Genomic DNA, 144,179 nt, shown 5'->3' on the forward strand with positions numbered 1-144,179 from the left:
TGGGAAATTCGGGGCTCAAAATCCATCTTACACATATTTTTCTATTTACCAGTTTGTGTAATATTCATTCCAACCATAGCTCCTCTATACTTTTAAAACCATAGTAATTAAATGTAGCATAAAGTCTGATAATTTTATTTTTCTTTTTAGCTCAACACATCTCTTCTCCTGCTCCTCCTCAGACACTGCTTCTTGTCAGAACTAGTATCTATCGCCCAGTTCAAAAAAACCCACTTCTGCTGCAAATCAACTCCAAAAGCCACAAAAGGTGGCATTGCTTCAAGCAGCAGAGTGGCCTTCAGAGACTGAACTTCCATAACGCCCCTTTCGGCATCCATTGCCTCTGCACCCCCACAACTGTAAATGCTTTTCCAAAACACTTCCTCTTCTGCATTGGGAGCTAGTTTGTATGATGCAGCTCCAAGAAAAAACAAAACACGTCCTCTGTGTTTCTTGGGTCAAGCATCAATAATTTTAAAAAGCAGCAGCATACCTCAGACTAAAGCAAAGCCAAGTTTAGAAGTCAGAGCATTTTGTATTCTGCAAAAATAATATGTTAGGGCGACAGGTTTTTGTCAGAAGCCCAGACATTTATGTTTTTTTGTCTCAGAAAGAACATTTTATATCTTTTTTGTTTAACAATTTTCTCTCACTTTAGTCTTTGACATCTCTGGAGTTCACAGTACACTGCCAACTGCCACTGTGACATCTGCTGGGGAGGGCAGAAATAATTTGCGGACTACCGACAGCTGCCGTGGGTTGCAAGACTCTGTCTTTTAAGAGAGGACACGGGAAGAAAATCTGTGGCAAAAAGCTTTCCTCGTCCCCGCCCTCTGCTATTAAAGCATCATATATTCTCAGCAAAAATAATGGATCCTCTCATTAAAAAGCAGCTTCATAATTTTTTTAAAAAAAGAAATTTCCACGTTAGTCAGCTTGTGGAAATTGGTGGAGTCAGACCTTTACAGAGTAAACAAATGCTACTGGGCCAGGCTTGGCTTTTGTTGCCCTAAGATCTGTGTGGCTCACATCCTCACATCATATCCATGAGTAAAACATGTAACTCTTAACAGAAAGATGAGACCTGGAGACTTTGAGGACAAAACAGTTCAAGTTAGCTTTGTATCTATAATAATAATTAAAAACAAAAACCAGAAAACTACTTAAATACTTAAAAAAAAACAATCCAACCTCTGAAAATGTTAATATGGTGAAAACCAGTCAACCAAACCCAGTTAATTCGTATGTGTCTTAGAGAACGATTTTTGAGTGGCTGTAAGGGAGCGGACAGAAGTGGACTGCTGGTACATTGAGATGATGCTGATGTCCTTCAGAATGGTGGTGTCTGTCCCGTTACCGCGTCACCCCAACACAGCACAGCTACTTAAACCAACGCATTCATAAAGCAATACTCCTCAACGTCATGGCGCTAACTAAGGCAAGTGTACTTCAACAAGCTGGACACACTCTTGCGTACATCCAGTCAAGGGACGAGTTCATTAGTCTTTCCACAACCCAGTGCCAGGACCTGTGACGGCAGCCAGCACCGAGCGGAAGAGTGTATTGTACGGTAGGGCTCGGTGATCCGGCACCTGCAGTGCAGTCAGCTGAATTATTTAGTCTCTACTGGTACATAACTCACAGCTACATTCTAAAGAGTTTTAGTTAAGCTGCAAGCTTCCCATTCGCGTCCTCTACAACCCCTGTTCTCTCATTAAGCTGTGAATGTGACCGCTCGCCAGCATGCATTATTGAGAAGAAAGGAAGCTTCTTCAGTGAAAACATCAGCTTGTCAAGCAATTCCATTTCCAGTACACACGTGCTGAATGCTGCTATGAATCCAGATCTTTCAACGCATAACCAACAGGGTTTACGTCTTCTAAAATGTGGCTCATACATCGTACATTTTCTTTAAATAGGGTCAAGGATGATGTGTTCTGGATGCAACAGACACCTGACTGCTGTTTAAAAGGTTTCTCAATAAAAGCACTTGCTAAAATATCCAAAGAATCAATATTTTTTTTTTCAACTTTTTTTTTTTTTTGGTTTCTACCTTGCTAATTGAGTGAGTTGCTATCCAAACAGAAGCTTTCCAAATGGGAACATTTTTAGCCTCTGGTGCTGTAGACTGCTGTGTAATGTACTAACTCACTGATCCATGCTGCCTTCAATTTTCTTTGATGCTTCCTATTTTTCAAACGCTGAAGCATAATGTTAACCTTGCAAGTGTAACATCTATTTCCAACATAGTTACCTCCTGCAATTTATTTGGGCACATGGAGACCTTCTACATGCATACCGTGCCCAAAATAAATAAATAAATAGATAGCTAGATAGATAAATAAATGTCAACCTTTAAATCTCGTTTTGAAGACAGATCACGTTATCTCATCAGCTGGAGACTACATCAATGGTTGTGACTTAGCCACTTTATAAAACATTCTCTGAACCTCAGATGAGAGGCACGTTATACACGAAAAATAGTGTGTGCAGGAAATATACATTGTATATCTACAAAATGGGCCATATCCCACTGCCATTAAAATTGATGGGAGTTTTGCCATTCGCTTCAATGGGATCAGCAGCAGTATATAAAGATGAATTGGCTATAAGCACACACACTGGCGCTTTATGGGCATGACAATATAACAGCCCTGTGTGAAGTAATGAAATGAATTATAACAGTGCTGGGTATGTCAGTCTTCCTTCTTCCACCTTCAGTTGCTGTATCAGGAACATTAAACATTTCCCTGGTTAGCCGTAGAATCATAAAAATTACAGATAAAAAAAGTACTATTAAGTCTACTTCCTGCCAACACAAAATTATTCCTCCCTGTACCTTTTCTAATCCTCTGTGCAGTCTAGTTTTACACCACTCAAATGTTCTGGCACCTTCTCCTCTCTGTAAAGAACTATTCCATCAGCTACTTAATCGCACACTCAGCCAAGCTAGATTCTTCCCAGAAAATAAATCAACAAAGGAAAAAAAACCAACAAACCAACCTTACCAAACTTGATATATCATTCTTAATTTGCTCCGATCATCTTATTTCACTTTGGGACAATTAGAATACTTTTTGAGAACTCTATCAGTTACATGTTTCCCTGCCTTTCATAGCCCACCATATCCAAACGCAGGCTGTAGTAGCTGCTCACTAGTTACTGGCGTGAGGGCAGACACCAGGAGCAGGCAGGAAGGTGAACCGATCGTTTAGTTCCCTGAATTTAACGTAACATAATTCCCAAACTACGCTCCGGTGGAGACAAGAACCCCGAAACCTTTGTGGTAAAGTTGTAGCACTGTATGGCAGGCACACTGGAGACATGCTGAAGCAGGGAACTGGAGCTGGCGACAAGCAAGAGCCTCTTTGATAATACATTCGTAACAGCGCCGAAGCCTTCGGTACAGGCAGCCCTTATTTTGTCAGCCAGATTGAAGGGGGAGTTTGGGGCCACGGTTATTCCTGGGCAAAATCTAGCAAACCAGTTAGTCTAGAAACCACCGTTGAATTCTCAGTAGCACATAGAATTCTCGACAAGTCTTAAGCCCATCCTCTCAAGAACTGAGAGCAGTTCTCAATAAGGCTGAAATCATTAAAAAATGAAGCCATCATGCTGTTGTTGATTTCATGTTGCTCCTTGCCCATCCACTCCCTGCTGCCTTATCGCACTTCTGGGCTTTACCCGGCTTCAGTTAGGGCAGAGGGCACAGCCTCCTGCCTCTTTTAGGGTACGACCTTTAATAAACACCGAATACATTAAAAACAGGGGAAAAGTGCATCTAAAATACATGCTATGTTTTTATGCACCTTCAAACCTCGAGGAGGCTACGGTGCTACAAAAACACCTATTCAGAGGCAGAACTTTTGCCCCGTTACCCTGTGCCATACTGAAGCGCTTCGAACGCTGGTTTGAAAGTCGTTCATTCGCGGAAGCAAGACACGTGCCTCCAGAGATCTCCCCAACAGCAAAGAAAGTTACTGGAGGCAGCGGGAGAATGAGGAGGGGTCGCAGCAGGGCCCACCCTGACACCAGTGCTGGTACAGCGGCATGGCACCAGAACCGCCTGGGGGACCGACACACAGCAACAGTCACCCCAGATCTCTGTCGGATGGCTGAGAGCCACTCTGGTGCTGCGTGCAGTCGAGCCTCTCGCCTGTTTTGACTGCTTTATCTGATTAGCCTTGTCAGAAGTAAGGTCAGGCCAAACAGTTACGGTCATTAAAGATGAAAGCCATACATCAGGGGAGCATCATTTTGGAAAAGAACAAGGTAAGAATGGCACTAATGAGCTGAAGCACTAGCATCGTTCAAATTTGGGTAGCTGTGCTGCCTTCTAGCGCTCCTGTCTTCTTTAACAAAACTCTTACTTCTGCAACAACTTTTGGTGCCCTTCTGCACTGGGTCTGCGGGCAAGGCGTTGGCAGCGGGGGGCTACGGGGCGGCTCTGCCAGAAGGTGCCAGAAGCTTCCCCCGTGCCCGATGTCACCGGTGCCAGCCCAGCCGGCCCCAGCGCTGGCAAGGGCCGAGCCCAGCAGCCGCGGTGGCAGCGCCTCGGGGGCGGCGGGTGAGAGGGGGGAAATAAAATCCCCCTGCCCCGGCCGGAGCGCGGGGGGAGGCCGTGCGAGAGCCCCAGCCCCCGGGCACCAGGCAGGGCAGGGGGAGGCCGGGGGGCTCCAGGCGCGGAGCAGAGCCCCCCCGGCAGCCCTGGGGAGCCCCCGGCCAGGCGGGCTGGGGCAGGGGGCGAGGAGCCCCCCACGGGGGGCAGGGGCAGCAGGGACAGCTGTGAGGGACTGACCCCGGCCCTGTGGGTGAGGTTGGGTCTGGGAAGACGGGAGGGTGGTGGTAAGGTGTTTTAAGATTTGGTTTTATATCTCATTACTCTAGTCTGATTTGAATGCTAATAAATTAATTTCCCCTGTTTGACCGTGACAGTAACTGCCGCGTGACATCCCTGCCCCCATCCCGACCCACGAGCTGTTCCGTACCCCTTCCCTCGCCCGCCCAGCTGAGGAGGGCAGTGATGGAGCAGCTGGGTGGGCACCTGGGGTCCGGCCAGGGCCAACCCACCCCAACTTGTTACTGTAGAACCGATTGTGACCTGTGGGTTTAGGACAGCGGATCTTTTCCTTTCCCCAAAACCCACGAAGAGTTACATCCATGACGCTGGTAAGCGACCACAGTACTGCCACATCTGTGGGACCGTTGCAATGTGAAGCAGTGAGAAAACATTTCTGTAAATGACCACCTTAAACACAGCCGTAGGGCAGTGAAAATTCTTCAGCAAAATACAAAGACTGGCAGGAACCCCAGGTTTATATTCTATCCCTTCCTTTCAAGAGCAGTTGCGACTTTTTGATCGAGGCATTTTATTTTGGTACCATCTGAAGCACATTTCTTAAATGGAGACGTGGGAGCTCTCTGATGTTTGCCCCTTTTGAAAACTATGTACCACTACTAAGAAAATAAAACCTTCCAAGGCCATTAGAGCTTGACCTCAAATCTTAGGGGGCAGCCAGGAAGATCAGCCAACAAAAGCATTTTCTGACAAACGTTTCATGATTGCTATGATCTGCCTTATAAAAACCTAACCTTAGTCAAAAATCATGTGGTGGGGACACAGCAACACCATCTAAAAGCTAAGACTAGGGACTGCGATTGCCCCCGGTTCCCTGATCCGAGTTTGACAACCGGTCACTGAGAACTTGAAGTTTCACTTTTACCTGGAAGTTACGAGACTACCAGTATGTGCTGTTCATGTTTCCCCCGGAGGAGTCTCGTTTACACACAGCATTGCACAGTTAAACCAGCTTACCGGTAAGCTACACTCTACTACAGAACAGACTACTTAAGCCAGATCAGATTCTCAAAATTTCATCCCACCAAACCAATTTTTCTGATGGGAACACTGCACTGACAGAGACATTCATTTTGCAAGAAACAGGCAGCCATACTCTATTTAAGTGCTTATAGATAATTTAAACACCCTCCACATTTAAGAGCAAGCCCCCCACTGTTTTCATGATGGATACCCTCTACAGAGATTTTTCTCCCAAAATAGCCAAAGGATCTAAGGGGATCCTCCCAGCCCAGCATTATCCATATACACCATATAACTGTGGCTCTCCCCCCGCTCCTCCCCCCAGCGCCCAGACACTCACAGACCTTTCCCCGTGCAGGGTGCCGCATTGCTGCTACTTCCACGCTACAAGCCACGGCATCTGCTCTTCAGTCTTTCACATTTTTCTTCCACTTCTGTTGTCTGGATCTTTTCATTTTACTCCTCTTACAGCGTGCTTCACCTTCTCTTTGCACATCTTACTAAGGAAGCCAAGAGTTCATTAGTCCCCTAGTTGACTGTAACAGTCCACAGCCATTTGTGTGTAATCTGTTTTTCCACTCTATTCCACAGTGGAGAATGCTTTTGACAAGCCATAATTGAATTGTGTCAGATGTCACTGAATAAAGGATAAAATTTGGCAAACATTGAAGTTGCCTTTATATAAGGCCTTCATCTCTTATTGTGTCACCGCCACCCCCCTCCACCCTTGAACCTAACAAGGAAATTACTTTTTGTATGTTTGAAAAGGGAGCGGCAGAAAAAGCACAAGAGTATTTGAGCTCCAGTTATCTCTGCTGCCTCCGAGGTAGCTGGCACTGGTGTGTGCTACGCGTATGATCATGAGCAGCTGCACAAACACTCTCCTGCTTGCCTTCATTAGAGATCATGAAGATTTCTCTGGCGACTCCACAATCCGCCAGAAACGGTCAATTCCTTGCCCTCGTCTTGCTCACCTGCCTTTTCCCCGGGGCTGCAATTTCCTCTAAAGATAGAGAGGCTGACTTGACTGCTACCCCGCTCTCATCAGTGCTGCAGGGCACCGCAAGGAAATCAACTACACTTCCCTGGGAAAAAGGTGTGAAAAGGGAAAACGTTGCAGCCTTGCTGAACAGGAGTCATCTTACGCCATCAGAAGTATCCAAGAGGTACCTGAATGGACACAGAACCTTTTCAAGAAGTACCCTTCAGTGGATGCTGCTTCCCAACACGTGCGCAGCTTGCCCCTTATGCCTACAGGCATGCCCCCATCCTTTCTGCTTCTCCCTTCTCACCCCCTCTCCCTCCACATGTACTTACCAAATCCCTGTCATCAGTCAGAACCGATTAGAACAGAACAAATTAAACTCCACAGCACTCTGGACTAGCATTCATCTGCTACAGCGCAAAATAAGTACCACTTATTAATTAGCCTCATTTTTTCCTCTCTTTTTTTTTGGGTGCATTTTTAGACTAGTTGAAAAGGAACTCCAGGAGATCAGCAAAGGGTTATGCAGAACTCAGTGCAGCTTTTACATCCATCAGGAGGCCTCGCTGCATAATTTAGGTCTAACGCAATGCAGTTCACAGGGACTCACCCATATGCTACGACTGAGAGAAATTCAGTTTTCCAGGATCCCTTTGTTCTTTCTGTGATTACCTAGCCCACGTTCTCCTCAGCCGCGCAGTTTAACCACGTATTTTAATTCCATTCCTGAGTAAGTTACATTCTTGGCTTTCCATTTCAATTTCCACAGGGCAAATAAAACTGATGGAAAGCATTTTGACAAAGGTATTGTTATTTCATCCAGTAGCCTGAGATGACTCCAAATCTGGATATTACATTTAATGTTTCTGGGACAGATGCTGTTAGGTCTTTTCATAGGAACACAGTATCATCTGCATACATTAGTAACTACTGTGCCTCAAGTTGCATACGCTTTATATCCTCTTTTCAGAGACATTGCTGACAATTTAAGACTACAGGGGCACCTCAAACATTTTTCATCACAAAGTAAGGGGAAGTGATAACGGTGGAAGCTCACGCACCGATGGGGCAGAGTACATCATGCTTTAGTTCCTGCAGCAAACGGTGCAGCGGCGAGACACTGTTGTGAGGGCGAATTGCCTAACCCATCCCCCTCTTCATCACAGAAGCCTGAAGAACCAAAGCTACTGCTCATGATCAGCATCTGCTTTTAGGCAACTACTATTTTCTTCAGTTCAGGGGCCGTTCTTCTGAGCGCTGCCCTCTCACTGCTCTAGATGCTACGGCCAGGACCCTCCCCGCAGCCACAACGTTCAGAGCAGGAACAAATGTCAAGTGCTCTGCGACCACGGGTGTACCGCCAGAACCGCTGTGAACGCAGTCGAGCCCCATCGGCGTCACAAGGTGAGCAAAGAATAAAGGCAGTGATAAGTCAACTGAATTTTTCAGAGACAAAAGGCAGTTCAGTCACGGTTGTAATAAGTACGTGTGAGCTCATGGCAACAGAATCACTGGAGAATCTGTAGTTTACTGCATTTCCAGCATGGTTACATGGAGCTCCTTAAAGATGGCCTCACGCAACCAACATTATTCCTGCCTTTGTCAACAAGTATTTACAAGCTGATGTTCTTTTGTACTCAGAAAAAAACCCAACCAAAAACCTGCATTAACGAGTCCTATTTGTGATTGCAAAAAATGTGCAATTACATATATTCAAATACGTACACACAAAACATATGAAAGATATATATATATGTACACAGTCTCACACACATTTCCATGAGCCACGCATCTACTAGAAAACAAACCACGATTCTTTAAAAAGCAATTATTATATGCTTCTATCAGGGAAAGGACTCCTTGCTCGGAGAGGGATGAAAGGGGTCCATTCTACATCAAGACAAGCATCTGACCTAATATATACCCCACTACATGATCCACTGATAGGCACAGGAAGATGTAGAGGGCACGTGCATATGCGTGAACACGTGCACACATGTCTATATCCACAGCATTGTGGAGCAGAATTGAGGAACCTACAAACACCACCAGTACACCTTCTCACTGCCACTCTTCCCTCACACACCACAGATACAACATGACGAATCCATGTAGTATTTCTTCTCTCATTTCTTAACTCCAGATTGTCCGTTCTGCTTGTCGTGACTGTCACTACGTAACAAAACTCTCCGAATACTGTGCTATTATTGCGGTTATTAATCATTCTGCTTCTGTTTCAAATATGTGCTCTAGAGACTGCTGGATATACTGCATCATGCCACGAACTGAGTACCAAAGCTAAACACATCTAAATCTCCTGTTTTAAGGACATTTCAACATAATTTACTCTCTCAAATTGTATTTTTGTAAGCTCAAAAATATAAAAATATTAAAAAAAAAGAAGTTGGTGTCGATACAGCCACTGACCTTTGCAAACTGTAAACAAAAGGCAATTTTTAACCAGTAAACAACTTAGCAAATATGAAACCTGTTTTGCCAGTGCTTGGAATAGTCAGTGCTTAAGATGACAGACTCTGCATACAAATCGATTCCTACAGAAAAACAGATTTCTATATGTGTTTCAGAAAGAATGCAGGAGCTCCTTGACTTCAGACCATTGAAACCATTTATTTTAAACCATACTGTATTAAAACCAAATTAGAAATTAAAACCCCAAAAAACCTGTGCAAAACCCATCACATTAGGCCCCTATTCCAGGACAAAAATCCATTTAAGAGCATCACCTTGAAAACAATACAAAGCTCCCTTGACTTCATAAGGACTTCACAGAGGCCCACAAGTCCACGTTTGAAGAGACATTCAGTATTTTAAGTTAAACAAAATCAGGTGTCTAGCTTCCTTTTGATCAGGCAGCAGCTATACCAAACTGCAACACTCTAAATTCAGTTCCCTTGGACACGTTCATATACACATATGGTACTAGGAATATTAATTTATCACATATCGCTTATAAAAAACTAACAGGCATCAGACAGACTAAATTTTCTTTAATTTAGCTATGTACATTGGACCCCACGCTCTCCCTTTCTCTGGGAGAACCAGAAGTTCATGCTTTTGCATACCACTGAGAAAAGCAAATTCCTGAGAAACAGCTGTGGCCAGTTCACTTATGTCTACAGGCATAACATCACTGCAGGAATTTAGAACGAGATTTATCACATCACTGTTTTCTGCCTTTGAGAGAGTGCACGTAGAATAGACCAGCGATCCACCAGGACGCAATGCTTTAATAGCAGACCTGCAAATAACATAAAAAAAAAAAATTCAACGTAAGAAGCAACATACTGGGGGTGGCGGAACATGAGAAGACTTACAAATCTAGCATTACAAATAGGCATAAAGATAAATAACATAATCAAAGCATCTTAACAGTATATAATTGACAGTTCAGGAAACTACCTGCAATGCATTTTTCCCTTCTCATTTACTAATTCATTCTCAGTTAACAGAAGGTATTTTTTATAGAACAGTGACACAAAGAAAGCAGCATCCATTCAGAGCTGCAGTACATACTTCAAACATTCATATGCGCAGCACAACTGTGGAAATGCTACAACTGTGCATACAAAATGGGTTACACCACATCAAAAGTGCTAGTTAGATACTTAGCTAGCTGCTTGCAGAACAAGTATCAGAATGTCCAACTGCAGTAATAGCCCAAACTAACTACTGAGCTGTAATTCTACCAACATTTCTGCAAATCCTGCAGCTTATTTAGCAGGTAAGAGAACTCGGGGGTTTCACTGAGCCACTACTTTTCAACCGGATTTCTTAATGAAGTGTGATGTATCGGACCATACCGTTTGTTTATGTGCCCTTTACCTGTTGACAAATTTTGACTAAAAGGCAAAATAGTGGCTTAAGATTTCAAGTATCCTGAAAGCTTCATGACTACTGGTAGACAGACAGAACAGAGGTTCTTTTTCACTTCCCCACTGAAACTGAGTCGAAACAAACTTTTCATTTTTTTACTTGCCACTAAAACAGACCTGCAAGGCCCTTTTTCAGACAGATAAAATATAACCTGTGAGAGTAGAGAAATGAGATATGTCATCCATATTCACCTACTGCAAATTAAGAGTAAGGAGAAAATTCCTACACCTGGCACCACAGAAGAGCATTCTTCAAATCTGGTACCACCACATAACAGAGAGAAGCAGCTGCACTAAAGGTTCACTTGCCATTAAAATGCTCTCTTAAGATAATCCCTTTTAATCATACACTTTGGAGCCTTCAAGGACATAACGGCTCGAAGACTGAGCTGTAAGCTAATATTCAGACACATCGCTGCTTCTGGAAAACAGATACTACTGCGCTGAAGCAAATAATACACTAAAATACAATTGTTCCCTAAAAAAAACTTCTTTTGTTTAAAACAAAGAGAATCTGCCAAGTGCATGTTGTTACTCAGCTTGTGAGTATCAGAGAGAGCACAAGATAGACACTCGAGGGACTGCAGGTGTGTCACGGGGAATTCAGCGGGTGCACGAGGGCACGGCAGATACTGGAAGCATGGATTTGGGGAGCACAATGACACACAGAGTCATGCTGTATGGAAAGGCACTGAATAATCCTAGATTGGTAGATAGTACTGACAATACTGCATTGCCTTCCCCTGCCCCCTAGGAAAAAAAAAAAAAATCTATGGGAAAAAAACCCCAAACGCACAACATATCCTCAAACCAGTTGAGGTGTGCATCCCCCAAACACTGTTCGATCAGTGAACCTGATTCCGAGCCCAGATAAACAAACACAATGCCACTGAAAGAGCCATTCCTCCAGAGACAGGCTGAGGACTTGCCAAGGGTGATATCTGAACAAAAACAGTAGAAAAAAGAAAAGAAGAAAATAGAAGGGGAAAAAGGTAAGTCGTTTTAACTGGATTGGGCCTTTTCAGGAAAAGAATCAATAAAGAAAAGCCTAATCACAAGCAGGATCAAAGAAGATCACAGATCAAAGCTATTCTGAAAGTCCTGTCTGAAATAATGAGGAAACACCAGGAAAAATGACTGTTTCAGCCAGAGATAATACAACTCCGTTCACCTTCCCAGGTGAAAACTCCTGCATATCATACCCCGTCTGTTTCTCTGGGGAGAGTACACATTATCACGCTCGTTTCTTCTATGAATCTCGGTTACATTAATCAGCAAGCCAAGTACGTATTTTACTGGAATCTATACTACTCCAATTTTAGCGTAGCCCTCTCAACTGATGATGCTCAAAGAAAAATCAGTGCTTAATGCCTTTGTTGTATCAATCTTCAGTAAAAAGATGGAGAGTGAGCAGATGGCTAGCACATTTAGCCTAAGTGAGTGAGCAGTTCAAGTTCAGCCTCTTATAGGTAAAGAGCAGGTTACAGAGTACTTTGATAGTCTGAATACTTTCAGTTTAACTGGGCGTAATGGACCCATTCTAGGATACTTCCAAAATTAACTAAAGCCATCACGAACCCACAAGCTTCTCTCAGACCTCTTGAGCAGCTTTTGAGAGGCTGTAGAAATGTTTGAGAACGTTTTAGACACAGGTTGATATAGGAAAAAATCTACAATGCCACCCTGAGACAGTACAACAGAGCAGGTGCCATCCTAATGTCCCTTCCAGATCTCATTTTCTAAAACTTCATAGAGTTACCAGCACGCATTTGAATTGCCTGCCTCCGGATAGTCATCCTTCTTCCCCTCTGCACCCCAGCACATCCTTCTTCCCCTCTGCACCCCAGCACATCCTTCTTCCCCTCTGCACCCCAGCACGCAGGCGCTCCATAGCAGGCTACAAGAGCACCAGCACTGGACGCGCTGCTCCAGGCTGCCCCCGCGTCTCTCCAGCTCCCTTCCCGTCCCGCCGTCCATTTCAAAGGGCAGGGCTGCTCTCTGGCTGGTCCGAGCAACCACAGAGAGCCCAGATACGGGACGGTAACTATTGTAAAGCAGAACAGGAACGTACAACCTTCTAATCCCTTGTCTCCTTGACCTCACACCAGTTCCGGAAAACATAAAACCATTTTCCTGCCCCCCCCCCTCCCCATGCAAAGAGTTGCTTTCTAGCTTTCACAGTGGAATTCGAAGTGAACAGGGCTGAAGTCTAAATGGGCTCTCATGAAGGTAAGCTGATCTTCACAGTATTATTAGAAATCACCTACTTTACTCCTTGTCGTGGAGCTTCGCCCTCCAGCTACACCATTTCCATGCATACAGGAATGCCCAGCCAGGAAAGGACAGCTAGCTGGCTTGAAAATGTGAAAGTGTTTTTGCATAACAATCAGGATGTACTTTTAGCATGATAACTTTACCCACAGCCGCAGATAATGGCAACTGCTTTCCTACCTGTAAGATGGATTCTATGTGAATATTTAAACAAGTGAGAAGGTATTCCTACCATGTAAAAGTGGAAAAGGTAAAAGGCAAAGGGATATAGCAAGAAAGTAAATATAGCTACAGCTTACAGGATTAACAGCCTAGACACTTGGGAAGTGTCCTTTTCTTACCATATATAAAGCAACAACCATTCAAGAAAACACTTTCAAAGGCACCACGCTCCTGCAACTGTCACTGGGGCAGTGATTCAGAGGAAAGAGCAGCACAGGATTCTTCTGAATGAAATCCCGAAAATCTCACATTAACCCCCCCCCCCTAAATCTAAGCCTCCTTAGCTTGGGAATCTTCACCGGCCCATGACCCAAAAAGGTCAGGCTGCCTAGTGCAGTTATCTTTATTCTGAATCCAAGTTATGAATTAAAATGTCTAAGGAGGATTACTTTATGCTGCAAGGTTAATCAATGTATCTATCCATCTTGTCAAGTTCAGCAACAGTTGTTTCAGTGGTTGTGTTCAAAGTCAACCGAACGCCATCCTTGATTAAACCGTGCTTGGCTTTTGATAAACCTGCACCGAGCTGCAAAATTCAAAGTGAAGTAGTGCTGGGCTCAAAGTCACAGGGTGATACCATGCTGGGCTAAGCAGATTCACAGAGTTTGGTCCCCCCGTCATCAGCACGACAGAGAATTCGTTCAAAAGAGAATTCGTTCAAGTAATTTAAGAAACTAATCTTCCTCTGTAACCAATGGAGGGAAGCAAGCTTATCCAAGGGATGGGTCGGAGCTGTAGTATAACTAACGGACACTTAACAGGACCCCCCACTGCTACTATGACTGCATCAGCTAAGAACTTAAGATTCCTCTTACATTTGGTATCTTGATTATCCTCACACCAAATTCTTAGTGTAAGGTCAGCTCTTAGCTGAAAGAATCTGGTGCCTGTTTATAAGGTACCCTGTAACTTCCAAAAATGGTCTCTAAATCTGGAACGATTAAAAACGAGGCTAGGGCAAACGACCCTAAAATATTTTTTCACCTTCCTCTTATTATGATCCATTGTTTAAAAATAAAATACATTACTTAAAGTTAATTAATCTGCAGTTATTCTCTCAGTGGTACAGACGACGTTCCTGTTTATTAAAGAACTACAACTTCCAGTTTAAATACAGATCCAGTTGTACTTAATTTCCTAATTTTAGATTCAGGCATGTACATTTACCATAATGAATTTTACATGTTAGAGGCACTAATATTGCAGAGTTTCAAGCTTCATATAAAGAAGCATAAGAGCAAATATTAAAAGCTCAAAAAACTTTTCCTGAAGGGATACTCATGACTTGTTCCCTTTTCCCTACAACCATGTTTGCTTTAGTACTTGCAATCAAGACCCTAAAGCAGCACCATTGTCGGCACCCGATATGTGTAATTCAAGCTTTTCTGTTGCATGCTATCATACTACACCACTGCAGGTGTGAGGTTACTGTTTTAGCGCCGTAAGATAGTCAAGGCACAGCAGAAAAGCCTAAAATCAGTGAAATGCATGACAATCCATTGCCATGCCTGTTTGATCAGGTATGATGGCCTATATACAAGATCTCCAAGGTTAGTTCTTCCAGGAGATGACACCAAATGGTGTGCAAAAGTAGTAATTACATTACAGAACTGCAAGTACTATTGCACATTACAAGACAACGTACATGCTAAATCAAAGAAAAAAATAAAGTCAGCTCTTCTCTGGGGTTCTGCACACAACTGTAGTATGTATCAGCAGATCGCAGCTTAGGAGACTTCAGTGACATCAAACAGTCTAAAATTTTGATGATTTGAAAATGTCATCAATAGCTTGGAATTCCAATAGCTGGAAAACTGCAGATAGTGTGAGATTCACTGGCACATTATTCTGTAGAAACTTGTGGGATGCTTCTCCACACTTGCTTTGAACTACTGACATAATCAGTTTATAGCCACTGAATCCACACTTCAATCTTTCCACCACATTAGTGCAAGACACATCTGTAATCCAAAAAAAAGGGTGGCTGATGTTCACCCCGTTCAGGAAGAACTCTGAAACAATTCAACACATGCAGACTGCTCCCCTCCTCGTTTTAAATTAGGTTTTACATATTGTGCTATGGAAGTCAGATGTACAGAAGATGATTTACAGCAATCTAACACCTCATATTACAAGAGTACTGGATTAGATTTTTTTAAAGAAATATATTATTTTAAAGGAGTTTTATTTAGTTTATTTCCCAAGAGTAACTTTAAACCTAACAATGGAGACTATGCTAACAATAAATTAGCGAAAACACAGCACTATTATTATTTAATAGCTCAGTGTAAAAAGACCAGTCCAGAGCCACACGAGAACTTCTAAAACCAAAACACTCTTACATGCAAGTAAAATGTTGTTAGCCATAACCCAAAAAGAGGATTTTTCACACTTACAGAAAATTAAACGTGACAGGGTGACATTTTGTTCATTCTAAAAGTCTCGGTGTCTCAAACATCCTTTTAAAAATAGGCAGACAATAAATATATATTTCATACTACAGCTAGCACCTGCATGTCCAACCTACTCCTCCTGTGCTTGGGTTTACGTTGCATGCCATTGGAAGGGTCAGCATTAATTATGTTAATCATTCAACCATTTTCACTATTAAAGCAAAAAGATTACACATATTTTAGGGCAATTTTAAAATAATACAACACTTCAACAGTGCCATCTCTTGGCAATTGGGATGTATTTCTGCTCAATACATGAGATAATGTCTGATCAGAATAAAAACGGTCAACCCTTTCATAACCTATTCAAGAAACAAAGCATCTCAAGATGCATTTGCTTTTATCCTCAATCCTATTATTTTTATTGACTAAAGATACCACACGTTTCTTTCTTCCTCTTACAAGAGTCCAGATACATTGTGGTAATATGGCCTGCACGTTAAAAGGTTTTACTTGTATTTATCCAAACCGAGCCAAAATGATAAGGAAATGCCTCCTTGGTCAAAATACCAATTTTCTAATTCTTTGTGATGGGTGGTGACAGAGGTGCACAGGAGACAGAGACACTAGTTGAAGTATTCTCTCCATACCCCAAGCATGTACTCCTTGTGCTCCTGTGGTGGAGACTCTGCAGTTCAGAATAACACAGTAGCAACAGGAGAAACATGAAGTGACTTAACTGCTTTTTTTCAGCACTAGACTGACTGTAAGTAAAAGGGGGCATAACCACCAAAAAACCCACACAACCAAAAAACAACCAACCAAACCCCCCAAACCCCCCCTGTTCTGCTGTAGCCAAAATCTGTCCTGAAAATTCTTATAAATAACATATGGATAGCCAATAATATTCAATTCTTACACAGCAAAGATCAAACCTTTGGTTAACATTATCAGGCTTTCTCCTTTGATGCGTGATGACTTCTGAAATACTCACGCTATTAACCGGGGCTGTGAGACATCTTTTGCAACACCAGGACTGCAGCGCCTCTCTCATGGGAACAGATCGGTTTATTTCCTGTTCTCACACTTCAGGGCCACAAGTGCCAATGCAACACCTATGAATCTTGCTTCCACTCTCAACGCTGCAGCTGCCCCGCGTGCTGGCCTGCTGGGTCTTCACACACTCAGCATCATTTTATCAGCAAGGCTGCTTCTAGCTGGCTAGCCTCCAGCAGCCACAGGTAGTCCACTGTGACAAACCTTCAATCGTTCCATCGTTTTAGTCATCCCAGAATTACCTTCGTACCTCATATACTCTCAGAGGTCCAGCCCTCTGCCCAACTTAAAACTTATTATTTGCAAAAAGAGAAACATACATAAACCAAGCAGAACCTTCTCAGCTACAGAAGGGAGAACAAAAGACCTTTGAAGCCCACTACAGACTTTGCCACACAGCTTGTGTTGTTCTTCCTTACAGCTTATGAAACACGGGTACACATAGAAAGGACTGGAGGTGGAATTAAAGCAAAAGTTGTGCTCTAATTTAAATCTGTAATCCCCAAACAAATGTCTAGCTGCTGGGTAGTTTATTTGTTTATTCGTGCAGTTATTTATTAATTCAATAAACTTGGTTTTGCAACATATTGTAAGGGACTTGACTCACAGGGCACTGCCAAAGGCTTAAGGAACCAGGCAGTACTTAAAATCAGAAACTATTTATTTTAACACCTCTGATGGAAGACAACATCGAGCCACAACAATGGCCACAGCGTGCACTCACCGTGAAGAAATTCAAACCAACCACGAGTCTAAAAAACTGAGTAAAATGACTCATACCTCCACTAACATAACCAACAGTGTTTTGGGGAATGGCACAGCACAAACGTGCCACATTCAAGGACTTGAAATTGGAACAAAACCCCAAGTCCCCTTGTCCAGGGAGCAGCTATATAACCGTTTCACCTGGAGCGGGGGCAAGGATGCACAGAGAGGGAACACGGTTTGCACAGCAAGGCGCCCAGGACAGCATGCCCAGTTTGGAGCCTGGGGCTCCCAGCCTATATAAACTATTTGGCTTTTCTAAGATAGAAAGTCGTTAAAGGAGGAATCATTCACATAACCCACAGAAGATTTGCTAGTGGAACAGTTGCAAATCTAAAAAGTTCCCAGTGGAGTTAAAGGATTAGACAGTTATGAATAACAAGTGTATTAAATGGTCAGCTACAGAGGAGCAAAGGGAAAAATTCCAGGGAAAGAGATGAGTAGTGTGATGAAATAATCCTCAGTAAGATTTCCTCCACTTTTCTACATGCCTTCTTCCCTTGTCCACAGAACATGGCATGCACTTCTTTCCTCAGCTCCAGTACCGTGGTTCAGAATTCCTTTGTGTCACTCTAAAACGCCCCTGAACACCCAGGGAGCTCCTGTGCAGGAATCCAGCACATGCCGGGACAGAAACCTGTGGCACAAGACAGCTGCCGTGTTTCTGGGGGGACCCTCTTGTGCTTCTCCTCCCCGCCCCAACATTCAGCCCTGCCATCCTTTCAATGCCTGACACTAAAATTCAAGCAACTTCTATAACAGTAATTTTTTTTAAATGTTCAAGACACTGGCTCTCCTTGCCTTTGCAATTAACATTAACAGCTGAGATTTTTTTCATCAGTAGCAAGTCACAAAGAAAACTGAATCACTTGGCCTGGACAGGACCACTAGCTAATTCCGAGTATCTTTTTACTTCATCATTACATGTCTATGTGCTATAAAGGCTTTTGTCTAAATCAAAGCAGAAATGGTACAGTGGTACCATATACTAAATATATGATGGCATAGTTATAAAAATTTTTTTTTGCCTTCACTCTACAACAAAAAAAAAACCCAAACCCCACAATTAAGAGCTCACAGTTCCTCTTCTAGGTACATGTAGAAAACTACATTTCAGTGAAAATATAAAGGTGACACCGAAAGCGGGAAGAGGAGAATTGGGATCTTTCTAGCAAATTGTAGCATTTACTATACGCTATGTGAAAAAGACTCTTTTTCAACAAATAAATCTATGACTATATATATTCTATAAAACCATGTAACTAATTTTAACATACCAGAGAACACAGAGCAGCTTGTAACTTAAGGTTTGTTACATTTGCATCCTACCTTTCCAACAGAAGTTTTAATGTTTATTCTAAGTAAGATATATTTCCAAAGGTCTGGACCGGAGAAAATAAAGCAGGTCCTGTGTCATGTAGATTAACCTTTAGAGACTTCGGTTGCCAATTCTACCTGATAACTCGAGGAAAACTGTCAACCTGCCAACTTCCCATGGGTGCAGACCGCTAATCCAGCGCACAGCACGGCTGCACGCTCAGCAGTCTGCTCGGGGACCGAAGCAGCAAGGCAAACAGATCAAAAGCTTTATGAAGCCACTTGCGCAACACCTGGTTACTTAGATATATGATATTAACTAATGGTTTAAGCACCCTTTAATTCGGAAAAACAGGTTCCGAATATTTGGGTGGAGGTTTTTCTTGTTTTATTTTTCTTTCCAAGTGCATGTGCACAACCCTCCTGCTGCCCAAACTATTCAATGAGAAAGAAAAAAAACCCCAACATAACCTCAAAAGTTCTGGTAACATTTTCTTCAACAAGATCAGCAATTTCAAATTCCATGTTATAACTGATATTCAAAGCAAAAAAGTTCTTTTTATCTCACTACTGTGCCCCACTTGCATAGGGTTTGTAAAAAGATATACGCATGTTATACAGAACCAGACGTGGTTCCTTAAAAAATCTTTGTATTTGTAAGATAGGGATTGAAACATTTCGTTAACTAGGAAGAATAAAGGGTTTTTTTTGGATTTCTCAAGCCAAGTTTAATGCTCCATCCAGAGTTCTGAAAAAAAACCATACAACTCAAAAGAGATCAACCAAGAAAACAACCGTTTCGTATGGCTTGCTTTGCCACCAGTAACCCAAAGCATACTTCAAAGTTCTCATGCACCCCAGATTCCCCCTAATCTCTTAACTTTGTGTGTGCACGTCTTAGGTATTCAAAACAACCTCCCCCGTAGCTAACTACTAGGGGAAAAAAGTGGTGAAAAAGGAAACTCAGCCAACGTGTATCTTTTAAAGCTAGTCTGAGCTCCTGTGAACCAGAACTCTATTAACCACCAATTAGAGCTGTTTAATTACTAAGAGATGTTGTGTACAGTCATGTTACAGTAGTCTGAATGCCTTTGCTGTGTTTTCGAAATCGGATCCTGTTGGATTTATTTTCAGCTGAACCCTAACAGAGTTTCTTTCTGCAGCAGCAGCTGGTCTAGGAATAATTACGACATCCATAAGAGTTTAAAAGTAACTATGCACTCAAGTTTAACCCAAAATTTAATTTCTATCTGAGAACTGGCAACACTGGTAAATTCTCTTTTGGGAACCACTGTATTTTGTGCTAGCATTCAGTATCAGGAACTGAACATTCCTTCCTTACTTTGCAATTTGTTTTCTGCATGAACACTCCGAATAATAACAAGATTTGCAGCGTGTTCTCGGATTATAGCACTCAGCGGGGATGCTTTGGTTTTAGTATTAACAAACATTACAATCTCAATTTCCTTCAAATCAGTGATGCCCTCACTGCTTACAAAATGTGCTGGTCAGAATTTATGCCCCTTATTTACATTTCAGATTCTATTCAGATTGGCATAGGAAGATCACTGCACCAGTTTCAATACTTATTCCAGATCTTCATGCTTTGAAGCCTCTATGTATTTAATAAATCACACTGTGTTGCAAAAAATAATTTTCCTTCCTCTGCTTCCTCTCTGATGTTCAAACCCAGAAAAACAGATTACAAGATTGCAAGTGAAACATCTCCTTAATTAAGAAAGAGGAAAACTCAAATTCTGGGCTGTGTGTCACTTGATAGAAATGAAAATAGAACTCCCCTTTGCATTTTATCTTTCTCATTTTTGTGTTATCCTTATATTTAATACGACTGCTGAACAGCAATAATGCTTGGTCCTCATACTTTTAAGCTTCATCTTAAAATCACACAATATTACATAAACTACTTTCAACAAAATTGCTGGGTTCCAGCTTTATACTTTTTTTTGTTTTACAGATACAGGAGGCAAGGTGAGATACGCCCACGAGCATAAAGTACCAAGTAATCTGAACAGATAAACCTGAGGTAGCTCTGCATGAGCTGACTCACATAAGGTGCAGCACAGCTGGATCAATGTAGGTTCAGCCTTCCTGAATTTAAACTGGAAGTATCAGAGATGGGATTCAAACTCAATATTTTATTTATAATTGGGCACTGTAGCCATAAAGCAAAGCCTTGAATAGGGTAGCATTCCACAATTTTAGTTTCACCAAATTCTAATGCACTTGGAGGAACCACCTATAGCCTTTCCTGGTCTCATTTTATCATTTCCTTTTTCCCTTCTGACACAGGATCTGAGATGTCTTTAGTACTGGAAATTCATTCTAAAGTGATCAGATAAAAGGCACAATAAAAATACTGTGGACAGCTATACCATTTACTAAGCATATATCAAATATTTTAACTGAGAACGCTTGTAACCTCTAACACTTGAACCTAACCATTTATTTCAGACAATTCAAAATCTTTTACAAGACGGGGGGAAAAGAAATCCAGTGCACATAACAATAGATTGGTCGATCTACAGAACTACTCCAACCTATGTTGAGCAATGAAACTGAAATTTGCATCCTTCTACTTCAATTTACATTTCAAAAGAATTTCTCCTTACAAAACTAATTCTTACTGCTGTTGCTATAGTAAAGTACACTTACAACAAAAGCAAAGTTCTTGATTTAATAATAATTTAATTAAATCTGATTTGGGCTGACAGGAACCTCTCCTTTCTTTAAAAACAAGGTTCATGCTGTCATCAGTTCTCCACTTCAGGATTACAATCTGGAATGATTTATGCAGATTCTCAAAATTTCTCTGCATGATATATGCTTTCTTTTGGTAGGGGTTCACAAATTGCATTTTATATGTCAAATATTGAAAAGGGAGAACCGAAACAGGTCAGTGTTTTAAATGTGATTGATTTCTTCAAAGGAAATGGGTGACATGATGCATTACTGCAATAAGATACTCATATTTCTGTTATAAATCATTGGCTCCTGCTAGGCCTTTTTCAACTGGAAGTCATGCAAAACTATCTTGAACTGCTGCAATGGGAACTTTCCACAAAAACTTTCTTTCTTTTTTGTAATATGTTATTTTTTCCCTCAATTTGCTTTGACAGATGGACTTGGATGTGACTGTTTCTTTTCAAAAAACACTCAAGTCTAGAAGGTATTATTGGGAAGTCGCTTTATTTTTTGCCCAACAAGAAAAACCGTAGAGTCTGAAACCCTTTCACAAATGCTAGCCTATGGCTGGTATCGTGAAAAAGTGTAATACATAATGACGTCCATTTGGATTATTATTGAAAAATAAACAAACAATCCTCTCTCCCCCACCAAATCCCACAATCTTTTACTTTTTTACCCTATCAATTATAATCAGTAGTCTTTCTGGGCCACAAATAGTCAAACAGGTATTAAATTCAAGCAGCACGTAAGAATGTGCAATAGGCAACTCAAACTCTTCATATGAACAGACCAGAAAGCAAATTCTGAAGCAGCATTAAATAATGACCTAAGTGATGGTAGGTAACCTGTCTTGACTTACAGCTCAGTTATTAAAAAGACTGTAACAAAGAACCATAAGGGACAATTCTATGAACAAGCATCACCACCACCACCACCACCACCACCACAAGGAGTGTGGGGAAGAATGCCCAGCTGGGCAGGTCTACAGACTATTTTCACAGGTAGTAAAAAATACCCCCACACTACTAAAAGTTAATGCACATGTTTTTTGCTCCAGCCGGGGAATATATCTACAGCCATTTTAGCTGTGCCTACAAAAAATATTTTGATATGGTACCAGACTGTGCAGAGTCATGTGAAAACGGACACATACGTGGATAAGCAACTCACGAGGACTGTACAGCAGTAAGGTAGCAGAGCATCTGGGCCTTACTGCTTATGTTACCCCATACAAATTTCCATATTCACATTAACCTAGACCAGCTGTTTCTTCTAAACAGCATTGCAACAACATACTATTCACATTCTTTTCACATGCTGAAACCTGGTTTTGGTTATTAAACATGACAAATCTTGCCCCCATGTAATTTTTCTTAATTATGAAAAGCTCCCTTAATAGCTTTCCTTTGCACTTCTCACCTTAGCAGCTGGAATTGTAAAGATGATAACTTTTTCCTTTGTATTAGCCTAAGTGTAGCTTGCTGAATATCAGAAGAGAATAGCCAACTTCTGTCATTTGAACAAGGAGCATCAACCAGTACCTATACCATAAATAAGAGCAAATAAAGACAATTCACAAGATACTCACTTTCTGAACACTGTGTACAAAAAAAATCTACTCAGCTTTTGCAAACACAACATTTTATTTTCCATGTTCTTTTTCTTTTTTTATTTGATTTTTTTTTATGTCCATGTTCAGAGGTAAAAATGATCTAATTACTATTTGAGATGTTTCTATCAGGGGGTGGGGAATAAGAAATTACTGCTCCAAAAGTATTCTCTATCTGAATTGCTCTCACTTGTTCCCCCCACTCCTAAGTACACATCATGCAAAGAACACAGCTACAAGGTCTTCAGAATTCACTACCAAGGCCGAATGGTCTTGGTTCCCCTCGATAGGTCAGATATTTTTGTGGGGGCCAGAAAACAAAAAGAAAACTAAAAAGAGCACAGCACAGGAAGAGAAAGAAGCAGAATGCAGAAATATAATTTTATAATAAGTAATAACATTACCTTGTCATATAATTCAGGCTTAAGATCTCCAATCTGTGTACCGTCCATTTTAGTGATCATTATTAAGTTAATGAAAGGATCTGGGATGAAGGATTCTATTGTCTGTTTCAACCATGTTGACCTCAAATCATCGTTTTCATTACAGTGAAACTGACCTTAGAGAATTAAAGCAAACAAAAAAGAATTAAACACCCTAAAGCCAATATTTCTGGTTTTCCATTTTTTTTTACAAATATAAAGATTTACACTGAGTTCAGAAGTACTACTGTTTTGCCATGACTGCCACAGAGTTTACACCTTACCTGCTTATGTTATTGCACATTTTATAACACTGCTGAATTTTTATACACAAGAGTAAATTTCAACATGCTCCTACCGAACAATCCATAAATATTTAGTAGTAAGTACTTCCTGTAGCAATAGACTTCCACAATAAAACCAACTTTAAACATGGTCCATATCCAAAGACCAGTGCCAAATGCCTTTCTGGGCTCCTATATGAGGTACATGCCCTTTATTAATTAACGAACTGCCTTCAAATAAAACACCAGTTTCGTGTATCCTAAGCCGAGCAGTTCAATCCCTTATTTGAAATTTAAGCTAGAAGTGTTTTAACAAAAGCCTTCTGGTTGCACTTACTTTTAACAATGTAGCCAGAATAATTATCCCTTACCGCTGTTGCTTGTACCCAGTCCAGAAAAACGGCGTGATATTTTTTTCTCTTAGTCCTATTTTCTAATTTCAAAAAATTTCTAATTCCGTATCTCCACAGGATGTCCTACACTGTATTTGCCACGCACAATACAGTACATTTTAGCATTTGCTGAGGTATATTAAGAATCAACCTCCTTACATCTTATGTTCTTAGCAACAATTTGGTAACTTCAGAAACAGCCATGAGATGAGTGTTTTGTTGGTTTATTTTTTTATTATTCTAAATCTTTTGAAAGGACAATCCATACTTAATTTATCTCATTGGCATCACCTCATTCCTCTAGAAGAGGGAAGGAAAACCAGCTGGAATCAACAGGTGCTAGTGGTTATAGTAATGGTCTCAATCAGTAAGAACATAAGGTGCTGTGAACATTTTGAGACAACTACTACCCAAGCTAACATATAAACTTGGAAACAGCAATCACAGCTTGCTTTTACTCCCTGGCCTGGAAGAACTGAGCGGCTGCTTGCTGTTACCTTCTAAACACTGTGATTATCTTAGTGCCCCTCCACAATATCTAGGTAGATTGAGGCACAGAGCTTATCAAATACTGATACAAACCAATTCCTCATCATAACCTTTCTCCCTCTGCCTAGATCTTGCATATTTAATTTGTTATGCTCTGTTTTACATCAGTAAACTTAAATTTACTTATACTACTGCACAGCACTGGCCAGAGAGGTAGCAGAGGAGAAAAAAAAAAAAAAAAAGTACAAGTATTGCAAGATTGCAGATTACTGACCTCCACGTACCAACAAATCTATGTGATTTTAAGAAACTTCTCAAGAATTAACAATAAGGGAACCAGTGGAGAAAGAAAAACATGTAATGTACTTCACTTTTGTCTGTCAGTCTGTAGTAACCTATACTTTAACTACCATATTTTTCATCCTCTTAAGCGAAAAGACTTCATAAAAATCTTACTAAACAGCATGGAACTACCTGGAATATAAACTGTTCTGGTTTTGCCCCCATTCCAAATCTAGCACAGACAACAGGCACAACTGAAACGGCCCAGGCACAGAGCCAGGGATCAGCTTCTAAGCGCACCTCGCTCCGTTACCTGGACAGGCACACTGCAGGATAGCTACTGATTTACCCCCCGGCGCAGCACAGAGATCCAAAACATCTTCCCCGTCTTTCACTTCTAACGCCAACACTGGCAACAGCGAAGCAGCGTTCAGCAGATAATACTCTTTCAGTTTACCAGCCTGGTGTTTCTGTGCAGGGAATCTCCCAGGGGCTCTCCTGATGTAACACTTAAAGGATGCTGGAAGATAGGGCAAACTTCTTGGAAAGGCAGGATGATATCCCCTCGCAGGCAAGGTGGTCTCCAGTTCAGCGGACTGGCTGAACTTGTTAAGCAGAATGGCGTACTGCCAGCACAATGGGTATGTGAGTACGTCTCTAAATTGAAAAACCAAAAAAGCTATTTAAGAACTTGACAAATAAAATTAGCATTCCACAGCACAGGAAGCCTTTTCTTATGTAAGGATAACAATCTCACCATTGGATGATTCCAGTATAATCAAAAAGGAAATATTTTGATTAGATAAGATTAAGAAAAGTATGCAGGTAAATAATTTTAAGAGAAAAATCAAGCCACCATTTTCTCTAATTATTGTACTTAAGGCACTAACTTCTTCTGAAACAAGATGTTCTCTGTTTTCCTAATTCTTTAGCAAAACAACTGCAGAAGTTATAAATGATGAAGGGTGATGCTCTTCCTGACTATAAAGTATTTCCCTGGGGACAAAGACCAACTGAAATATTAGTTGTAAATATTGCAACAAAAAGAATCACATTGGCTTTGCAACGGTTATTCCAGCCAACACCATAATATGCAGGTTTTACATGTGTTTTTTTTCTAAATTTCCTTGTAAGTTCTGCAAACACTGGGCCAGAAGAAATTAAACTAATAAATATTCCTGGAAGACAGTCAAAAAGAAGTGCTTATATGGTAGGAACAGGCTTGTTTGTTTTTCAGTTAACTTTTTTTAGACCTTTCTTGCATGGATTTCCCCTATTTTCTATTTGAATTCCTCTCAGGACTTTTTCATTTAGTCTCAAAAAATACTACTCGGGAACATTCGTTGCCTAAAAATGAAATACACATTGATTCAACCTAAAAGAGTTTTTGATTTGATTCACTTAAACTAATGCTATATGTCTATGGGTCTTTTTCTTTTCCTTAAAACAACTGAGACACTTATTTTAAACTACTTTTTACTCCAAAAAGGGCGCTCACGGGAGCGACATGGTTTGCAAGACTGTGATCACATAAGATCCCGTAAGATGCTTTTTCATTCTAAATAACATGTCACTGATGACGGGAGCACTTGTCATGCACTTGAAGTCAAAGTCAACTGCTTTTGTTCAAACTCCTGTTGAAAAGTATATAAGCTAAGCAAGGCACTTCTCCAGAAGGGCTCTTCTGCTGGCTTCCCTGCGAGCAAGGAAGGGAAGACGTCTTCGCTCAGTACCACAGCCAGTTCTTTAGCAGCTGCGGGATCAACGCCCAAATTAAGTGACAGACTGTTCAGTACATGGCGTTAATATTCAATCTCCTCTAAGGAAAGAAATCAGGGGATGTACTTCTAACATCTTTGTCCCAGTTTCTCAAGATACTATAAAGCTGTAGAAAAAAAAAATATCTTCTCTCCAGATACTATAAAGCTGTAGAAAAAACACTAACAGCAGCTGTTAAATATAAAAGGATGCTTTTTGGACCATGTTTTTACAAAACAGTCACAGACACATAAGATGGTAGTCTCCTTGCAGTGCATATGCATACAGGAGAACAGAAACTTCACATGCCAAAAGAAACATCTCAACTAAAAAACCCTAAAAAATTCCAAGTTTTAGACTTCTGTTATTTCATGCTTTTATGCTAGTTCTAAACTGGAAAAAACCTGAAGCAGTTGTTACAGTCTTTTTTTTTTTTACAGTTGTTACTGTTGTTACAACAAAGTTACAGTTGACTCTTTCAAAAGTTATTTTATGAAGCACTTAAAAAAATAACAGAACCTTTCCCCCTCTCCCCTCCCTCCCCCATCTCTCCAAAAAAACAGACCTGACCCTGGTCCATGCATCTCCCAGTTCCGTTGTGTACTGCTTCTCAAAATGATCCAGAACAACTTGACAAATCTGCTTTTCAATTCTCCCCTTTGTTTTATTTTCCAGCTTCAGAGAGAAAAGGAAGATAAAAGTAGTAAAGACAAACAAATGGAACCCTCCCTTCTTCTCACTAGAATTCTTAAAAGAAGATTTTATCAATTTAAAACAACTTACTGATACTAGGATGCTCAAGTATCCAGGTCACACCACAAAGGTGATCAGGATGTAACAGAAATGTCACAGAGAACAAACAAGCTGAGCGAGCACGCTCTCTTCATCCCTACCTGCAAAAAGGTTATTCAGAACCTGCTGATACTACTCCTTCTCCGCGCCCACTGTGCTCATACCATGGTTCCTGGGACCCTGGTACACCAGGAGCAAAATAAGCAAGGTGTGATGGCAACCACACACCGCCACGTTGTACCCATGTAGTTAAATAAAAGGAAGAAATTAATTTAAATCCTTGTGTAATTCAGCTGGAGTTGAGCTGCAAAGCACTGCGATAGCTAATATACTTCAAGAGTAAGGAGGAAAAAAAATGGTTACACTTTTTTTTTTTTTTAATTTATGGAAATCTTGTATTGGATACGGAGAGGAAGAAAGTTTGGCTTCGAAGTTGTGCTGCTCAGAAGGAACCCCCGAAGGCAAACGCCCGGCTGTGCGGGGCTCCGCTCCGCAGGGCTTGCTGCAGCCCCCCGCACAAACACCGGCGGAAGGCGGCACCCCAAGCTCCGAGTCGCTTCTCCGGTTCCTTCATTTGTTAATTACACACCGCGCGTCTCCGCGTCCCCCCCCCGGCGGCAGGCGGCGGGCCCGGCCTCCCCTCCCGGCGGCGCGGGGCCCTCCCGGTACGCGCGTTAACATGACACGCACCGGCGGTGCAGCCGGGGAGGGGCCCGCAGAGCCGGCCCGGGCCCCGCCGAGCTCCCCTGCAGCTGCGACCCCCCCCGGGGCGCCGGGCACCCACCGCCGGCCCACAGCCGGGCCTCCCGCTCCCGCCGGCAGGCAAGGCCCGGCGGCAAGGCCCACCCCGGCCCGGTGTGCAGCCCCGAGCCCACCCGCCCCGGGGAGGGCCCCGGCCGCCCCCCGGCTGCGCCTCACCTGGCCCGGGGCGCGGGCGGCCGCCCAGCGCGGCAGGAGCAGGAGCGCGGCCCCGGCGGGGGGCGGCAGCAGCCGGGCCGCCGAGCGCGGGGGGAGCCGCATGGCCGGAGCCGGGGCACCGCGGCGCCCCCTGGCGGCTGACGGGGCAGCTGCGCCCCCCGGGCCCGCCGGCCCTGCCCGGGGGCTGGTTTCTTTGGTGGGAGTTACTTTGGGTTGGTTTGTGTTGCGGTAGTTGTTTGGTTGTGGCTTTGCGGTTTTTTGGTTTGGTTTGGTTTGGGGTTTTTCTTCCTTGCCCTCCCCTTTCCTCTTTCCCTGGCCTTCCATTTCCCTTTTTTCACCTTGGCAGGCTGTACTGTCCTCCAGTCTCCCCTGCCTCCTCCAGGAGACAAACTGGGCTTAGGCAGCAACAGGGCCCTCCGTTTATCACCTTATAAAACGGATGGATCCTCATTCCCAGAGCCTGCGCGAGGTGCTGCTGCCACCCACGCCACCACCATCAGGCCTCTGCTAATTAACAGCTCCCACCAGCCCAGTCTGGTGGCCCAGGCTGAGCGCAGGCGGCCGGCTGCTGCTCAGCACCCTAGAGCTAGACCAGCTCTAGCTCACCCTGCTGCTACTGCAACGAAAACAAACGGCTAGAAATGTGACAATTATTCACACAAACGTCTTAGGTGCATTTCCAGATGAGCCGTTCCTGGGGAACGGCCACCAGAACCACCAAACTGAGTGAGCAGCACTACAACCTGAAGCTGTGCCGAGCTCGGGCAGTCCCTCATCCCAACAGAAGCGCCGGGACCTGCAACCCCCCCTCTGAGCAAGGGCATCTTGCCCCACCAGCCATCCCTGCCTGCAACCATCGCAACAGCGAAACAGTCACCCCCTCCCCTCCCGCAAAACTGGCGCATCCATCAGCATTTGCCGACACCCCCAGCTGAAGAACAACCCCTGTGGAAACGGCCAGTTTGCTCAGCAACAGTTTCGATTAAAGCCTGCCCACGTGGAACCGGCCTCTCAGCCCCAGCCTGGAAAAGGGTGCAAAGGTAAAGGCAGGAGTGCTATCGTTATCAATAAATATTTGAGTTTCAGGCACTGAATAATGAAGCCCGAGAACATTTATGCAAACCCCATGCAAATTACCATCGAACTTGAAAGCTTGTTTGAAAAGTTTCAATCGGGATCCTGACAAAGAGCCAGTAGGCAAAACGGAAGGAAACCAGAAAGAGCTTTTTGATAAATGAGTTGTACCAACAGATACAGAACAAAACTGATAGAAAAAGTACAATTCCCCGCAGCTGTAATTCTGCCAAGACCAGTAACATACAGGAAAATACAGATAATAATTGAATTTCACTGTTCCACTAAAAAGTGGTACCACTACAGTACACTAAAGATCCAGGCTATGTTCCCCTTGTAGATGGTGCTGCCAGCATTGCTTAATGTGTCCGAAACCAGCGAGATTTGCAACACAGCAGAAGCAAAGAACGGACTTCAGTGAGGTTTGTTCACTAGCAACACCACCACCACGGACAGGCAGGCTGTAACAAACCAGTACAAATGCCACTGCACCCTGTACCTCTCCCATGGGCTACTGGAGGGACGGATTGACTCGGGGGGGAAATAGCTTCAGTACATGTTGAAAGGCAGGCTGCTGTTTCTCTTAATAGTTATCCAAAATTATGTGATTTCTGCCACCAAAGCAACTACGCTTGCCATGGTTAAGCGACCATGCGCACACCCAGATGCCCTGTTACACCACAAGCTGTAGCTCATTTCTGCAGAATCCATTGTTATCCCCACTGTAACCTCAGTCCACAATTCTCTGAAGCTAACAGATTTCCTTGAAACCCAAGTTTCCTTATTTCAAACTTGTGTTCTCTAAGCATGTCCTTGCATTCAGGGAAGCAGAGGAAGAGGACACAGTGTATGCTTTATGGCGCCGAGATACTTGCAGAGAGGGAGGATGACTAAAATGTCTTAAAATTAGCAAGTCAGCAATCAGAAATACCACCAGCAGCACATCAACATCCTCCAGGCCCAGAGAACAGAAAAGATGGACCACTCACGTGACTTCCACTGTTCAGTTTCAGGTGTCTACAGTTTCCTGGAGCAAGCACATATTGAGCCTTCACTATTATTATACGGTAATTTAGAAATACACAAGCAAACAATATTCAGTTTGTTTGTTATGTTAAGACAGACAACAAAATCTTGGCAGGTGTTATGGAGATGAAAGTCATGGACGGCATGACTTTTAGGATAAAAAAGTAGTAGATTAGAAGAGCACGTAAATTAATGCTATTGGGATGTAGTACTCTTCGTGAAACTTTTTAAAGACTAATTTTTTGTATGATAAATTTGAGGACATTGCTTTTTGCAGTGGCAAATGCAAACACGGTGGGAAGACTGACCAAGCATCAGTTTGAGGTCTGCAAAGCTTATTACCTTCTGATGAAAAGTTTTATGTGTATGTATACATTTCAAAATCCTGAGTCTCCTTCTCTTCAGTCCCTCAGCCTATTATCTAGGTGCTTATCAGTGGATCACGATTTCAGTAGCATGGCTACCTTATCCAGACTCACCTGGCTTTGCTGGTCTTCACAAGTCTAATCCACGTACTTTGCTTGAAGTGAGGATTTGATTTCTTGTTACTCATCCTCTCCAAACTTTTTCCTTTCTCAGCCTTTCCACCATCCCAGCATTAAGAGATTCTGAAGTGATCTGAAATTCATATTCACCGGGGAATACACATAGATTGCTAATCGTTCCATGGTCTGCTTTTTTAAAATGTTCTGGAAAGCACAGATTTTGTTATTATAGAGCAATTGGCAAAGCAATCCTAAGAAAATACAGCTTATATGAACAGTAAGGGAAGAAAATAGGGAAAAAAAAAAAAACCAAACGCCACCACCAAACCCACCCACAAAAACCTTCACAAAACCACCAAACAAGGAAAAGATTCTTCTGTCCTAAGACAAACTTATCTCAAATTACACCTACTATTAAAATATTCCTTGGTCCATTTACAGATGCATCTACTGAAATAATGTGGGGTATGTTCTGTTCAAAATACTATAGTACTTGAAGTTCAATGAATTCCAGAAGCTAGGAAGCTAACAGGCAGTATGGCAAAGTTAGTGGGTGGCACCCTGAAGTTACAGTACTAAGCTTTCAACTAAAACACTGTCTTAGTGGAAAAAGTACCTTTCAAATGTTATTTAAAGGGGGGAAAAAAAAAAAAAGAAAAAAAGAAAAGCCCATGCTGCTTGCTTTGTTGCTGCCCATCAATCTTTTTGAATGTGACATCATTACATCCAAACATAACTGTTCTAAGGAAATACACTGGTTTCTACTGGAGAACAAAATTGTCACGAGACCACTCCTGGCAACCTTATCTTAAATGTCATCTAAAGCAGCCAAACTGAGAAATCCATTTTTAAATGACAGACAGGCCTCCAGAGGATAGAATGATGGTTCTATGAGTTTCAAGGAAAGGATAATCACCACAGCCTTTATCACAGCCTGGGAAGTGAGAGATGACACAGGCTCAGAGCCTGTTTGTCGCGCGGGGGCTTCCACGACCCCACGGATACCTGGCAGGGTGATGGATGTGCCAGAGCGCTGCGGTTACATGTGCCTCGCGGGGCTCTCCGCGGGTGCTGGGCTGCTTCCACCTCCATCCTCGTCACCAGGGCTCACAAGAGGGCAATCAGAAAGCTGCCATCAGCTGCCTGTGGCAGGCACTTCTTCGAAAGCTTTCTAGTTCTCCATGAGGACAGCGAAATCGAAATCGAGATCTCACACGGTTATCGGAGAGCTTCCTCAGTCACGGTGCTTCTGGCTCACCTCCATGGGAGTGCCCCTCACCGTGCATCATTTACACAGAGACCACGTCACAGACGTGAAACTGAACATAACGGATATCAAATACACCTACTTTTTATAATACAATGATAGTTATTATTTTCTGTTTGAAACCTTGAAATCTCTGAGTAAGGTCCTTCTGTGCAGTCTAGGTTTTGGCTAAAAAGACAATAACTTATTCTGAAGCACCAATTACCTTCTACATTAATTCAGCTCATGAAAATTACTATTCTTTAGAAGACACATTTAACTGACCTTTAAAATATTTTGTCCAAAATATATTTTAAATGTTGCACATTGATAAGATGAACTTTTCTGCTTATGTAGAATATTCCTGTTCTTACCGCTCATGTATTTAAGTACAAATACTTAGATGAATCTACTGATCCATTTTGAAAGCGATCTTATTGAAAATGAGAAAGTATCAGAACCTAAAGAAATCTCCTGATTTGTGCAATTCCTTCTCAGCTTACAACTGTGCAACTTATTACCTATCAAATATTAAGTGCACTATCAAAGCACTTCATATGTATACACAACTTAGTGCCAATCTATCAATAAATTCTAAATTTGACCACAATGCAGTTGTAAAAATACACAAGGATTCCATCTAAGATCTCTGTTTTGTACATTTTAACAATGTAAATGAGACTTGCAGCCACCAAACACTTATGACCATAATTGTTTCCAAAACATTGGAAATTTATGATAATATGGCAAACACACTGATGCTGTGCATTAGTTTTATTCTACACATAAATGTCATATTGTGCAAATAAAAAGTCAAGGTAGTATAAATTACTGAAAAAACCTGTAGTAAATAATTACAGAGCATATTAATAAACAAACTGTATGAAACATTTTTGAGTACATTGGTCACATACTGTTAAAATTTATTTTAAAAGCAGAAACAGAACTGATATGTGTCCACACACACAACACGCATAACACACGTTTCACATAAGGTATTGACATCTTACATTTCAGTTTCTCAAGTTTTGTTATCACAGCAGTTTTTAGTTTTATTTTTAATAAAGACTTCCATTAATTTATTTTAGGTAAGTATTAAAAGGGTAATACATTTCTAGAAACTGGAGCTGTAAAAATACAAGCCTGTGAAAGAGTTTTTAAGCCAAAAAATTTAAGTGGTATAGCTAAAAATAGTAAGATAGAGAATGCACACATAAACTTTTATGCGACCACACCTTCCACTTAATATCGTGTGTGTTTGAAGTGAAAACAACTAAATCCTGAGAATGAAACTGAACCATGTTACCCTATTAGAATACAACAAAAATACTCTCACGGTAAGTCACATACAAATTGTTTCATCCTTACACTAAACTAGCAGACTTCAAATATTCCTCTCCTCCCAATCCAAACTTAATATTCTTAAGACTGATTTTTTTTTTCCTCCACTCAAACATATTCTTAAAAAGAATCTTAATAATTTAATTTCCATTAATATGGCAGATGTTTATTTGTGCAACTCATTGCCATAAGGGGTATATGTCAAATATTTCTAACATCAAAAGTGCCGAACATACACATTGCATTAACATCTATGAAAATCATTTGGTAACACCATGTTGTGGAAGACTGAGTGAGTGACAGAAAACCATCAAGTACTGCTTCAAAAAATACTTTTGAAGGGGGGTTTCCTCCTTGCTGTGACCAAGTGGCACAACGATACGCCTTCACACAATATACCAACGGTTGTCTCCAAGGAAAGAGGAAAAAACATTTAAATAGGAATATAATCAATTGTAACCCTTGCTGTTTATGTATCACCTGTGTGTGATTTTTTTAAAGTAAAATCAACACATTACATGGAAGTATTATATAAGACCTTCAGACTCTGGGGTTTCTTTAGTTTTCAAGATCTTATATTTTAGTATTAGCAAGATTAAAAAATCCTGGAGCTTAGCTGCATACGGGTTGATTCAGTTTTTCATGAAAACTGATGACCAAGTTAGTGCAAAACTTTTACTATGAGCAATCTTCTCATATGACATAGTAGACAATACAATATTCAGCTCTGGTTTTGCAACTGAATTTATTACCTATGCCGAACTCAGTCAACAAAACAAAGAAAACAACACATAAGAAAAAACTTTCAGACAGTTCAAACAGCATTAATTCTGTATAAAACATTTTTATCTTCAACTTTCCTTTCTACCTTCCCCCTCCCTTCAGATTGCCAGAAATAGGACAAAAGCATTTGGTAGTGTAATCCCTCGTAAGAGGTATTGCTACTGTAAGAGAAATGTAAGACTCAGACATACTCTATTGGTATGCATTTGACTATCAGCTTTCTAATGCTTTCTAGATGTCATTTTATTGGTAGTAGGTATGCACATCCATTCAACTTCCAAATAATTTTATAAAAAGTTAGAAAAATATACTCAATATTTGTTGCATAACCTTTCTATATTCATCCTATCATAGAATCTTACAAAATGGTTTAGAATCATTTATAAGCTGCAAAAATACCAACCACTGTGCGGCACCTGGAGAAAGACCTTGGTGAGAACGTATAACCCAGTATTCTGTGATCTTGAAGGTATTTTTCTTCAGGTTTACAGCTATGTATTTTCACAAGTAAACCCAATAAATATCCAATACCATGTTCATATGAGCATCCATGGACTTGATCTCACGCTGAATCCTGAAGAAGAGCTGGTGTTGTGAAAAGTAAATGACAAAGTCTGATCAACCAAGCATGACAGAACGAACTCCATGTTTAATTGTCACCAAGTTGTTTTGCAACAAGCCGATAAAGTTATAATTTTAAAAAAATTCCTTCAAGGGAAAAAACGTTTCTGATATAATGTGTTCATGTTTTTTAAATGCTATTTGTGATCCAGTTAAGCAATGACATCATGGGTATCACTGTTGGGTCTTTGGCGTATAGGCAACGGGGGCAGAGGCTTTCCATAGAAATCTGTGTAAAAAATGCAAGAGAAGAAAAACACATCAATCTGTTATTTACTATCTCCCTTGCCTAAAGAATGTTGAAATAAGGTAAATTCTCGCTTCCTTAATGAAAGCTAGGTAGTCTACAAGTTTTGAGCTAATTCCTACAAGCAACTTACAGACATCGTGCTAGTCTGGAGGTGTATTGGCCAAAACAGGGCTTAACTACATTTTACTATACATGCATCAGCATTTGCGAGATCAAGCCCAAAGGTGATCTGTAAACATCCCTGAAAATAGGAAATGAGACATCCAAAGTGTACAAATAACAACTGAAAAAAATAAGTATCAGAATTTGAATGTTACTGTAGTCAAGTCTGCATTACAATAAAGGTTTAAGTACAGTAACACTACGCAGCATCCAAAATTTTGGGACCACTTATGCAAGGCATCTATCTTGAAAACCACACTACGTTTCTTAAAAACTATATTAAGAATTTTTAGATTCAAGTGCAACATTTCTTTCTGTCAATAAAGGAGTTTAAAGTAGTAAAATTGTTCAAGACAAAGTTATTAAGTACACCAGAAAAGAGTAACAACTATTCCCAAAAACTGTAATTGATTAAAAAAAATAAATAAATACAAAAACCACAAACCTATGCAGACTGCTACATGCAAAGCATTTCACAAGCAAAATAATATAATGAAAGATGGAAAAAGGAAAGAGGTAGAAATCAAGAAAAAATAGAAGCAGCTTTTTGAAGCATTCAAATCTCAATTTTGTTTATACTGACAACCTCTTCTCCAACAAAGCCTTGATGGCCTGCCAACACAAAATTCAGCTTTAACTAATCATAATTTTTCAAGACAAATATATTCCACTTGTTCTACATATGGAATAACTTCTGTTAAAATTGCATTCCTAAGCTAAAATTAACAAAAGCAAGTAAGTTGGATTGCATGACTCTAAGAATATGTGTATATGTCTGTAGGATCAAGGCTTTAGCTATCCTTACAGTTAATCAGTAAAATAATAACACTTCTGTATTATTGTTGTAGATCTTATGATTTTAATAGAGCTAATTCAGCATTGCAGCAGCATGTGAAAAGCAACAAAACTGCAACAAATGATTCTAGGGTAAATGAAAACCTGCACAATGGATGTTTTTATTAGTCAGTTCCTTGAGGTCTGGCAGACAATTTTGACTGTGTGTCCAATAATGAAAGAGGTTTATCATCCTCGCAAATGTATCCTCCAGTGACAAGAAATAGACACTCATTACCTAGTGTTGTGCTAGAATCATTAGCATGACTGGAAAAATTGCAGTCTTTAGTGAAAGTAAGTATATAATTAAAGATTTATATAATTGCCTCTACTGCCTGTTGACTCTGCCAAAGTATCAGACGTAATGTTCGCTGCTAAGAATGACACAAAAATGACTCAATATATATACCAAATAGCCTGCTCACCAACACTGAAATTTTTCAGTTTGCATATTAAATCATTAAGACAGATTTATGTCTCTGAGAACACCTCACATTAAAAAACAGACCTTTGGAGGTTATTCCAACCTCACACTACACTAATTGTATGTGTTTCATCAGCAAAGTATATCACATATCTGTGACACTTCCAAAAAAATAATTTTTAAGACTAACTGACAAAGACCTGTACTAGAATGCATGGGAATACTGACAGACACCTGTTCCTGTGTTTTTCCATGGACTAGCAGAAATCAACACTACAAAAAGTTGTATCTGCTTTGAAGCTTAAAGGGGGTTAGCTCACACTGAGGAGCTATCAAATGTTTCATCGACACACTCTTGGACATAGAGTTGGAGAACGCTCCTGAAAATAAGCTCTATGCATAACCAAAGCTCCTTAAACTTTTAGAAGCAGACTGTCAAAATACTTTTTTTCTTTCCTTGCCCTTATGGACACTAACAATTTTAATTGGAGTCCTGAGCATTCTACTGGAACTGAGGTTTTTCAGCCTGGTCTACACGAAAGGTAGATGCTCATTTGCCCCCCACGCAAGGATTTTTCAGCTCCTTGGCCAGTAACGGTTTGTCAAAGCATGTTGTTCAACAGGATGCAGTATTGCTATAGAAAACAACGTACTTCAGAGAATCCAAAAAACCCACAGAGAAGAAAGCCTTACTAAAGCCCCAGCTATAGGAACCAATAAACACCCTCCTGCCAAACTTTAAGCTTTCACTGCAAATTGTACCTTCAAATCATTTATATCAATTAATCATGAAACCTATAAGGAAACCAGGCTTTTTTATTTCACAAAGGTTGAATGGCTGAAAAAACTTCTAAAACCACGTTTAAAGTGAATTTTGGGCAAAGCAGGGAGGGGGCAGGAATTCAAACCTGATTTATTTCTTTGCTGAAGGGACAGCCAAAAGGAGTTGTTCTCTAAAAAATGGATCAAAGGCAGGCTCCGTTCGTTTTAGGAAACTCAAATGAGTTTCTAAGCAGGAGCAGGTTCTCCATCTACAAAATACGTAAAAACTCACTGAAAAACACTGTTGCGTGACAGAAAACGGGCAAGGACAGATGACAAGCTAAACTCAGTGCAAGATGGACTTGGTGGTTAAGGGTCGAACTCAATGATCTTACGGGTCATTTCTATGATTCTATGGCTCTCAGATGGTCTGAGTAAAAAAAAATAAGTGCTTTAAACAAAATAAGTAATTGATGTTCTTTGATATCAGGACTTAACTGAAGATTTGGCAATGCTGGACCATGCATTTGAAGAACTTTTTTCATTTATAAATAGTGATGCCTAATACATGTTTTCTTGCTTTCTGTATCTGTGTGAATCTTGCATCTCAAAATTCCTGAAAAAAACCAAATCTCTGCAAAAAGCAGGCGATGTCTTGAGTCAAGCTGCAAAGTTCTGAGCACTCCAAGTTTCCTCTGATCTCAATGGTTACACCTCTGGTCAAGAGATCATTTCCCTACAAACATCTTTTCCATTGTTAAGATTCCAAAACACTTTAATTATTGTCCTTATTTTACAAATTGACTACATCAACAAAGATCTCAGGTTACTAACTTACATACCTGAGAGTTGGCAACCTAGCTTATGCATTTTTTTCCCTCTTTGTCCCACCCATGTTCTTGCTAGAAAATGCAACACCTCCCTTAGGCACAGGCAAAAATTGAGTACCATCTCTTCCCTTTCTTCCCCTCCCTACCTCTTCATCTGGTTTTTCTTTCTTGTCGCCTTCTCATTATTTGCCTTTAAATAAAAAAGAGCAAGATGGTTTTATTATTAAGACTATAAATTACATTTTATGCACATGAATGACGTTCCTGTGAAAAATAAGTTTTTTAGGTTTTGGAGATCTTAATTCCCCTTTAAGCATCTTTTGATTCTTCGGCAGAGGAGCTCCATTTTCTGTTGCTTCAGAACTTCAGCAGGTATGTACATATGGTGCTGTACTACATGATAATAGCACAATCAATTCAAGTCAGGGTTAAGCTCAAGGATCATGACATCCACACTGAGCTCCTTTCTCTTTAAGTTCCTCAATTAACGTTCTCTTTGTTCAATTTGTGTGAGTGTTCCCATTGCTTTAGTTTGGTTATCTTTCTCTGGTATAACTCCAGATGTCTCCACATTCAATTGGCTTGTCAAGATTTGAAAAATAAAAATGTAATAAAAAGGCAGAAATTATCATTTAAAACTGAGAAAAAGATGCAATATGAGCATATGAAAAACAATCTTCCACGGTCTTCCAAAAATAGAAAACAGTCATTACTGCAGAAAGAAATTAAGAACCTGCCTGCTACATCTTGACATTTCCAGTTACTAAACTTATTTTTCCTATCAGTTTGTGAACTTCCAGGGACACTGGCTTTTCAGGTAAAGGAGCAGATCCCAAGCTTTATCATTGACAACTCTCCTTGCAGACCAATAACCTAGGGTTTCAGTTGGAAGTCTCGCTACTTCTGCAATCAAATTTATGTTGGGCTTTTCATCACAGCTGGGATCGCAGTCCCTCATTTGAAGTCACTAACGTGATGCACTTAATTTGGAAGTGCCCACATCTCTGTAGCTTTCCTTGCCAAAAGAAAACACCCCCAAATCAATGACAAAAAACTTACAGACTATGCTTTTAAAACCATACGGAGGCAGTACCAGTGGGGAGAAGAAATTTTAGACTATCTCAAGAGGCAAGACAGGGAGTCAGCCTACACACAGTGAATTCACCTGGATGGAGGCTATGGTTCACAGAACTACAGAAAAATACACGGGGCTCATTTGGGTTCAGTATTGTGATGTGATTGGCGCTTCCAGATCAGATCGTAAGATCAGTGTGGAAACAAACAGGCAGCACAGAACCAGCCTGGATGTGGAAAAGCCACTATGGATGGCAAATTAATAAGCCCTGCTGGATCTCTGCAGTCCTGCTTAGGTCTTTCTGCAGTATCCTCTCTGCTGAGTACCTCAGCCTTTTTCCAGTATCCAGCTAACACCACTCCTGTTCCCACTGCATCAGATAATGATGAATTGTCTACATATGGACAATGGAGATACACTTTGAAACTTCCATTTTGAATGCAAAATGTGTTTGGACTCTTAAAAGCAATTGATCCTGCTGCTCTTTGTTATGTGCCACATTATAATATTTAGTTGTATGCTGCTGTGCAAATAACTTCTGATCATTAATAGCTTCTGATATCCTGTGCCACTTCAAACTTTATAAGGGAATCTGACAGAACTTACTCTTTTTGGTAAAAAAAAGGAGTAAGACTTGAAAAATCAAAAAGGTGCTTTCTACTAAGCAAAAGTGTTAGCTTTTGGTCAATGAAAACTGGCATTAAGAAATTAAAAAAAAGGATGAAGGATGAAATGAATGTAGAAGTGAATGAACAATGGAGAATGCTATAAAAAAAGTAAAAAATCCAAAACATTTTAAATTACCAGCATGATGAGTTTCACCAAGAGGCTCAAGTTTTCGAAGTCTATTAAGTTTGGGAGTTCCCCAGCCAACTAAAGGAAAACAAAGACAGTCAAAACACGCCACGACTGCACTTGATTCTGATGAAATGTATGAAAGCCAGTTCTCTTTGGGAGAAATCAAAGCATTTAGAAATGCCAAAAGTATGTAATATATTGTATCTATGGTGAATAATTATTAAATACTTTAAAAATAAATGGAATTACCCTTAAAAACATTGATATTTTAATCACTTTTTCACCAGTCAGTAGGCAAGTTTCTGCCTTTTTTTTTTTCTTTTCTTTTTTTTCTTCTTTTTTTTTTTGTGTGAAAACAGTAACATGTTCCCCCACAAGGACAGATCAAATTAATACTGCTGGAAGTTCATACTGTGAAGCGGGAAACTGCATCAAAGATTTCCTAGAGATTAAGTTTCAGTAGCATATCTCTGTATGAAGACCATTCCAGTTTCATCATTCACAAATGACTATTTTAAAGGATTAATAACCACAAATTGAGACATCTATTATTATTTGTTAGTAGACTTACCTGGTGGAAGAGCTGGTGGTGGTGTAGGATTTTTGGGAACAGTATCATCAGTATTAACAGGTTCTACTCTGTGGCCCCTTTTTAATTTTGGTTTTTTACTTTTTTTCTTACTGTTATCTATACCAAACAGAAATACAGCATTACATATCAGTTATATTCAGAGAATATCCTAGATCATCTTCTAATAGAATTTTTGGGGTGACATAAATCAGCTCAAACTTATATACAAAATTATGTGAAATGTAAAATCTGCACATCATTTTACTATAGAAAATAAACTGTAAGCATAAAATATATGCAAACTCTACATTTTAATCAAGAAATTCAACTTAGCTTGGTACTGATGGGAAGTGGACCGCATATTTTATTATAATAAAAATGTACCTAGTTTCAGCTACAGTATCAGTCTCACCAACAAGCATGCCCTTTTTTTATACAGGTCTTCCAATACAGTGCCCTAATGGTGTATTTTTATGTTTTCAACAGTTTAAATTAACATGTGGTATCATGGAAAATAACACAGACAGAAGGAAGAACTATGTGAAAAGTAACATTAAATGACGAATTCAAAGGAAGCAGTTTTACCTGAGTCAAGGCATTCTGAGGCTTGCTGCTCACTCTCTTCTTCGTGCTGCAAAAGTTGTGTAGTTGTAGAATTGCATGTTTCTAGTCTACTATCATTTGTGATTTGGCTGCTGCTACTTGATAAGTGCTGGGCATCCATTTGTTCCTGCTCTGTTTGTGATTTCAAGAGACTTGTAGCCTTTTCAGTCTCCAACCTTTGCCGCTTCTTTTCTTTTTCAATTTGTTTTTCATTCTAAGAAAAAAGATACTTTTTTTAACACCCTCTAATGCTGTAAAATGACTGATAAGACAGGAAGGTAGTTTTAAAAATCAAAATGTTCCTAAAATATTTTTCTGTCCCACATCTAGCATAGAAAACATTTACAAATAAGTAAAGAAATCAAATTGCCAGTATCCTGTCCAGAGGAAGAAAGTCCTGAGCAAAAGGTTAGAAAACTCCTAATTTCCTCCTTTTTTTTTTTTTTTCTTTTTTAATATTTTAGTTAAAACACAATACACATGCACAGAACTTAAATAGCCAGAAAGTGCTACCATGATTTGGAGAAACACCGACTGAGTCATATGGACCCAATGACAGGCTGCTTCACAGGTTCTACATCACTAAATCACAGTCTCTGCAATGCCTATACTTACACCCTTCTCTTCTTACTCTGTATGTTGTTATAAAGTGTATTATTGTGCATGTAGCTGACTTTACAAGATGTATGGATATGGGCACTTTTGTCCTGGAGAGAAGCATATGTTTGAATTACTTACTGAAAAAGTCTCTGAGAGTTTATGTGTTTCTTGAGACTGTGTTACCTCAAGTCAACCGAATAAAAAAAATACGGTACAATAAATAAGAACTACCTGAATTCAGAAACACAGGTTAAGGAAACTATATATTATATACTAATATGCTTTTCTTCTTTCAAAACTAAGAAAACTTCTCAATTGTCTCATGTTTTCAACAGAAAACAGGTTATGCTCAGAAATCTAGTCATAGTAGTCAGAAAGATTTTATATGGCTCACTACCTCAGTAAAACGCTTCACAAGAAGCTAATACTTTGAATATTTTTCACTCCTGAATATCCAATAGTTTAATTAGGAAATGTGTTCAGTCATCTGTTCACAATACCTTTATTCGACCATGTCTACGAAACTTTTTGACCCCAAATCAAAAATAGGGAACATTCTTAACATGAAAGCATTGATTGAATGCAAACAAACAAGACTGACGAGATAAAAAAGAAGAAGACAAAAGTGCATACAGACTTAGAATAATTCTCTTAAATGAACCACTTTTCTCATTACCTCTCAGAAATCTGTTAGTGGTAGCTCTAAACCAATCCAGATTTCCACATATTCCCATACCTCAGAGATGACAGCAGCTATAGGCTGGAAAGGGTTTTCAGAGTTCCCAGGCTCAGGATCTTCCTCATCAGGTACATTTCTTCCTTCTTCTCTTTCCCTTTGTCATTGTTGTTGGGTTTATGTTGTTGTTGTTGTTTTAATGTTTGGGGGGGGGGGGGGGGGGGAAGATGAACAAAGAATTATGAAGAAGCCAAGCCATAAACTTTACACGCTAGAGAAATACTTATTAGGCCATCTAACATCCTCTGGTTTATGCCAACTGAGTTTTACAATATGCTTCTGTATTTTGAAAAAACATTCTACAGAAATCACCCTGACAAGCTAACATCAATAAAGCATGAGTATATGTCATGGCAGAGGTAGAAACCGCTGCTACTTGACAGAAGATTCAATCAGCACTTGGGAAGTAGAAGCAGTTTTGGAGGACAGGATACGTGACAGAATACTTCTGTAACTGGAAGGGTATGATTGTTCAACAGCATGCTGAAATTGTCATGCTGAAATTTTCACAGTGGTAATCTTTTATAACAATTTTTTCAAGGTAGTCAATCATTAACAAAAACAAACCAAAACAAAATACAAAAAAACCCCACAACTATGTGGTGGGAAAACAGACTATGTAAAACCTATTCTTCTATTTTTAACACACCTCCATTTCTCATAATTCTAGATCTTTCTTAATACACATAATGGAGAACTGCTACCAAAGCATTCAGTTTATGTGGTAGCAGATAGGGAATTCATATTTGCTTCAACTAGGCTCAGAAAAGTTCAGAAAGACACACAATGCTCAGTATACTGCTGTTGCACTAGTAGGTTTTTAGGTACCAGACCTTTATGCAAGAAATATTCAACTCCTGTGTATTAAATAGTATACCATTAATAAATTATATGCTCATCAAACACTTTTCATCAATCGCTCTGATAGCACTGGTGCATAGGAATCACTGTTACACCTGCTTTACAACTGCAAGCACTGAGAGAGGAAATAACTCTGTTGTTCAGAGGCACAGAGGGGAATGAAAGGGAGGTCACCGACGTACCCAGGAAACCATGCTACTTGGAAGGAACAGCCAGTGCTGCGTTAAAATTTACTGGCACTACCTCTCTGGTTTGCCATTTGGAACAAGATGTTTGCTATGAATGTATTATGGAGGAAATGCACTTTGAGAAAACATTCAGGGAAGCAAACCTGAACAATAAGCAGTCTGGGGAATTATTAAAGCACAGAATGAAACAGAATTACAATTGAATACAGATTAACCTGTTTCTTACAGTGAGGAATCGATGCAAAACAGCAAAATGAGAATTTAATGCCATCTCTTCTATGTGAGACATGCCCTCAGCTACAGGTAAAACCAGCAAGAAGCTACAAGCTAGCTTTCCTCTAAGACACAAGAAGTTTAGCAAAACTTTGAAGCCTTTAATCTAATTCAGACCCAATCCATTCTTCCAGTGAACAAATACAATCAAGATCATGGAACAGGAGCAGAATATATGGAAAATGCCCACAATCACTAGACAACCTCTGAGAGACTGTTCGAAGCCAGTGCTCCTCACTACGCCTCTCAACACGGCATAAACCCAACACAGTCCAACATGGTCAGAGCGTTTTGTCGATGCAGAGACATCTGGCAGACTAACAGCGTATGAATTTTTTTATAAGTTTGTGAAATATGTATGAAGAATGTGTCAGATTCCAGGTGTTTAAAATGTGCTTAAGCAATGTACTTGCTGAAGTAAACCAAACGGGCATGAGTACAAGCCAAGACACTTCACAGCAGCTGCACAGTCACTTCCCACAGTAACTGAGACTGGCAAATCTCTGCGTATATAGGGCACACAGGGGGACAGGAGCGATCAGCAATTTTTTTAAGAATGCCTTGCTAAAACGTTTCACTTCACTCTCTAATAGGAATCATGGTGGGCTGCTGATGACCACGAAGGGCTGTGAAGGGAAGAAATATATTGCTTGTCCTGCTTCTCCTCCCTGCATCGTCTTAAGTCTCTCCATGCCTTACCTGCTGGATATCCTGAAGTTCATTAAGCATAGTGTTGAATAAAGTTTCACATCTAGTCTTTGATATTCACATATGGTTTACAAAGTCTACCTTAATAAGTTTATTTTAGACGTACTTGAAGGTGACCTAAGATTAAATGCCAGGACTTAATTTTTTTGGTTAGCCTCTTGTAAACTTATATTAGCAAGGGCAAATTTATTCAACTACCGCCTTGCAATTCTCATTCATGGTACACTTCCAGCACAGAGCAAATAAAATAAAGGGGGTGAACCAGGCAAAAACTTGTAGGTCTTAATTAACGAAAGGATCTAGCACTCAGGTCTGTACTTCTAATATGGATGCTCTTGGCTCAGAAGTTTTAAATTCTTTATACAGGAATGAATCAAATATCTTGGAGGAAGGGGAGGTAGGAGAAATTACAGAGACAATACCTTTCTTCTCGTATCCTTCTCACGCGCTCAGCTCGTTCTAGTTTCTTTTGTTCTTCATACGCTTTTTGTTCTGTAGTGTCTCTTTGGATGCGCTCATTTAAGGCATCAAAATCTTTTGCTATGATATGTAATAGCCAATATAAACCCTTTTTTATTGATTTATCAATTTTTTTCCCACAGCCCATGATAGCTGAGCAAGGTTCCTGCAAATTTAAGGAGAGAGAGTGGAATTTTTTTTGCAGTTCAGAACACATTCCTTGACTGAAAACAAGAATGCAGCCAAACAACTACTTTTTACTGTGAAGCTTGCAAAACTCTGAGAAGTAGGGGAAATAAATTTGCATTTAGGTATTCTATAAATTTAGGTGCTTTTTTTGCCAATATACAAATCACATTAGTTCTACCAAATTCCATTATTTCCAGTGTGATTTAAAAAATACTCGAATACTGCACAGAAAACCATGTTTGCATGTCTTTCTCTAGACATATACATACACCCATTCCATATACACACAGCTGTAACATATATAACTGCTATGTGTATATATGTATATTTACAAACCTGTTTCTATACACATCCATATCTATGTGTCTATATAGAAATATAACTTATCAACCCCAAATATGTATGTTCTGTTTTGCTGCTGGTTTATAGATAGTCCATGTTATATTTATGTAGTAAAATGGAAAAAACAAGATGCAAGAGAATCAGCTTAGCTCCAGTTCATGAAAGAAATGTTCAACTTGTTCATAGCACTAAGGGGATAAATAAAATCCAGTGTGAATTTGTCATTAAAACTGTCAAACCCATTCTGTTTCTTAGATCAGAAGAGGTATTGTGGATAGGGGTGAAGCAAAATACTACACATGTTGACTGGACTGAAACTTCTATCATGATATTCTCATCAGTAAGAGAGAGAACCATGATCTAGGCAAACCAGTTGGAAGATGGGTGGAAAAGCCAGTGCCAAATTAGTTTGGAATATGTTATCTAGCTTGGATGCAACAATTCAAGGAAGTGGATTGACTAGAATGATTTTTCTTACTGTGCTCCTTTCGATTCAAACAAAACTGGTTATGAAAATGTATCTGGTAAGAAAACATTGCAGGAACAGGAGTGGTTCTCTTGACGTGAAAAAGCTTCAAGAAGATACAATAATAGCCTTCAAAAACATAAGGCACAACTGCAAATAGGAAAAGATTAATTTGTTCCTCATGTTAATTGTCAGGAGGACAAGTATAATGGGCTTTAATGGAACAAAAGAAACATGTCTTGATTCTAGCTTAGAACACAGAATAGCAACTGAACAGATCCAGCTATGTGTTTGCCAGGAAGAAATGGTATTACACACCTGATTGTGCTCAGGAGTGAAGGACAATTACAAAGACTCTCTCCAATGTCAACACATATAAAATTCCCCTTTACCTCTTCATTTGACAAGCATTTAAGTGGTACCATAGTCAGATATGGTATGTACAATTTATAACAGAAAAAAATAATTCTGTCCTGTTATGTCCCCCCCAGTGCTAAACTGCTTTATCTATATATAATAAACATATCTTATATAGTAATATATATATTTATATAAACATATTTCATATAATGTATATTTAATGTATATCTTAAATATACCTTTATTTTATAAAAATATATAGTTTGCATTTTAATACATTCCTAATTTGTCTAAATTAAGGTTTAAATATGAGTGTTGTTCACTATGGAATGCCACAATACTCTAGCAGAACCTCATCAGGTGAAAATGTATAGGCAATAATACCTTGTTTCTCTCTGATAACTAAGATAAAACAATAGACAGCACTGGGGCAATTTTCTTCTTGGTTTGCACCAAGATTATTGTTGCTGTAGTTCAGTTGTAAAATACAGAAATTTAGAAATACAGAAAATACAGAGATATTAAAAAAGAAAGAGGAAAGTAATTCTCACTGACACTGTGTGACAGTGAGACAAATAGCTATCTGTGGGAAACAAAGATCCAGAAAAAAACTAATTAGACAAAAAACAGTTTTTTGGTCCTTGCCTAATTTTATTTAAATCTTGTTTCACAAGACCCCTGTTTAAACTCACCCCATGAGTCATCATGTTGAAACAACTTGGGACCATGTTTACCTTTCATCAGCCCAGTAAAGAAGCTGCCCATTGAGTAGGTAAGACTCTCAGCTGATTTCAGCTAAAATGACTTAAGAATACGTGATCTAGTTTCTTTGTTGATTACACCCAAGATACAAATGGACAACTAGAACAGCATTTTACTGGAAAATGGCACAAATTAAATAATTCTAAAGTATTGGGGAAATACACTAGAATCTTACAGGTCTTTCACATTGATGCTGCTTTTCAAGAAAATATTTATGTCACAGAAGTCCCTTGGGAAAACAAAATGGCAAACTCGCAATTGTTATTTTTATGATAGCTACATATGCGTAGTGCAAAGTCCACTGACTGAAGAAAAGCATTCAAAGAGTCATGACATAATCACTATAGCAGAGCTATGCCCTGCTATAACTCAGCTTTCTAGAGAAAATAGCAGCACTATGTATTACCCTACAACTCTCCCTAGGGAATTAAGTGTATTTTTGAAATTTTAAAAACCAAATACCAGCTGGAATAGTTTTGCAAAATTGCCTTTTAATTTTGGCTAATAACATTACATTATCTTTTTAAATGTTTCTTATTGAAATTAGGAAAAGTTTACAAAAGTAAAGCCCACAAATAGTTAACTAATAAACTGGTTAATTAAAACAAATACTTCAAAGAAAATTTCGGGAACTACTGATTTAGATAAATTATTGGAAACATTGACCAATATTAAGTAGCTTTCATACAGATTTCTGGTTTTGGCTCCCTCTCCCCTGCCCTTTTCTTAATTTTTTTTTTTTTTTTTTTTTTTTTTAACATGACTGTGAATACTACATCTGAAACACAGGTATTTTAGGACAAAAATTTAACTAGCAACTAGCTCCAACAGTGTTATTTGGTGACTACTGTTCCGGAAATTAGATTAATTCATAAGAGTTTGCCAGGTGGTGACTCAGATTGAATGATGATTTTAGCTATGAACAGAAATGAGACAAACACCATATCCAAACAGTGATCCTTCCTGAATGCTAACGTAGGCAAATTCCATTTCCTGCTTCTTTTTAAAAAGGTGGAATATTGAACTTGCTGTCCAATTAAACAAGCTTTAAACATATCAGTAACAAATTATTCTTAGATGGTTTCAGAATGGACTAGCGTGTACACTTTCAGGATTCCTGTTATAAAGATTTCTTCAAAAGATCCAGAAGCAGAACGTCAAGGTGAACAGGAAGAATTGCTTCCAGAACAGATACATGTCCTGTATCTTTGCTGGGATTGCAGGGTCTGAGTTTCAGTTTTACACTATATGGGACAACCTCCTACCTCGCTGCAAGCTTTACATATATTAGAAAGTTAAGCATCTTAAAAAATACTTACGATTTGACATAGACACTTGTGTTCATTGACAAGCTTTTCCAGAGATAAGGATTCTATTACATCTGCTTCTGACAGGGCTCCTTCTCTGTCCTGCTTATTTGCCAGCCTAAAGAAAAAATTAAAAGACACACTTAGCATCCCGACATGAGATTCTCAGATCTCCAAAGGATAAGTTTTTGATAAAAATAGGAAGAAGGGGAAGAAGGAGAAAGTAAAGACAAAAATACCTTGTTTCAGCCTTAATTCTTAATTGGTCTTTCTACTTAATAAACATGTCAGTCCATGCACAATTTGCAACAGATACTAACAGTAATTACTAAGGTGCTTAGTAACTATTTAATAATTATTAATAGATGAAGCAATTATATTTTACAGCTAAGAAGATGGATGTAAAAGACTGTACCATTCTACATCTAAAGCTACACAGTACAAGCTGTTGGAGTCTATGGAGACATCAATATCCTAATTAAAATGTATTTAAATTGGTCAGCATCCAAGAAGGTAGGATGGATTAACATGGTAAGTTTCCTTAAGTATTTAGGAATGTGTTAGCCAAGCAGATATAGTCCCTAAGAAGAAACTTCAAAAAGTAAACTTTCAGTCATGTTGGTCAATGATTTTCTGAGTTTGCTTATGAGCAAATATTAATAACAAATGGAGAAATTTAGGTAGAAGTCCAAAATATGTACTTTAAACAGGCAAACATGACAAAAACCCACACAGGAAATAATTCTGGTTTCTTGAGGGTTTGAGAGTTTCATAAGAAATAAACAAAACTTCACAAAAAAGGCCAAGTCAAGAAAGAGTTGTTCCCATCTTCCATAAAAACTCTCGATGACAATAGGATGTATAGTCTTTCCTCTCCCATTACCTGCTTTTAATTAACAAGGTAGTATGGTAGAACTCTAGGAACTATGAGGAGATATTAAATAATATTTAACAAGCAATAGACTACTCCTGTTCCACAGTTACTATTTTTCAGCATGAAAACTGGTACCATGTACTTTTAACCAGGACAGACTATTTTGGAATATAAGCATACAATGCAATCTTATTTTGCACTCTACAACAGTAATCCAAGCTAAGTGCAAAGGCTGGAAAGAGGAGTATTGCATAACATTAGGAATCTGAAAATTGCACTTGCTGCTCTCCAAGAAAGGAATTCCACTAAAATAACATTCTGAAGTTTAGCAACGCTTCTGTTACATGAGAACTCTGATTCAACTTTCTGGATAAAGTCACAAATATTTGGCTTCCATGAATGCAATGTCAGATGGTTTTGGAAGCAGATTCCATAGCCTTTCTTCTGAAATCTCAAGTCATCATCAACTCAAATGGCTTTTAGAGAATGTTAGGCCAAAGCTTGTACTTTGGATTTATCATACTCCTTGCTGGTAAGAATCCACTCCACAGTTAGCAGAACTTGTCAGCACTTCATTTTGTTCTAAGACCTTATTCCCTCCAACTTTCCAGAATCACAGTGTGACAGCCTCAATTCTTAATGATTTTATTTCCTTGAGAGGAAGAAAAAAAAAACCCCAAGAAAAAAAAAGCTGTGTTACATCTATAGCTCAAAAAAACATTCCTTGACACCATTAACCTCGTGCACTATGATTCATTATCTAATCTTTTCAAGAAGAGTTTATGAAGGAGCGTAGAAAGACAGCTTCTCAAAAGTCCATTCCCTCTCCAACTTCATTGGTCTTAACTGCTTGTGGTCCAAAAAGGCTCACTGATTTACCATCAACCCTACACCCTACTGATTACCAAAACTTTGCCAACTTGCCTATGGAGCTAGAAAAAGCATGAGGCCTTCCTCCTCACCCCTCCTTTGATAATCCACTCCTACTTGTCAACAACAAAAAAAGTACTTCTACAGTACTTTGTATGATTTATTGCAGAGATTCCCTAACTGCTGTCCAACGCACGTACAGAACCTACAACGTTTTCAATATGCTTATGATACTCTGGCACTATTTCTTCTCACCAACCAGCTAGAACAAGTAATGTCCTCACAGTATTTAGCTATGAAATAGAGCCAAAGATAAACCAGGGGGAAACTGAAGAAAATATTTTTGAACACGGAGTTTGTTGCCACAGCCTACTCCTTTCTCACCTGTAGATTAAATAACTGCACTATTTACTAGGCTATTTGGACTGCACATTCTACAAAGCACTGCTGAAGCAGAATGAAATGTTGGTAAGCTGCATAGCTCAGCGTGAGTGTGACACTAACGCCCTGTAACTTGCAGTAGCTGCTGATTTTTAACTTCCAATACCTTGAAAGGTCTAAGATTTGCTTTTTTGTCCATTAGCTTCCATTTTCTTCACAGCACTCCTGTTGCAACATTGACTGTATTCAAAAAATACAGCTGAGGTGCTGTGTCTGAAAAAGCAGAATATCCAAATAGCTATCTCCACCTTATGCTCCTCAAGAACTGAAGTGGTTTTGCACAGGTCATATATCTCCTGCTCGACACCCTGCCCACTTCAGCCTTGAGGTCAAACTTACAAATGGAGTTAAAATAATTTTAAGATACTCTGACAAAGTGTATTACTTTGTTATTTGCTGGGGTTTTGTGTTGTTTGTTTTTTTTGGTTTGGGTTTTTTTTTTTTTCAGGTAAATGCATTCATACATCCATGACCTACCCTTGCTTCTTTTTCCCTTCGTGCCTTAAAGGGGAAGCAAGCAATCCCTGCACTTACACTTGGGCTTCATCCGTAGGCAGTGCTCCACTTCCAGCTGTAAACTGGCCCCTATCTAGGGAGCTGCTCCCAGACACTTCCTGCTACTGGGCAGCTCCAGCAGTGATCCGCCTCTCAGCAAGGCTGGGTTTCAAACAGGCAGAACCAGATTCCCCAAGCAGAAAGTAATCAATTTGCCTGTCTACTGCAGTTGCAGAAGTCGGCTCCTCTCTCACACCGCTGCTCCCGATGATGAACCCTTGGACAACTGTATAAGACTTAGAAGTGGAAGGCATGCAGAAAAAACTTCACGGAATGTCACTCAAGGCATATTACTTAGGTAAATATTAGAAACAATGTTTTCTGGATTATACTGAAGCTGAAACCTCAGGAGTTCCTCTGTAAAAGATAAAACGGAAAGCCACCAGCACAGGATTAAAAGGTAAAGACTCTTCTTTTACTTAATGCTTGCTAAGTTGCAAATATCAGAAAAAGGCTGTAGTGGGGTTTAAAATGGGAATGTGCCCAAGTGTCAAGACATGCAAACAATGGATGTCTATCCTGCGAAGAATTGTGTATTTCTCTTGGTGAATATAGTCTCACAGCTCTGCTGCTCATGCACAGGAATGCTAGGTTTTGAGGCAAGTTTATACATAAAACTTCCTTCCTCAAGGAATACATCAGAGTTATCTTAAAGGATAGACCTTGATTATAATTTTCCAAGTCAGTACAAAACTGTAGTATGTATATAATAAAAAACCTCCACATACTTGAAAGCACAGGAGAGTGTCTGTTGGTTTATCACATTAAGTTTGCTAAGTAAGAAACTTTTGTATGTAAAATCATGCCTGACTTATTTCAATTTCACATAAAGTACGTTTGGAACATTCTTAGTGAACAAACTTACTTTACACAAGAAATAAAGCTAGACACCAACTGTTTTTATATCAGGTAGGTTTTTTTAAGCAACTAGAAAGCTTTTGAACTTTAAGAGTCATGGGAAACAATGTGGAAAGGGAGTGTATGTATATATTGGCACAACTGACATCTACAGTTCAATGACAGAAGACATGCCAGAGAAAAACAGAGTCTTAACACAAACTATGTGTGTTCCTCGACTTGTTTCTAAAATGTAAGTTACTGAGCAAAGAGGAAAAAAGAAAAAAAAAATTACCAGTATTAAAGTTTACTTTACAATCCAAAAGATGTAGTGGGGGAAAAAAAAATCCAGTATGAACTGGACACATTTGTATCTCAGCTTTCATCAAAAAACCAAGAAGTGTTACAGAAAGGGTTTATTTGGGAAGAGGGTATGTGCACACCCATATGTGTGTTTTCTTGTTTTGTAGACACGGGGGATTTTTTAAACCTTGTTACTTCCCAACTAACACATTTCTCTTCACTTCTGTGGGATTCTTATACAGTAAAAACACCGAAAACAAAATACCGTATGGAGTACACACTGCGGGGGGTGGTAATCCCTAAAAGTGGCTCAGTGATGCTGCTTTTGGGGGTAAATTGTATCAGTTAACAAGAAACCTAAAATTTTGGGTCAAACCTCTATGGTGGCCATCAAAATTAACAAAGAGCAAAGCATCCCTGAGGTCAAAATATTACAGTACCAGAACTATCAACATGATTAAAAAGCAACTTTAGAAAAAGATGTCTATGAGAATGACTTAGATCAAGAAAATTAGTCTTTAAGGCTACTTCAAGAAGCATAGCTTTGAGGGACTAAATTAGCATTCTTGGGAAAATAAAAAAAAAAAAAAAGAAAAAAGAAAAAGAGAACACCTTTGAACTTCACAGCAGTCTACCCAAGGGAAAGAACAATGCCATATTCTTCAGTCCATGGTCAATCTTCTATTTAAAAATGCTGTTCTACGTTTTTCCTTTAGAAATGTCACCTCTCATTTGTTAACTTGTTTGTTGGGCAACCCTGTGGACAGCAATCAGTAGGATATTTTATCCTAGAGAAGTGAGGCCTCAGCAGATACAGCAAGAAAAGGTTTTGTTAAGTCTTTTTATGTTTTGCTTCTGTTAACATCCATGAAAGTCAAACTGCTGACCCACAAACAGGCAGAAAGATGCCAGTTTGTCAGACTGTTTTTTTTTTCTTTCCTCTTCAGTTACTGGCAGTGCATTAGCTTTTCGAGGAAGTCACAGAAAACAAAATTCTTTATATTTTTACCGAACAAGCAGATAGGAGAACTAGCCAACAGTTTCCAGCCTCCAATGGAATTAAGCACTCTAAAATTAAACTCTGAGCCCTCTCTTTCCCCAGAGTTTTTGTGGATTGCTTTTAAAAGCTTTTAAGTACACTGAAACAATTCAAATGGTGGGTGTTAACAGTTCTTAAACTACATTCTTTAGCACTCTTAAGCCCTTGTGCCTTCTGGATTGTTGACAACAATTATAAACCCATCAGTAGCTTTTTACTGATTAACACTAGGCTCTTTCTCAGGTAATCTGTCTTATTTCATTTCTCTAGTTTACTTTTCATGCCTTCAACTCTTATGCAAAACAATAATTTGAATATTAGGGTAAACCGTACTGAAAAACTGGTTAATAAATTGCTAAAAAATTATCTGCCTGCAAACATCAATTAAGGCTGACCCGTAAAAAATAAAAAAATAATTAACTGCTTTCATGCAGTTGCAGGGAGAAAGAAGAGACATTTTTCTAATTCAGCCTTTTCTCTAAACATTTCCTCCAGGTCACATTTAAATACGAGAATACTTAGAAGTAAGATTCTAAACTCATCCCGTTTATAATACCTCCAGGCGACTCTAGAGCAACTTCACTCTCATATTACCTTTTGAAGCAGTCACAAGAATGTCAACCATTACAATTTGTTTCATTTTGGTTAAGTGGCCTCATTCTCACCTCAGGTCTGAATCATATTCCTATTTACCGAAAACATGGTCCTCTGACACACTGCTCTGCTCTCAGGTTAATCATACCTATTGATCAAATAGGCTGCATCCAAAGAGATGTCTGAGCTCACATCAGGAATATTATGTTCAACTTCCAGATGCGTAATCCCAAACCCAATGACAATAAATGATATCGCCATACATTTTTGTAGATTTTAAAAAAATGGTTAACTATTAATTATTTTCTTACACTCTATTTCACGTTGATATATCAATACCTAGGCAAACATTGAAGTTATTTAGTCTAAGTTGCCTGTTTTTTTTAAAAAAAGTTCCCTGAAAATCCTTTGATTTACTACAGGTGAGTTCCAAGGCTGTGATATGTAGCTATATGGTCTGACAGAGATGAAATGGGAATGTGAAGTAGGTGGGATGTTGCATAACAGAAATTTTGAGAATGCAATTCTACTGCCAGGAAGACAAAAATCTTGAAACTGATTTATAGCAATAACTTGTTAATCAGGAATTCAAACTATATATCCTATTAAATCAAAATAATTTCACTTGTCCTCTATCCTGTTGCAGACCTTTCTCTTGCTCCTTATTTATTTTCAAATACTGCTTTAAAACATACCAATATCTGGACCTTAATTATGTGATCTTTTGGCAGAGGATATTATGATTTTCTTTCTGTGACCTACAGGTGGCCATCATATTTGCAATAGCTAATTAAGTGCAGGTGCTGACTTCTAGTAGTATTCTTGCTGGAAATAAACAAATAAACCCAGGTATTTACATTTATTTCTCTCTGCTGCTCATTTCTGAAGTCTCTTAAAAAATACTACTGATGGTAAACATCAAAACATTAAGGAAGTTCTTTAGTTTTGCTTTTAATTAAGGGATACACCATTCCCTTACCAAATACAGAGAATAATCCACAGCCTAACTGATCGGCAGAGTGAGATCATTGTTTTGTCAGTCAGGACTTGTAGGTGCAGCATGCGTCACCATAACTGTGACTTACATCAGCACAAAAGCACGAACTCGCCACCTTCCATTACCCACAGTATCAGCAGGGAACATGAGACTTGTCTGGAGACATGGAAATGGTGGTGGATGCTTCTCCTCAAGTCTTCCACAACTGCAGCCACACATTCGTAACAATGGTTCCAAAACTCTGTGGAACAATCTCAGATTTGCCAGTGGTTCACTGTGCATCTTTGAACCAAATACTTCATAAAAGAGCACAAAAAGCCCCACATTTTTCTAATTAGAGAAGTACTGACAGTTGTAGAGATTCTGAAAGTATAAAAGCTTGTAATACAGGTGATTCCCACACAACATGACTGTGCTACAGGCTTCTGGCCAAATGGACAAGAACACCTGAACTACTTCAGGTAACTAAGGTCTATTCTCCCCTCTCCATCTCCCTTGAAGGGCTCACTCCAACTGTGATCCGCTTACACTTTTCCCACAACTTTGGACTCATTCTTACCCATCTTATGAACTCCTGGAAAACTCAGACCTGTTTGATTCTATTTGAATCTCATGTTTTTACTCAATATCAGTATTTCCCTACCTCCCATGATCTATTTCACACCCATCAGAGATCCCCCAGGCTACCTTGCTGCAAATGCAGCATCGCTACGCTCCTGCGTACTGGTCATTTTGGTTTCACTGGGTAGCCTTATGGCAGTTATGGTGGGTGATATCGTTGTGGGGACAAGCAACCAGATTTTATTTCCTCAATGTTACGTAGCAGGCAACACCAGAAGCAATGTGCTGCAGGTTATTTCCCAGCAGCTGACAAATACAAATGACCTTTGCATGTTAGTATTTTTTAATATTAAGAATGAGATACCCATTAGCACTTAAGTCCCCTGTGCTGGAAAGGTTACTGATTTTGCACTACCATATCATATATAATCTGATACAGTTTAGCTACCTTCTACATATAATGGCAGCTTTTTTTAGGCTCATAACCAGGGCAAGCTCTCTGCCTTTGATATTTTCCTCATGAACCACTCCCACACTTCCCACAAACAGAAACTTGAACTTAGAACTATTTTTAAATATGTTTTTCCAATGACTTATCATCTTAAAACAGAGATGCTTTAAGAGGATGTTTTCATCCAACCACCTTGCTGCATGATAATCCTTGGTTTAAGCACGTTCATTACAAGGCATTTAAATTAAAGGAAATTTCTTTCTTAAACAAAAGAGAAAGAAATGTAACCTGTAACAAGATTGCTCACTTTAGTTACTTAAGTTATATCTTGGGGTAACAGGGAAAGATTCCAAAACCATCAAACAAGTTCCTTCTTTTCTTGTGAGAATATACAAGAGAGCACAGCCTTTGGAGCAAACTAGAATTTCAACCCAGGCCCCTAGTTTTCCTCACACACTACTTTAAGTATCTTAAACTGTAGACATTTAAATGGTATATGTGTCTCAGTACTTTTTTGTTGTTAAAGTTAAGACACTCAAAGTAGTAATCAAGTTCCAGACCAAAGTATGATTCCCAACATTACTCGAAGGCATTGTGCTCAAAAAGAACAGTTATACGGGTTTGCTGGCACCATATAAAAGAGCTGTAATGTAACTTCACTGCAGCCTGGATATGGATTTTAAAAGAAAATAATTAAAAAATGCGTAAGATTACGTGTAACATGAAATTCTTTTGGGACATGTTGCCCAAAAGCACCCTCTACCCAGTGCCCTTAATTGACTCATAATAAGGAACAGGAAAACAAACTGACCCTTACTTTTGTCACAATCACTAAAAAGAAAAAAAAAAGAAAAAAAGGTAGCTATTTCTGTAGAGGTAAAAAAGCAGTATGATGCAGAACACAGATTACACATCTCAATGAGCTCTCTAAGAGAGAATTCTGACCCTTGTTTGCCTGTAAATCCTCTCCTCCTGGTGGAGCGCAGTATGTTAAAACGAACGTAAGCAGGCATGCAAATTGCATCAAAGGTGAAATACAAACAGAGCCTTTTGCATCAGGCAGTTTAATGAAGGTGCTGAATAACCAAGAAATAGTGACCAAAACGATGAAATTAAAATAAACAGCAGTTCTTGGAAAGTCGGGTGTGGGTGGGGAAATAAAATATTCATCAAAGCCAAAAAAGAAGCCATTAAATCTAATTACAACCAGTAAAAAGAATTCCATATGATCAACTTAGCTACTTCACATATCCATTTAAGCCTTTTCACTTAATGCAGCCCAAACCTCATTTTTGGATGTAGGCTCCCTGTTCACTGGGTTTACTGACACGTTAGATAGGTGAAAGAATATTTTATGTCTGCTTTGCAATTAAGGAAAAGAACCTTTCAACTTGTCTCCCCTCTCCTTAAAAAATAGAGAATATATATTCTTTTTCATTTTCATCAAATTCATTATTTGTGTTTAGGACATACTTTAACATCATGACAGATTATTAATAATGGTGGTCCAGTTATCAGGACCTATTATGTCCCTCATCAGTGTACTGAGGTAATTGGCATTATGAAGACCTTCCCAACGACATATGTCATCAATTTGACTGGAGAGATTCATAACCCTGATGAGCAACACAGTAAAGTTATCAGAAGGCAAAGACTCCTGCAATACCCTTAAAATGTATTTGACAAGGATGTGTGCAAAACTGTATTTCTGAACCTGTCAACTATATATAACTACAGATAAAGATGCCCACCAGAGGAACAAATTCAAACTTAACCACCAGCAGATCTTCATGATAAAAACACTGCGAGGGGCAGGGAGGGAAGCCTTTCTAAAAAATAAGGTATGCCAGAGTGACCAAACTGAAATGCCGCATGCACATTCCTACTTTTTCTCCCCAAATACATGTAAGAAAGCATATAAGTACTCCTTGGACTCAAGTACAACTTAGACACTGGGCCAAACTGAGCCTGGTTTTTCTTCTTTTCCTTTCCCCTGTCACCTTCCCAAACCCACCCTGTAGCCCTGTCTGTTCCTTGGCTGTATTTTCCATCTTACATTGCTCCTAAATGTGAACACAGAAGGCACAGTGCCATATCGGCTTGACTAAGTTATTGCAACTATACTATTAGAGCAACTCCATTTCTACAGATTATCTTTTATTAAAGACTGGCTCGCAGTGTGTGATTCTGGCTCCAAGCACATGGTTCAGCATTGGTAACAGTGCAGACAAAAGGCAACACAGCGGCTGTTATGACCAAGGAAAGGCCAGGAACAGGGGCAAACCTCATCAATGCTCTTCAGCTTTATATGTGTAAGAGCATTTAGGGCCATTTCTAAACACAGTCAATAGTTTGAAGCTACAGTTAACAAGCTAACACTTTCCCCATCTACCAGTTTGGTTTGCCTTTACTGCAGTCAGTCTCTTAGCTGTTTTAACCCAAATTTTCAGGCCTTTGATGAAGAAAAAGTCTGATGAGGATGTGCTAGGCTGTGCTACTTTATCACTTCAGAAAGACAGTCTTTTAAAATCTTATTTTGAATACAAGGGATACTCTAAGTCACTGGATTGCTTTCAGGCCACGTGTTTTCTTTACTGAACTCTAAAAGAACAGGCATATTCTCCCTCTTTTGACAAAAACTTCAAAGAAATAAATCTTTCATCTCAGTCAGAAGAACAACAGGATGTGCCCCTATACATATACACAAATACGTAGGAAAACAAGGACTCGGTATATGAACAAAGCTTATTGTAGAACACTCAGTAAGTCAAGCCAACAATTTGCAAGGTTATCTTTGCCACAAACACATCCTTATTTATTTGAAACCAGCATGCATTTCAGTTGCCAGTATAATCAACGACATTTATTCATGCGTGTTCAGTGGCAGATTTTGAAGGCATGCCCGATAGGACATAAGATACAAAACTAGGGTTCAATTGCTTACATTTCACTCTTTAGTGAGACTGATGTTTAAACAAGGAAAAAAAAAAATCTATTAACACCAATCTCAAGTATTTTGTGCTTACATCTTTGCAAGTTTGATGTTTGGGAGTATTTATAGATTTGCAAATCTGTTGCTTGCCCCAAGGAATACAGCTATTTCAAGACCACTGCACCCAAACATTGAAAAGTATATGTCAATCATTAATGGATACACAAATTGAAGATGAATCCCAGTATAGTTCTTGTGCTCCTGTGTTTAACTTACTTTCAAGCCACAGAAGATTAATCATATGAAAAATTGGTAACTGCCTTTTTGAGAAATTGTACTGTGTTCTGAAGCAGTAACTGGATGACTGCATGCATGTTTTGAGAGGTTTTCAGTAATTACTTGCATTCTCTTAGATACAAGAAATTCTCGCCACCTCACATCATAAGCATTAATGGTGCCCTTAGAACTTGCTTTTAATCACAGGCTTGTCAAGCCGTGCAAAATTAACATGGGTCAACAGATGTGTTCGGCTATACTAAAACAGATTTTCAGGTCACTTCTCTGAAGCCTTGTTTAGCACTCCTGGTTCCTTTCACATGCCCCAGAATGAACTTTCCCTGTGGCAGTCTGGGTGGTGCCAAGCTGCTCTGAAACATTCCTAAAGAATGTTACCTTGATGAAATTGCCTGACTTCTGCTGTGGGCAGATACGCAGCAAGTTAGGCAATGAAGAGGAATTACTGTAACAATGTTAATACATGTTGCATTTTCCCCACCCCAAAGTAATGTTTTCCAATTAATTACTTGCAAGCTTGCTGGTTCACAAGTGTCACTATGGTCCTGTGACTTCTAATGACTGCTAAGGCTTTTTGGATTCTCTCGATGCAGATCAACAAACACATTCAGATATTAAGGCATTAAAGGGAAAATAAATTAAAAAAAAAAAAAGCAGCAAGAGTAATCCACACTTGTGCAGAATATCAACATTCTTTCTCACGATTGATTTCTGTAGCATTTCAAGTTTTGTTTTTTCAGCTAATCCGCCTGCAGACAGCAAGATTTAAGCCTGTGGAGGACACGTTCATACTGTTAAGACTCCGTGACTTATGTAACACAAAAATCTATTTAGGGTCTTTAAATATCCATAAAGGAGCAGAGATACCACAGCAGTATCATTTGCAGCTGTTCAAATGTTACAAAATCATTTGCGTACAGACAGGTTACTGGAATAGTCCTTTGCAGTTATTACAAAAGTATCCTTCTGGATACTATATAGAAATAGTGCATTTGTTTACTTACAAACAACCAAAACAACGTTAGAATTGGGGTTTAAGAAGAAATGCACCTATAAAACACTACTATTTCAGAAGACTGCCCTGAAATCTCTGAAAACAGCCAAAAGATTCTACTGTACTGTTTCACCTTTACGCTTGAACAGGCCTTTGAAAGACACACATTTGGATTTAACCAGAAGACCCCAAGTAAAAATCCCATAATCTTCTAGTCCTTTTTACTGAATTTTTCCATTCTTGATCATAGTCCAAGGAAAACATTCATAAAGGTTTTGAGAAAAATACTTTCTTCCCTATAACTAAAAATAGTTGACCTTTGACATTTTCTAAAACATACACAATAGAAACTTTCTATTAATTACGTCTCCAGTAAAGCATGCACAACACCTAGGGTAGAAAACAGAACTAAATCCACCTTCTATTAAACAAGAAACAGTACTAAATTGTATCTCACTATGGTGCACAAAGTCCATTTGCATAAATTTTATGAAGACTGCAAATGACAACATAAGAATAGATGACAGTAATCTAAAAAGGGATTAGAAAATCTTCACGCTGCAACATTAGTGATATGGATCCACCTCTATGAAGCTCAGCCATTAAAAGAAATAGCATTTTCATGCTAAATTATTCGAGTTCTTAAATTACTAAGAGTTCTGTTCTGTTTTGCTGTAGAGTTAAGTGCTTCAGTTACTATCAGTTTAACTCCCCAGGCAGAAGAAAGCAAGGAAAATGGAGAAAGGCTTTTTGGTGTGGCTAAACCAAAGCCTAAAGCAGCTTATTTACGCCAGAACTCTGATCCATTAGATAGTCTATCTCATAACCTCAGAAGCTGAAGCGTGTACTTCCTACTGAGCATCCAAAAACAGAGCAGCAGATTCACTTCTATTTTTTTTTTTAAAGAGAGATTTAAAAGTTTATTAGTTTTCATCAAATAACGTATTACAATTAAATAATAATTGGAGTTACTCCTAGTTTCCTCCCCAAAATAAAAGTCCTCTCCACATGCCATATTCCTCATTGTCGTTCCTCTCAGCAAGTTCTGGGCCTTACACCACCCACAACAAAAACGGGCTTGGGCTGCAAATCACTGTGTGCGGGAAAAACCACTGCAGTGAAGAAGCTGAGGGATGACTGTTAACCGTATCCACCTGAAGACAAATTAAAAACCTTAGCTTATGTAAACGGAATTAAATGGTGGAGTGCACTGACACCACCTACCCTGTACGTTTGTCCAGAATACCTACCGCTTCCAATTCACTGCTACTTTACTTTTGTAGCTCTAAATTCAGGCACTATTTTCCATGTCTATATATAAATGCTAACATTGTTGTCACACTTTGATTACAGTGAAACAAGAAAAAAAAGATATCAGCGTTAACTCCCTGTGTTGGCAAGGGGGGAAAAAAACCTGAACACTAAAACCATGAGAGACCGCCTCCAAGAGCTTAAACTGCGAGCTAAGGAACTACAGATAGCTGGAGAAAACAACGGTGCAACTGTACAAGAAGAAGAGCTGGAGGAGTTTGAACAGCAGGCCATTATTTATGAAAAAGAGCCCATAACTGAAAGGCACTTGCACGAAATCCAGAAGCTTCAGAATGACATTAACAATTTGGTGGAGGAAGTTCATAAATTCAGTCAACAACAAAAAAGCCTACTATCTTCAATGAGAAGATTCAGTGTTCTTAAAAAGGAATCTAACATAGCAAGAGAAATAAAAATTCAAGCAGAGCACATACGAAAATGTTTGGATGAACTTTCAAAAACAGTGAAAAAAGCTGAAAATGAACATGGGCCATCACGTGCCGCAGTAAGAATTCTGGCTTCCCAGCATGCTTTCTTATCCCAGCGTTACGTAAATGCTATGCTTTCATACAACGATGCCATAACTGCTAAGCAAGAGAAATGCAGAAAATTTATTGTCCGTCAGCTTGAAGTAGCTGGTAAAGAGGTATCTGAGGACGAAGTCAATGACATGCTCCAACAAGGAAAATGGGAGATTTTCAATGAAAATCTACTCACTGAAGTAAAAATTACCAAAGCTCAGCTTTCAGAGATTGAACAGAGACATAAAGAACTAGTGAATCTGGAGAACCAGATCAAAGACATAAAGGAACTTTTTATCCAGATATCAGTTCTGGTGGAGGAACAAGGGGAGATGATCAACAACATTGAAATCAGTATGAACAACACTCAAGAATACACTCAAGTATCTAAAGAAAAATTTGGGCTTGCAGTCAAGTATCGAAAAAGAAACCCTTGCAAAGCAATATGCTGCTGGTGTTGTCCATGCTGCAAATGACAAAAGAAATAAACTGTTTGAAATACCAATGGTTCCTATTTAGCAAGCTGACCTCGTAAAACAGTCTCAGGACCCCTCGACTGCTTTACTTTTCCTCCCATTTCTCCTTCCACAGAGCTCTCAGGAAAAACTGCATCTGTTTTTCCAAACAGAGTTAGAAGAATGCAAAGAATTTTGTGGTTTTCACAGGAACACATGAACTAGGGGAAAGGACCAAAGGACACAAGTGACACTTTGTTCTTCCAGTCAAACTAAAACAATGTGGCAAAAAACTACCTGTGCTTTCGGAAAGCACTGAAAATATTGTTAATCTCAAAGACGGATTCATAAGAATGATTTAGTTAACTTTCACAAAATAATAATTAGCATTTTTAATTGCCTTGTGGATTTTTAGTACTCATATTTACTTGGTTCAAACTCTAAGGATTTTTTTCTAGGAACTTGAAAATCTACCAAAAAGAAATCTACACGTAAAGCAGATAGCATTAATAACAATCCAGAACATGATGCCTAAACCAAACAAGAAGTCAGAAACCAGTTATCAAGAGTGTTTCAATACTACCTCTATAGGAAAAGTTACTAACAGGCTTACTTAACTACTTAACACCATGAAATAATGCTCATGTTATAGCAGGACAGCACGCACTGCCTTACAGAATGCAAAACAGGCATTGGGTTATTTATTTTAATGACACCATACTGTATTGCTTACAGGTAGGTGTTCAGTTGATATTTTCCGAACACATTAAAGATCACTAGCAGCAGAAGCCCACATTACCAAACCTGCAGGGACATTTGGTAGCAGCCTGCCGAGAAGCCAAGCGTTAATAAACTGACAGAGATATTTACATTATTCAGCTACACAGAGCGGACCCCTATCAGGTAAGGAGAGGGGAATATGATACTTCATTACACAGTGATAAGACACATTCTTACTGCTGCCTAGCCTAGCTAAATTTGCAGTTGCCTCTGCAATTTCACTTTTGCTAGTACAAAAATTAAGTATAATAAAGCAATAGAATGCCATCCTTATTAAAATAAACATGATATAGAAACAGAGAATTATTTAGGTTGAAAGAAATTTTTTGGGGACATCCAGACCGATCAACCTCTTCCTCAAATCAAGACAGGAATTTCCCTAGTTGCAGCTCCTCTCCACCACTTCTCATCCCGTCAGCACATCTCCAAGAACATTGTTCTGTTATCTTCACACCTTACTAGTAAGCAGCAGGAAGACCTCTCCCTTAGTTTCTTCATTTAAAGTCCGAACAAATGCAGCTGACTCTTCTCATATGTGATACACTGCAATACCCAAGCAGCACAGACTCCCTATAGTATAATCAACATTTGTCTTCACAGTTTTCTTGTAGTGCCAAGTCCAGAACCAGGCATGGTATAGGACATGCATTTATTTATACTACTACAGGAATGACCAGAAGGACTAGTTGAGAGTATCCAGAACTCTAAATGGCTCTATGAAATTCTGCCAGTTGTAGAAGCCTAGGATCTTCATGTAGGTATGCAAAACAGATGCCTCAGATAGGAAATATGAGTATCACCCCTGAGCACCGAAACCAGAGCAGCTAGACATTGACTCAACCGGTCCCTGAAGATCCCTTAGATGTTCTCTAGGAAAGAACTGAATTAGCAAGACAGGAAGTATATCACTGCTTTATTTTGCAGCAGCAGTTACTACTGCAATGAAGAAAAGCAAGCAGATGTAAGTGCTTTTGTTCTCCATAGTCCCAATGGTTGGTTTCTGCCCTGTTCCCTTTTGGAACTTAATGAGAAACAGCGTTCTAATGCAATTTAACAGAAAACAACAATGCAACTGAGACTTGATACGAAACAGAAAATAACAATGCAACTTGAGCAAAAAGTTACTTCCAAAAAGTAAAAAAACAAACCAAACCAAAACTCCAAAACCAAACCCCACACCAGGAATGTATGTCTGAACTCCTTTCGCTGTGCAAAGACACAATCAACACCACGATATCTGGATACAGTCAGATAAGTCAGAGCAAAATGCACTGCAATTCTGCAAGTGCAAAGTGAGCTAGAGAGCTAGATATCTTTAATTGCATCGGGGGGGGGGGATCAATCTACTAACAAAAGGCACTACTGAATTATTTTTACATTGCAACATATTATGAATTGTTGGATTTCTTCCATCTCAGCTTAAAAGTGCAACTGAAATTGACTGCTATCATAGTACAACCAGAGGTCTGAACCATAAAGTGAAAAATATTATTTACACATTAGCAACAAAAAGTAAAAATAGATAATGACACCACTGATACAGTTACATTAAATGATCTCCCTTACATATATGGAAGCTACCTTTATGTCCCAAGGGCAAAGTACAAATTAGCCAATAAGCCACACAGAGAAAAAAGTTGCTATGGCCAACATGCTCTTTCATATATATATGTATGTACCTATGTATATAAATGTATGTAATTCACACAGAAATATGCACTACACACCACACCATCTTTTTTTCCTGTTTTTACTTTTAGAAAAAACAACAGTACATAACAGATAGCCCTTTCCTTCCCTCCTAGGCCCTTAAGAAGAAAAGCATTATGGTAATTCTGTGAAGGAATTGCAGCCAGCGTTCACAAACAGAGAAAACCAAATTACAGCAAGCACCACTGGTTTACACAGCATCCCCCAGGCAGGAGTGTTCACACAAGCATCCTCATCTGAGAGAGAAAGGTGTTCCTAGGCTAGCCCTTCCTCTGCACACAACAGATACGTTTCTCGGAAGTAAATACGGTCTTGTTAAACAAGAGCTGTACCTTATATACTGGAAAAAAATTCAAGTTTCACTAACGCTCAGGAAGACAGCTGCCTATCCACACACAAGTAAATAACTGAAGTAGTTTTCAGCTGTATGTTGGTTAGAAAATGGCAAAAGCAGAAACAAAAATACATAACGAACTGCAGAAGAACTGAGAGAAGCCCAGGAAGACTTGCAGAAAAGAAAGCTTCTTCTTAATATGAGGTACTATCAACTCTAAGTAGATAGTATTAACTACATCTTACATTGACATAAGAATTTGATTGAGCATTCAAAATGATTAACAGCAGAAATTTTGCAGTAAACATTGAAGTAACTTCTCCGTGATGTTTTTAGTTACACAGTTATGCAGAAGAGCAAACAAACTAAACCAGAGCCGACAGAGTTCTAATAGGAAATGTGAAACAGTAAAAGCTATAATCCCTCATCATCAAAATAACAGGTAGAAAGTAACTTTCTACTAAAAAAAACCAAAAACACCCAAACAAAACTAAAACCTGTCTGGCAATGTCTCTAGTATAAAAATACCAGCCATAGCACATAGACTTGTATTACATCTTGCGTGCGTTTCATGTCAAAGACAAAAAAAAAAAATAAAGCCAACAAAAAAAACCCAAATACAAAAATAACCCCAAACAAAACCAGTATTTGCCTACATAATATGAAGATTACATGTTCCTTTCTGATAAAAGGACAAAACAGCCCTCTAAGAAAATAAAATATAAACTTGCATACCTATATAATTGTTGAGGATGCTGACAGAAGGATTGAACCATGAACTGCAAGAACTCTTGCCTTCTGCAACTCAGTTTCCCCATACATAACAGACTGATTAACTACTTAAGCATTTGAGTGTTAAACAAAGCCTACACGAGCAAAGCAAACATAAATTTAGCAGTAACACCAAATGTAAAAGAATTATAGAGGAATTAAAGCAGGTTAATTAACACTGATAATATATAGCTGTGGGCTGGCTTCAGGGGCGGCACGTTGGCTGATGTGGATAAGGTGCAGCTGTGGCTGGTTCCTGCGAAGTACTTAAATAGCTCTAAGGACTGTACGAAGAGGAGGACCAGATGGAGAGAGACTGGGAAGAAGCAGAGGGAGGAGAGAGAGTGTGCCCTGGATGTAGGAGAGGCCCTGGGAGAAGCAGGAGGCCTGGATAAGGAGGAGCTGGCTGGAAAAGGAGCCCAGATGAAGAGAGAATCCAGATGCAGCAAAGGCAAGAAGCGGGGTGGACTGGCTGCCAGAGGATGAAGAAACAGCACAAAGAGTAGATGAACTATTGAAACCCTGTGGGGGATCGGTGGCTGTGCCGGGGCAAGGCGTGGGAACTACTTATTGAACTTAACCTGGGATGGGGTGGTAAAAGCCTTGTTGCAGCCGGCCAGTTTTGATAGTGCTATGACAACTGAACAGTAAAAAACCAAAAAGCCAAACGTAACATTTAAAGTAATTTGTACTAAGTCAATAACAGCCAATACCATCAGCACTTTAGGAAGATTGTCTTAAAATGATACTGGGATATGTCCCATGGGCTATGAGAGATATTAAGCTGCACAGTACCAATTCAAATTGAAGCAAGCATCACACTGAATAATACCAGAACTCTTCAGTTCCCGTATTATTCTAATACAGGGTGTTTTGTACCAATCTTATGCCCACATTGCAAATTCAGCCTACTCTCTTTCCAGGCCATTGAGCCGCCACTTCTCCCTGAATAGTGCTCAGGCTCACTATCCATTACTTTATCTGGGAGGATTAGTAGCAAGAGTAGTCTTCCCCTTTTCTTCTGTCAGCAGGGTGTGTTCTTACCCCTGGCAAAAAGCAGAGTTGCCACAAGCATAGGTATCCTGCAGGATTAGGGTATGCCATAATACAATTGATTAGGATGGAAGAAAAGATGGCAAAAGGAAGAGTGGGACGATGATCCCACTCTACTTTGCTCCACAATGAAGACTGCATCTCAACCTCTTCAGTAATAGATCCTGTTCTTCACTGTGAAGTGAGGTCCATGTACCCATGACAACTCACAGCGCTGTCTTGCTAGCACCATGTGCTATGTGAACAAGCCATTTATTGCTGAAGAGATTACTGGTATTGCAGAATACAGTCAAGCATTTACAATTTAATTAATTGATGTAGGCCTAAACAGTAACAATATTTTTACGTGATATTGCCATGCCAAACTTGCGCAAAGCCTTTAATCTATCATACCATTTTGAGTAATATTAGAATTCTAAAGGGTTGAAACCCCTCAAGTTATTATTTTTTCCAATGCTAAAGAGAAAGAAAAGAAATAAATACCTCTGAGAAGGACTAAGTAAGATCTATCATCAGGTGCTGTTAATGGATTCAATATATCACCATGTACAACTCAGGAGGGAAAGAAAAGGTTTTGTTCACTAGTATGTTACCAAGGTTGGTATAAAAAAATACTTCAGAAGTACTGTAAAATGAATTGTAATACTACTTAGTGCTAAAGTTACAGTAGTATTAGTGTACTTTATACTTACATTTATACTATACATAAATACTTCTTTAGAAGGTGTATCGAAGGTCAACATTTACAAATTTTCAAATTAATAGAACATTTATTAACATTACTTACACTAATACGGGTTTTCCTGATATCTTAGGGCTGTTTAAAACTTCTGTCATGGCTTGTTTTGTTTCTTCCATTCTTGCAATGTCACTGGAATCCACAACAAATATTACACCATAGGACTCAGCATAATAATTTCTCCAGATATTTCGAATTCGTTTGCCACCTCCTAAATCAAAGATGGTGACTTCAAAGCGTCCCTGTTTAAGGTCAATCTTGGAAAACCCAACTGTTGGAGCCACATCTTCAGGAGACTCTGTCAGAGTTCAAAGAAGAAAGCCTTCAGTAAAAAAAAGCATCCTTAGTTATTTAAAGAAGATTTTACATTGTGATTTGTGTAGCAAAATTTGTATTTTAAAAATATGGAGCAAACCTTCCCTGTTAAGTGACACCGTATTTCTAACCATGTTTAACCAATTTTACATTAAGATTTCCCCTCTCCTCCAGTAATTTCAACTTAATGTACTAGTCTCTCAGCCAGTTACTTTACATTAGTGTAGATAGAAGCTCCACGGGGAAAGAAATAACAACCAAAAAAGAGCCCCAAATGCAAATTTTAAATATTTAACACCACAGTTAAAATGCAGTGGTGTTCAGCATACTGTAGTTTTTACTTTCCCCCTCACCAGCAATGCTCCCACCTGAACAGTTATACAGCATTCATACCGTATTAATCCAAGTTTGAGAAGGAAAACAAACAAAACTGTTAATGCATTATGACCTGGGAAGGCTTGTGCTCTGCCAAATTTATTCTTTATCCCTTACAGTTGCCAAAACAGCCTCAAAAGTTCAAACCAAGGGCTGAGATGAAGTGACCAAAATCATGCTCTTCTGAGATCAATTCCCTTTATTCAAGATCAGGTTTTGGCCTTTGTTTGTTTATTTATTTCTAATTTCTGGGTTGTGTTTTATTTTTTGGGGGGGAGGGGTGCTTTTTGTGGTGTTTTTTTTATTTGCCATGCAATATGCTAATAAATGCTTTATATTTAATACTTTTGCTTGCAGTCTCCCTTTCCTGCAGGCAAAGAAAGCCTGTACTTGCCTCACACCACTATGCCGACTTTGTAAGGGTGAGTTATTGGATCTCTGCAACTGCTTTATGTAGCTTGGCAACACGAGGCAGGAGAAACAGGTGTAAAATTCAGCTTGTTAAGAGGGAGAAATGAAGGCATGGTCAAAAGCACTAAGCTCTGAAGAGCAATACAGAAGCAAAATAACTACCAGCCTTCTGTTACTGCATTCCTTTTTTGAGACTCTCACACACAGCCCATACAGGATTCAGAACAGACCCCTTGGCCAGGATAGTGTAAGCCAAGACTCCAAAAAGAGAAGGCTCCAGGTCGCCCATTTGTGAATAATTGCAGCTTCAAGACTCAGATGACTTTATTTTGAAGAACATTTGGCACTGTAAGCCGTACATATGTGCTTTTACAAGATAGAACAATGTGAACGTGAGGGTTGGTTAAGGGTGAAGGTTATTGATGGTGCCAAATATAAGGGGATATTGCTGAAACACCTGCTCCTATTGCATAGTGAAGTCTCCAATACTAAAGTCTTCAATGTATAAACAGGCTATAGATCGATTCTGGCAAATATGAATTAGTTAAACATGGTTAGCAATATGGTGTCACTTAACAGTAATAGTATGGCGTAGAGGCAAGGTAGATAGCATGGAGAGGGCTGCCTCTTAAGGTGTTGTGCTGTGCAGCATTGGAGCCCTTAGTCCACTGCAAAAAAATTAGCCTGCAGAGGCATTTAACTATCTCGGAAACATTAAGACCAAATGTTCAGAGTGCTTTGGTGTTTAAGTGCCTTGAATTGGCCACTGTGCAACATTGGTGACTGTGCAAAATGCAAAATTGCAACAAAATATGGTTGGGATTCTTGTTTAAATGTCATGAGAATCATAGCGTATTTTTGGCCTAGAGGGTTTTCTTGTTCAGTAGTCTAATAAATAGCTGAAGGAACATTGTAACTGCAAGCAAGTCAGCTGCCTCCATCAGTTGCTTTATGTGAAAGAAAGTATAGGACAAAAGCTGAAGGCTGTAGATTTCATTTTCGTTAATAATTACTTTGAATTAATGCAGTGATACAAAATATTCTGCTTAATGATGTGTTTCACATCTTAGTATACATTAGAGAAATCAATGGACCTGGTGGGTTTTTTTGGTTGGTTGGTTGGTTGGTTTTTTTTCTTGTGTGCTTGTGCTGAAGTTGCTTTCAAGTGACCATCCAGTAATGTCTCTACTTCAGTAACCTTTATATCAACATTGTAAGTACATATAATGAGGAAAAGGTTCAAAAGAAGCAAACTCTATGTGTATGTATACAACATAAAGGATGGTTCTAGTGATACATATTTTCTATCATTATTTATCACCAGAAAAGCACTAACAATTTTCTAGGCTCTTCAGTCAGAGGCCACTTGATTTTGGAGGGTACTTTGCACCACCCAGTGACACATGGAAGCAGGATATAATTTGAAATAAAACTTGTGCCTATGAAAACAACAACTCTCTATGGGTCATCCCCCACCTTGTGGGGTTGTCTTTCTAAGTAACTTTTCTCTTGTGTAATAACAAGAGTGTACTTAGTAGTGTGTTGGCAGACTTGGAGACTCTACCTCGACTTTCTGCTTGTGTGTTACGTAAGCTCACGAGCTTGCTAAATTGTGAATAAAGTTATGAATATTCTCTCATTTATATTCCCAAATCTTTGCCCTGAAAACATGATTGCTTCATTATTTAGCCTTCCATTCTGTTTAAAACCCAACTTCATTGCCTTTATCAGCTAAATGTGACAGTTATTTCTAAAAGTACTATTTTTCTGGGGAAAAAGTGGAATAAAGATGAGTATTTCTAAAGGGAACCTCCAGGAAAAGATAGTTCTGACTTGTGTGACTGTGGCTTCTGAATAGTCCTTGCCGTAAAAAACAAATTATTTTTCCCCTTGTCAGGTCTTGTGAAGATTAGAACCTTCAATTAGTCTTTAGGGTTGATAAAACCAGTTTTTGGCTGTGCATCAGCTGGAGGAGACTGCAGTTAAGTCTGCTGGATTTTAGCAAAAGCCAAATATATTTCAGTTCTTAGGACTCTTCAACCTAGGCAAATGGGCATGGTAACCAAAGTCATATTCACAGTGGACTAAAGTCCAATGCTGCACAGCACAACACCTTAAGAGGCAGCCATCTCCATGCTATATCTACCTTGCCTCTACGCCGTACTATTACCTTTGAAAAAGGTGTAGCAGAATGGTAGCAACTTCGTTGAGCTACCACTAACCTGGCCTACATTAGTTCAACACTATGTTAGGCACAGTGGCCACCGAGCAAATGCAGAGCTTGCTCTGCTACTTCTCCTGAGCATAAAGCACGTATTTTTTAAGTCACCCTAGCATGATTTGCGGGATATAAAAAAAAAAATAAAAAATCAGGATCTTTATGTTTCAAAGGTAAGACCCCTTAATTTTTCTCCCACCTGCAGGTATTCACACAATGGGGCCTGTGACATTCTCACTTTGGCAACCACACTTGTGCTACTTTTCATGGTAAAATCACCAAAATTTTCTTTCAACGATACGTGAGGGAGAGAGAAATTAAAGAGATGAAGCAACACTTTTAGATTAAAATGATGGAAAATAGTAATTATCCTCTCTTTCAATGCTGCATTTAGATGATAAATTAATTGCTTACCTCCTTGAATTCCTCGGACTGTAGCAGTTTTACCAGCATTATCAAGACCCACCATTATTAGTGTCACCTTCCTCCATAAGGAGAAAAAAAAAAAAAGAAAAAAAGATATTTCAAATCTTTTTTTTTTCTTCTAGCTAGACTTCACTTATTTTATTTAGTTTTTTAATACATGCATAGCAAATCTACCACAAAGTAGTAAAAATAATAGGTATCAAAACACCAAGTAGCAGCTTTGTTACAATTGTGTATCTGGTGTTCAATCTGTCAAACCATCTGATGAGACAGAACAACAGAAACAAGGTATGACATGAGAAATCTAATATTGTGCTGTAAGTTCCACATGAGAATGATTTGGTTTTCAACTCTTATTTGCCTGCTGAAATCTAATTTCAAGGTACCATAAATTTTATCATTGGGGTTTTTTTATGATGTGGTCATGGTCTCTTTTAACAATTTCTGTATTTTCATTTCCGTTCTGCTGTACCTTTAGCATCCCTCTGCCTCAAAGTAGTGCATATACTAGAAATTTATTTCCACCTGAACCAGTGCATCAGAACACTATAAAGTATACAACACTTGTGTAGACAACATCAGATGCTGTAAATAAGCAGCACTGGTACTCATTGTGCCTTTGTTTCAAGCAGGAGCTATCTAGACTGCAAATGTGTAAACCAGTGGTGTTGAGTATGTACAATATATTAGCAATCTGATATACAGGTTAAAATTTATACCAGGATAGGATTTTAAGCAAGGCAATAGGAAAAAAAAATAAATATATTTGTATACTTCAGTTGTTCCTCCTATTCACAGTGTCAGAGCAGTCAAAGGAATGTGCTCAAACTGATGCCCCTTTAAGTGAAGGAATACTAAAACCATTGTCATTTCCCAGTCTTAAAACTAATAGCATCATACATAAAGTATGATTTATGCAAGTTCTTTCAGAAGAGCCAAAAACCTCTGAGCAAATAACCTAAAAATGAACAGTAGGATCACAGTAAATTATAATTTAATAGGAAGCCAAAATCAGAACACCCATAAACATATATAAATTCACAATTGTCTATAATACATTGGTGGTGTCAGGAAGCTATTCAATCCACTGTATTTTTTTTGAACAGCAGCACCTTCTGTAAAACCTTAACTATGTAGCATTGAAGAAAAGAGCAAATCAACCTACATGAGTGTGAAGTAGAAAGAAGTGTGGTGTACCCTTTATTTCCCTTCCTCATAGTCTGCAAATACTTTGAAACAAACTATGCACTATCTGTGCACCTCTGCTAACTGGAGGGAAAGGGATGCAAGATGTCAAAGTAAAAGTAACAGAAACAAACAAGAACAGCAGAATTCCATAAACCAGCATAAATCACCATGCTACCCACAAAACGTAGTATTACAATACTTGGGTAACAGTAAGAAAACTAATATTACACTGGGGCTACAGTCTACTCTTGACAACAAAGTGGTTTGAATACATTACACTTCAGAATCTCAAAACACAGAAACTAGATAAGACAAAAGTTTTACATAACCATGTAAAAACTTTGCATAACCATGCCAGCATAACCTCATAATGTTCAACTTGAGAAACAGTATGCAAAGGACAATATTTTGAACTTTATGCTTTCCTGAAGTCAGAAACAAAGTACCTGAATTAGAGATGATTATCACTTCATTTTTAGGTTCAGACAATGTATTTTTCTCAAGAGAAAAAAAATGATGAATTTTGTCTCAGCATTAAAAAATATGAAACTGTTATATAACAAATAAAGTAAAACATAGGTGAGAGGACATGAAATGCAGCTTGGGAAGGTCAGCAGAGGAACACAAAATACTTCCACATGTTTACCTGACAGGTTCCTGCCACCGTTTTAACCAGCTGCAGCAATTTGCCATTAGACTGAACATCCCTCTTCAATAGCCATCCAGAGCCGCGAAAGATACAGAAACAATGTGGACAGGCCAGAACAACCCAAGACGACTGGGAGAGAGACTGCAGAGGCCCAGACGTTGTCTTGCCACTGCTACAAAGGAGAAAGAAAAAAACAAAAAAGAAATGCATAGTTAGCTCCTACATGTAACAAAAGCAAGTCATTTCCCTAGCAGCAGCCTGTCTATCCAGTGTGTCATACTCAGTTAGCCCCACAACAGTCTCATTATGTCTTTCACTTTCCCATCCTCTCACGCTTCATCTGCCCTCATTTTACATATCTAGGCAGCAACAACACAGTACTTACACAAAATAATAATGCAAGACCACTGCACATAAGGAAACTAGCAAGTTAGAGCAGTAAAACACATCAAGTTATGAAATTCCAGTGCTTGCCTTGCTAATGCACCCCACAGCTCTGCTGACTGACAGAAAATAAGGACCAATTTCAAGCATTAGTAAAGCTTGTAAAAACATAACAGGATAAAACATTAAAAGCAAACAATGTCCTATCTGTTATGTATATTCATTTAACTGTCAATTTCTTTTACACAAAAAGATCCCATAGCAAGGAAACTGGGTTCTCTAGTGAGCACTCTCAGGAACTTAAAATATCTAGTAATTGTCACCAAATTAATAGAAGTATCAAGTACTTCCACCATTTCACAATCCCACCTTCTATTCTTCAAGCAGGAGAAGAAACAGAGACTATTCCTCTTTCTGATGTTGCTGTGAAACAGACAACAGAGAAAAACTGTGTGATCACGTGCATGCTTGTTTCTTTGTATGCACACTTGGCTATGAGACAGCAAAGCTTACACAAACCATGCAGTCAAGTGCACCAAGATGCAAAAGCTTTAAAATTCCCTTTGTTGTTCAGCTACAATAATCATACCACAAACAACAGCAGTTGTCCAGGTAAAGGCCTTTCACTGGCAAACTTTGGGCAATTTTACTGCACGAGTTCAAACCTACAACCTCCCTGGTGGGATGATGTGCCGAGTTACTTTATTCACAGCACCCCGTATGGTCCTGTGCTTTGTATTTTTGGCTAAAACACTGCTGATGACACACAAATATTCTGGTTATTACTGGAGAGTGCTTGCACAACACGGAGGCTTTCTCTCTGCCCCATGCAGCCAGTAGGCTGGGCTGGGCAAGAGGTTGGGAGGGGACACAGCCAAGCCAGCCAGCCCCAACTGATGGGAGGGATATTCCATACCATGTGATGCCATGCTTAGCAAAAAATAGCTCAGGGAAAAGAGGAGGAAGGCAGAATGTTCATAATTATTGCGTTTGTCTTCCCAAGCAGCCATTAAACTGCTGAGGCTCCACTTTCCAGAAAGCAGCTGAATGTCTGCCCACTGATGGGAACTAGCAATTAATTCCTCTTTTTGTTCTGCTTGAGCATGCAGCTTTTACCTTCCCCATTAAACTGCCATTATCTCTATCCACGAATCTTCTCATCTTTCTTCTATCTTCTCCCCATCCCATGGGAGAGGGGAGTGAGCAAGTCACTGGGTGCACGTGTAGCTGTTGGGCATGGTCAGCCCACCAGTTCTTCTCAGTGCCAACGTGGGGCTAAAGGTAATGACATGTGTGAGTTGTTAATTGGCAGGCTCCTGCACTGGTCACTGAGCTTGCTTACTTTACTGCATATTGGAGTCCAGCACTTGTTAGTAGCTGGAAAAGGCTGTTTAGATTACTCCTCCCTCGGGAAATGGCAAAACCATTTGTAGGATTATGTTTGCTCAGGTGCACTTGGTGGGTAACATGGAAGGATGGGGAAATCCAGTGTGTATCTCAAGGAGATTTAAACTTGGTGGAAAATAACCCATGATTTGAGTTGCATGGTACAGGAACTGTACAGCATGGACCACTTGAACCAAAGGAGGATGAGCCTTGTGAAGAAGCAAGGCAAGCATGGCGATGGTTCAACCCAAGTTGGTCTTGGCACCCAGCAGTCCAACATGCCACTTCCCCTGCCCTGAGTGGTCACCTCCAGAGATGGGGCCCAAGTCACCAGCAGTTCTTATTCACAGAAGGGGTGGGGGGTGGCTATGGAATAGGGGAATAAATCCACGCATGTGTCATGGGACAGGGGATGGTGGTTAATGACACACCGATCTCTCCTCCAGAGATGATCACAACCCTTGCAGAAGGAATGTGCACTGTCACCTCAGCTCATAGGCTCATATCATCTTAGCACCCATTTTGATCAACAGCTTAAGCTAAAAAACCCAACTGGATTCACATCAGAGCAGCTGAGAGGTAGAGATATTCCCTCCTGCTAACTAGCCACCATGAGCAGATTGATTGAAAGGGTAAATAATTCAAATTAACACTTTCAACTACCATAGCAAGTTTTCTGAAGCTTGTTCCTCTAAAACTCATTTTTTAAACAAAGAAATTCCTTTCATATTTTAAACGATAACTAACCTCAAACTAAGGTAACTTCGGATTATGCAGAAAACAAAATAATTAAGGATTATAACAACTTTCCAAAGTTTTGATTTTCCCCACCTGGACCAGCAGAAGTGGGAACAAAATTGAGGAACTATCCCTAGGAAACTACGATGGTTTGAAGAATTTATACAGGTAGGAACTGAGAACTTCTCCTGATCTTATGAAGCTGCTGTATTCAGGGATGCCTTTGTGTGGATCTGCCACCATTCAATGCCAGAAATGCTTCTTCCAGAGCAGAGATAACAGATATTCTTTAAATATTTATCTTGTGTTACACAAGAGCACCTGAAAGTAGCTTCTCCATAGGACAGTTTAGTGTATGAAGAACCAAGAAGTTCCTAAAAAGGACAGCAAAATGATTACAACTATTACAAGTATTAAAACCAGGCTCCAAAGAATCCAAAAAAATCCTCAAAACACCCCACATGCAGCAGAGTATGGTGCCTCAACCCACAAGCAAGTACCAACAAAGCTAACTTTGAGAACACTGCTACACAAGTCTTCAGCTAGCTCTGCTGAAAAGCAAAACACAGCAGCACAACAAACAAGGCACTGACAAAACCGCAACTTTTTCAGTGCCTGAACATCATCACAGAACAATTCCCATCCCATATTATACACATCGTCTAGGTTTGCAAATTGTCACAGAATTGCTCTAAAGCACAGATGTGGCTCACAGCTTTTAAATGGGATTCATGAGATGAAAAAAACTTGTTAGAGAGTGAAAGCAGAGGATGACTATGTCATAGCCGAGAAATCTTGTTTAAATGCAAAACCCTAAAGGGGGGGGTGGGGGGTGGGCATGAGGTTACAAATAAGATAAAACATTTCCAAAACATACCACGATAGGAGGAAGGGGCATTCAACACTGCTGAGAAAATTATGGTGGAGAGGCAAATCACATCATGTTATGCTATTTTGAATATACTTGATCTCTGAAATAAGTATGGAACATACTACCTGTACTTTATATGCTGCATTAACAACGCTGAGAAGCTGTTCCAGATGTATGTCAGCTTAAACTCTTTATGCTTGTTGAGGCAAAGCAAAACCAACATACCCACAAACTCAGAAATATGTAAATCCATGTAGTCAAACCGATATACCATTCAGGTAGCAGGTCAGCACAAGTGTCAAGGACTAAAGAGTGTCAAAGATCCCCTTTTTAGTTATGAGAACAGAAAAAGCATACTACAGAGACTAAGAAAAACATGATAGGTAACAGCATTAACTCCTGACACTCTAGATTAAGATCACGAGCTACTTAGCAGCCTGTATGTTACATGATCCAAAGTACTGGGTACCAGCAAGTCCAACAACCAAGACACCTGACGAATAAGGTTATCTACTTCCATGTCGAAGCACAAAACAAGCACCTTCTACACATTTCACTTTCAGTTTATAATGTTCTGCCTTTGGTAGAGGCTTTTACGCTAGATTTTTTCATTCATATCAAGCTCTCACTTTCTTCAAAACATAATTAAAGAAACCATTCAAAGCTGACCCTCCTCAAGGTTTATTTAACCTCCTACTGTGATATTCCTTGGCTGACTTGAGTTTTAATTTAAAATCACGGTCTTTTAGTTGTATTGCATTATATTTCGAACAGCAAACCAAGCTTCTGAGCAGAGAAGGCGGCATATTCAGCAAAAATCTGAACACCATCCTCTCTGCCACAATTGCAGTGTATAAACAGGTGCATGAACAGCAAGCAAGAACTGTAACATCTTAAAAGACTGAAGCATACAAGTATTCGTGAGACACAGGTCTAGAACCATCAGCTCTTCTATGAAGAAGTTTCTACAAGACTAGAAACTCAAGGGACTTTCCACGCTTTTCCAGCCACGTTCCTCCTGGCGTTTCCAAAACAGAAGCAGCCCTAAAACGCAGGCTTCGGAGCAGGTACGTTTCCTTTGCTCGCCTCTTCTACTGCGGAATATATTTTTCGCTTCATACAAATCAACAGGCAGGCCGCCCGGCACCCACCGCCCGCGGCTGCCGCTGCGGCCCGACACCGACGTTTGATGCAGCGCAGGACGCTGGGCCCCAGCCCGGCGGGGCCGCCCCCCACCTCACCGGCCAGCCCGCCCGGGGGACGCCCCCGCCGCGCCGGCAGCCCGCCCTCCCCGCGGGCACAAGTACCTGAAGAAGCCTCGAGCCCCAGCACCGACCCACCGCTGCCCGCCTCGCCCCTCTGCCCTGGAAACACCACAGGCCCCGGCGGGGCCGGCCCGGGCCGCGCAGCCAGCCGCCTCACAGCGCCAGCCGCCGCCTGCCCGCCCAGCGGCACTTACCGGGCGCTCAGCGGACGCGGCGAGGCCGCGCAGGCCGAGGGCTAACGGCTGCCCGCCCGCGCCCCCGGGGGCTCGGTGCCGCGGGGCCCGTCCCCGCCAGGGCGGCCAGCGGGCCCGGCGTTCCGGCGGCGGGGGGAGGGGGCGGGCGCGTAACTCCGCTCGGCTCCGCCGCGCCGGACCCGACGCGGCAAGTCCCCGGGGGTCACGTGACCGCTCACGCGCAGCCGCTCATTGGCGGAGGCCGGGATCTCCGGGGCTGTTGAGACGCGTAACCAGGCTGGTAACCCCTGGTTACCGATAGCAGGAAGCGGGAAGGTACAAACTTATGGGGCTGGCAGCGGAGCCGACGGCAGGCGACGCTAACGCTCGGGCGGCGGGGAGCGAGCAGGCGGGCCCGCGGCTAGCCAATAGGAGCGGCCGGTTGCCTCGGTGCCCGCGAGGATCAGCCAATTAGCTGCGAGGGGGCGAGCACTGAACGCCCGCCTCCCCCTCCCCCGCTGCCCTCTGGCTGAAGTAAACAGCGGGCGGCGCGACCCTGCGGCAATGGCCGCCGCTGCTTGCCTCTGCCCCGCACCCCCTCCAGCGCCTCGGTTTGTGGTCTGCCGAGAGCCGCTCCGCGGGAGGATGCCTGCGGACCCCCAGAGCCGCCCCGCGGCCCAGCCCAGGCTTGAATCGCCCACAGCGCGGCCCGTACTGACGCTCCCGCCGGGCCACCGGCGCTGCCCGGCCACGGCGCAGCCTCCTCCCGCCCCGCTGCTCCTCCCTCCCGCCCTCAGAGGCTCGCCCGGCCCCACCGCCGCCGCGCAGAGAAGCCGCCGCGCAGCTACGGTGCCGCGAGCGGTCCCGGCTGCCCCCGGTAGCGATGAGGCCGCGGGGCCGGCTGTGCCTCCCGCTGCTGGCCGGCCTGGCGGTGGCCATCGCCCTGGCGGAGGCCGCGACCTGTGAGTGAGGCGAGGGGGCGGCAGGCGGGGTGCGGGGGGGGGGTCCCTTAGCGCCCCTCACGCTTCCAACGGCCCGGCCCTCAGCGCCGGGGGCGAGCGTGGGGTCGGGGGCCGCAGGCGGCGGCCTCAGCGCTGAGGCGAGGGGCTGCCCGCCTCACCGGCGCGGCGCCGCGTCCCCTCCCGGGTGCGAGCGCCGCAGCCTCCGCGGTTTCTGTCGGGGCAGCTGGGCTGTAGTGGGGCGGGGGGGGTGGCGGCCGGGGTGCAGCTCAGCAGTCGGGAGTCAGTGAGCCCGCGAGCAGCGCTTGGTTAGCTTGGAAAGAAAACATTTGCTCTCTGGAGAGTTGGCATATACTGTGGAGTCCGGGCAAGCGGCCCTGACTCCCTTCATGAGTTCAGATCTATCGGCCTAGGTAAGCACTACTCGCTCACCTATAGATCAAAAAAACCCCCAACAAACAATCAACGCTTACATCTTTGACACAAGAAGTCTTTGAGCTTAGTAGCAAAAGAAGGCACTGTGTATCTGGAACAGGCAGAATTGCAGTTTCAAAGAAGCCTGTTCCTGACGCGTTTTACTAATGATTAAACAGGCAGAAGTAAAAAACTAATGTTTACTATTCAAACTTCTGTTTGAATGCTAGGGATTCTGATTGTGAAGGGAACAGTATGGAAGGATGAAAGTTCATTTTATAACATTTTTGAACAAGTCCTAAAAATAAATCTTCTAATAAACATTTTGTAATGTTTGTTTTTCTCCTGTTTTCATCACATTTTCTGTTCCATTTATTCTCCCCACTGAGTACCTTGTCAGTTTTCTCTTTTATGAACAGTGAGAAATTTGAAGCTTACGCGTGCGAAGTATCTGTGGTCCATGTAGTCCAGTTTATTATGCCTGGCTCTGAACAATGCCAGGGATTTCTGGAACAGGGAGGAAAAAAAGAGAAAACAGATCTTAATAATGCAGCTTGTACCAGTCAATAATCATAAAAAAAAGTTGTGGCTCTGCTAGTGTAGCTGCATTCTATCCAACATCCAGTGAGGGACATGTTTTGGATAAGAGGGAGAAGGAACGGGCAAACATTAGCAGTCGGTTGGGTTTATTTTGTTGGCTGCGTAAAACTTATGTCACTGATGAGCATTTTGGGAGACTGTAGTTGCTGGAATTGTGGAGCTGATTGCAATAGAACAGCTGTACAAACAAGATGATAGCACTTTCTGCAGTGGTATCACATCTTTTTATTCAGTTTATCGGATCTTGCTGAGTTTCTGGGAGAGAGCACTAGTAGGCTACAACTGCTTTCTGCAGCTGGGGTATTAGGTAAGCAGCTCTAAGCTATGTTTAACTAGCCCACTTACAGCAGGTTTATAGTTGCATCTATACTACAAAACAGCTGTAAGGAACCACTGAATCTCATCGTCTTCCCCCATTTTTTATTTTTCTTTTTCAGTAGCACTGCTTCTAAACAGGTGCTTGATAAGTAATCACTCTACAGTGTCTGCACAACACCTGCTTTAATCATAAGGCAATTCAATTCTATCAGGCTTCAGTGATAACCAAACGAAACACACAGAGTTCTTAAGGGTTAACTATCAGTCTGGCAGGGTCAAAAGTGTGGTGGAGTTTCCTGTAATCAAACTGACAGCAGCAGCAGTAGTCGGGATTTTTAATTTTAAAAAAATTAAAACCAGTTGAATAAATACAGTACTAATTCTATGCATGGGAATTGAAATCTTTGCACTAAAAACATGGATTTTCATTGAGCTACCTGTGTTATTTGAACTCAGAAGTCATAGGAAATCAGCTTAGGAGAAGGCTGGCCTGCTGTGATGTAGGGGGAAATACTTGTTTCCATTACCCCACTGTATTGAAATCACAAGATAAGCAGTGTTACATCTGGTGTAATGTCCTGAAGAACACTGCATGCACTTGGAATTTTCTTGTGCTTTATTTACTGAAAAACTGTGTCACAATGAGATTGATGTAGCTAAAGATCAAAACAAGATTGTTTAAAGTCAGCTGTAAATTAGGCCTCACCTATAGCACAGAGCCCCTGCCCCAAAGCTATGTCAGCATGCTTGCACTGGTAGAAAATCTCCACTGTAAACAAAACCAGCAGGTGCAATGCAGAATTTTACTATTTTGTTGTCACTCCTTTTCCCTCAGAACAGATACACTTTCTGCATCCTTCTTATTAGTCTGCTTTTACGTAGTGACAAATACAGCCATCTACCCAAGTTAATTGAAATGACACTGCTAGCAGCAGTTGGTGATAAACAGCAAAAATATTTTCTGGGTATGCTTTCCAGTGCAGTTAGGGCTCAGAAGAGCTCTCATGAGGTCCTTCTGTCATCTCACCGTGCTTTTTGCCAGCCTCCCAGCAGACGCCATGTCAGTGATGGGCTTGTGGACTTGAGAGAGAAAGTCTAGGAGATCCAGTTGCAACAATTTCCAATTCACTGCTCTTCCTAACTGCTGTATGAGGAATACGTAACAATCAGAGAATCCAAATCCAGCTCTTGAAATACATTGTTAACAGCCCTTGAGATGTACTTCTGGCATAATTTAACATTTGTGGAAGTAGAAAACACTAGAGGAAGAAAGCAGGCTTGAATCATTTCTTTTGTGCCAAGAATTTCTGGAAGTGGGGGCCCAGAAATTAAGACTTTTCTTTAAGAACACCATGTAGGTCATGTATATAAGAAGGAATGAGTCCTCAAATACTGGGCTGCTGCCTGCTCATATACTTATTGGTGGAGAAGGGCACAAACTGACTTCTCCTCCTTGCGTTTCTAAGCAACTTGCTGGCTCCTCTCCGAGATGAAGGTGTGCTTCAAAACTTTGGAGGTATGCTGTAGCATGTCCACCTTATGCTCAGGAAATCGTAGCTGTTGCCTTTACCAGAAAGATTAGTCTTACCAGAAAGAAAGCAAACATCAGTTTGGAGATACAGGCTTATCCCAAATCAAATACATTTAGGATGCTGTAACAGAAAGGTTTCTTCAGATCATTATCAGATGTTGCAGTGCTTCAGAGTGCTTCAGTTGTGTTCCCTGTCACTCGATCGAGGCTTTTAGGTAACATATGTAGGTTTTAGTTACAAAGGTGCTCTGAGGTTGAGGTATTGCGTGCTCATAAACAGTACTGAATTGGCTATGTCTGCTTGAAATGATCTTTTTAGATTAGTGATGAATATGTATGTACACCGTATCTGGTTTGCACTGCAAGTGTCATTACCCTCACACAGTTGTGCTGGTCTGAGAGGTTAAGTTGTGCAAAGGCTGATAAAAGAAGGGCAAGTTCGGAAGTGTAGTGCTCTCTAGTTAACATATGTCAGTGATGCTCTTTAACCCTATCAGCTGGACTTTTTCCAGTTATGCTCTTCCGTGTTTCTCTTAATCACAATGTATGTCCAAAAATTAAACTGAGGCAGTCTAATTTCATTGCTACTCCTATAGTGTGTGCTCTGTAAAGAACATAGAAGCAACCCTTTCATTTCTAATATAATTTCCCAACTCACTTATTTGTTCACCATTTGTGTAAAAGTCAATAAAATGACAGTAATAAGATACATGAAAATTAAGTAATGGCACATAACATCAAAGACCTGAAATATAAGTTACTTACAGTTGTATTTTATCTTGGTAAAATCTGAATGTATTTCTAGGTTGTCTGCCTTGATATTTCTCAGGATATCACTCTCACCTTTCATTTTGTCCTGTTCTTTGTGGTTCTGAAAAACAGAATAACATTTATGTTAATTACATTTAACAGGTAGCCTGATTTTGTAAGACACAGTTTTGGTCTCAGATAAGTTAAATATGTTCAGAATATTTACCCATAGAATATTACTGAAACATGTAATATTAAAGGCCTCACAGCTTTTTTCCTCTTGTTGGTCACATATCTCACTTTGTAATATCTATAGCTAAAAAAGAAATATCTTGTCCTGCACATGACATTTAAGTTATGCTTCAGGCACAGCACTACCCAAACATTTTTTTTGGTAACTTAGGAATTTTTTGGTCAGAAACAGCTACCCCACATACAGAAAACAGAATTCTAGGTTTTCTTGCCCACAGTTTTCAAGATCATAGCAAACAGCAAATCCTGACTAAGGATTTAGTTCAGACTTTTGTGTTAGATTCTCATATTTAAGTGATTACAGTGTTTTTCAGCTGTTAATAAATAAATAAATAACAACAGAGCTTTGTTTCTACAAAGTTTTATCCCAGCAGTATGCCTCTCAGTTCCTGGTGAGGAAACGACGAGCAAATTCTTTTATGGAGGAAAGTAAGAAGGGAAATCTAGAAAGAGAGTGCATTGAAGAATTATGCAATAAGGAAGAAGCCAGGGAAATCTTTGAAAATAATCCTGAAACTGTAAGTATCTCATTAATATCTACGAGGTAGATAGTAGTTCTTTGCAGAGGGAAAGCTAAAAGTACATAGAATTCACACTGCAAAACTAAAAGAAGCCCAACATGCGGACTGGTTTGAAATTCTTTTGTGGATAGAACCTGCACAATTAGTAATGAAGACTGTATAAGCAAAGAGGATAGTTGAGTACATATTATTTTAGTTTCCAGTACAGACCACCAGTTCTAGACCACAGTTATCTGCAGGCATTCCGTGTGGGGAAACTGTTGGCTTCAGTTAAAATTTTACACAGAAGATGCGTGGCTGTGCAGCCCTTTTAATGAATGGAATGGATGTATTACTGCAAGCTTTTTTCCTAGTGGGGAGAACTCTGTTCCTCACTTCATTCCTACTGCATGTTATTTAGTATTACATAGATTTTATTCAACTTTGTACTGTAAAAGGTTTATTACAAAATACATGTGGGTAAAATGAATTTTGTTTTGCAAGCTCTGCCAGTTCCATGTTCTGACTTTGATAACATTGCCTGTATTTGGATATACTGATTGTCAAATTTAAATAGTTTTAGTAATAAATAATCAGGGTTTTTTAACAATTTCTGTTTTAGTAACAATTTTCACTTTATTTGGAATTAATTACATGTACAAAGTTCAACCCATTCCAGGGGATTTTGCTTACTTTAGGGTGGAAAAGGGAAATAAAGGAGACTGCTCTGCATCCAGTAACATCAGGCAAGATCCTCCCATTTAAAGAGAGAATTTTCAATGTAATTTTGACACCCAATTAATTTCATTGCCTTCACTCTGAATTCAGTGCAGTATCTTAATCTCTTCACTGTCTTGTGTTTATCAAAGTCTGCTGTTTTAGCCTAAACAATAGTGATATAGAAACATTGGTCTATATTCTATGAGTCAAAGTGACTTTTTCTTGTTTGCTTCTTTTGTAGTTATGATACCATTATAATTTAGAATGTATTCAGGAATATATTCTGCTGTAATTCTACCTACCTTAAATTTTTATTGGTCTTTATTTTTCTTTTCTTTCTGCAGGAGTATTTTTATCCCAAATATTTAAGTAAGTACAAAAAACCTGAACAACTCTAGTATATCATTCACTGATCTTCTTATTTAGATAATACTAGTTTAGTTATTCTGCCCGTAGCCCTTGAATGATTTCTGTGCTGATTATAATGCATAGGAGTTCCTAGGCAGTTCTGTGTGCTTAGATCCGAGCAGAGGCACTCAGAAGGTTGGTCTGTGATCAGCTGTCCTTAATATGCCCAGACAAGTTTTCTAATTCAAGCTGTGAGAGCAGACTCTTTGAAGATGCCTTGCATAGGCTGTTGTAATTTCAGTCTAAATGAGTGTTTGTATCATAAGCAGATTGTGTGGGTTTGCATTTGCAGGCTGCCTTGCCTCCTATCGAGCAGGGATTTTCAGGGTTACTGCAGTTACTCCAGATTCTCCAGCTGACCTGAGGGCTTGTGTCAATGGTAAGTGCTGCTGTGAGATCCTTTACCTAATGTACTCAGGTCTAAGAACACACACGTAGGTGGCTAGAAAGTTCACCTAGGCAGAAGAAGAGACAAATCTCCATTAACTCACAGGCAAACTCAATAATCTAAAAAAGAAACTCACAAATAAAAATTAGGTGAGATGGAGCATTTTCAGAGCAAGCGGTATAAATGACTGTTAACTTTATAAAGCATGCTGGAAAAGAAACATAATTAACTGCAAAATAGAAGGTAGAATTCATCCAAAACCAGAACTGTCCTACACCAACTCATCAGCATTCCCGAGTATGTCCTCTGTACTCTACCACTTCCTTTAATAGTTACGCTTGATTCTTTGCATCTAGCAAGTCCTGTTCAGTCAGTTATCCATCTGGCTAATTCTCCATTCTAACACTCTTTGGCCCATAGCTACACTGTAGCCCTTCATGAAGTGGGTAACATTACTGGCTGAAAAATTCAGTTACTAGATGGAAGACATAGACATTGACTCCAGACACAAGAAGGTCACAAAGCGTGAAACTTGTGATACTGCTTAAATATTTTAATTTTTTTATGCCTATACATTCATAAGTCTAGTGTGAATTGTGTCTTTTTCTAGTGAATTCACAGGAAGCAATCTGTACCATGTTCCTTAAATGTCACAGTTGAAACATCTCTCTAAACCTCTTAAACCTTTACAGCCTGGTTACATCATAGAAGCTTTCAATTAGTTTGAATAGGGATACTTAACCATCTGACACTGGTTTTGTCATTGAAAGCAATGGAAGGCAAAAAAAGTCCTTGATAATTACACTGCATATGGTCATGGATGAACATAATTTCCAGATCACTTGGCCAATGAATGTACTCCCATTCATATCACTCTTTCTTATTCTCATTAGAGATCCTAGGAGGAAAGGATTTAGCAGAGCTCCGTGAATGTGCAGTGTTTTTGTATTGCCCAGTGAAAACAACTAGATTACTTGATAGTCATTGTATTTCTCCATTTGGATTCACATTATAAAATCAAATTAAATGAACTGTTACTATTGGACAGTCACCAGGATAAAGGAGAAGTAAAGTGAGTATGGATAAGATTTTCAAGTGTTTCTAAGGCCTAGATGTTCAACAAAATTTATGCACATCTCTGGAAGGGAGCTACTGCTGAGAAAGTGGAATTTAAAGTTCCCATTAAAAGTATTTAACATTTATTTTTGTAAAATGTATTTTCATTGAGACAAAGATTTTGTGATACTGATGTCTACATTTTCTTTTTTATTTTAAAAGTTCTGTCTTTCTGAACTTGTTGATCCAAATTGTTTTGATATTGTCAAAATGAAAAAAAAAATCCCTAATGAGAAATAATTAAATAATTATAAGAATTAGTTTATAATAATACAGTAACTGGTTTCAGTCTCAAGCTGAAAAAAAATCAAGGAATAAAAATAACAAGCATGTATCTAATATGCATTTTTAAGTCCCTGAGCATCTGTATCCCATACATCTGCATACTTAATTGCTTTTGAAAATAAACACTTACAGATCCCTGCCTTTACATCTGTACAGCTCACCATGACACATCTCATGGATACCAAAACCTCTGAGTGGCAGAGGATACAGGTACCACAATACATTTTTTGCCACCACATACCCTTTCTATTGCAGGCTGAGTATCAGTTCTGACATTTCGTTGTTGTCACAAATGTTTATCAAAAGACATTGCTGGATAGTAGGTTAGAAGGCACCCTGAACTGGGAAAAAGAGGAACACCAAGCCCACTTTCAGGAAAAATGGCTGCTGCATTACTGTTCCTTCAGTGACATCTTAATCATTCATCTGTGGACATAACCTCTTTGTTCATCCAATCCTGTCCATCCTGTCTTGTCTTCTTCCTCTAGTGTATTTCACCAGTTCTCCTTTGTTCATTCATTGGTTTCCTCAAGTTTCTTGCCCTTTATATCCTTAATTCATCTCATTCGATCTACTTATGTTTCACACTGCCAACTCAATCCTTTTTCTCTCAGTTCAGACTCTTACAAGTCATCACTGTCTTTTGCTCAGAAACATTTACAGTCAAGTTTGTTCCCCGGTTGCACACTCTTAGGGTGCCTTCTACATCTATCACTTATGAAACTCTTTGCTCAAAATAAGCTTAGTTCACACACTTGTTCCTGGACCTACAAAAGCAGTAAATAATTAAAAAAAAAAAAAAAGGGGGGGGGGGAAATGTAGGGAGTTCTAGAACTTTGTAAATTGCTGTGAAGGATCCATACATAAACCCCATTCCTTTTATGTATTCTACACAATTTCTTCTGTCAGTCTTCATTGGCAACTGGAGCCCCCTGCAACACAGAGCCTGCACTGTGACTATTGCATGCTGTGCAGCACCTGTTCTAGAAGTGCTGTATAGTTGCGGAGCTTGACTGGCCTCTGGGCTTCTGGATTTACTTGCAGCAAAATTTAATTAGGAGTAGATTTAATTGATATATACAATTCATATAGATATATATGTAATATACAAACACAGATTTTGTTAAGCTTTCTTGGTCACAAAAGACTAAACATAATTCTGTGGGGCTCAGTTCTTTAGCTCTTTTGAGTGAAGTAAGAAACATTTGAGCGATCACCTCACTGGAGGCCTTGCATACAGAATTGTAGCAAGTTTCAGTCTTCAGGAAGACTTGCCTTTCATTCCACTTTTTTGAATCCGACTATCACTAAACTCTTTCTTCTTTTCATTCTGCTCTTTTTTAGAACTCTACCTTTTTAAAAAGCATGCCTCAGAATGACATTCCAGAGCTTTACAAGAACATAACTTTAAATAGAAACAATGTGTTTGTAATGTTTGAAGGCCTGCAGAAAAATAATCCAAAAAGCTACCAGCATATTCAGGAGACACAAACAGAATGATGCCTTATGTGGTATGGTGATGTAAAATTGCGAAAATAGGCAGGGGGGAAAGTTAAAAGAACTTCATGTATATTGGTTAGAGAAAAAAAGGCAGGGCATTCTGTGTTCTCTGCCCTAGTCTTTTATTTTGAGCCTTGCTTTCTTAGATCTTGCTAGTAAGCACAGTCTCCAGTTGATCTCTTTACAATGCAAATTTGTTTGCCATTGAAGTTAATATTTGTAAAAGGCAGTAGTATTCGACACTGACATATCCAGTCTACCCACAGGACCTGGACAGCCAAGGCAACCCAAGTTGTTAGTTTCTTTGTAAATGTGACCCTCCTTGAATAGAGAAACTGGTCTCTTAATCTTGGATTCTTGGTATTCTTGAAACTTTGGTATTTCTAGTGAAATCCGTGGTAATATGATGGGGCAGAGCACCATTTTAAAGAGCCACTGTTCTTTAAAAACTGAAATACGTCCTTAAAATGTAATGAAAACAGTTGTTAAGTCTGTGTTTTGTCACATCTTGCAAGCTTTAACATGGCTTAGTAAATCATTTGTTTTCTAGTTGTTTTCTACCTGACAAAGAAAAAGTACTGATGGCTTTTTTTTTCTCTCAGCCACTTGCAAATTCTTGCTGACAGAATTAGTAGCAAGATGGTTGTATGGATACTTGATGTTATGCATCAAGCTCCTTCCTGTTTATGAAAGGTACCTGTGGGAAGAGAAGAAAAAGGCTAAACTGATCCTTGAGGAAAAATAACGCCAAGTAACAAGTATTTCCAATGTTTTCCATCCCACAGAGATTTCAAATCAGTGTAGCCCTCTGCCGTGCCATAAAGATGGATATAAGGATTGCATAGATGGACAAGCCAAATATACATGTGTATGTAAACTGGGATGGCAAGGAGAAAAATGTGAAGAAGGTATAGTCTCTAATATCATCATGATGTTAGTTCTCAAGAACACTACAGTTCTACTATTATTGTATAGTATCAAAACTTTAAGTATATCTACTGCCACACAGTTGGTCAATGAATGCCTTCCCCTCAGCAGAGATTTTTATTTTGTTTTTCTTTTAGATATAAATGAATGTGAAGACTCAAACGGAGGTTGTAGCCAACGCTGTTCTAATTTACCTGGAAGCTACCGTTGTTTATGTGAGGATGGCTATTTCATGCACACAAATAAACGGGATTGTGGAGGTAGGAAGCGAGATGCAAGGAGAACATCATTATATGACAGTACATTGCCTGTTGACTAGAGAGAGGAAATAATTGAGTTCAGTATTCCCTAAATGCTCTAAGTCAGCAGAAGCTTGCATTGCCTATGAGAGATGAGTCCTGCTTCACCTTGGCTACTCATTCCACCTGCAGCCTTATACCACTGCAAGCCTTTGGGCAACCGTACAGCAAACCAGATCATGGAACTGAGATGGGTTGAAACCAATTCAGGGAGGGGGGAAAAAATAAATGGAAAAAGGAGAAAGGCTGTACATTAGATTCTGCTTCGTTACTAGAGCTCTGTACAGCTTGTTTTGGTCACTAACCATTTTCACATACCCTTTAAGCATGCTGAGACAAGAATCTAGAATGGTGCAACCAGGTGATACTGTTACCATGTCTGGTAAACACTGGTTTAGGCTGAATCACTCCTAATTAGTGATGCTGCTCTTTTGGGAGTTTGAAGTTCATTGGAAAAGAAACTATTAATGAATCTGAAAATGCTCTTAATGGAGAGAAAGATTTGTCTTTTACTCAGCCAGCATCATTTTTTTTCTGTACATGCTTGTGTCTGTTATTATTAGGCCATGACCCACGTGCTTCATTCCATTCCACATAAAGACTATGCATTGACATAATTAGCAATTCTTACTGCATAGTTAGGAAAAAATACAACCTCATTCTATTTTAATGTCATATTTTATTGCCAAGCTATGATAACAGTCTTGGATAGTGTCAAATAATTTAAGAGGCCACACTTGAGAGCCATCTCCCAATGTCAGTTCCTTTAGTATGTATATTTTTGTGAATGAATAATTTCCAGAGAAATTCCAGAAGAACAGAAGACTGCTCTTTTGTCAAAAAGGGCAAGTAGATAAGTTGGTTAGAATCTCTTTAATTCTTGGAAAGATACTGGAATAGTTGGTTAAAAAAATAATCAAAGATAAAAATATGCTAATATACCTTAGTACCTAGAATACTAGTTTGATCATTTGATAAACCAGGTTTAAGTGTTTCATTACATCCAACTATAAAATTACACACCTAGGAGTTTGGAGTACACGCTGCAGCTGTAGAAAAGTAGGCAGAATTCAGGACAGCTTCAACTTCAAAAATGGTTTGGGAGTCATTGCAAGCCAGCGGCAGAATCTGTTCTCCCTGTGCAGCACCTTTTCCACTACTACTACAGAACCACAGAGAAAACTAGAATGATCCCTGCACATACAAGTAGGAGCTGAAGTACTATCAGGGATCTGATATTATTCTGTTTGCAAGACATTTAGTAAGATTGATACTACAGGCTGCATCCAGTTGTCACATCTGCATTTTGAAAATGACATTGAAAAATTGGAAACAGCACAGAAGATAGACACTAAAATGGTTTGAGGGATGGAGAGACAGTGAGGGACTTGAACACCTGTCAGCATAGCCAATTAAAAGACAATTGTGACATGAATTGATTGTAGCATATAAGAAACTTTGATAGGATTATTTCTTGCCTTTCTGGATGTCTTTTTTTCTAAGATAGGATTTTATTATGCAGTCTGGTTTAGTTTACAGGAAACCTGCAGACTGTTTCTCTCTCTGTCTTCCTGGACATGCATCCCTTTTCCTGTTACCCACAGAACACATGAGGGAATTGGAAAGGTAGGCAGGCAGATAATTTGTTTTCACTGAGAGCATGCAGAAGTGCCTTTTAGAGACCTCTTGAAATCTTTATTGCTATAGCTATAGTCTGCTACTAAAGCATGGTAGACCTAGCAAGAAAGAGACAGTTTGCCAGCCTCTCTCAATTTGCATAGTTTTTGGATAGGGTTAGGAAAAAACGGTATGCAAGGGAGTGATTTGTTTTGATAACTTGTTTGTATTTTTAGATATAAATGAATGTGTGTTGGATCCAAACATCTGTGGGACAGCTGTCTGTAAAAACACCCTGGGGAAATACGAATGTGAATGTGCAGAAGGCTACACATATAACTCAACTTCCAAGAACTGTGAAGGTAGGTCTTCACAACCTCTTTTTTTAAAATTTAAATCCACTGCTATACTAAACTCCAGCATCACATCTAGTGGTGTATCATATTGTTTATTACAATATGACTCACTTTTCTGTTTTTTCAGAGGTTCAGTCAGGCTATATTATATGTAGTATGTACAGTAGCAATGACTTACTCCCAGACATCAGAGGGTTTTATGGTACACTGCCGTGTCCTGCTGTATGCCAGGTACCTTTCTGTCATGGGAGCTCTCCTGTCCCACTGTAGAGAGGACTTTCTGTCCAAGCTCTCAAACCAGCCAGCATGTTTCTTTCAGAGAACTTGGAGCAATCTGTTGAGGATCTGGGCATTGCTAGAGTGTCCTGTACCTTGTTTTTAAGCATCGTTACAGTTACAAGGGTGAAATACTTGATGTCAATCAGTTTAATAAATATCCCTAACTCAAGACAAGCTATAGCAAAATCAATTAAAAGTACGCATTTGGTAATTCAGAACTGGGCAAGACAGGAAGATTTATAAAGAGGTAATCACCAGAAATGAAAACCGTGCTTAATCAGATTGTCTCAAAAACCAAAAAAGCGTGTCTTTATCCATCTGATAGGCTGTTTAGGTGCTTATTTAGCCCTCATGCCTAGGGGCTCAGTCTCTGTCCTTTGTATGTCCTTAGATCTCAGATATTGGAAAGAGCTTTTCACTGAGGTCATTGAATTCCATTTAAAATAACATTCATTTAATCCTTCCTCAGGGTGTCTAGTTATGCTAGAAATAACAGCATTAGAGTGAACTGATCTCCATTCTAAGCTGGAAATGACAGCGTGGCAGCTGTATAAAAGATTTTTTATAAAGACCTTGCATTTAAAATGAAGATGTTCTTAAATATCCAGAAAAGGAGCGATGAAAAAAGGAGCTGCACCAGAAGAATCTTTCATTTGGTATATTCTTTTCTAAAATGAAAATCGGGAAGGAAGAATTTCAAAATTAAGTTCCGTAACAATTACAGCAAAGTTGGGAAGTACCGATAGCTAGCAGTAAGGCAGCAAGAAGCCATTCATACACAGACCATAATAAAATAACTTCTTCAAGCATTGAAAATATTTGCATAATTGTCCTAGAACACATTTTATTTCTCTCTACTTGTTGAAGTTTCTGTTTAGTATACACATCAGAAATAAAATTTCAATTGTAGAAGAGAAATACAAGCTCTTAGTGTTTTACTATGAAGAGGAATTTTCTACATTGCCAGTTTAATAAAAAAGTATCAGTGACTGATTTTTATTTTAAATGCTGCCTTTATGTTATTGCTCAAAAGGACACAAAAGTAGCTTCTTGCTGGCCATGAATCTTTTGCTCCATGGCTTCGTGCGCAGCTTTCTTGTGCCAAAGCTTTGCATAGTGTAATGATTACATATTCAGATGTCAGGTCTTTGTCCGGTTCCTATGGGATTAAAACGTTACTGACAATTTTGTGTCCCTGTGTGCACTGAAATGAGGAAAATGTCACAGTAATTAATCTCTCACTCCTCTTAGTACTTTCTGCAGATACATGGGTTGCATCAAATTAAATTTAAGTGTTGTTTTTCTTCTGAAACACGGATTCCAGAAGTTTGTAGGATGAGGACATTAAAATGAGCAAAGTCTTACCTCCTAGAAGGAGGATTATGCTGCTAAGCTTTCAGACCTCGTTGTAACCACATTAAATGAGTCACCAAATCCTGTCTAAGGACAGGATTGTGCAGACTGACAGGAATGTAGCCTTACAGAAATACTAAATGACATTACCTCTTCATTGTCATATCACATGTAGGTGGCCAAATTCAATTATGCTTATTAGAAAAACCAAATTTACATACGTTTTTGCACAACTGTCTCTGTGATGACAGATACTATTAGCGTGGACTAGAAGAGGGTTTGTGGTTTTTTTTCTCACCCATTCCTAGCAGAATGTTGCTACAGTTTTTCATCCCCACCTTTTGGGAGACACTGTCAGTGGACGATATCTGTACAGTCCAGTCTTTGTTTCATAGAAACCGTACAGTTTTAGATACACAACTTGATTATCATCTCCTCACCACCTTTGCAATTTCAAACACCTTGCCAAAAAAAGGAGTAGTGGGAATGGGTAAGTATGCTTATTGTGCTAGCAGGGTCTGTCTTGCAGTCAGTAGCGAGGAGACAAATCGGAACCCATATTTTAAAGAATTACCTAAGTTTTGGCATGTCTTTCCCTACATTCTTCTTCCCTCTCTGAAGGGGGACCATCTATTAAAGAAGTGACTGAACCAGTTAATCAAACAGCACAGAGTATGTCTGTATTCCAGTTATTAGTCCCTCGCTAGCACATGGTCTGAAGATTTGAGGAATCGAGGTTTCCCCTTCCCTCGTGAATTCTTCAACACACACAAAACCCTGCCTACCCACATCCATGCTCTGGGGAAATCACCATAGTTCCCTGGTGTTATATAGAGTAGCTCCCTTCTACAACATGGTATGCAGCTCCTTTGTGGCCAATTTTATCATATTTTAGCAACTTATCTGAAGCAAGCTATTTTAGCTTTCCACTGAAAGCAGCTGTATAAACCCAGGTCGCTGCTCAGATTCATGGGTTTGTCTGAATAGCTTCCACTGAGTGTTTTATGATGTGGGACGGACATTTGGACGGATCTGTGGGAAGCTTTTGAAATAGCTCGGACAGACACGCAAAGATGCTAACTACAGCTTGGAAGAATGAAAAAAAAGCAGGATAGTTATAGCATAAATTATTAAAACAAAACTCAAAAAACTTGGTTCCCTCCAGCCTGTGCATGTCAGGATTTCTGTAGCAGGACAATTAGCTCCACGTGGGGAGATCCTACAATTTGGACTGATCAGGAATTCCAGAACGTCCGCTGAGGAAGGAGACTTCATACCTGTTCAAGAAGCTTGCCTGTCCCTCTGCTGCTATAGTACACTCTGGAGTGAGACCTTACCATTGAGCAGCAGGTTTATTTTGGGTAATGGAAATTTACACCCCCACAAGGACTGGTGTAAATTTCTGAGTAGGTGATTTAATGATAGAAATTCATCTGTCAAACTGTGTAATAAGCTTTCATAATAACTTCATAAGTCTCTGTTTGTCTGCAGACCCTGGGCCTGAGGGACATGATCAAAATTAACTGCTGCTTGTACAGAATTCAGTACTCAGATTTACAGTAGTGCTACTGGTTAACCAGTACTTGTAGTTTTAATTTTGTAATGCTAGGTGTTCAAGTACTGGAAGGGGTACAGGATCATTCATGAAGAACAGTATCTCCCCTAAAGCATCTACACAGTCATGCTCCTCTGGGGAGGGCGTGGGAAGAGAGGTGCTTCTCAGAGTCTCTCTAGTCCAATTCCTTTTGGGAGGTGGTAAATTTTATTTCCTTTTACCTCTCCACAGTGAAGCAGTCTATAGGGTTAGGTGATTGTGGTTTGTTTGTTTTTTCTTTCTTCTCTGTGTGGTTAGACTTGGGTGGATTTCTTGGCCTTTTCAGATCCCAAAATGATCGTAACCAGAATGATTTTTTTTTTTTTTTTTTCAAAAAAAAACCAAAACAGGCAGGGTAGGAAAACACACAGAAAGTGTTCTCCTCACCCATCATATAGTATGGCTAGGCTACATTTCGGATTTTGTCATTGCCTCATTTGCATGTTAGCTAGGATGCAAAAATCAAAGTGGCAAAAGCAGCTTCACATTGTAACACACCATCTTTTAGTCTTAGTTTTAAACAGGCATCAGGTTGCCAGTCACCAGAAATTATTAGGAAGTGAGTTTCACAGGAGAATCCCTTTCACAAAGCTGAGCTTACAATCTACTGGGTTAGGCAACCCCATCAAGACCATAAACAGTTGATTTCTAAATGAAAAAGAGTACACATGCCAAACAAAAGAGTAAGAAGTAATCTAGTTTTAGCTGGAGAAAATGAAGGGATCAATCAGTTGCAAGTATGCATCAGCGAAGTATTTCTTAACTGACCAAATCCTGCCACGTGACTAATGTGCAAACCTTATCTCCAAAGCATATGGAAAGAAGTTTGAGTAAGGCTCAAAAATAAACACTTAGATATTGCAACTCATCCTTGTATCTTACTCCCCTAAGAAGTACTACAGGTAAGAGGCCCAAGTGAGTGAAATAGGAATTAAGCTATGAGTAGAGGGTTGGTGATATACAGTTGCAGGAGTCTGCAAATGTGTGCCTACATATGTATGTGCAGAGTAACACTTTCTCAAATCTGAGCAAAGGTAAAACTTTTAACACTAGCAAACATTCACTTCTGAAGGGACTGTAATTTCAGGCACAGTCACAATTTCTGTGCTCATTATTTAAAACTAATTCAAGTTGTGAGGTTGCAACACAGAAAAATTTGCAAAATGTCAGATCAACTTGAAGAAACATCCAGTACTGTATTTCTATATTAAAAATTCCTTTTACTCACTTAGCTGACATTTTTGATGGGTAAAGCACTAAAGGGCGCAGGGAGAAGCAGAAGAATCTCCTACATAACCTTTTCTACAGCTATGAACCTAAGACCAGTTAGAATTTAAACAATCCAAAAAGCCAGTCATCAACTCTCCACTTATATTTTAGGAACTGTCTTCCAATATGTATCAAAACTTTCCCCAGAACAGGAAAACATGCTGGTAACAGTTGCTGGTCAAAGGCTAGAGGTCTTCCATGCCTACTTACAACCCAGCAAATGTATTCTCAGTGAACCCACCTGTGACAGGCAGTGGAACCATGTGCAGAGCAGTTGGTTTGAGCTCCCTTTTTATAGAAGTACCATGATAATAATGCAGAGACTCCCACTAAGAACCTTGTTCTTTTTCCCATCCCTCACTGCTTTCCAGGGGAGAAAACTTTTCTAGTGAAATGGAAGGAAGGAGGTGGTGGAGTTGGCTGTAGAGTGCTAATGCCGCATTGACTTCTGCACAGCTTGAATATACTACAGATTTTTGTATTGCTTCCTATACCTCTCAGTAGAATGCCCAAGACACTCGATAGGCTTCTAGCATGCAGTGCAATCATTCTGAACCTTGCTAAGCTAGCTCAAAGTGGCATTGAAACTCTTTCCAAAAGGCCGGGGGTGGGGGGGGGGGGGTGCGCGGGGAAAGACCTTGTCTTCCATCAGCCTGCTGCACAGCAGGAGATAGTTCTCAGCTTGGCAGAGCAGAGGTAAGCAAGCATTCTGGAGCAATACAAGTGACTTGGAAGAGTCCTCAGTAGTTCATGCAAAGAGTGAATGTGAAAGTTAGTATCACAGACCAGCCTATGTAAAGGGCCATCCAGCTTCTGAAGATCAGGGGGAAGAACGGGAGATGAGTGGAAGGAGGTAGAAATTATGCAAACACGAGCAGAAGACTATTTGAATCCTGTAGCTTAGATAGCCACACATCAGATTGTGATGTCAGATGGAAAACGGACACAGCATGTGACTAGATCTCAAACAGAACTTTAGTTCTGGCTGTATTAGCTGCAGTACGGCACAGTATGGCTTTTTCCTGTGATAAGGTCACGTACGAGGGAGCATGACCCCTTGCAAAGGGGACTTACGTTAAAGGTGAGGAAGAGGAGACATTTTAGTAATAGGGAACTTTTCAGCCAAACATGAGACCAGCTTCCTCAACCTATTCATGAAGTCTTGGCCACCCAAACAATGTAGAAACTGCTAGCACGCCGTGGTAAAGCAACTTGTCTGTGACAGTTAACTGCAGCAGAGGTAGAAATCAAAATAGCATCCACAAGCTGTTAAACATAGTATCCTGGTTTGGAAGGAGATGATGCATGCTCACTACAAAGTACCAGTTTCTGCAATAAGGTTTTGGTTTGTTTTGGGGTGGTTTTTTCTTTTTTTTTTTTTCCTTTTCTTTTCTTTTCCTCTCTCCTCCCCCAGGCAACAGGAAAAAAAAAAAAGTATTTTAACCTTAAAAGAAAATCTAGCATAGTATAAAACAGATTTATTTTTTTTAAGTGCACACATTGGTACAAAAGTGTTTATTCCCACTATTTGTTTCAAAACAAGTATTGCAGTTTCTTTGATCTGAGGCCCAAAATTACCCTCATTAGAGCCTTTCATCCAGGACAGATTTTGTTTGTTTCTATATTAAAAATGCAACACTTACATTGGTCTTTTACACAGTGTTTCATTTCTAAATTATTTATTATGCACAGCCTACTAAATAGAAAATGAAGTTCCCTTAGTTATTTTAGTTTATTGGCAGCTAAAATCCGATTGGTCCCACAAATAGAAGCTGTCAAACTATTTTTTTTTTAAATGAGATTATTGTATGCTATTTTAAAATGTATGTTGCTCTGAGATTCTTCTGGTTTTCTATGAAAAAAGCTCATCCTTTCTCCACATACTTGCCATACATACTCTTAATACTCTTAAGTTCTCATGACATCTTACAGGGAAAGGAAGAGATCTGACCCATAAACAGTAGTGATTTATTGAGGTCTCTCTCACTAATTCAGCCACCTTACAACTCAGCTTCTTACTGCCTCACAAATCAGACCAAATCTTTCCCAAATCTGCACACAAGGCCTATATCAGATTACTAGGTCTTATACACCTAGCAGGTGACTGGATTGTAAATTTTCCATAAGACGTCCATTAGCATTAGTTTAGCTTAGCAGCAGTCACCTATTGGATTCACGTTATGCCAGAGAACCCATCTTGCCCATTATTCCATTAATTTATTGTGTTAGTTTTCAGTCTGTGCCATGAATAATTTGAATAAATTTTTCTGTATGCTTCCATTTCTCCTAGATATTGATGAATGTGTGGAAAATATTTGTGCTCAACTCTGTGTTAACTCTCCAGGAAGTTATAGCTGCTATTGTGATGGCAAGAAAGGGTTCAAGCTCTCTAAGGACATGAAAAGTTGTGAGGTAAAACTATGCTATGTAAAATTCCACGCGGAAAATCACAAAGTTGGATGTTTCTTTATGACAGCATAAGTTAGATTAAGGAAAATAGGAAGCTATTTGAGAACAGATTCAAAACCGCTGGGAAAGTGCTGGGGACCCTGAGCTGTGGTTTGGCTCGTAAAGCAGACCTGGTAGGGATTTGGATGCCATTCAGTTCATGCATGCTCGTTTACAGGAATCCACTCAAGAGAAGCTCACTTTAGCCAGTAAACTTTATTCCCTTCTGCTTCCAAAATAAATCCTAGCTTTCTGCTATCTAAGCAAATAATTCCTGTTCAGCTTACTCAGAGCCAGAATACTCCATTTATCCCTATGTTCCCAGGTTTTCCTTAGACTACACAAAAGTTCTCACTCTTTCAGAATTATTCTACGCTTTGCCTGTTTGTGTTGAAAAAAAATGGATCTTTTGCACAGTTCTGATCTGTCATAGCTTAAGAAAAAGCACTTAGTAATACTTGCAAATTGAAAAACACTTCGCAGCCAAAATCAGGTGTTCTTGCTCCCTTTGAAAATTTACACTTCTTAGTAAGGGAAAGTTTCAAACTCTGCAGGAATCCCAGTTCAAGGATTTTCTGGTGAGTGGTTCTCTGTATACTTTGAAAAGTTCAGGCAGGCTGAGATTTGTCATGCTAAGTAAGCTCAGATAACGGGCTGACAAGAAACAGTCTCTAACACAGTAAACCAAAATTGGGCTTAAACTGTAGGAACAAAGTCTGACAAAAGTTCTAGCATGTGTGCATTACATCTTGTTTGTAATTTCTGAAATTTAATACCTGAACAACACTTACTATCATTATTTCATTTTGCTTATTCATGAAGAGCACCTTCTTGCCTGGTTACATGTTATTTTCAATACTGTTGTTCAAAAGTGATTACCTCTCTACCTGGAAGTTAGTTTCAGGCTTTTTAATTGGGCAGAAAAAAATTAGTCAGCTGAAAATATATTCAGTCCAAAGACTAATGACACTAGCAGACATAAAGTGAATTAGCCATAAAATTCAGGGTGAACACCTATACATTTAATGAAACTGCTGCATCATGAATACAGAGGTCAGAGTTTAGGAACTGCATTGTTAACTTTTACCACAGTACAGCATGTCTTGAGAACAGAAATGCCTGAACACCTATTCTTGATCGTTGCCTTCTGTAGGACTGCTATACTGCCATCATATAGAAGATATTAAAGGGGTATTTTGAGGGATAACTTCAGATCAAAGTGTCTTTTAGGCTCCCACTAGTCAATGAGACAGGAGCTCTTAACGACTTTCTGCAAGAGTTTTCTCACCACCCTCTACATGCAGAACCTAGTTCCCTGCACCTAAAGGAAATCAGTGCACTTTTAATACAAAACTGTAGATGTTACTTGAATTATAACATCACAGTTTCAGAAGACAAGTCAACAGTACCTTGGAATGAATACCTGACATTTGTTTACTGAGTGTTTTACTAGTTTAAAATTGCACCACACATAAAATAGATATTATTCCTGGCCACAAATGCCTTTGTTTAAAACTTCAGGTAGATGAATACCTGAAAGAATAAGGACCATTTTTTTCCTCTGTCATTGCAACTGCAGTTGACTGACTGTGATTGCACACATTGACTTTGGCCAGAGCATTAGAATTAATCCCAGTTATGCATAGTTATAGGCCTTTCAGTTGCAACAGATACTTAGAACTTCTTTTACAGTTTTCCTGAGAATGTAGTCTTAAGAGTTTCATATTCCCACTAACAATTCTCAGAAATACTAATTCAGTGCTATTCCAGAGGAACTGTGGTGTTCATTTCATGAACATTCCTCTTCACAGCTCAAATAGGACAAGTACATTCAAGGAACAGCCAGAGAGAAACAATTTCTATTAATTTGTTACTTAATCCACTTGTAAATTGTTACGTTTTATTCCAGGTAAACTATTCTAGTAGTACTAGAGATTGTTCAGCTATAAGTAGTTATATATCAATATTGATAAGGAAAATAAAAGGTGATTTTTTTGTTAGTATTATTATTTTGATTAAATCTTCTCAAGGCACAGCTCTGGCCCCACTCCCTTCTAACACTTGATCAAGTTTAGGTTCCAGACAACTAACACTGGAGCCTGGCAGGACCATAATAGGAGGGTGTCACAAGTCAGTGGTAAAAGAATAGTGCCTGATGGAAAATTTCAGTTCTTGATTCACATACTAAATATGGAAATATTACTTGCAATTCACCAGAACTATGTTTCAACCTGAATTATCCTTCGACAACAACTTAAATAATACATACTTCAAGCAAAACCAAAACCTCACCCCTTCATTGGTACATAGGTACTCAATTTTTAACAAAAAGAAAAGAAAAAAAAAAAGAAAACAGAAGTAAGCCATTGCTGTATAAAAAAAAAAAAAAAAGAAAAAGAAAAGAAAGAGGCTAGCAGCCAACAATAGGCGTTGCTTCTTGAACTATCACAGTGCTTTAACAGCCTTTTTTTTTTTTTTCTCTACCATTTTCAGGCTGTTACTGCATGTACCCCACTGAACCTTGAAAAGAATTATGAACTGCTTTACCTGGCAGAACAATTTATAGGAATTCCTGTTCTGTACTTGAAGTTTAAATTGCCAAATGTCACGAGGTAAGCATTTGCTATTGATAAAAGTATGCATTGAAATTATGGACATTTGTTTCTGTTAATTTTTTGAGGGTTTAAAAAGAGCACATTGCACGCATAAAATAAATCATTGTCTCCCCACTGATTAAGATACCTTTATATGGAGAATGAATTGACTCTGGTTCCTACATATACTAGCACTCAGAGGAAGCTGGAGTCATTTGAAAGCGGACAGGCAAGAGTAATGTGTCTGGAGTCAGTTTACAGCATTTCTTTTTGGTTGTAACATGTCCTTGAGCCACCTCATCAGTATAGACAGCAGCTCTCTTATATGGCAAAACTGAAAGGTCAGCAAGTTTCTTTCAGAAAACTTTTACTCAGAAGCAGATAGAGGAGGCAGTAGCGGCTGTGTCCCAGCTAGAAAACAGTGCCCAGCTAGGGCCAGACATGCACCATTGGCATTCAGATGTGATCATACCTATGAATCACAGAGCTGGAATTTTGCAGCCATTACAGTCCTGGTTACCAGTGCTGTTGTTGGGAGAGGTGTATGGACTGGCAGAAAGACTTCAAAGAGGTCCAGACTCAAATAGGTAAAAAAGGAAGAGGACTGAGGGCAGTAAAGTTAATAGGCAGCAGGTCACATTGGTCTGTGGACAAGGCAGGAAAAAGATTGGTGCATCCTCATGACAGAAGGTTACTCTTCCTCTGAAGGAAAGAGCAGGGGCTTGGAAAGGTGGGAGGTGGTGATACAGATACAGGAAGGCATTTAGAATTCTCAAGATAAAATTCGGAAGTTATAGGACAATAATCACTTTACAACTTCCAGTTATATATGGGAATCGCTTTCATTTGGATGTTGCTGCTACTTCACTTCTGCTCTGGGTAGAAGCTGTGATATGCTACACGCATACTGCTGAGAAATAAAACCAGGCAAATGCTCCCCCCACCACCACCGTGCTTCCTTTCACAGGGTGTTCCAAGGACACTGATAGAGCACTGTCTATAGGATTTCCTTTACAGCTGTCAGAACAATTGCTGATGGTAGCGACCCCTTGATTACTTGTGGATTTCTTTGCTGCAGCAGCTGAAATTGCAGTGTTCCTTGACTTACTGACCAAACAATTTGAGGGTAACAGTAGCAGCAGCTGTTGAGCCGGTGATCCCCAGAGCCTTAGAATCTTACAGGACATAAATATTGAGAACCTTTTCCTCTGCCACAATTCCAAGTTGACCAGGCATTAATGCTCTCCTGGAAGACCTTTCTAAGATGGTAAATGTTTGAAGCTATCTTAATAGTCTCTGTGTAAATACAGAATGATTTTTCTATGGGTCTGCCTAAGTGACAATGACATCTAGCGGACAAAGAAGACTGAAAGTGAAAGTGATCCGAGTTCTTAATTACAACTCCCTTACTCGTTTCTTTTGTTCTCTTCAGCAAATCCTAACTTCCAAATGCTTTGTTTTGTCCTTTCATCCTTAATCTATTTTATCTAGTCCAAAAGTTCTAGGAGGCGAGGACTATTTTTTGCTATACTTACATTGCCTCTCTTCCACTGTACGGGTTCTATAATGTAAACCATAATTTTGCTGCATGCACACGTCCAACCAGCTGCCAAGATCCAGACAACAAATCTTCAAATTAGGGAATGACATATAAAAGGCAGCAGTAACCAAAGCAAATTGCTAGGTTATAAATTGTTGTAGGACAACACTTGGTAACCTTGTTGCACTGAAACACACCACAGATCATGTATTTTTTCCGCATGCATCTCCACAAAATGTAGTAGGAATATTACATATATCTTCTTACTCAAGGGAGCATGATACCCTTCCCATGTAAAGCTCATAGCAGATTTGGGAACTGCAGCTTGGGGCATTAATCTCAAAACTTTTCACTGCATTCAGATGAACAAGGCTTTGATTAGATTCTGGTTTTGACTGATTGTGTTCAGATATCACAACTGCTCAGATACAAGGTTACCAAAAGGTTGCTATCTATCAAATTTATTTTTTTTTTTTTTTACCCTATTAATGAGTTATCCTAGACTACACAGTATTTCATGTTTCCTGTCTTCTTATTAAGATTCCTTCTTCACAACCCAGGTTTACAGCAGAATTTGATTTCCGGACATATGATGCAGAGGGAGTTATACTATATGCAGAATCCTTTGACAGTACAGCATGGATCTTGCTTGCTCTTCGTGATGGGAAGATTGAAATTCAATTCAAGAATGAATTTGGAACAAAAGTCACCAGTGGAGGCAAAGCCATTAATGATGGACTGTGGCATATAGTAAGCTGGATTTTCTTCTCCCCTTTCCTTCCTTTAACCCATTATGGGAACTTTCTAAGTAAAGTAGGGAGAAACTAAGCAACTATTAAAAAGACTTAAAATGAGGCCCTGAAATCCCAGATTTAAAAATCAACCAAGGAATGCACAAAAATGCCTTACACCTGGGAAATCACAGCAACTGTTTACAATCCAAAAAGAGATAATTACCACTTGCTGGCAACATAGGCATTATTTTTTGTAATCATGAAGAAGGAAGCAGCAGAACATTAAAAACCCTGATTGCATGGTCAAGTGTATAGTTATTAGCTGCTTTGTCTAGAGAGCAAGTTTTACATTTGCTAGATCAGAAATCCATCTTGTTCTTCAAGCTTGCATACCTAAGATGAAAGGCCTTGCTCACTTACACCATCTGTAAATCACACTAAATTATTAACATCAGTTATGTTTTGGGGTGGGTTTTTTTTTTTTTTTTTGGGGGGGGGGGGGCGGGGGAAGGGGCGGCGGGGGGGGGGGGAAGAGAAACCAGGATTCTTCATAGGGAGGTAGGCAGGCTCCTGTTCTTCGTGGAGATTAAAAGTCTACTTTGATGCCTAATAATTGCAGGAGCAAGCATTGAACCTATTTTGTCTACGTCCACCTGAAGATCCAATCCTCTGTAGCAGGTTGCAGTGACATGGAGAACTGTATGCCAGATGTGGACTGGCTGTAGAGCAATTGTAGAAATCAGCTTCTTGCAAACTGTACAGCACATAAAGGAAACTAATTGGTTGCATGGGTTTTCCCAGGGGTAGAGCAGGGGTGGGATGGAAGATCATCCCCCTGTGGATGTCCATGGATATGTACAGTTGTCACAATTCAAGCATTGACTGCATTAGAACTATTTTAGAAGTTAGATATTTAGAGAAACATCAGTAATGCTTTGTACATGTAATTAGTATTTTAAATATCCTACATGTTTGTGTGTATATATATATATCATTGTTTGTATTTAATTCTAGATATCAGTTGAAGAACTGGAACACAGCATCAGTGTAAAAATAGCTAAAGAAGCAGTCATGAGTATTAACAGCCCAGGAACTCTTTTTAAACAGTCACAGGGTTTCTTGGAAACTAAGGTGTACATTGCAGGATTACCTCGCAAAGTGGGCAGCACTCTTGTTAAACAGGTAACTAAAATAACAAGTAATGTTGATTATTTACTGTTGAATTGTTTGGTTTTGTACTGTTTACTTAGTAGTCACAGAGGAAGGAAGTGTGGCATGGAATCCATTTAGAAAATGAAAATCAGGTTATTAAACCACTGTTTTGAAAATAAACATGCATAAAACTTTGTAGTCCACCTTTGTTTGTAAAAACACAGCAGTTACAGTCCAATCTTGCAGGATTCTGTAGTCTGTTTCCTAATATAGCATCAAGATTTTCTAAATCACCACCATTTCTGCTGTGAGTGCATTTCAGAGTGATTCATGATTCTGGTGCTGGCTTTTGCTAGGCTCTGAATAGGTGCAGAATTCACTGTGCAGGCAGCACAATGAACTTTCATTTTTTTCTAGGTTTTATAATAGCCCAGGCTAGACAAGGCTCATGATTCTTTCAATCTTCCACCCTCAACTGCTCTGTCTTATGCTGTGGATGGGTACAGTGAAGTTGTTGTGACTGTCTGCTTCACAGTCCAGAAGCCCTCATACTAATTGGCAGCCTCAAAAGAACTGTACAGTAGAGGCTGCACTTTTTTTTTTTGCACAAAAGTGAAGTGGAGAGAAAAATTATGAAGCAATACAACAACATCCCGTTACCCAATAGAAAGTAATTCCAGAAATTTCTTTGTACTTTGGTACAAGGAGAAGATGAAGCCTTGAACAAGGAGCAGTGCTAGCGATCATTGTCTTTCAGCTACAGAAAAGCTGTTGTGACCCAAACAGAAGGACAGCATGAGCTTTAAAAATTGAAGCAATCTGTACAGATCACTGGCATCAAAATGGGTGATGACAGTAAATCAGAAATACCTTTTGAAGGCTGTGGTACTAAATCCATGCCAGTTGTTTTCTCTAAGCATCAGTGCTGTAATCTATAGTATTGATAAGGCTATTACTGGCTACCCAGAAATAAGTTGATATGTAAAGTAAAGCCTTATTATTAACATTTTTGAAACAACTTTGAATGGAAACACCTAGCCCTGTAATTCTTCTGCAGATTAACCCTCGGCTAGATGGGTGCATTCGTGCCTGGAACCTGATGAATCAGGGACATTCAGGTGTAAAAGAAGTTATTCAAGAAAAACAAAGCAAACACTGTTTAGTAGCAGTGGGGAGAGGATCCTTCTACCCTGGCACTGGAATGGCAATGTTTCAGATAAACTATAGTAAGTATTTTTCTGCCTATTCTTATATTTTTTGCTGGACTGGTGATGGAACTGATGAATTGTCTAAGAAAAAAAAAAAAAAAAAAGACCCCCACACAAACTAATCTGTACACCACTGAATTCAGCAATGAGTCCCATAACTTCTGTTAGAGATTTGCTTGAACAAGAATTCTAATCTCATTGGTGTCATCCATTTAATTTCTGAAGTGCTTTAGGTTAGGAAGTGTTCTTTATTTGCAAAAGATGGACACTGTTGAACACATTCACTTTCCAAAGACCTGATTCTTTGCCTTGTTCATCAATGGGGAAAATATCATATTAGTGACAGAAAAAGAAGATTGGGGATGGGGAAAAAGATTGCTCATGGTTTTGTGTATGCAGCCCTGCATCTAAATGAACATCCTATGTAGATGTTTAGGTGCATCTCTTGCTCCTTCCTGAACCCAGAACTTTCTTGCCTGACTTCCTGCCCCTAATTTCAAAATTTGCAATCCAGAATCTACTTATGCGTGCCTGAGGGCCCAACTCTCGAGCATCATCCCAAACCCTGTTGTGATTATACTCTTCCCCAACCCAAATGCTATATTACCCAGAGCCCTGCTCTGATCCCCAATCCTTTTCATCTCGGGACTTGCTATTCTTTCCCAGGCTTTTTTCTCTAAATTCCCTAGCACACCTCAAAAGATTTCTCCAGCTGTTTATATTCTATGCTTCCAGCCAACTTGTATCAGAGCTTCCTATGCCACTCCAGTTGCCTCAACTTTCTTCCCTCACTAACACAATGCTGCCATTACTCCTGAGCTTTGTGTTTGGGGCTGCTGCCATTACTTCACCCCTTCTCCTTTCTGTTCTCACCCCACCAAAATCTAAGAGGCTGCCCACACCTACTGATGTCCTTCTGTGTGCTATTACTGCCCACCGTTGCCCTGCCCGTTTGGCTTTGTGTAAGAATATAACCTCACCTTATAATTTAGAATTTCTGCTTCCTCAAGAACTACTGGAAATCAAGAAACTACTAGATTTGACTGGGACAGGGATGGGGGAGGAGGCACTGGGAGAAAAGATACACAAGATGGCAAATACCTCTTTAAATAGTAATTTCTCTACTAGCTTCCCTATGAATGCATTATATGAAATTATATTTAAATTATCTGCATATTTACTTTATACCCCCGCATATTCCCATTTTAATACAGAACTGCCTTGGAATGTAAAAGCATGTAAAAACTTCCAATCTTCCACTCAGTGGCAGCAATTTATAGGTAAATTAGTTTGAGGGGTTTAATTTTGAACTGACCTCTGATACCTCTAATGAGTGTGGTACCTGTTTCACATTAGAATGGAGCAGGTAATAAAAAAAAAAGTCTAATAAACACAGATTAAGGAAGATGCAGGATTAACAATTTTTCTTTTTTGTTGTTTTTGAGGGGCAGGGAGAAGGGAAGGTGGGGATGGGTGGGTTTTGGGTTTTTGGTGTTGGGGTTTTTTGTTTGTTTTGGGTGGTGGTGGTGGTTTTGGGGCTTTTTAAACTCACAGTTCTTTCTGAAAATTCCAAAGTTCACTGGTTGTTGTTTTTTTTCTGGAGATTAGTACTAATTTTTCCAGTCTGGGTGCAGATTAAATACTAATTTTTGACACCATATTAATTTTTCTAGCAGATGGATTTATTAATTTCAGTTATTCTTTTTAAAACAGATAATCTTGACAGTTCTGAAGATTGGCTAATAAATGTGACTATGACTATTCGCCCATCCACAGACACTGGTGTTATGTTTGCCTTGGTTTCTAATGAAACAGTGCCTCTTGCTTTGTCCATAGTGGACTCTAACTCCTCTGACTCACAGGTGATCTTACAATTATCATAGCAGCTGATACACTTATAAGTCACATCTCTTGTTTTTGTCTCACTTAACTTACTACTCCATTTTTGAAAAAAATCAAACTAAAACCAGCTACTTACACTTCCTTACAGTGGAGCTGGTAGGCTGAGTTAGTATTTTGGTAAGCATTTAGATCGTATAATGATGTACAGAAAACGTATTACTATTAATGATTGCTACAGCAGTGACTAAGCTCTCTTATGTCAAGTACTATCCATTACATCACATCTTCTTAACATTCCATTCCAAACGCAAAAAGCAGAAAGGGGAATATGACAGAAGCAGATCAATGATACTACAGTAATGGCATCATGTCAGTATCAATTTATAAGCAGATCTTTTTGTCCTTAGGTTTCCCTTTACATCTGTTTACAACAGGCATCCCAAGATAAAGTGTGATTATACACCATGGTTAATCCATAAGGACCGATAGTGAACACTTGGTTACCTTTGAAACTGTACTCCTTTTGCCCTAAGAGAGACAGGATTTCGCCTCAGAACCATAGCCAGAAATGTTTTACAGAGAACGTTGTCACTAAGAAATCGCAGAATATACATGAATGGCATTCATCAAAGGTTATGCTTATACATCCATGTTGTTAACTTTTCCAACTTAAGGTTCCAGTTTGTCAAATGTGGCTCTAACGTTTCCTTTTCTTCTACTTCCACATACAAAATGCATCAGAACTAAGTATAATTGTGTGTTAAAGTTATACGTGACATTCTTTGTGACCTACCATTCTTCCATTTAGAAAATCATTGTGACAATCGGAAACATCACTGTTGCGCATCTGGAATCAAAGAAGTTATGTACACCCAGAAGAGTGCTGGTTGGGCTTCTAGTAACCAGACAGCAACTTGAACTGTCTGTTGATTCACACACAGACAGAAGCAATTCAGAGCAACTGTCGATCCTGCATCAAGCAATGATGGCAAATGTTGTTACCTACTTGGGCGGCCTGCCAGGTAAATTCTGTTCCTCCTCATTAATTTGATTATTTGTACAAGACTGATTATATTCAGCCTTACCAAAGCTATAAAACGACTACACCTGTACAAAAAGAAACAGGGTCCGTGTCCTGTCCCCCCGTCCCGCCCACCAAGTAGTTCTTGTTTCATCCTGTCTATTCAGCTTTCGAGGGAGGCTGCTTTTCAAAAGTAGCGTTATTAGGCCTATTAGAAAGGAGTCTCTCGAGGTCTGAATTTGGAAAATACCTTGTATTTTGAGCTGGGGTGGAATGAGCATTGCATATTTCTGAAATGCCACCAGCTGGCACAATTTAGGAACTGCATCAAGCATGTAAGAAAAAGGAGCATTCACAAGTAAATTGTCAGAAGTGCAGAAGTCAGGAGTATGGTTTCAGCAGTTAAAGTCTGGGCAGCAGATGACTGGCAATCTTTATGAAACAGAAAATGTGTTGAAACAACAAATATTTTGTTTAAAGCAAGCTGCAAGTGTATCTCCAGTCTTAAGACTTGTACAAACGTTGTTTTGTACAGAAAGTGTACACATGCTTATCTGTAAAATAGTTTGACTTCAGGGTGAATCATGAAGAAAAATGGCATTGCCACAGAGGAGGCATTTTCAAAGCCTAAGATCCTCAAACTTGAAAACTGGGAAAGACACCGTGGTTATGACATTACTACTGGCAGAGTTACTACTGTATCCTCTCTTAAACAAAGTTATTTTAGGGAGAATAAGTTACAATTCCTAAGGAAATTTTGAGAGGTAGAACAACATAGTCTTGAACTGACACCCATCTTATATGTAGGCTTCAGTGTCATAGCGCTGCCCCAGATACAGCCAGCCATTATCTGCAGTGTTTCTTCTGCAGGAGAAAAGGGTGCACAGGAGTAGAAAGAGAAGAGGAACTGTGTATCCATTGGAGATTATCTCTTTAGGCTTTTCTTCCAAGGTAGCATACACAGGGGAAGCTGGAATTATGGTTCCACCCTCCAGACTTGCTTGTTAGAATAGAAGGAAGGTTTAGGGCAGCACTGCAGGTACCATGGCCTCTGTCTGCAGTGATGGGTTCCTCCGTACCCAGGCCCATATGTTGGAATTGACTTGTTCTCTACAAGTCTTCATACACTGGTAATAGAGGATGTAACAAGATTTAGGTGCCAAATATGACAATTTGTACTCTAATTTTGTTTTTGAATGGATATGCAATATCTTGGGAACCAGATAACCGGGTGAGTTCGGTTTAAATTGAACATGTAGAATGAGAAGAATGCTCTAATGGTGCAGGACCATCACATATTGCAATAGGTAAGCATCAGTGTTTTTGTGATACCTCCTCACTTTTAAAAGAGGTGAAGTCAGTATTCACTTAGTAGAGGCAAGCCAGCAGGTTAACTGAGCCATAGTAACTTAACTAAGTTTCTGGTCATTTCTTAGACCTCTTCATCTTTGTGATATTTAATGATCCTTTCTAGTACCTTGCCAGCCACAGAGTAATTGGCATCGTAAGAGCTAAGACCTTGGCTTCAGTCATTTATCCCAAATAGATAAGAAGCTAGTTACTTGCTGCTTCTTAAAAATAAGTGTAAACTCTCCGCTTTAAGAGGTATCTTCAACGTGCAAGTTAACAAAAAACCCTCTGTATGCATAAACAGTTTCTACTTAGAGGTCTGAAAAAAAAGCAAGAACCTCCCCCACGTTATCCAAAGCAGCCTTTTCCACAACAGCCTGTAAACAAAGAGAAAAAGTAATACAGGAAAAGTACTTTCTGTCCCTGTGTACAGCCAGTTTGGCTACACTGATTCATTTACACACTCTAACCCACCCCTGAAAAGCCTCTGGGTTTACTGATAGTGTAAAAAGGTAGGCAAGGATCCCCACACTTAGCTACAGCACACAGAACTTTACAGTTAAAAGGGACTTAACAAAATACGCGTTTCGTGAAGACCAGAAGTCTTTGATACACATTTCTGCAAACTAGTAACAGCGTTGGGAGTATGCCTTTATTAATTGATACAGCACAACCAGTGCCAGCTAAATGAGCCTTGCACAGTTCTGTGGCAGCAGTGTGATCATCACTGGAGTAAAAAGAGCAGAATCTACAGGACTGTGCAGTACCTCAGCTTACAGCAAAATACAGTTACAAGGAAGCAATGTTTCTTGTTCCCCAGACAATCAGCTCTGTCTTCTAGGAGGGATAGGGTGATTAACATCTGGGGGAGGAGATGATGCTCTTGAGATCAGCTTCTAGACATCCTCATTCTAGTTGCTGAAGGTGCTTGGATCACCTTATGTCTACTTTGTAAGAATCCAGTTGTCCCCTAAGACCTCAGAGCAATGCCTGATTTTGTGCTTAATACATTGCTTCCTGGAAGCATATGCATGATCTGATTTTGCTGTAACCCAAACAATACCTCAATGAGCAACAGATAAAGTGAGTCTTTTACGGAGAAATTCACTTCGAAGAAGCAGTAAAATGTGTGGAGTTCCCAGGGGTCCCTATCTGAGAACTTGCAGGTTTGAATCCAGAGTAGCTTTCTGGCAAAAGCAAGATGGTTCTTTCTGTGACCTCTAAACCATAAACATCTGTTTGTAGGTCAGGACAAGAACAGTGGGCTCTAGGAAACAAACTATTGATTCACTCTTGTTAATACAGGAAACACTACCATCAAAAACATTCACAGAGTTCGATTTCTAGATGGGAATAGACTTCTAATGCATATTTCAAATTTTACTGACCTTTCAGTGTAGTTGACTTGATCTCAATCTTAAAAAAGAGGGAGAAGAACTTAAATGTTTCCTGCCAAATTTGTTCTTTCCTCCCACCGCTGACTAATGGATGGGGAATGAAGTATTCCCCATGTTTTTGCTAATCTGAAAAATACGTAAGAATTTGCATGCCTTGGCCTAATAAGTTGAATGTGTTTCTGTGCAGATGTTCCTCTGGGTGCTACGTTAGTAACCGCGTTTTATAATGGCTGCATGGAGGTGAAGGTCAACAACAGGCAGCTGGATCTGGATGAAGCCATTTCGAAACACAACGACATTAGATCTCACTCGTGCCCACTGATTATGCAGTAACCATCCAACTCTTAATTTAACTTCTTTTCTTTCAGATATAATTTGTGTAATTAGTCTCATGCCATAATGAAGCCTGTATTATTTTATTCAAGGTGTGCCAGGAAAATAATCAACAGCATGGTTTTCCTCCCTCTTATATAGAAGGGGCAGGGGGGGAGGAAATCCCCTCTTTTTGGCTGTGAGAAGACACTCAAGATCAAAAGTCTATAAAATGTTCTTTTATTAATATCAGTGATAAATCTTAAAGCTAGATTTACCTTCCATGTTCATACTATGCCCTAGATATAGTTTGGAGACAAAGTTCAGGAAGTTCTTTTTAGAACCAATTTTACTTCTTATTTTTCATATGTCACCACAAAGTTACAAGTTGCAAATTTTTGTAATGTATTTGAATCTAAACAAAACTAGTCTCATGAAACTCATGAGGTTTTCCAAGCATAGAACAGAATGAAAAAATCTCTACAGGTTTTGTAATACAGTTTTTTGTAAAGGAAAAAATACCCCAAAATCCAGACCCCAAGCTTTATGTGACTATGTTTACAAGTTATATCAATATTGGTAAAGGAACTTCAAAACTGAAATGTTTTGTAAGTAGCTCAGGTTTTTTAGGTAGCTCTCGTTATACTGTACTGGCTTAAGTTCTCTCTTAGGAACCCAGCTTTATACTTTTAACAGAGTTCTGGATCAGGTCAGGTAATCTACTTTCAAGGTGGGTTAAAATAGAACCCAGGGAATCCTGGAAAACAGAGGAGACGGCTTGGGAGAAGGAGCTCTGATCTTCATCACAGGACATCAAACTGGAAGTTGCTAAGTAAAGCTGAGAAGCTGCAGCAAACATTTCTTCCACTTATGACAGATCTAGCACCCCTCAGTGTGAGCACCCTCCAACTGTCCATCGTATCCCTTTTATGTAGGGCAGCCTTGCATTTACAGAGCCCTTGTGAGCCCTGTTGTGGTTGTGTTTCTGACGTACTTGAAAGCCTAAATTTTGCTAGTAACATCAGAATGTAAAGCCATATTCTGTTCAGCCAGGTAGTTAGAAAAGTATTGTTTTCCTCAGGTGTGCTCATTTCAAGCACATCTAATATTTCTTTAGCATCCTTTCAGTGTTCTTTCCCCTTCCAACCTCATTTTCACACTAGAAGCCTCCCTGTGCAGCTCACCTAGTGGTTTTGTTAACCCCAAACCAAATAAATAGCAAGAGAATTGCTGTAAGCAATGAATATATACTCTCATGCATCCATCAGAGAGACATTTATCTGCCAGGATTCTTGACCTGAGGTTTGCTTTCTTTGCTTGAGACATTGAAGTGGAAATGTATATACAGAAGGATGGATTGTGACAATATTAATTTTGAAGGACTGCTTTTCTTCAGAGAGATTCCCAGTGACATTAATGAGGTTTCTTTCATTGTTGAGGACTATCATTAGTACATCAGTATGGCAGAATCTGAGCCCATCTTTCAAAATTATTGCTTTGTCTGAGGTTATTGTTAACTTCACTTCCCACTTGCGTGATGTGATACAGGATTTGCTCTGACTTTCACACCAGCCAGCCCCAGTACAGCCTCCGAATCTGCCCAGCACTGCCTCACAGGTAGCTGCTTAGCAGCAGGAATACCGTAGGACTGACACCAGGGACTAATTGCCCGTGACTACTACACGTTCACTTTTCTACATGGCACATAAAAAAAAAAAAAAAAAAAAAAGCTTTCATTTCCTCAGACTCCTTGGAAGGGAAATAACTGCAGGAAAGCATCCCGCCTGCTCTCCTCCCACCACAACACACACATTCTTCAGTTGGGCCTAAGTTGAAGAATAACTTGACTGAAATAAGCAGGTTTTGCATGCGAGGTGGAGCTGAATTGGGACTTTTGATATCAAATACATGTCGTCACTTCATTTATAGTATTTCAGCAGCACCCGCTGAATTCTAGAAAGTCCTCGGGTCAGCCTCTGCTTTGTACAACAAACACAAACAATGAGATGAGGAGCATAAAGTAAAGTGTCATCAATACTCTAAATGTTTATATTGGCCTGTGCAAACAGAAGAAAAGGTTTGGTAGGGTTTTTTTAAGATTTTATTTGTTTAAGTGTAATAAATGGTATAGAGATGAAATGAAAGGAAAAAAAAAATAATTTTCTCACACAGACACCATTTCTGGTTTTCATGGAATAGTATTTTAGGGTTTTGTAGTTATAATGAAACCGCTGCATATTTTTTAAAATGTAAAAGTGCCTCCCTATTGTAAGGATTAAATAAAGCATCAATTGTGAATTTCTTTTCATTTTAGGTTGTATTTGCATATCTTTGTTCATTTTCACTGTGCAAGACTTGTTGAAGTGGTCAAATGGCTTACTCAGGGGGTTGTCCTAATCATAATGGGCATCAAAGAAAAGAAGTGGCTCAAATTAATATGCTGTCCAAATAGGTATCCAATATTCTCTAGACAAATTTTTAAGTTTATTTATTCTTTAATATTGCCTAAGGAAATTTAAGCTATGCTTAAAACTACATATGGAAGAAAGGACATCAGTGAGAGTTACCGATTTATATTTTTCCTCCTTCATCAGATGTATTTCATTGGTTTTTTAGTCATCATAATTTCAGCAAGGGCCATTCAGTGCTTATGCAGAACAGCTGGACCTGCTTTGTGCTTTTTCAGCTCCTGTGCACCAAGTGTTACCAATCAGTGTGTCCTAATTTCCTTGAAAGTAAAATCTAGTCATGGAATTGGTTTTCATTTATACTAGAGCAGCTTCCTGCTTACATGCCTGATCTGAGTTTACTTTACATGCTTTAAAGCCTGCCTGTCTCCTGGTAGATGGAGTGCAGACGCCTTCACTGTTAATACTCCAGATCTTCAAAGAAAGAGAGGCCAAACTCATTTTCACTTATTCTAGTCCTGCTTATCGCTGAACAACGCACCGATGTCAGTCCTTCGATGTCATTAATTGTGTGTACACGCTTAATATTTTGTTGCCTCAGCAACCTTGTTGTATCAAAATAACCACCCCGATTGGGGAGCAATTTCATCTGCCATAAAAAACAGCTATGTACCAAAAAAATTAGATACAAGGAAAACCATAACAGCTAATAGCAAGGGAGTAAGTAAGGCATCACTTTGCGAATAATAATAATAATAATGATAATAATAATAATAAAAAAAAAAAAAAAAGAACCAAGATGCTGAGACTCTGGTTTTGTCCCACCTTCTTTTCCTGACCACAGTCCTGCAGCAGCAGTTCAGAGCAAAGTGACCTTGGTTCCCGTCATTTTAGGTAGCTTATTGCCCGACACATTGGTGCAAAAGTGCCAGCAAGATGGGGATACTGTTGTACTGAAGATGGGGATGCTGTTGTACTGCTGTTGGAAATCAAAAGGAACAGCAACAAAAAACTCTATCCAAACTACTTACAAAAACCTTCACAATAACAGGGTTTACCATTCATGGTTTTTAAAAAATGCTTCCTAGCCACAAAATGACTGCACCCCCATTGGTGCACTGGGCATATCCTTTCGCTCTAAGGGTACTTGGATTTCAATAGGAATATGTGAATAAACAGCTAAATCATAAGCTGGTTCTGAGTAAGGGAGCTAGTATGTTGCTTACAGGCACTTGAATCAGTTGAGTGGTTGCAAATCAACACAGCTGTATGTAATTCAGGACTTAATTATGTGGGGGTTTTTATTTAAAAAAAAAAAATATGTGTTTTTGGTTGGTGAGGGTTTTTTTTCCCCCCAAGGAATTTGTAGCATCTCAGCAAATAAGGAATGTGGAAAAAACACAAGTAACAAGAAGCCAGTATCACAAAACACAGGTTTGCAGAGTCAGATTTTCCTCCCTCCACCATCATTCGGGATGAGGAGCATGGGAAGTGCAACAACATATAAAACAACCGCCCCACACCCCCTCATGCAGTTAGGTGTATTTTGGGAAAGTCAAGATACACACAAAAATTCTTGAAATACTGCTGTTGACATAATTAACATTTCCATACACAAACACCAACATGAAAGCATCCTGCGCAGCAATCTGTGCCCCAGGATTTTTGAAGCAGCGCAGTGCTTTGTTTCTGTCTCTTGATTTTGGAAGCACCAAAAAGGCAGAAGTTCTTGCTGAGCGCTTGGGGGAGGGACACACACATATAAAAAACCCCAAAACCATCAGAAACAATAACCGAAAAAACCCTAAACCCTCACTAAAGAACACACACCCCAAAACTCACAAACCAATAATATCCAGTAGGTGTTTTCACCTCCTTTCCATCCTCTTTTGCACCATGCCCCTCCAAATACATAAAAGCCTCTTTCCAAAAAAAAAAACCCAAACAAAAAACCAAAAAACACAAAACAAACCACAACCTTTTTTTGCCTTTTTTTTTTTAAAAAAAAGCTTGCTTTTTAACCTCTCTTGGCAATTTTTACATCATCCAGCATGGCACCGGCTTGCTCAGCAGTTGGAGCTGTATCCCCCCTCTCCCCAAGACGAGGTTTATGAATGCACGTAGTCGAGCAGGCGCGCTGCCATGTGAACCGGAGCTTAAACGAGGGCTTCAGGCTGCCCTTGGGCCACCAGCAGAGTAACTGAAGGCACAAGACTCTGGCCTGCGATGCCAGACCTGCTACGGATCGAGCCTCTTGCTCACCTTTCCTCGTAAGCAAACAAGTCCTCAAAGCACTTCTGAAAATCTTGCTTTGCTTTCACAAGCCTTAACAGCTCCCAGGTAGTGCTTCGTTAGTGCTCACGAAGCAGCTGCGTTTCCCTTCCCTCTCCCCACCCCAGTTACGAGGAAAACAAACCCCAACGCAACAATACCCTCCTCCAAAGTTACAACCCCCCGTATAATCGGGTTTCCTGGAGGCAGGGCCAGAATCAGCCTCGTTCTTCTCTGGTGGGGTCAAACCTCTGCTGGCAGCTGCCTGCAGCTCCCCTGGGGAAGCACGTGCTGACAGCACCGCTGGCGCCCGGCACGAGTAAACCAAAGACATGGTAAGGGCCACAGGACTGGAGAGCAATGCTTCTAGAACTTACTAGTGGTTTTCTTTATGATATCATAAATAAAATATGAGTTTCATGTAAAGCCTTCATTAACAAGATGTAAGCTGCAAGACGCAGGCTAAGTTCTGTGTGAGTTGTTACAAGTTTTGGGTAGCACAGCAGAGACAGGATAAAAATGGCTTTGCTTAAAACAACCCTAAAAAAAGAACAGTTCACGTGTGGAACAGCCAACATTTCTGATCATCATTCAGCAGGAGCTTACCTTTCCAGGAAAGGTTTTTCTCTTCTTCAAGTTCTGGTGTGATTCCCATCAACTAAAACTATTTAACAAAACCCACACGAACAAACAAGAACAAACAAAAATACCCCCCAAACCCCAAAACAAACCAAAAAACCCTCCCACCCACCCATGACTGTCATTAAAGCAAGCCCTACACTTTTCTAGCCTATCACAGAGTGCTTGATCATCGCCACCAGCTGCTCACAGAACCCTGCTAACGCAGCCCGTTGAAAAGCAATCTTCTCCTTTACATCTGGGTGGAAGCCAGCCTTTTGCTTGAAGGGTTGGTTGTTGGGTTGGTGGTTGTTGTTGTTTTCTGTAACAGAAACCTGTTTGCCTGGAACAGGCAAAGCCTATCACCTTGTAATTCACAACTTTCTATCACCACACTGGGCAGCAGACGAACCGCAGTCTGTGTCTCGGTGGAGGTTTGAACACGCTCTCACCTTTTTGGAGGATTCCTAAGTAGTTCATTGGCAGCTTCACAAAATCCTCATCGTGAAGTCATTACTCTGCATTTGCTCTTTTCCACAGATGTGAACCAGGATGACATCAGGATCTGCCCTAAAAGCATCCTTCCAACTGCTGGGGTGGGCCAAGACCCCCAGCCCTTGGGGTGCTCCACCCTCTACGGGAAATGAGATTAGTCAGGGTCAAACAGTCAGGAGAGGACCTCGAGTCCTGCCTTCGCAACCAAAAGCTGCTTTTGTGGGCACTTAGCTTTTCAGGCAAAGATAATTGAACAGCGTTTCCAAACATGCTCCATATTACAAAAAAAATTGTCTCTTTAAATGCACGACAAGTAAGACCAAACATTTCAAGCAAGATGAGCGCAGTTACTGTAGGTCTTCTTTAAGCAAGGCGAGCCTTGCGGTATTATTGTCTGAATTCTTTAAAGTCTTCCCTGTGTAAACAGAAGTCATCTGACAAAAATTAGAGATACAGGCTGAGTTTTTTTCAAATGAGCAGACAGAATGTAATCACAATAATTCGTGGCAAGATGGGTTGGTAAATTCTTTATGTGTCACTGAAAAGCCCAATCATTGATTTAAATGATGTGAATCTTCTCATATTTTGTTCCTGCAGAAAAGAAAATGGGGTTTTACAGCTGTTTTAAAGCAGGTAACTTAAATGGTAACTCCCTTATCTGCTTGTGCTCTGTAGCAACCTTCCTTCTGAACTGGCTTTGGACTTTTATGGAAAGGTGAGGACACCAGGAGCCCCCGGTTCCCCACCCCTGACGCCAGCGGCCACTGATGCATTCAGCAGTTCCTTGCTCCGCTTCAGTGTCAGTGCTGTCATTAGCAGAGGCTGATGAAGCAGAGCTATGACCTATGATCTCAAGGGCTGGAAATGTAGTTTAGCTCATCTGTAAGAAAGTAAGAACAAACTTTGCCAATATTTCTAACGTCTGGCTACTGCCAGAAGCCTGAAGAAACTGTTGCTAACCAAGGATGAAAACGATTTAATCAGTCTTCCCTTACACCCTGTTGTAAGTCTTGATATAAAAACCACTCTCCACCCCCCAAAGACAGCCCATCCAGCGAAACTTTAGAAGTGGACATTAGGTCCTCAGGACCACGCGCAATGAGTATTATTAAACACCGCCCTGAAGCACTTTGTGCCTCTGCCCAGAACCAACTGGGTTTTCCTTCATTGTGTGCGCTGTGTTTTCTGCTGCTAATGTTGGCTTTAACTCCTAAATTGCAGAGAGTGTTTGTGTAGGCAGGTGGCAAAACCAAACCTGAAGGAATGATCTCCAGGGGTGCAAAGGGACATTAGGCATCCACCTGCTGTTGGAAGTCGGCCACCCCACTGCCCTTTGTGCCTCCGAAAATCTGTTACACAGTCAGAAGAACCTGCCCTACACACAGTACCTCAAAGGCAAAACTTAACACTGCGCGTTATTCTTTACCAGAGCAGAGATCTGCCTGGATACAAACACGGAGCTTTATGTTTGCAGTCAGAGGAGCAATGCAACAGGTCCAAAGGTTCTCTGACTTCTAGCAAAAATGAATCGCGCTTGTGACAGCACCGCATCGGGAGACAGGTTTTAGCCTGTCCCTGCTAAGTATGATGCATACAGAGAATGAGAAAGCAACTTTTCAGACAACCTAAAAATCTGATGTCTTCCTGCATCTGTTGCAAACTGTACCATAGATAAATTCATAGCATAATACATTTTTAAGTGTTGAGCATAAGCCACGTTGGCCATATAGCCACCAATGCCAAGTTTAAACTCCAGCTAGAAATGTTCTACCCAGACTTCTGGTTCCCGGTGACGAAGGAGGCTGCAATGACACTTTTGCAACTTGCAATTTGCCTTTTGCAGATCGCAGCTGGGTTTAGGTGCCACGGCCCCAGTGTGAGTGCTGGGGACTCCAGTGCACCAGCAAAATTCACCTCCACGTCTGTTCCACCAGAAAGTCCAGTTGCCCGGTGTGGCCAAGCCTTGGAGGAGACCTAGCTGGCCGTCACTCAGCCCTCCCAGCAGAAAGGAGATGCTGGGCAGCTGTGCGAGGCAAACAGAGGGGAATGAGCAGATGGTACGTGTCTCGTTGTTTGGGGTTTATGTCCAGCTGCTGCTGTCTAGAAGTACCACTGGATGCTCAGCTGGTGCGGAGAGAGGGGCGCAGAGGATGTACAGCCCATAGGTGATACACCCACCCCCCAGGAAGCAACGGCATTTACAACCGCCCGTCTGGCTTTAAACAAGCTGCATGTGACCCCGGCATGGAGCAGGGTGCCAGCCCATCGCTGGATGCTGCCTCCTAAGGGGGGGTGGGGGGTGGGGGGGGGTGGGGCGGGGGAGAGCCCTGGCAGCGGTTTTGGCTGCCTGTCCGTCACCTCTGCAGACACTGCAATAGTTCTGTGCTGATTCGCAAAGATGCTTACAGCAATTCTGCGTCTTCATATTAGCGACAAGGGTTTGTCTGCTCAAGGACTTGGGCTTTGTGCTGCGGGTCACGAGGCTGACCTTTCCCCGGAGCACAGCGCCAGTCTTGTTACCTTGCCTTGTAGGGCAGACACCAATCCTGCCCCCTGACCCGCTTATTTAGCCTTTATAGCAAGAAAAAGATTGTCCAAACGCTGCCCCGAAGGCAAACTCTCTATTCGATGTTAGTCCCCTCCCCCCATGTATGAGGTTTCCCATCCATCACCCACGCCAGCGAAAGCAGATCCGTGGATGTACTGCTCCTCACCGAATGTTCACCTGGGAGCTCCTCTGGGTACAAATGAAGCATTTTGAGATCCCAGCGAACACATGTCTGACCTGCTTGGCTTAGCAATAAAATAACGGCTATGGTAGCTGCCAGCGCAGCAGCCTCGCCGGCAGTGTGAAGGTTCGTGGGATGCTGCGTTCTACCAGGCTCGGGCATCACCCACACTACGGAGCCCTCCTCTGGTATTTAGTTATCAATTAATTCCCTCGCTGTTTCATAAACCAGAAAAGAATCTGGCTCCCTTTCGTATGACTAGGTTGGTCATACAGGACTCTACCTCTTTCTCTGCATTTGTCAAACCTCCTCATTTCTAGCCCTTCCATTCCTTTTCTCTCAGCTCCAGGCTCTTCAAGTCTCCTCGTGCCTCTGGATGAGGAACTGCCGACCTGAGCCTCCTTCTCTAATTGGCATCACGCTTATTTCCCTGCCTCTGTTGTTGATCACAAAGTGGGATTCAAAGCACCTGGTGCCACCCAACAACATTTTAGTCTTAATACTGAGGTTATGCGGCTCTGCAAGCTGTACCTGCGCTTAAGGGAGAACACGAGCCCCTGCTGTTCCCCTGGACCAATCTGTGCTCCATCAGAAGGGGCTGTCCTGCCTCCAGGGCTGCTCCCGGATGCCGCATCCCCCTGTGATGATGCAGTTTTGAAGGCAGAGGTGCCAGCTGTTGTGGAGAACCTGAATTCTGAGCGCTCTCAGGGTGGTGTCAGTGCAGTAAGGCTCCTGCCTCGCCCTCTGAGGTGGCGTAACCAGCTGTTGTTGAATTCAGGTCGGACTCTGTTGGTGGGCTCCCCGTAACAGCTGCACTTCCATCTCGCCAGTGTGCAGGGACTTGCTGCTGCTACAACTTCATGGACACCAGGGTCTGCTTTCAGGTTCTCCGACACTGGTTTTGGGAACCTCTGCTTCTTTGTTGAGGGCTTGAGCCCTTCTAACAGGAAACACAGGTCTTGTCTTGACCCTTCCAACACTCCACTACCCTGGCAAAAGGGATGTTGACGTCAATGCTGACATTAGGTTGCTGTATAGCACTGCAAGGGAAAAGTGTTTTCCCGCTGCTGACCCTTTAGAGTCTGACTCTTTATGTATGGTGGGTTGAAGTGCCGGTCTTCAACAAATACCTGGAGAAAGCCGGTGGTGTGGGTCCATTACTGGAAAAAATTGGCAGATGCTTAGCTGGTCATGCAAATTGTATTGTTGCTGTGTTTATCGAATTATCTGCTGTGGAACATCATCACTAGACCTTCCCTTTGCTTCTCCTACCTGCTGCGGGAAGAGGAAGAGAATTCAACAAAAAATACTGATCCTTCCAGGAAACACACATCTGAAGCTGATGGTCTTACCAACCAGCTGTCATTTTATTATTTCTTTGTAAATCTTTGGTTTCCAATAGAACACTTTCTGTCCTGGGTCCACCACGCTTCCCTAGGACTGGGGCACTGCTTTTCATTTGCATTCTCTGTTTCCTGGCCAAACACTGTATCACAACCAGGGAAAGCTTGCAAGAATGCAGCAGCGTATCGGGGTGGAAAATAAACATTCCAGGGATACGGCAGGTGACTCCCAAAGTGAGCAGTATGCCCTCAGCAGGGTCAGAAGCAATGTTCGGTCAGAAGGGAACACAAGCACTTGATGGCTGGAGACAGCACAAATAAGATTCCTTATACAAAGCAGTCTGCAACGTGGGCAGGGGAGCTTCTGCTTACCTGATAAAAGCCGATGGCCTGGATTAAACTCGATCTGCGCTTCTGCCGGCATCTACCAGCTGCAGCGACCTGTCCACCCAGCCACTCTGCGTGTGCCTCCTTGGTCAAATGTATTTAATTAAGATACTGAAACCAATGAGAAGTGCCTGCTGCTCGCCTGGCTAACCAGTGATGTGCTGTCAGTGGAGTGTGTATGTGCGGACAATCACATATTTTAAGGACAAAACATTCCCCCTCCCCGTCCCCCGGAGAATTTCCACCTTGGCTCACAAACCTCTTTCACGCCGAAGAGGTGTGTTATTTTGGATGCGCTATTGCCGCTGTCTCCTTCAATGCTTTGATACGATGGGATGCACCAGATCTTAAAGAAACGCTCTTATCCGTGATGTTTATGTAAGCTCTTAAAGTTGACACAGGTACCAGGAACACACAAGCCAGGCTTATGTGAAATATTTGCTAATACAGCTATCAGCCTGGCAACAACATCTTGGAATTTGGTGGTCTTTCCACATGCTTGGCAGCGATGACTTATATTTTTTTTTTCCCCTGGGGATCAGCTATCCATCCATTTGCTGTTCCATAAATCAGGTTGCCAGAAATACAGTCACTTTCTAAAGTGCAAGATCTTAGCAACGGGAAAGCTCGGTTTCTTTCCAAAATTCGGTTTTTTTGTGTTGCCAATGAAATCCAAAAACCGGAGGGAATTGCAGAAATTTGGTGGAACCCAGCTCCGGAGGGAGCCCCGGGCCGTGCGGGGTGCGGGATTCCCGGGTGGGCAGGGCAGGAGGTGCCCCCCGAGGCGGGGTGGCTGCGGTGGCACCGGGCTGGCTCCGGGGGCTCACGGGCGTTAGCCACGGCTTGTGTCCCAGCTGCATTCCCGCAATTCCCGGTCAGTCCCAGCTGAAGCGCGGGGGTGAATAACACAGCGAAACGGGGGCTGAGGGGTGAGCAGGAGGGAGGGAGGGCAGAGCTGCCGCCTAACAGGGCAGGCTCACGGCGCCCAGCCCTCGCCCGGGCTCGCTGCGCCTGTTGAAACCGTTTGTGCCCCCCCCCCCCCCCCCCCCCCCGCGCCGCGGGGCCGGGGACGCGAACCCTCCGCCGCCAGCACCGGCGGGGCGAGGGGGGCGGCGGGGACCGCGGGGTGGCGCTGCGGCACCGGGAGAGCCGCCTCGAGCCGGGGGCGGGGCCCGGGGCCCGGGCCCGCGGCCACGCCCACCCCCGCGGGGCACGCCCACGCCTTTCACCGGCCGGGCCTCCCGCCGGCCTGGCCACGCCCCCGCCGTCCCGGCCACGCCCCCGCGGTGCAGTAAGTAAGGAGCAGACTGAATCGAGCACCAGCCCCTCCCTTAACAGACCCCTCGGGGGTTCATCTTCCGCGTTTCATCTTCTACTATAATTTATGTACCAGTTAAATAACTCCTGGCCTTCTCAGACTTGTGAAGCCCTGGAAACACAGTCGAATTTAATATTATTATTTTTTTTAAATTGATGGGCAAACAGGATTCCTCCCCGCCGCTGTAAAAAGCAGGCGTTTAGGCTGGTGGAGCAGCTGAAATGGCATGTGAAGGTTTCGTGGCGTAACTGTGGCCCATCCGAAGTGACCTGGGTAAAGTCGTCCTCGCCTCCCGCTAGTCCTATTGCTTTGCTTTCAGGGGAATGAAGAAGGCTCCACCTCAGGGTTGTAACGGTTACGAATTATACATAAAATCAGAATAAACCCCTGTGAATTGCAAATAAGGATAAAAGCAAAGAATTCATTACTCTCAATAGCTATGATCTTCCTAAATAAAAAAATGTAAAATGTTCAAAGTATATTGGGGAGAATCTTTTTCTTTTTAGCTAACCCAAATCATTCCATAGTAAAATATTGGCAACACACTCCGACAGTGATCTCCGGGAAGTGGGGGATCCCCTCCAGTCACATTTTCAAGTGTCTCTAAATGCCCTGGTCACTCCCAAAGGCTTCCAGGTCAGCTCGGCGCTGGCAGCACCCAGACTAAGGCTTTGTATGGACCGTAAAGGAGGATGAAGGAGTCGCTCAAGGTGTAACAAAGGCAACAGCCACCTGGAGATGCTCATTTGCAGTTATATGGCTGCACAGGCTACTCATGACAAAAGAGAAAAAAAGAGAAGAAGAAAGAAGAAAGAAAAAAGAAGGAAAAAAAGAAGAAAAAAAAGAAAAAGAAAAAAAGAAAAAGTAAAGGAAAAAAGAAGCAAGAGGGGGAAAAAAAAGAGGTTTGCTAAGGGATCAGAAGTCAGCGCTTAAGATCCTGTTACCCCCAGCTAGATTCCCATCCCCCATTTCTGGCGATGTTCAGGTGGGTTCCCAAAGCTTTCTAGCAAGAAACAACTTCCTTCTTTCCGAAGCTACACCTGGCGCGAGAAGCAAACCGAAACCCTAACCAGCAATGGAAGCAGCGAGTCCACGTATCGCCATCGACACCATCCCTGGAGCCAAAATGGGCTGGGGTGAGACGAGCACCCCTGCTTCCCATCAGCGGGCACCTTGGGCAGCACATCCATGCAGAATGGCCCGGAGCCCCGTCCGGCAGGGCCAGCGGCACTGAGCGCAGCCCTGCCACCCTTCCCCTTGCACTGGGCACGTAAAAAAGTGTTCTTGTACCATCTGTGGTGCCGCGGACTGTAAAACAAGAGGGGAAAAAAACCCCAGGTGGAGTCATCTTCTCAGTCAGCTCCTTAGGAGGCACAAGATGGGCAGAAGGGGGTTCATCCTTGAATGCGGTTCAGCCCCCCCCGCAGAAGGCAGGTTTTGCACCACGGAAGGGGAGAAGGAGCGCTGAAGGAAAGGGGAGATGAAGTGCAGAGCTCCAGGCTTTTTCACTCCAGGCTTTTTCATTGCCTTCCTGAGCTCCGAAGGGACCAGGGGAAAGGGGATACAAACTGTGTGCTGACTTACGCCGGTGATCAGGCGGGGACCAGGTGGCCCTTGTATGTCTTAACCAAAAATATCACTTACAATAACCTTAATCCTTATTCTTCCCCTGAGTACTAGGGATGGGGAAGAGAGCTGAGGCCGGCCTCTCAAATCAGCCACGCTAATTCCGCAGGGAAGCGAGAACACCAGCTTTTCTCCCACACGTATGAACCACTGAACCTCTCCCCGTCCCAGTTCAATCAGTGGGCAGCGGTACTCCTTCCTGCCCACCCCTCAGCCCAGCCCCGCAGTGCGACGGTCTGATTCAGCCTTGAGGGGCTGGTAACACTTCAAAGTCTCCTGCAAAAAGTCAAGCAATGATAAAAAGTATTACCTGTGAACGGAATTTGGAACAATTATCCATACAAAAGAAGTGGGGCTGGAAATTTGATTTATTTTGCTCTGTAATAAGCATCGGTTTGGTTTTTGTTTTCTTTTTTTTTCTTCCTTTTTTTTTTCTTTTTTTTCTTCTCTCTCTCTCTTTTTTTTTCTTTTTTTTTTTTTTTTTTCTTCTGTCGTTGCTTTGGTTTTGTTTTGACTATAATAGGGAAAGATTCTACCCCTTTGGAAATATAAAAGCCATATACCCATTGGTAGTTTCCTGGTTGTTCCAAAGTCTTTTCAAAAAGCAGCATCAGGTACAGAATGCCATAGATCTCTTAAGCAAGGCTGACTTAAATGCTAAGATGCAAGAAGTGTTGACTGCTCTCTGAGTTTCTTCAGCACTTTCACAGGAGTTGCACGCTTACAGCATGGCCCTTGTCCCTGTTGTGTTAATTTATTTCCATCCCCTTTACTATTAAACCACTCCGGTATCAGCAGCTCCTCAGGACGGTCCCCAAAAACTGCCCCTAACAGGGAAACTTCCTTGAGCCCCTCCCTCCGTGAGGAGCATTCACAAATGTGATGCTTTCAGGTTTTCCTCCTATAGACTTGTCCTTCTATAGTGGCCTTTTTATATTTCAGTAATGTATTGGCTTCATCAACTTTCTGGCAAACTTCCTGCTTCTGATGTATTGGGGAAAAAAAAAAAAAAAAGCTTTTATGGTTAGATTTTGCACCCTTGCTCCTCAGAAGCTTTTTTGGCCAGCTTTATTGTAGCTTCACATTGAGCTTGCCAGAAGGTTTATTATCTTTTCTGCATTCTTCATTTGGACTTCCATTTATTGAAGGATGTCTTTTTTGCTTTTAATAATCTCCTTAGTTCGCTTTTTGCCATGCTGTCTTCCCTTCTTGTCCCCAGATCTCTTAGACTTCAGGAGTATTTGACCAGACTCCGAACACTCTGAAAACATCAAAAGAAAAAGGGAAAAGTACCCAACTTCTCAAAAGCTGCCATAATTCTATTTTTTTTCTTTTTTTTTAAAAGTAAATTTGAAACTGAAAAGCCTGCCCACCCTGTAGCAGAAAACTAAGGTTCAAAGTAATTTGCTCCCTCTTAGATCCCCTAAAATCATCATAGTTTTCCAGGATGAAAATAGAAGCATCTGAAAAGCTGATGGAGAATACCTTTCATGTGGGGGACCCCAGGAGGCAGAAAGATCTAGGTATGGGATTAAGTTCTTCAATATGCAAAGCATCTACTTGCAGGTCTAAAAGGTTTAATCAGATCTTACGAAGTGACGCAAGTTCAAAGAATTTAACACAGGCGTGTACTGCAGTGCTTGGGAAAAAACACTGTGGTGTTGATAATTCAAGAAGGTCTGAAGTGAGTAATTCTCAAAGCACGTGCGCGGAGCTGGCAAAGACGGTGCCCTTAAAACAGTGGTCGAGAGGGAATGTGTGATTTAGCAAATCAGTCAAGCGGTGAGCTTTCATCTTTGGAGTCCCGGTTTATAACTTACTTAAGGCGTTAATTATAAATGTCTTGGGTATCTGTTCCTCACTTAATTAATCTCCACACTTACGTGAAGTGTGAATCCAGATCATAACCAAAAGCTCTTCTAGCACAGATGGCCTCATCCGACCGGAGGAGAACGAAAGCTGCTTTGGGACCCAGGCACCGCAGAAAGGCAGCTCACATCTAAATGCTTACAAACACTTGCACACCAGTGACGGTGGAAGATTTCACTTTTTTGCCCAGCAGTGATCTTCCAGGCCTGAGGATCCTGATGTAAACGGGGATCCTCAAAAATTACCGCACAGCGTAACTCCCCATCAAAGCAGGTTTGGCAGGATTTAACGCGCATCTATTCTGCAGACTTTCCTTAGTGGGTGGCGTTAGCTCACGTGGATCCATACGGTGCCTAGACCTGTACTGGGAACCAAGCCAGGCAATTTAAAGCTAGCATGGATACGTACATTATTGCCCTACGACTGCAGAGTAGACGTGCCTGTCACCTCCTGGTGGCTGGTCCTTCGTTGGGTGGTGGTGTTCAATTTCTGATTCAAAGAGTGTTGTTCATTGAGACCTGGTTGATGAAAAGGAAGGGAAGCTGGAAACGGTAAGAAAGATAAGAAGAAGATGAGAGAGAACAGAAAGAGAGGAAGAACCGGGGACCAAAAAGGAGAAATAGATCCTGGAGAAAAAGTCATGAAAAGCAGCAGACATGTCAAAGGCAATTAAGCTGATCTAAATGCTTCAGACCCTGGACTTTTCTCATAATGTACATTAAATGGAGGAACACTGGCAAGCATTTGTTTCACTGCACTACACAAAGCACTCACTAATTAAAAATAAGTAAGTCAAAACTTAGGTTTCTGTGCACATCCCGGTCTTGTACAACTTGATTTTTATAGATTTTTGATGTCTTCTAGTGATGAGTTCATACAGAATAAAGCATCAGTGGATTAAAAAAAAAAATACAAAAACTTTATAAGCTACCATTGTTCTTTACAAGCAGCTGCAGCATGAACATTCTTCCTATAATTAGTTCTGCACGTGAGTTAAAGATGTAATTCCATAATGAACTCATCAGGTTATGGAAGCTTCTACATCTATCATTGATGCCATCTGTTTATTATTGAAAAGGTAGAGTTGTGAACGCATTATTGCAAGGCATTGTTAACCACTATAACACTAAACATTAGATGGTAGTAGTTATTTGTTTTTTTTAAAAAAAAAACATTCTAGTTTACTTTTTCTGCACACAGGCAAGCTTTAATTAAGATTGAGATTAACTGAGGCGTCACAGGCTGTGTCTGAGTCACTGTCTCAATTTGGAAGCTCATACGCGTCCATCTTCTAGACTACTACAGCTCTACAGAGCTTAAAATTTTGTAGAACAGGGATTATTATATGGAATATCTGACATTTTTTCCCCGGTAAAGGATGGACAAACAGATTTTCTCAGGTAGTACAATCTTTGCCTGCAGACCCACTGAATTTGGCCCTGCAACTCCAGGTGAAGGTCATGCCTGATGAATAATCACAGATTTTGACATCCTCAGTCCAGCTTCACTTCTGCTGAACATTTGCACTGGATAAAGCGTAGTTAAATAACTGAGTTAAGTAGAAAATACTGCTATTGAATGAAACTATGAAAAGCTTTATCATGAAGACTTTTTCCTGACTGTGACTGCATAAGTTTTACCACTTAAAGCTATAGTTTTACTATTACTGTTCTAATAGAGGATAAAACAACTTTTCCACTCCTTGAGCAGAACCAAATGTGTTGCAGAGGCATCTGTTTATAATTGTCAAAGGTCTGGCTTCACAGCAAGTGCAAAATCACCAATAACTAACATACCTGCAAATTCCAGTCACCTTTTTCATATAGAAACAAGCTGGTCGATGATGCAGGAGTGCAACACAGAAAAAAAAAAAAAAAAGAAGGGGTTTGCCACCAAGGACCTGGCTAGCATTCATCAGATAACCTAGAAGAAATTTCTTTTGCGGAAATAGAATTATTATTAAAACACAGCAATATATATATTTACCATATCACCCTCAAGGTTGTTGAAAAACTTGGAAATGTACTGCTTAATAGCTTAACACTGAAATGCAAATAGAGAGCATCTCCGCGTTTAATTTAAAACTGTTGATTTGGGTTTGATTTCCTAACTTTCGGTGACTAGCTTTTGAGTTGTGAGCACTTGAGAATGCTGTTATTTTTATCTCCTTCTTTCCAGTCAAGGGTAAGCAAAACCTGGCTTTCTATATCTAATTTCTTCTTATTGCTGTAAGCTTTGTACATGCACACACATACAGAGGATCATGGCTTCATCTGGCTTTTGTGGACCCAAAGTGTTTCTGAGGAACAATTTTGGATGTGGGACTGTTTTTGATGCCAAACCCTAAAGTTCCAGCTGCATTGTAAAATTGGAAAGCTAAAGCAAATCTCAATTTTACTTCTCTTGGAACCCAATGGGCAATCTTTGGTTGATGAAGGATCACGAACTCATGGCTCTTGCACCTCGAGTGGCTCACCAACCATTTGGTGTGGCTCAAGCACGCAGGCAAAGCCACACAACAGCAGCAGTGTCACGGCGGTGCCAGCCCTGTGCTAATCCACATGCCCAGTGAGACAGCAGAGCGACCTAACGGGGAGCGTTTACTCAGGTCGTTGGCCCATGCCCACCCTTGGAGAGGGAGGTGGGCTCCTTCAGAGCGCTGCTGGTACCTCCCGCATGACAAAGCTTTCCCGGAGCACTCTTCCCAGGTTTGGCTTTCTGGTGCTCAGTTCCTTCAAAATCAGTGCTGCTCCTAACATCAAGAAACTTGTTTGCTCCACTACTGAACAGGTCTTTCATTTTGGTTTTAACCCCTGAACCAAGTAAAAATGACATATCAATAGGGATCTTGCTTGACATAAAAAGGTGCTGTATCTGCAAAAAGCATTAGTTCCTTAAGAAAAACGGGAAAAAAAGGTGCAGAATATACTAAGAGTGTGTTTTCTATGTGCCCTGACTCAATGTGTGAAGACTCTGCTGGCCAGATTGCTATGGGGATGTCGTAGACTCTACAGAACGAGTGGGACACAAGGAGATAACACACTTTTATCACTTAATCTGGAAAGCTAAGGTGACTTCTCATTCTACATATGGAAAAGAAAAAGGAGACTATCTTAAAAATAAAAACTTCATGCAAAGGAGTAGGTGCTCAAAAAATTAAAAAAAAAAAATCCAAAATCAAAAAAGTATATTTTTTTCCCCTTAAATGGATTACATTGAATTGTCACCACCAAAATACAATGTTTCAAATAGTTCATGCGGTCCATCCAAAACATGGACCAAAATCCAAGAGTCTTCACAAACTTTTTTTTTTTTAGCTTTTTTGAGTCTACCCTTTTGCCTGTTTTGCTGGGGCACCACGAGGCAGGCAGAGGGTGTCATACTGCAGGGGGTTTGGTGGGGGTGGCAGCTTAAATAAGAGCCGTGACGGTGTAAACAGTCTGACAGTCATTTCAAGTGCATTGCTTCCTGACAGGGATAGACATCTGATGGCCTTATACCCATATAAGAGCAGCAGATATTTCAATAACCATGGCATTTTTCACCAGCAGGCTATGAATATTCAATAAAAAATATTTCCTAAAGTATGTCTCATCCTGGCCTTTTTTCCTTCCACGTGATATTTAAAAGAAATTAAGGAAAAGTCACAGCTGCTTGCTCTACATTCCCGTTTTCTAACTTTGACGCTGTTTCAGGTAACACCGCAACTATTCAATAATCACAAGAAATCCTGGGTTGCAATTACCAGATTTCACATCTTTTATTCTGCTCTAAACGCTTACCCTTGAGGACTTAAAAGAGACACAGAAAGTAGCAACCATCACTGCTATATCTGTCATCTTAACCTCTTCTTTGTGGCTGTTTGACACAGTATTAAAGGTGGTGTCAATTGTACTGCCTGACACCATAAGAAGAAGCTTCAGTATGAAATTAATCAGAAAAAATTACTTTCATTCCTTGATCAGACTCGTAATCAGAGAAACCCATGAGTGCAGAGGCACAGGAACCAAGGTCCATGGTGATGCCCAGCTGCTGTCCCTTAAGATTTATACCTGGGCAATGGTGTCAGCCTTGTTTTACCTCTACTGTGCCACCTGAATATATAAACAGATCAGGGTTGTTGATACCGCATCCGCCAGGAACTACAAACATTTAGGATCTAGTATTATTCCTACAGAAGTCAATGGAAGTCTTACTGACGTTTTAAAAGAACGTTGGACCAGGTTCAAGGACAGGGAAAGAACAGATTTGGCTCCTCTAAGTACCTCAGGTCTATGCTGACCTCTGAAATAATGTTGGGGGTTTTTTTTTCCAAACGTTTAACAGGAACAAATATTTGTATAGGTGTTACACAATTGTGCCAAGGGGAAATGTTGAATTACAAAATAAACTGCATTCCTGACAAATTGTAATTACTGCCCAGGAGAGTGAACACCAAGAAGCTGCTTCCTCTCTGTTGTGGGAACCAGGCGTGTGCTGTGCACCTGATCAGAAAAAAAAGAAATAAATCCCCCAAATAAAAATAAAAAAAATTAAATTCCCACAACCAGAGAGCTCACGCAGATTCACACCAACAGGTTTGGGATTTCAGAGTTCTGCGCAGATGTCAGAGAGGGGACTGGGATAAGGAGGACCAGCGCCTGGTAATTATGGTTACATGAGCTGACATAAAGGAAATTTGAGATTAGAAACTCTCCCCCATGTCCAGAGGCCAGAAGTGCCCCCCCTGTTTTCCAGAGGTAATCCCTTTCACTTCCATGACGTGGCTCCAGGTACATAACACATGCAAAGTGCAGGGTCTGGCCTCTTCATATCTTGCTTTTTCTACAGTGCTCTGATCAGGAATTTCAAAGATGTGTCACCATCACCTCAAAATGTTAAAAAAAACCCTCAACTATACTTGAAGCCTCAAAATTCCTGAGATATGCTAAAAAAATAGACTTAAAAATAATAAATGCTCTGCTCTTTTAATTTGCCCACCCCCTTTCACAGTACACAATGTTCACATATTTCAGATCTTTTGCTAAATGCACAAGGGCTAAAAATGTATTTCTTTTCCAATGCAACCTGAGATTCTCAGCTGAAGGCCAGATGGCAGTCCATATTATGAAATTCATGAAGCTGGAGGACTTCGCGGTGGCAAGGTGACAGACTCCATGTGGATGAGAGCAAGAGGCGGGTGGGTGGCCAGCCAGAGCTAGCAGGGGCTGATTCTTCGTAAAAGACAGACAAAACTCAACTGGAGCCAAGGGGTTTGTTGCGTGGTGAGCATGACCCGAGACCACATTCATACTCCGTGCTCCTGCATCTTGCCCTACAGACAGGACCGCTGCTGCCGTCGATCCCTCAGCACATGCCCCACCTACCCCAACACGTAGAATTCCCCTCATTCCAGCTCTCACCGAGCTGACTGGGATCGATGCGCTCTTCCCTTTGTGTCCATTGACCTCCCAGGGCCTGCCCACCTCCCCAGAGGGTGCAGGGTCTCTTCTCACAGAAATGGGAGCACAGAGTCACCATGCGGGGCTCCAAAGACTGTGATGACTCACTCTGCTTCCCCACCAAGCACAGGGCTTACACACCCCGTCTGCCAGAGCTCAGGTCTCTGCGGACCGTGGGGCTCACAAACGACCCTCCAGGGCAATGTGAGAGCTGAGGGGCACAAACTGCCTCCATGAGCCAGGCCTTCAACAAAAGACAGAAGCTGTGGCTGCCCCCTCCCTGGAAGTGTTCAAGGCCAGGTTGGACGGGGCTTGGAGCAACCTGGTCTGGGGGAAGATGTCCCTGCCCCTGGCAGGGGGTTGGAATGAGATGGTCTTTAGGGTCCCTTCCAACCCAACCCGGTCTGTGATTCTATGAAAATGGGCACATTCGGTTCTGTTCCTCACCAAAGTGGAGCATCACTGGTCTTAGGGCAAAATCCTCAGAGATGTCCTCAATCTTTCTCTTACAATTTCTGTCTGAATCAGTGGAGACAGTTAAACAGCCTGTCTGCCTCCTTGCTGTCCCAGCCAATTTCCTTTGATCTTGTCTGAACACGCAGTTAAATAAAAAAAATCACGTTCCCCAGCTCCTCCTTCCTGAGGTACCTTTTTTTTCTTCAAACCCTTTGCTTCTCCAGCCACTCCTGATTTTTCATTTCTATTATCTGTAAGGGAAAAGGGATATACTCTCCACCTGTCCACCTCTTGGGGAAGCTACAGGAATCCGTTCTCATAGCTTTGGCCAATCTGTGGTGCTCTACCCATGTTTCCAGCTAAACATGGGACGAGTAAGGCTCGTTGCTATACCATTATCCCCAGCTTCTCATCCGGGAAAAGATCAGAACCAAGACTAGGATGCTTTAGCCACAGCAGGAGCCATGCTGAAAAGCTACCTGTATTGCATGGATGTCAAGGTTGAGGGACAAGGATTGAGGCGATGGCTTTTCTGTTGTGCCACTACAGCCTCTTCCAACTGACCAGCTCTCCCCTCTCTCTGTAACGGACCCGTTCAGAAAGGCTCGGACACTATGGAATTTTTTATACCTATTTCTCCTCATCGTTCTCCCAGAAGCAGGGAAGCACACCTTTAAATAAATGGGCAAATGAAGACCAGAGAGACGGAGTGGCACAGCACAGGCCACACAGGACACCAGTGGGGTAGCAGATCAGGGTCTCGAGTGCCTCAGCCACTCAACCACTCCTCCTTCAGTCAGGCTGGGAGCCAGGAGCTTTCAGATACAGATCCAAGAGTCAAGCCTTAATTCTCCGCAGAAGCTCAATTTGCTCCGATTTCTGTCACAGCTAAAGAGAATATCTAGGTCACATCTCCGCTCATTCAACCCTGCACAGAATCCTTCAAAGCAAGAGACCTTCACCGAAGAGTTGCCCACATACCTTATTTACTCCTCATTTTGTGGATGTAGCCCTCACCCAGTGAGACAGAACCATGTAAAGCAGAAAAAAGGCGATACCAGTTGTGAAAAAGGGTGAAAGAGGCTAAAGCAGCAATGCCATTTCCCCCTCCCCATTTTCCGCAAAGTCCTGCCTTTCCTAGCGTATTACTTTAGCACATGAAGGGAGGCATGGGTCACCTTGAGGATGAAGTTCAGCCTGCACTCAGCTTCCACCCGTAGTCGATAGCTGGACCAATTCTCCGGCACAGCCAGTTTGTTAACACATAATTTGTCCTTCTAAGGAAACATAGACCAAAGGCAATGGTGAGTGAAGATCTGGGGCTGGATAACAAGTATTTCAATAGCTTTCCAACTCAACGAGGCCCTTGAAGCTTTTTATTAGCAGTAATTACACAAGAAGTAGAGGTCACCATCAGAAACTTTACAGAGCTTAAAGTTCAGGCGGGATTCAAAGTGAATTTTAAGTTAGAAAATGAGATTGAACATTAACACAAGAGGCAGATAGATGGAAGCTATTGCAACTGTGAATCGCTGTTTTGAAAAAATTATTACCTTTTTTTTTCTTATGTTGCTTTTTTTGCAACTTCTGACTATGAAAGCGCAAAGTTTTAGGTCCAAGGTGCTGTGAACATGACTCAGTGAAGGAAACAAAGAGAAAGTTCACATTGAATGAGCCCCCTAAAGCATCACGCAACTATTTGTAATTTCAGACAGCAAACAACAAAAATCCTGTTTTTTGGCAAACGAGATCTTTCCCTCATTCTTCCTACATAGTACATCAGGCCAAGCCAACCCAGAGAGAGAGCTAGAAATTTTGGTTACTGATGTAGAAACCAAAGTTCTCTACCTGAAATGTGCTTCTCTGCAGGTGGATTCTGAGCAGCAACATTTATAGCATCACAGACCTTGTGTAAGATGCTGCTTTTTTCTCTGGTAATATTCCAGGAGTAGCAACAGAAGAACTATAACACAGCTGGAGGCCCTCGGAAACCGTTCTGATTTACTGCAGTAGCTGCACACAGCACCGTGAAGCTGACCTTCCTGCTCCTCAGAGAACCAGCCTTTACTTAGAAAATTAATCTTTCATTTTGTCACGGCATGGGTCAGAACCCCCCAGGGACCGTGGACTTTCAAAATGCAACGCGCCTACTCCTCGAAGGGTCGCGGTGTACAAAGCCAGCCTCAGCGCTCAGCATGAGCACCGGCGCCGGGCTTCCCACCCAGCGTGCGTCCTCACTCCGGGGCAGCTACAGCCTCATTAAGAACAAATGCTGATTGTGCCCATGCACAAACCTCGAGGAGGATGAAGGCAAAGCAAAGACTTTTTGAGCCTTTGCCCCGCGGCTTGCATCTCTGTAGAGGCACGCTACGTATTCGCTGCCCAGATCAAATTCTGAAGAGGTATGTGAAGGTTTAACTAAGCAAAGTTTCACAGAGGGACGTAATCAAGGGCCTCTACCAAGATGGAATTAGCTTTCTGATGGGATCAGCCTTCCTGAAGTACGGGAGCATTGCTCCCCACAAGGAGAAGGACAAGCTGACTGATCACAAGCATACGGATTCTTTAGAGAGTGACCTGTAATGGGCCTCTTCTCTAAACGCCACTACTGTCCGTCCAGAGGAACTTTAAATATCAGCGATGCGATTATTCTTGGTGGGCAGTGCTAAACAGGTAAGTGCAACCTGGCGCGTTAGTTTTCCTTATCTATTTTTGAGTCAGGAGTTGAGAGTTTCAAATGGACCGGGCAACTTAGGAACACACGTTTGGAACCATCAGCTCCAAAATCACGGAGTGCATGGAACGTCTTGCTCCGCGGAAATCAGAAGAGACCAAGTCTGCTAACAAGTGAAGCTCATTTGGCTTTGAGAGCGATACGCTCATTTCTAGCAGCTGCCAAACTGCCCTTAATGGCTTTAAAATACACTGTAATGTAACAGGATGAAAGTCACTGTATACTCTTACAGAACTGCAGAAGCTGTAATTTCATGTTCAAGCTGCACGAGTCTGGATTCCTTTGGAAATGGATGTGAGTTCGCTTCCTGGCTGTGGGAGTAAAAGACCTCTGTGATTACAGGGCACAGGAGAACCAAGGCGCTGTAAATGTGAAGTAATAAACTTTCCTTACTTAAATCATATAGGGGCTGCATGTTCCTGTTTGAATGACAAGCTCTGACGGTGCAAGTTGAAGCAGAGTGTGAGTACTGGGGGTTAATACTCTGTGAAAGCTGAGTATTCATTCAGGGGCTGCTACTGGATAAATAATATGTAATAATGGCAAATGATGCTTCACAGAAGGCGAACACTGAGTTAAATAATGTGGACTCCCCTCAAACATGGAGAACTGCCTGGTCCTAAGAAATCTTTAGTTTTGATTAATCATTTGTAATCTGATCATATGGAAGAAAGCAAGCTGCCTGGTGCAAATGACTATTTTCCCTTTCTTAACAGCTGACCCAACAATTGGGCACCCTTCTGGGTTGAGGAACAAATTAATATTCCTCAACTGACTTGAAAGCATTTAAAGACTGAAACAGGCTGCATATGGAGATGTAGCTAAAAGTCGGTTAAGTAGTAAGCAATTAGTGGTGTATAAACCATGAATCAGTCTGTTTTGATGATAAGACTGTAATTTCAGCTTTTGCCTTTTCAGTACATTTCACAAACACAATAGGCAGGCTCATACTGAAATGTGAGCAAAATATAACTCTGCTGTCGAGTGAATGCGTTTCTTTTTCCTTCCTTACTGCTCTCTAGGAACCAGGAGGAAGGTTCAGTGCATCACTGCAGACACGTTCTGAAGTTGTGTTCCTATGATCAAGCCCTTCAAAAAAACACGAGGAAAAGAGTCACATTAATGTTTGAGTGTCCCATTGGGAAATGAAAGACATCACCGATATGATCGGCAGATCAGACTTGCTCTGTGATATCATGCTTTTAAGTAGTTCAGCGTCACTTGTCCATAAAAAGTTGATGAGTACTAAATAGTGATGTCTTTTAGCTAAAATTTTCCCCCTTCCTAAATTGAAAATAAAGATTGCATTTCACATTTGTTTGTTAAGTTTGGGTGGGTTTTTTTATTATTATTATACTATAATAAATACTTACATCCCTACCTGCATTCCAAGAACAAAACTATTATTGATGTTTGAAACTGAGACTAGAGGTGACGCAGAAGTTCAAGAAACACCAAATGAGGAGTGCATTAATCTGGGGAATTCAAGAAAAAAAGCAACTTTAAACCCTTCTTCAGATTAATTTTAGAGTTTCTGTCCCAAACTATTTTAATTGGAGCCATTTTATGGTTCAACTCACTTGCACTCCTTGATTTGGAAGAGAGTGTCAGAGGCTTGGTCTGCACCTTGATTAGTAACATAAAATCTGATCAAACACGCTGGGTTACACAGGGACCAGTGGTAAAAGAAAGTTAAATGGAAAAAGGATATAGCTATGGCTGTTTTAATCACGAACCACAACACAAGGCTAATTTGAATTTTATAAGGATTTATAAGGATTAATTTTTTTTTTTGCATGTGATTTTTATTTTTGGGGCTTTCTCGCAAACTTCCTTCTATTCAGAGGATTTTAGGTTAAAACATGTCCTCTGTCTGGCTGGAAAGATTAGACAGAGACAGAGGAGAAGTTCTTAGGGGGCCAGCTGCAGCACCGTAAGTTATGATGGATCCCCACATTAATTCTGTCAGTACTTCAGGTGTGAAATATATTGCCAAATCGTGCATATTTCTTTCCTACTATGCACGCACAGGAAAATGCCCTTTCTCCAAAATAGAATCAAGGATACAAAGGGAAACATTTTTTCAGAGATGGTTTTCTTTAGCCTCTCAACATTTCATGGCTTACTTCTGACCTCTAGCTTTCTTACTGTTCCATTGCGTAGGCATGCACCTCCAAACCCCTGCCACTCGTCTTTACCCTGCAGTTGTGGGCCTGGCCTTGGCAGTATCTCACAAACAGACCATGGCATTTCAGAGCATTAGCCATGGGTAGGCCGAGCCCAAACTGTGCAAAAATAAGAGCTCAAGCTTTTACACAGCGTAGTAACAGGGGTTCTGGCCCCTGTCACAGACCTGAGTTGTGTTTTAAGAAGATTGTCCAAAATCTACTACTTTTTTACATGCAAAATCAATGTAACTGGAAGAAGAATAAAGTATGAAAGAGATGATGCTTTTTGGCAATCATATCAGTATGGTCTAGAGGATAGAAATGCCTTTTCCTTGTCTTATTTTGTGCACGTCCTTCTGTTTGTAGCATGCTGGGCCAGTGATGCAGACAATGAAGCACTGTGGGGACCTGGTGTCAATTTGGCAGGTAAAGGGTGAACCACTGGTTAAGGGGGCAAGCATGTCTGGAGCAGAGAATAAATTGAAGACCTTCTGGCTGTGGTTCACCTCAAACAATCATAAATCAGTAACTCAGCTGGGCCACTTGGTCATCTTCTGTTCTGAGGATGGTTTTCTCTACTTGAGTCAACTAAATGATCAGACCATTTCGTGGAGATAGATGCAGTGATTCCTGATCTCAGAATTTTCTCTGCATGCTGATGCATGGATATGGCCGTGGGGTTTGGAGCAGGCTCAAGATGGACCACCTATCCTACCTTCATTCTGGTCATGACCATACCTGAACCTGTATTGCCCAATATTTGTTTTTAAAATAAATTTTGCTGTGCCTAATACAACCACGTTAAGCCTGAGTGAGATCTGGAACACACTCTGGTAGTCAGAGAGAGCCAGGAGAGTTTTGGAGCTGGTCCTTCTCCTTACCACATTTAATCACAGAGAAGATAGCTAGCAGGAAAGTTAACTAGAAGTTTAGTACCTTAGTGCTGGTTTACACATGAAGAAATGATCTTACCTTGGTAGCATTTTCACAAAATATTTACAGGAGAGACAGAATAGATATGAGTGCTCTTTGGGCGTTTCTCTTGTAGAAAAACCTTATGAAGCTTGATAGGAATTTAATACATACATTTAGAGATGTTTACTAATGGTTGAATAGAAGTGACTTATAAAGGCCTTCAGCTATTAAAACACTCCTGCCTCCAGCGGAAAAAAGCCAGCTAAGAGACTGTTGGCATAACACAGAACAAAATAATTTCTCTTTCTAACCATCCTATAGAGTCTGTGCATGTGATGTAATTCTCTATTCAATTCCACAGAGAAGGTATCATTTCCTATCAGAGTCCATCGGGTGTTTGTATGTAGGTTTCCTTTCACAGACTCCATAGCATAACCAGAAATTTCATTTTCCCTGTATAAACTAAATGGTATAGCTCTTTTCCCTCTGAAGCCATGTGATATCTGTCACCACAAAAACAGCCTACATGCAGCTGAATCTTATTTTGGAGCCCGTACCCTTGCATATGGTTTCTAGATAGAGGCAAATATCACTGCCACAGAGCTATTTAACTAATATATTGTCACACAATGATTAATTTCTCCTATTTTCAGCATGAAAGTCTGTGGCATAGACCCCCATGTGGTAAAATAATAGGCTGAAAGATTAGACACCACCACCATCTGTTACTCGTCCCTGATTTCACTCCCTCTTTCAAGGGCTGATTGCAATTTCAAAATCTTTCATTGAATGAGTCTATTTTCTTTCAAGTTATTACCTAGATGACTTCAGTAATTCTATATAGATGAAGCCTGAAAAAGAAATGCTGAGAGCAGTGAAGGCGCATAGCACATTTACATAATGCAGTGGAGGAGAGGGTGCTGCGAGAGGAAATTCGCAGGGCTGGCACCTCAATTCACCCGCCAGTGGGGACAGGAGTATAACTCCACTGCCGGCCTTGGAGTCACTCCAAGGAGCCACACTGCTGCTGCAAGAGAAATGAGGACCTCAATGTCCCATCGCTTACCAAAGTCATCCATCGTGTACAACAGGTGAGAGATAATAAACCATTTCTTTTAGAATGCCTAGTACATGCTGTTTTCCTCAGATGAGTATTTTTTCTCTTTGTAGGTGAGCTTATTCTGTCCAAAGCACAGGAAAGTAAAAGGGAGAGGGGAGGAAGGAAGGGTAAGAAAACACAAAGTAAGAGAAGCAAGCATGTCTTAAGCAAGCATGAAGGGGAAATTAATAAAAAAAAAAAGTATTCTGTGATCAAGATCCCCACTAATTTGAATGACTGACAGGCCTCAAATCAAATTAATATGCACTGGACCTTTGGCACACAGCCCTTCAAATGCAGGCCCGCCTTTGCAGAAGCACCTTTGCCCTTTGCAGGCTCGGTGCTGTTGGCACAGCGGACACTGGTGGTGCTGCTCTGCACCGCTTAGTGATAGGCATGAACCATTCTCGCCGGTCAAGGTAAGGCAAGCGAGCCTCGTAAGCAAACATACATTTAGCCTGTGGCAAATCCTACCGAAAGCAGAAAGAATCCACGCTACCACATTCTTTGCTATGGGAGACACTACGCAGGCACGAGCTGCATCTCCACATTTTACCAGCTGCAACATTGGAAAGGCTACTGCTGTTTCTGAGACAGAAGCAGAAACAAATAGCATTTCTGATAGCAGCCCTATTTATGTTCCTATTGGAGCAGGGAAAAAAACACCCCACCTTTGTGCCTTTGGACAATGTTGTATGTAGAGGCACCTTCTTCCTTCTCTGCTCTGTGTGCAAGCTCCAGCTGGGGACCCCCCTTAAGGCTGCAGTTTTCCCTGTTTAACCTTTGAAACTACGTGTGCAAGGTGGCATCAATGAAAAGTGACATTTTTCTATGATATGGGTAAAAATCTTAAATTTCTTTAGCAGTGAAATGGAATTTCACTCTCAAATTTTCAGTTTTCAGCAAGCCATGGCTTTATTCCAGGCTGTCATTAAAAACACCTAGAGTACGTGACCTGCCTGTGTTAACGCCCTTCACCGAATGCAGGGATGGACAAATATTTCATTTGAAGCTTTTTACCCTCTTTTGTCAGCTGAATGAGTGAAGGCTGAAGTGTCACGACTGGCCTGTATGTGCCCCACCAGCTGATTCAAATCACACGTGCTCTGAGCCCCTGAGGTGTGGGCATATGGGGACTCTGACATCCCACTCTTCTCCTTAGCCTGGTCTGGGGTCCCGGTGCCTGCAACGTGCCCTGTCAGCTTTGCTTTTTAAATCAGACTTCAGGCATAGGAAAATGCCTTCCTGCCATCAGGAAGCAATAAACAAAACCCCTGAAGAGGTACTTCATGCCCCATGGAGTGAACTTTGTTTTCCAGATCCATCACTTCCATTGTTCGCTGCGGGATTCTCGGCAGAAGTAAATCAGCACAGCTTTGCTATGCGTGACAGAGCTGCCCCAAAACGGAGCTACTAATGTTTATGTGTAGGAACAACCTAAATGTCACTCTTATGTCTGGCTCATGATTCAGAAGACCATAACTGTTTGACATAGCCCATGTATTTGTTATTTTAGGGGGCTGGTTATAAGGAGATGGCAAAGGTTTAGGAGTCAATGATCTCCATCAGCTCTACAAACAAGGCAAGACTGCTGGGCTTTGTTTTCGTTTGGGAACTTTCCAAGCATCAGTACTTTGCAAGTTACCCCCATAGGCAATTCAGTGTCTGTTTCAAGTTAATGTGCTTTGTTTTTCAGGCCACAAATAAAATCAGAACAAAGTAAAAGTTCAGATTTGTTTGAAAACAACCCAAATTGCGTACCGTGTGAAAAGAAAGGTAAAAAGAGGGTCAAGGAAGCTGGGAGTAGAGAGGGCATGGGATAGCGAAGAATCTCCCCAGAGGAGGGAAAGTGAATTTTAACACACAGAAAAAGAACAAACTGAAGAGAGGAGAAAAAGACAACAGTTAGAAAGTCTACATGAAAATCACTTTGAAATACTCTAGCTCCCTTTCTCCTGGTGAGGTTCTGGTCTCACTCATGAGGGAGTCAAAGGGACTGAAACTGCGAGCGCTCATATTACCGTGGTATTAGAGGCACATGAAGCAGACGACAGCAATACGATCAAGATATCAGGCCAAATTCTACCCTTGATTACAGTCATTCAACTAGCTTGAGAGCCTTGTTCAACGTGATCTTTTAACTCGCTGATTCCTGAAAAAGCTGTAGCAACAAGGGGGGACTTGCATTTAATCAGATATCAAACACACACATACCTTTGTTAAAACAAACATGACCACAGGAGGATTTAGAGGGATTGTAATTTTTTTTTATAACAGCAAAAAGCTGTTAAGGGAGGTACCTTTGTTTCTAAATCTGTGAATATGATGCTATGTTTGCTGATTTTGGCCCTACCTTATACTTGCTTTCACCCCACAAACGTTTTCTGAAGGAGGGCACCAGATTTAGGCTGCTGATTTGGTGCTCAGAAGTCCCAGTTTTACAAACCTCCATCCCTGCACAAATACTGGATGTACCTGGGAAGAGCGGTCCCCATCTGTCAGGCGGGGATTACATTTTCCCTACGACATTAATAGGGCAAAGCAAAGAAAATGTGTACTTCAGTGATGAGCTGTGTTAGTACCTTTTCTGGATTAACATATTTTCTCTCCTGTGTTGGATGTATTGCTCTGTGAAGTCAGCCTCAACATTTTCCATTGACTACCATGGAAACTGCATTGGGCCAGTAGTAGCCATAGTGATGCCAGATGGTAAGAAGCTATGCATATGACTGCAATAGAGAGTTGCTCACTGAATACTAAATTCAGATGGGTGCCTTGGATCCAAAGTAATCAGAGTTGAGCACAAATGCAGACAGGGAACCATCCCCAGACACAAAACCTAGTTGAAAACGATGCAAGTATTTTGTGAGAAATTAAAGCAGGGTAAAACTATATGCAGTAATACAACCACTTATCCAGTCTCAGTGGGGTAGTTTCACCCTTTGATTCACTGGATGGGTTCATCTTTCTACGAAGATATGCAAAAGAAAAGAGAAGTGAAAAAAAGGCAAAAAGAGCTGATTCAGCTAAGATGGACACCAAGCAACGAAACTGGCAGACTCAAGGAATTGTAAATAAGAGATGAAACCTTTGAAATCCATATCACCACTTCAAGACTGGCTTCAAATCAGAGGTGACCCACAGCCATTATAATACCTGGGTAAGTTTGTTGTAGCTTCCACTAATTGAGTTTGGCTTCTTAACCCAGTTAAGAGCAGTTGGTCATATCGAGCAGTTTAAAACCCAAACCTGCACTCTCAGGCAGCTGGAAGAAAAGAAAGAACTACATCTCATTTGTGACATTGAAAGGACTTGTGTCCTTGTCAAAAGCAAGAAATTAAGAGGGCCAAGACTTCCTCCCACCCTACTCTGTTTAATAGCAAACATCCACGCCTGGATATTACAACGAGGACAGCCAAAGAGAAATTCAAGGCAGATGAATGTGTTGACTGTCACCTGGGATAAGAAAGTTGGTGGAATAGAGAGAAATTTTCACTGTGCCTGTAAATTGTGTGACTATGCTTTGTGCTATTTTTTGTTTGTTCGCTTGGTTGGTTGGTTTTCCGTGAAAACAACTCAGAAAACACTGACTGGGCAGAGAATCAGCATGAGCAACGTAGGTTTCACCAGGCAGGGGACAATCTGCAATGTCCAGTTGTCACATTGCCCAAGCATTTTATTTCCTTTGCAAGAGACAGAGAAACAGGTCCTTACCTTTCAAAAGTCCTCTTGCTAGCCCCATCAAAGAGATGCAATTGAAAAGCAAAGCAACGTTTTTGAAAGAAAATTTCAAGGTTTTCTCATATAAGTAAGAAGCAGTGGTATACAAGGAGAGAAATATACAACACTCTCCCCTGGGATGATTAAAAAAATAATAGGCAGAGAGCCATTTCAGTAAAACTGCAATAAGAAAAATAAAAAAGGAAGCTTTACATGCCATGGATACAGCTAGAGGAGCAGTCAACAAGGCGTGATTAACAACAGCTTGAAAATGTTTCTCTGCACACAAATTGAATGCATGAGGGAATATATTTTCACTATTGCTCTTAAAATTAGTCTGCGGATGATCTTCCCAGATGAGCTAGGCTCGTATCCGATGTCTAAATGTATTCATTTCCACAAGAAGAGACATTGATATAATGGCAATTTCGTGCAATGCAAATCACACTAACCCATTGATTTTGTTAAGCTCAGCAGCTGATCTTGCGTGGTTGCTTACAGACGTGGGCCAAGAGACCACACTGATTGCGACAGTAAACTGAACTGATGTCTCACATTGGCTTGAAGATGCAGCTTGACAAGCGCTGCTTAAACAAACCTGAGCACGTCAGTTATTTTCCAATGATTTACTCCTTACAGTCGCTCACAACGTAAAAGCCAACAATCAGTCATTAGCACGCAGCAAAGGAAAATTTCCCAGGGTATTATGTATCACGTTTGGACAGTTAGAACTCACTGCTATTATTTATTCACGCCACTATAAATTATTCCTCTCAAAATGAACCCGAGTCATGTAAATGCTGACTTGGAAAGTACCAAAGACCTCTATTTTCCTGCAACATGTATAGTTCCTTCCTAATAAAGTTCCTGCCTAAAACTGGAAAACCAAAGGCTGGAGGAGCTTAGGTATTTAAAATCAACGCCCTGGTGGCACAGGGGAAAGCAGTTCAGTTATCATTTTCTTTGTCCCTTTTAAAGCTCTAGATTTGTTGAGGGCTGAAATCGTTCCAGCACTGCAAAACAGCACTGCTGAAATGTGAATAGCTTTCTCGCTGGTGTGAGCATCAAATTATTTGTCACAGGGTTTTTTTCTTCCTTTTTTTTTTTTTTTTGTTTTCTTCCTTTTTAAATACAGATTTTTGTCCTGTCAAAAAATACCCAACTAGGCACCTGAGATACGCAGCAGTTTTGAGTACCTACACATGGTGTCACTTACAGCAAGG

The 144,179-nt window shown here is 40.7% G+C and overlaps 4 protein-coding genes across 10 annotated transcripts; 2 read left to right on the top strand and 2 right to left on the bottom strand.

Moving 5' to 3' along the window:
• Positions 1–9,794: 9,794 nt before the first annotated feature.
• On the bottom strand, positions 9,795–28,528 carry NSUN3 (NOP2/Sun RNA methyltransferase 3). 2 transcript variants are annotated; one of them, XM_056328928.1, is made up of 7 exons: positions 28,376–28,499; positions 27,559–27,637; positions 27,236–27,340; positions 25,221–25,564; positions 23,443–23,597; positions 22,849–22,970; positions 9,795–10,065 (listed from the first exon to the last, which is right to left on the bottom strand). In XM_056328928.1, the coding sequence occupies exons 3-7, from the start codon at positions 27,247–27,249 to the stop codon at positions 9,804–9,806; spliced, it is 897 nt and encodes a 298-aa protein (XP_056184903.1). In that variant the 5' UTR covers positions 27,250–27,340; positions 27,559–27,637; positions 28,376–28,499; the 3' UTR covers positions 9,795–9,803. The 2 variants fall into 2 exon arrangements, with proteins under 2 accessions (XP_056184903.1, XP_056184902.1); XM_056328927.1 differs by lacking the exon at positions 27,559–27,637 and having other exon boundaries at positions 27,231–27,340; positions 28,376–28,528.
• A 4,568-nt stretch (positions 28,529–33,096) lies between these two features.
• On the bottom strand, positions 33,097–78,777 carry ARL13B (ADP ribosylation factor like GTPase 13B). 6 transcript variants are annotated; one of them, XM_056327301.1, is made up of 12 exons: positions 78,348–78,506; positions 73,507–73,681; positions 71,661–71,731; positions 67,976–68,225; positions 48,524–48,629; positions 45,049–45,251; positions 42,597–42,693; positions 41,243–41,474; positions 40,658–40,774; positions 40,093–40,161; positions 38,360–38,403; positions 33,097–35,180 (listed from the first exon to the last, which is right to left on the bottom strand). In XM_056327301.1, exons 2-11 carry the CDS (start codon positions 73,563–73,565, stop codon positions 38,396–38,398), a joined length of 1,212 nt encoding a protein of 403 aa, XP_056183276.1. In that variant the 5' UTR covers positions 73,566–73,681; positions 78,348–78,506; the 3' UTR covers positions 33,097–35,180; positions 38,360–38,395. The 6 variants fall into 6 exon arrangements, with proteins under 6 accessions (XP_056183276.1, XP_056183275.1, XP_056183277.1 ...); XM_056327300.1 differs by lacking the exons at positions 38,360–38,403; positions 78,348–78,506 and adding an exon at positions 78,671–78,777; XM_056327302.1 differs by lacking the exon at positions 40,093–40,161.
• Positions 51,113–62,940, top strand: STX19 (syntaxin 19). Its single transcript, XM_056327304.1, has 2 exons — positions 51,113–51,651; positions 61,607–62,940. Exon 2 carries the CDS (start codon positions 61,683–61,685, stop codon positions 62,559–62,561), a length of 879 nt encoding a protein of 292 aa, XP_056183279.1. The 5' UTR covers positions 51,113–51,651; positions 61,607–61,682; the 3' UTR covers positions 62,562–62,940.
• A 135-nt stretch (positions 78,778–78,912) lies between the features above and the next one.
• Positions 78,913–113,667, top strand: PROS1 (protein S). The gene is made up of 15 exons (XM_056327297.1): positions 78,913–79,288; positions 83,511–83,668; positions 84,715–84,739; positions 85,071–85,157; positions 88,853–88,975; positions 89,132–89,254; positions 91,147–91,272; positions 98,052–98,173; positions 100,703–100,821; positions 102,904–103,093; positions 104,092–104,259; positions 105,287–105,455; positions 107,151–107,299; positions 108,088–108,301; positions 111,235–113,667. Exons 1-15 carry the CDS (start codon positions 79,210–79,212, stop codon positions 111,378–111,380), a joined length of 1,998 nt encoding a protein of 665 aa, XP_056183272.1. The 5' UTR covers positions 78,913–79,209; the 3' UTR covers positions 111,381–113,667.
• Positions 113,668–144,179: the final 30,512 nt, after the last annotated feature.

This window comes from Falco biarmicus, chromosome 2 (genome assembly GCF_023638135.1).
Source record: "Falco biarmicus isolate bFalBia1 chromosome 2, bFalBia1.pri, whole genome shotgun sequence".
Taxonomy (NCBI): domain Eukaryota; kingdom Metazoa; phylum Chordata; class Aves; order Falconiformes; family Falconidae; genus Falco; species Falco biarmicus.

Bases quoted from the DNA above. Each gene is read 5' to 3' on its own strand.
- NSUN3 (XM_056328927.1), bottom strand. From the start codon at position 28,477: ATGCGGCTCCCCCCGCGCTCGGCGGCCCGGCTGCTGCCGCCCCCCGCC. The intron at 27,341-28,375 runs GTGAGGCGCAGC...TTCTCTCTGAAG, and splicing joins CCGCCCGCGCCCCGGGCCAG to CTGGAAAATAAAACAAAGGG. The intron at 23,598-25,220 runs GTAACGGAGCGA...TAATTCTCTAAG, and splicing joins CCTGCAGTGTGCCTGTCCAG to GTCAGTTTCACTGTAATGAA.
- STX19 (XM_056327304.1), top strand. From the start codon at position 61,683: ATGAGAGACCGCCTCCAAGAGCTTAAACTGCGAGCTAAGGAACTACAG.
- ARL13B (XM_056327300.1), bottom strand. From the start codon at position 73,565: ATGTTCAGTCTAATGGCAAATTGCTGCAGCTGGTTAAAACGGTGGCAG. The intron at 40,775-41,242 runs GTAAAACTGCTT...TGTTTGGTATAG, and splicing joins CTCAGAATGCCTTGACTCAG to ATAACAGTAAGAAAAAAAGT. The intron at 35,181-40,092 runs GTAATTTAAAAT...TTTTTTACACAG, and splicing joins TGGTGAAACTCATCATGCTG to ATTTCTATGGAAAGCCTCTG.
- PROS1 (XM_056327297.1), top strand. From the start codon at position 79,210: ATGAGGCCGCGGGGCCGGCTGTGCCTCCCGCTGCTGGCCGGCCTGGCG. The intron at 91,273-98,051 runs GTAGGTCTTCAC...CATTTCTCCTAG, and splicing joins AACTTCCAAGAACTGTGAAG to ATATTGATGAATGTGTGGAA. The intron at 105,456-107,150 runs GTAAGTATTTTT...TTTTTAAAACAG, and splicing joins AATGTTTCAGATAAACTATA to ATAATCTTGACAGTTCTGAA.